General features: G+C 46.4%; 4 protein-coding genes and 1 long non-coding RNA gene across 16 annotated transcripts; 2 read left to right on the forward strand and 3 right to left on the reverse strand.

Annotated features, from left to right (window-relative positions):
- Nucleotides 1–9445: 9445 nt before the first annotated feature.
- COMMD4 (COMM domain containing 4) lies at nt 9446–14734 on the forward strand. Of its 3 annotated transcripts, none has more exons than XM_073212199.1 (8): nt 9446–9600; nt 12732–12803; nt 13022–13087; nt 13277–13316; nt 13552–13671; nt 13816–13896; nt 14198–14374; nt 14458–14734. In XM_073212199.1, the coding sequence occupies exons 1-8, from the start codon at nt 9598–9600 to the stop codon at nt 14496–14498; spliced, it is 600 nt and encodes a 199-aa protein (XP_073068300.1). In that variant the 5' UTR covers nt 9446–9597; the 3' UTR covers nt 14499–14734. The 3 variants fall into 3 exon arrangements, with proteins under 3 accessions (XP_073068300.1, XP_073068302.1, XP_073068301.1); XM_073212201.1 differs by lacking the exon at nt 9446–9600 and adding an exon at nt 9905–10028; XM_073212200.1 differs by lacking the exon at nt 9446–9600 and adding an exon at nt 10078–10309.
- Nucleotides 14735–19270: 4536 nt separating this feature from the next.
- NEIL1 (nei like DNA glycosylase 1) lies at nt 19271–25457 on the forward strand. 3 transcript variants are annotated; one of them, XM_073212198.1, is made up of 10 exons: nt 19272–19414; nt 20597–21053; nt 22867–23001; nt 23096–23159; nt 23439–23538; nt 23960–24087; nt 24428–24455; nt 24642–24703; nt 24870–25035; nt 25165–25457. In XM_073212198.1, the coding sequence occupies exons 2-9, from the start codon at nt 20620–20622 to the stop codon at nt 25020–25022; spliced, it is 1104 nt and encodes a 367-aa protein (XP_073068299.1). In that variant the 5' UTR covers nt 19272–19414; nt 20597–20619; the 3' UTR covers nt 25023–25035; nt 25165–25457. The 3 variants fall into 3 exon arrangements, 2 of the variants coding, with proteins under 2 accessions (XP_073068299.1, XP_017508730.3); XM_017653241.3 differs by having other exon boundaries at nt 19274–19414; nt 22882–23001; XR_012120810.1 differs by lacking the exon at nt 24642–24703 and having other exon boundaries at nt 19271–19414; nt 22882–23001.
- On the reverse strand, nt 19368–21022 carry LOC118970873 (uncharacterized). Its single transcript, XR_005059050.2, has 3 exons — nt 20847–21022; nt 20163–20279; nt 19368–20009 (listed from the first exon to the last, which is right to left on the reverse strand). It is a non-coding gene; the product is annotated as an uncharacterized lncRNA (long non-coding RNA).
- A 549-nt stretch (nt 25458–26006) lies between the features above and the next one.
- On the reverse strand, nt 26007–37086 carry MAN2C1 (mannosidase alpha class 2C member 1). Of its 3 annotated transcripts, none has more exons than XM_037010185.2 (26): nt 36713–37084; nt 36457–36582; nt 35911–36034; nt 34687–34757; nt 33438–33615; nt 32941–33130; nt 31671–31825; nt 31427–31537; nt 31055–31147; nt 30812–30928; nt 30499–30594; nt 30251–30396; nt 29779–29902; nt 29287–29408; nt 29075–29160; nt 28802–28957; nt 28557–28654; nt 28304–28398; nt 27943–28047; nt 27684–27840; nt 27427–27570; nt 26976–27085; nt 26788–26867; nt 26497–26645; nt 26317–26426; nt 26007–26245 (listed from the first exon to the last, which is right to left on the reverse strand). In XM_037010185.2, exons 1-26 carry the CDS (start codon nt 36811–36813, stop codon nt 26119–26121), a joined length of 3171 nt encoding a protein of 1056 aa, XP_036866080.2. In that variant the 5' UTR covers nt 36814–37084; the 3' UTR covers nt 26007–26118. The 3 variants fall into 3 exon arrangements, with proteins under 3 accessions (XP_036866080.2, XP_036866081.2, XP_036866082.2); XM_037010186.2 differs by having other exon boundaries at nt 31719–31825; nt 36713–37082; XM_037010187.2 differs by having other exon boundaries at nt 28304–28667; nt 31719–31825; nt 36713–37086.
- A 1597-nt stretch (nt 37087–38683) lies between these two features.
- Nucleotides 38684–103225, reverse strand: SIN3A (SIN3 transcription regulator family member A). 6 transcript variants are annotated; one of them, XM_037010193.2, is made up of 24 exons: nt 100103–100248; nt 95100–95266; nt 92852–93013; nt 91933–92031; nt 86071–86292; nt 77187–77363; nt 72439–72545; nt 71500–71782; nt 69959–70210; nt 69260–69412; nt 68968–69126; nt 67084–67173; nt 65235–65353; nt 64453–64663; nt 64030–64146; nt 62209–62447; nt 60784–60967; nt 59256–59829; nt 56792–56961; nt 51839–52012; nt 47858–47950; nt 46870–46964; nt 42202–42409; nt 38684–39787 (listed from the first exon to the last, which is right to left on the reverse strand). In XM_037010193.2, the coding sequence occupies exons 5-24, from the start codon at nt 86257–86259 to the stop codon at nt 39557–39559; spliced, it is 3825 nt and encodes a 1274-aa protein (XP_036866088.1). In that variant the 5' UTR covers nt 86260–86292; nt 91933–92031; nt 92852–93013; nt 95100–95266; nt 100103–100248; the 3' UTR covers nt 38684–39556. The 6 variants fall into 6 exon arrangements, with proteins under 6 accessions (XP_036866088.1, XP_017508720.2, XP_073068298.1 ...); XM_017653231.3 differs by lacking the exons at nt 92852–93013; nt 95100–95266; XM_073212197.1 differs by lacking the exons at nt 95100–95266; nt 100103–100248 and having other exon boundaries at nt 92852–93278.
- Nucleotides 103226–111519: the final 8294 nt, after the last annotated feature.

The following is a 111519-nucleotide window of genomic DNA, read 5'->3' on the forward strand; positions in this document are numbered from 1 at the left end:
CCAGCTGTCAGTGCAGACAACTATCGGGGAGGCTCCTGGCTGATCACAAGCCACACAGCCCACAGCCCTGCCCATTGGCTGCTCTTCCCCTCACCATCTTCCATCCATATTGTCTCAGTCTTAGGATGGAAAGCTATGGCCCTCCATTTTGGGGGCTGCCCACGGGTGGAGCCGTCTGTGTGCCATGCATCTTCGGGTACAGGGGCTCTTCCCTCCCGATAGGGACTCTGTGCTGCTGATGGTCCAAAAGCAAGTTCTTCCTGCTTTTCACTGGTGCATGTCACCGGCCCCAACAAGCGCCGGAGTCCTTCACTCAAGGGGCTACTAGAGAGGGCACCACGCTGCTGTAGGTAAGCACCCCACTTGGCCAGTGTGGGCATTTGTGCCGCACCACTCCTTGGCTTTTGGGTCCAGTCTCGTACCCACCCCATGATGGGATAGGTGGTTATTACCTTTATCGGGGCCACTCCAGTGATGGGTTCTGTAGCCAGCAAGGGGTGATACATGGCTGTCAGTTGTTTTCCTATCAAAGTGGATTGTACCTCTGCCCCTTTCCAAAGTTGTGACCAGAATCTGATAGGTTGGTGAGTTCGTTCAAGCCGCTGCCAGAGACCCCGGCCATAACCGTCTTCAGTGACATGAACGTCCAGCTCACAGGGCCTTGATGGGTCTCTCACACTGAAGGCCTGCATGGCCTTTCCTGCCCATTTTGCTGTAATAAAGGCAGATGCACATGTCTCTTCCCAGTCCTACCTGATGCCCTTTTGTACCAACTGGTATAAGGGCTTCAGAATGTGTGCCAAGTGAGGGAAAAACACTCTCCAGTAGCCTAGAAGACCCAGAAACTCCTGTAGCAATGTTACAGTTATGGGGGTAGGAAAGGCCTTGACTTTGTCTATAACTGCTTCTGGTATAACTTTAGTGTTACCTGACCAGACGACCCCCAAGAATTTACTGACAAACCAGGTCCCTGAACCTTGGTGCTGTTCGCAGCCCATCCTTTCTCCTGTAGATGTTGCAGCAGTCTAGGTGCTGCACCTTCTAGATCCGAAAGAGAATCGGACGTGAGCATGACATCATCAATATAATGGTACAGCCGCCCCATTGGCGGTTTCTCCCATGTAGCCAAGTCCTGGGCTAAAAACCCACGACATATGGTGGGGCTGTGGAGGGATCCCCGTGGATGGACGGTGAAAGTCCATTGCCGTCCTTCCCACGTGAAGGCAAACTGTTCCTGACTTTCCTGCTCAATGTCAATGGGAAAGCAGGCATTAGCAACATCTGCCACATAATGGTGTGTTCCTAGTTCATGGCTGGGGGCATCCATCAGGCCTGCAATGGAGGGGACAGCAGCAGGCATAGGGGGTGTGACTCTATTCAGTTCCCTGTAATCCACAGTCATACGCCAGGAGCCATCTGGCTTTTTTACTGGCCACACTGGGGAACTGAAAGGACTATGGGTGGGCTCCATAATACCCACCTTTTCCAGCTCCTGAAGAGTTTCTCCAATCTCTTTGTGCCCCAGGCCGTTTGTATTGTTTGGTATTAGTCACCCGCTGGGCAGGTGCCTAGCATGTCCCCTCAGAACTGCCTTCACCACATGTACTCTCAGTCTGAACTCACCTGCAGTGGTCTGCAGTCATAGACCCTGCAGGGTATCAATCCCCAAAATATACTCAGGAATAGGAGATATATACACAGTATACTCTTCTGGGGGTGGATCCCCTATTCCCAAAGGGATTTGGGCTTTTTTCACCCTGATAGCCTTCCCCCCGTATCCATCTGTGACAGTGGGGGTCCCGGGGAACCTCTCAGGGTTACCATAAATCAGTGAACATTCAGCCCATGTCCACCAGAGCCAGGACATGTTGTATGTTCACTGGGGACCAATGGATAGCTATTTCAACATGCGGCCTCCGGTCCCCCCCTGGTCCCTCAGGGCAGATACCTTGATCTTTCCCTCAGTCAAACCGTGGTTCCCCAATCGCCTTCCTGTGTGGGCTTGAGTGAGGTTGGCTTGCTCCCCAATAGGAAGTCTTGCAAACACACAGGCCGGACTCATGGCTCTGTCTCTGACCTCTGCCTCCTTGGTCTTAATGGCTGGAACTGCTGCTCTGGTTTCAGCTGCTGCCACAGCTCCAGGAAGATCCTATTTGACTTTCCATCTAATTTCCTTCCATCTGCTCATGCCTGTATTAAATCAACCCACATCTGGGTCCTCGTAACCTTCAGGTGGCCCTGTAAATTCTTCTTGGGTGTAACAGACCTTATTTCTTTCCAGATTCTCATTTCTTCTGCCTCTCCTAAGTCTGCTACTGTAGGTGTCACCTCGCTTATGGGATTCCCTAAGTGAGGGCAAAGAGTGGCCAATAGAGACCCAAAGAGGGATGCAGGAGCCATTTGAAGTACAGTATTTCTCATCCCAGTAGTGAAAATCTCTTCATCTGGGCCATAATTCCCTGGACCATAGATGGCATTTCTCATGCCTGGCTCTCATAGCACCTGTTGGAGCTCAGCATTTGTCTGCCATCTTACAGGAGAGGATGGCAGATCACCCAGATTGGGCCACACAGCACGAAGTGCAGCCATAAGCCAATCCAGGAGGGAGTGACTCCCTGGGGTCTGATGTGCACTTTGTAATCACTGCCTCAAGGCGGGCTGCACTGTCAGGGAAGACATCTTTCCCTCTCTGATCCCCACAGAACAATTCCGTCCACCCCTAAGTCCCACAGACGCAGGAGCCAAGCTGATATGGACTCTGAGGGCTTCTGCCTAAACCCGGATCCCAAATCCACCAGCTCAGCCTGAGTACAGGGGTGCACCATAGAGAGCTCCCCGACCTGGGGAGGGGGCTGCTCCTCTCCTGGGGGAACTCGCAGCTGCTGGGTCTTTATTTTCTTTACAACCACTCGGTGTGCTTTCAATACAGGAGGCGCCAGAAATGGGGCTGATGGCACCTTTCTCTCCCCTCCCCCGAGCGCCTCCTCTGCTACAACCTTTACCTTTTCCACAGTGCCTCGCAGCAATGCCGGCTCAGTCTCCAGAAGGTCTCTTACCTTCAGCTCAATGCTGCGCAGCTGACGTTCTCATGCCACCTCCGCCTGTGCTTCCCTCAGGAGTTTCCTTATCCTTGATGGCCTCTTCCTCCTTCAGGACACCTGGCAGTGCCGCTGTCTCCTCTCCAATGGCTCCTTGCTCCCTGCGCTCTCGTGCCGCTTCCTCCCGCATCCAGGCCATCTCCCTCCTCAGGGCATCCACAGAAGTCTGCAGCTCATGTTCTCGTGCCGCCATTCCTTGGGTCTCCTCTGTAGACCTTTTTAAGACTGTGAGAAGCAGCCAACCCACAGTCCCCGCTGCCTCCCGGGCACTCCGCTTCTCAAAGGATCCGCTGACTATACCAAGGGCCACCCCTGCTGCCTCAGGGGTCACCTCCCCTTGCCTCCAGTCCTGGGGTGGGGCCCAGCCCTCTAGGAGGCAGTCACCTCAGACCACATACCCATTGGGGGACGATCCACTGTCTCCCCATTCACAGGGGCAGCCCGCTGAAGCACCCCTCCCATAAGGGCAGCCTGTCTTTTTCCTTGGTCAACAATGAACCCTGCCAACTTTTGTCAATTGTCTTGCCAGTGGGTTTCAGCCCCGGACAAGTTCACTATGGATTCAGTGTGACCAAAGAAATTCACAGCAAAACATTCTTTGGGGTAAAAGGGTTTGTTACCCGGCTTGTTCTCCCGGTGGTAGGTCGAGCACTAGCATCTCTGCCCCCGCCCAGAGCACTGGGCCGAGCTCTCCGTATAGCACAATAATAGCTTATTGCCTAAAGGCGTGGAAGCGGCAGCCCAGCAACAGGCCAGTTACATCAGCAGGTGGTTTAAGTTCAGTGAGGACCCTGGCCATAGGAGCCCCAACTTCCCCACAACCTGCAACTTCTCAGGGACATTTTCCTACATTAGTGGTTTTCAAAGTTTAGTGCCCAGACTGGCAACATCAGCATCACTTGGGAATTGTTGGAAATGCAAAATTTCAGGTCCCATTCCAGCACCACTGAGTGAGAACGTGTCTGGGTGAGGCCCAGCATATGTTCTACCAAGCCCAGGTGATTCTCCTGCAGGATTGTGTTTGAGAACAACTGCTCTAATAGTCAGATAACCTTTATTTCTCCCCAACTTCAAGCTCTACTACAAAGCCATGGTAATCAAGACAATTTGGTACTGGCACAGGAACAGAGCCACAGAGCAGTGGAACAGAATAGAGACTCCAGACATTAACCCAAACATATATGGTCAATTAATATTCGATAAAGGAGCCATGGACATACATTGGGGAAATGACAGCCTCTTCAACAGCTGGTGTTGGCAAAACTGGACAACTACATGTAAGAGAATGACACTGGATCACTGTCTCTCATACACAAAAGTAAATTTGAAATGGATCAAAGACCTGAATGTAAGTCATGAAACCATAAATCTCTTAGAAAAAAACATAGGCAAAAATCTCTTGGACATAAACATTAGCAACTTCTTCAGGAACATATCTCCCCCGGGGCAAGGGAAACAAAAGCAAAAATGAACAAGTGGGACTACATCAAGTTGAAAAGCTCCTGTACAGCAAAGGACACCATCAATAGAACAAAAAGGCATCCTACAGTATGGGAGAATATATTCATAAATGACAGATCCGATAAAGGGTTGACATCCAAAATATATAAAGAGCCCACACACCTCAACAAACAAAAATCAAATAATCCAATTAAAAAATGGGCAGAGTTGCTGAATAGAAAGTTCTCCAAAGAAGAAATTCAGATGGCCAACAGACACATGAAAAGATGCTCCACATCACTAGTTATCAGAGAAATGCAAATTAAAACCACAATGAGATATCAGCTCACACCATTAAGGATCACCACCATCCAAAAGACAAACAACAACAAATGTTGGCGAGGTTGTGGAGAAATAGGAACCCTCCTACACTGCTGGTGGGAATGTAAACTAGGTCAACCATTGTGGAAAGCAGTATGGAGGTTCCTCAAAATGCTCAAAATAGAAATACCATTTGACCTAGGAATTCCACTTACAGGAATTTACCCTAAGAATGCAGCAGCCCAGTTTGAAAAAGACATATGCATCCCTATATTTTATCACAGCACTATTTACAATAGCCAAGAAATGGAAGCAACCTAAGTGTCCATCAGTAGATGAATGGATAAAGAAGATGTGGTACATATACACAATGGAATATTATTCAGCCATAAGAAGAAAACAAATCCTACCATTTGCAACAACATGGATGGAGCTGGAGGGTATTATGCTCAGTGAAATAAGCCAGGCAGAGAAAGACAAGTACCAAATGATTTCACTCATCTGTGGAGCATAAGAACAAAGAAAAACTGAAGGAACAAAACAGCAGCAGAATCACAGAACCCACGAAGGGACTAACAGTTACCAAAGGGAAAGGGACTGGGGAGGATGGGTGGGAAAGGGCGGGGAAGAAGAAAAGGGGCATTACAATTAGTATGTGTAGTAGGGGGGCACGGGGAGGGCTGTGCAACACAGAGAAGACAAGTAGTGATTCTACATCTTACTATGCTGATGGACAGTGACTGTAATGGGGTTTGTGGGGGGCACTTGCTGAAGGGGAAAGCCTAGTAAACATAATGTTCTTCATGTAATTGTAGATTAATGATAACAAAATTAAAAAAGTAAAAAATTTAAAAAATTCTTCCACAAAAAAAATAAATAACTATTTGTGAAACAAATCTATGAGAGAGTCACATTAAAAGTGCATGTCACCCACCTTTTTGACTTATTTACATATTGAAATAATTTGTCTGATGTTAAGTTTGATGTTTGTTATTTTGTTTTTCAAATATGCTATCAACTTAAGGCAGCTTTCATCTATTCCTAATTTTTTTCTCCTTTTTAATAAAAAATGGTTTACCAAATCTATTAGTTTTTTCCTCCTCTATTCTATTGATACGATGAAATACAATGAACCATTCTTATATCCTTAAAATTTTTCTTTGACATGCTGTAGTATTTTAATACAGTGTTGACCTCAACATGCTGATGTTTATGATTTTTTAAAAGCTCTTTATAAATGAGATCAGTTTCAGCATGAATTGGGAAGCTTCCCATCTCTTTCTATTTATGGAGCAGTTTAATTGTCATGGGCTGTCTGTCCTTTGAAAGCCTGAGGGGCTGCAACAATAGAACCAGCCGGGCCTGGGGTACCGGGAGGTGAGAGGGCGGCAGTGGTGGAGCTGAGAGATCTCAAACTGCTCAATTTCTCCTTTGGTCATTAGTCTGTTTTCTAGTGTTCTTTTGTGGTTGCATTTCTGTCCTTTTGTTTTTACCTCTTCAAGTGACTATTGGAAACTTCCTTTCCTAGACCATCCATTTGCTCAAACTCACCAGTAAGCCAACTAATGCAATTTAAAACAACCTATTTTGCTTCTTAGATTGGGAAATATTAAAATAAAACATCTAATTGATACTGGGGTTCTTGTTCAGAGCCGAAGAATGAACTTCACAAACACTCAAGGTATGAATGCAAGGTAGAGGCTTTTATTAGATAAACTGAGTGGAAGAGCTCCTGGCTCACACCAGGACGGGACAAGAGGGTCCGTGGTGGTGCGTTCTCTAGGGGTTTTATATGCGGTTGAGGATTTTCAGGAATGGGGGTAAAGGGCTAGGGGTGCAGACTTGTTGTAAGATAGCCTGCCCTGCCCCCCGGTGGGCTGGGTTGTTGTCTGTTTGCTGGAGAGGGTTTAAGTATCTTACTTCTTGACTTCTTGGACTGTTTATAGTTGGGATTCCTTACCAAATTAGCCTTTTGCCTAGGTTGCAGATTACTCAATTAGGATTAGAGAAGGAAAAACAGCACATAGGTACAGTTAAAAATAAGCTGTGCCCATCCTGCCTAAAGCAATCTATAGATTCAATGCAATTCCTAGTAAAATACCAACAGCATTCTTCAACAAACTAGAGAAAATCGCCCTAAAATTCTTATAGAACCACAAAAGACCTTGAATAGCCAAAGCAATCATGAGAAGGAAGAATAAAGCAGGGGGAATTATGCTCCCCAACTTCAAGCTCTACTACAAAGCCACAGTTATCAAGACAATTTGGTACTGGCACAATAACAGACCCATAGGCCAATGGAAGAGACTAGAGAGCCCAGATATAAACCCAAGCATATATGGTCAATTAATATATGATAAAGGAGCCATGGACATACAATGGGGAAATGACAGCCTCTTCAACAGCTGGTGTTGGCAAAACTGGGCAGCTACATGCAAGAGAATAAAACTGGATTATTGTTTAACCCCATACACAAAAGTAAACTCAAAATGGATTAAAGACTTGAATGTAAGTCAGGAAACCATAAAACTCTTAGAAGACAACATAGGCAAATATCTCCTGAATATAAGCATGAGCAACTTCTTCCTGAACACATCTCCTCGAGAAAGGGAAACAAAAGCAAAAATGAACTCATGGGACTACATCAAACTAAAAAGGTTCTGAACGGCAAAGGACATCAACAAAACAAAAAGGCATCCTTCAGTATGGGAGAATATATTTGTAAATGACATATCTGACAAGGGGTTAACATCCAAAATATATAAAGAACTTACACACCTCAACACCCAAAAAACATATAACCCGATTAACAAATGGGCAGAGGATATGAAGAGACAGTTCTCCAAAGAAGAAATTCAGATGGCCAACAGACACATGAGAAGATGCTCCACATCACTAATCATCAGGGAAATGCAAATTACAACCACAATGAGATATCACCTCACACCAGTAAGGATGGCCAGCATCAAAAAGACTAAGAACAACAAATGTTGGTGAGGATGCAGAGAAAGGGGAACCCTCCTACACTGCTGGTGGGAATATAAGCTAGTTCAACCATTGTGGAAAGCAATATGGAGGCTCCTCAAAAAACTAAAAATAGAAATACCATTTGACCCCAGAATCCCACTTCTTGGAATATACCCAAAGAATACAACTTCTCAGATTCAAAAAGACATATGCACCCCTATGTTCATTGCAGCACTTTTTACAATAGCCAAGACATGGAAGCAACCTAAGTGTCCATCTGTAGATGAATGGATAAAGAAGATGTGGTACATATACACAATGGAATATTATTCAGCCATAAGAAAGAAGTAAATCCTACCATTTGCAACAACATGGATGGAGCTGGAGGATATTATGCTCAGTGAAATAAGCCAGGTGGAGAAAGACAAATACCAAATGATTTCTCTCATTTGTGGAGTATAACAATGAAGCAAAACTGAAGGAACAAAATGGCAACAGCCTCAGAGACTCCAAGAATGAACTAGTGGTTACCAAAGGGGAGGGGTGGGGAGGGAGGAAGAAGGGGGCTGAGGGGTATTATGTTTAGTACACATGGTGTGGGGGATCACGGGGAGAACAGTGTAGCACAGAGAAGGGACATAGTGGATCTCTGGCAACTTGCTGCACTGATGGACAGTGACTGCACTGAGGTATGGGTGGGGACTTGATAATACGGGTAAATGTAGTAACCACATTGTTTTTTCATGTGAAACCTTCATAAGAGTGTATATCAATCATACCTTAATAAAAAGAACAAGCTGGGTCTTTTAGTAGACTAAGGCAAATTTTACAGTGTCATGATCTAAGTGATACAGTGAAGTCACGGGTCATGCTGAGACACTCTTATTTGCGGAACATTCAAACATTCCAGGCCAAGTTATCCCTGGCTTTTTGAGCTTTAACTGATCTCACTGAAGATGTCTATATTCCTAGTCTGGTATTTTTACCCTAGGGAATTAGTGTGCCTCTGACTTTGAATAATACTTAACACAGTTTCCATTTGGGACTTCTTTGCACATTGTTACATTGTTTTGACTGTAATTATCTTGCTTTGCTTTTTTTCCGGAGGCCCTCACCCTACTCTGCTTAAACCCATGGTCCCTGTCTCATCATGTTGGTGAAGCCATAGGGAGAGAGTTCTCTTGAACATGTCACTAGTTAAAGCCCTTTTTGCTAGGCAACTAAGGGGACTCATCAAAATAAAATCCCCAGGCACTTGAAGTAGGTATGTTACCGGTAACGTTTTGTTTCCTTATAATGGTGCTGCTTACATGGGGTGTACAACTTATGAAAATTGTTTTGTACTTCCAACATGTGCAATTTTCTGTATGTTTCATATTTCAGTAAAGTTTTAAAAACGTCTTCTGCCACAGCCCCCAGCTTATATAACGGCACTGCCTGCTGGTGGAAAAGCTGGGACTGGCCCGCCCGCCCCTGCGCAGGAGCGATTCTCTGGCCCCTCCCCCCTCGGGCCGCACGAATTAAGCGGCTCCCACTCCTCCTTCCTCCCGCTTTCACTCCGCCCTCGGTTACACCGGCGGCTGGCGCTGCCCGTTTCTGGGGAAGGGCTCAGGGAGGGAGAGCAGGGGCGCCGGCCTTCCGAGCCCCGGCAGCCCCAGCGACCGCGCCCCGCCCCCGCCCCCGAGACCCCGCCCCGCATCACGTGGCCGGCGCGTCAGGTGACCAGGCGCCGCAGGGAGGAGAGGCTCCGCGGCCCCGGCCCCCTGGCGCGATGGTAGGCTGGGGGGCGCGGGGGGCGCGGGGGGCGGAGGGGGCGCGGGTCTGCGGCGGCCCCTCGGCAGACAGCTGCGGGGCGGCGGTGAGGGCCGGCGGCCCGGGGGCGGAACGCCCCCTCCGCGCACCCCCCAGCGGGGCCCCCGGGGCTTCCTCGGCGGGGAGGGGGGGCCGCCGCCTTCTGGGGAGGAGGCCTTCCAGGCCCTCCGCGGCCGCAGGAGGATCTCCCAGGAACCTTGGGAAAGGACTTGCCTGCAGTTTGGCTCGTCTTCCTCGCTGTTCGGAAGCTGCTTCGCTCCTCCTAGAGCCAGAAAAGAAGAGGTTTGGAGGCGGGGCTTCCCAACTCGTGCATCCACTCGTGCCCGCTCTGGACCGTGCGCGCGCCAGGCCCCGGGACTCCAGCTGGAGAGGCTTGCACTGACAGGCATGGTCAGCAAGGCCTGAGGGAAGGGGCCTGACGGGGCCTCCTCGTGCATGGGAGGCTTCCCGAGAATAGCATCGGCTTGGGGCGGGGAAGAAGGTGCTGGCTGCGCGCAGTGTAGTCTGTGTGCCAGCGGTTAGGAGGCACTGGGGATGGGGGGCTGTGTCTTCAGACAGGGGACACTGTGTTCCAAGACCAGATGAGCGTGAGCACAGTCCCCTGGGAGTGCATGCATGTCACCTGCTGCAAGAGTATAAACTGGAGGTTAATGGAAAATGGGGCTGGACAGGTGAGTAAGGCCAAATCTTGCTGGGTCTTGAAAGCCACGAAAAGGAGTTTGAACTTCAAGAAGATGGCACTGGGAAGCTAGGAAGATCCTTTTGGCCGACCTGTGGAGAAAGCGGGAGGGGAGCAGAGAGTCCAAGCTGGGGCAGCAGATCTCCAGGAGGTGGCAGTGACCTGGGTTAGCGTGGAGAGAGTGGAGATAGGAGTGGGGGAAGCCAGCAGGGCCCAGGGGCTGAATGCATGAGAGGAAAAGGAGACGGAGGAGTCTGGGCTTGGTGTTCAGTGGGGTGGGGAACCCAGGAGGGGGAGCAGGTTTCAGTGGGAGGAGCATCGGTCACTTCACACGTGCTGCTGTTTAGGAGACAGTCTGGATTTAAGGGTGAGGAGCTTGGAAGAGAATCCACAATGGCAGTTACAAATTTGGGAGTCATCAGCACAAAGATGATCTTTGAACCCTAAACACTTGGAACCTATCTCAGCAAGAATTTGAGTTGGGAAAAGAGAGCCTAGGACAAAGCCTAGAGAAATGCTAGCATTTTAAGAAATTACACAAGGAACACATTCTGCAGTTTAAATAAATAAATATTGGAGAGATGGCAGAAGTAAGAAAAAGATGGTAGAAGACTTTCATGGGTAGAAGTCAGGGGCCCATGAACTTAGGAAAAATCTTACATTTAATATTCACTAATTTCAAACTGAAAAATAGTCATTTCCCTCAGTTATGAATGTCAGCAATACAACCCACTATTATCAGTACCTCTGACTTTGTCACTAATTGAAATCAGGTATTTTCACATCACATTACAGCTGTTGGCATTGTTTGCATGTTGTTTATGCTTGTCATTTCTAAATTACAAGGGTTGTTAGACTTGAAGCGTATACTGTATCACCAATTTGTTTTGAGTATTTTGATGACTTTTCATCAGTTTTCTTCGCAATCCTAAGTATTTTATGTGTTTAGATTGTTTTGAGAAAGGCCTGTGGAATTCACCAGATGCCAGATGAGTCCATGTCACAAAAAGGTTAAAAAACCCTGAAATAGAGAAAGAAGTGCAAGACTGTCACCACCTCGCCAGTAGTCCCAGTCCTGTGCCCCAAGGTGATGACAGCAGGCAATCTCAGGAGATCACCGTTTGGGGCCTGGGGAAAGGAGAGTGAGCCAGCAAATGAGACCTGGGCCAGGCTGGAGGGGGGAGTCCAGACGAGAATGCTGCTTTAAGAAGGAGGGGTTCATGCCGGATGCTGCTAAGGAAGGAAGGAAGGCTGCATTTAGTGACAGGAGTCATTTGTGACTGTGGCTACAGAACGTCGTCAGAGGCCCACATAAAAGCCCCAGCAGAGTTGGGTCAGGTGTGGCGGGTGGATGTGGTGGGTGAAAACGGGCAGGAGGGTTGTAGGTTGTGGAGCAGGTCTGCAGTGGTTGGTAAGGTGAACCGTGGGCCCAGGCAGAGGCTGTGGAGTTGCCAGGCTGCATTGCAGGCCTGGCACAATCAGGAGAACATGGACACAAGTGTCTTCAGTTTGTGGGGTTTTGTTCCCGACATTTGTAATCAGCCCAGGTAGAGGCAGGGCAAGATGCACATGTACATTATGGTGGGTTAGAGCTTTGCCAGGCAAACAGGGCAAAGGACAATTGATTGGGGAAAAGAGGATGTTGGTAAGACATGGTTGACAGGATGGGTTGGCATTCTAAGAGAAGAAACAGACCTCGAATAAATAATAAAACATGTGCAGTGATAGATGCTGTGGAGATGAAGATGATGGTGAAGAGCTATTTTTTTTAACAATAAAATAATAAAATCTTGGTACAGTAAGCCACACATAGGTAAATGTACAGTTTGGTAAGACTTGACACATACGTGCTTGTGAAACCACTACCACAGTCAAGATAATGAACATATTCATGGCCCCTGACATTTCCTTGTATGAGGGGCTATTTGAAAAGGTGTGGCCGGAGAAGGCCCGTCCCTTGACCAGAGGTGGTCAAGAAGCATCATTTGAAGAGAGACCTGAGTGAAGTGAGGAAGAGCGAGCCGCCCAGAGGCGACGGCTTGGGTGATGGCAGGAGTGTGCCTGGTGGGACTGATGAACGGCAGGGAGGCCGGTGCGGCTGGAGCCGGGGAGGGGGGAGAGGGGAGAGGTCGCTGGTGGATGAGGCCAGGGGCTTGGTTTTGTTCCGTGTAACACTCCCAGTACGTAGAGCGGGGTCTGTCACACAGAAGGCACCCAGCTCGTGTTTGCCCAGCAGATGAATGCCTGGGGTAGGCGCCTGGACATTGGTGGCAAGGTGGGTCAAGAGAGTTCTCTGAACTGCCTGGGGAGACGTGGCCAGAGGACAAGGAGCAAGGGTCCCTGAGGAGCAAGTGTGGGAGACAGCTGACCACCCTCAGCCCTCCCTGCAGCCTGACCACTCACCTCCTGTGCAGAGGTTCCGGTTCTGTGGTGATCTGGACTGCCCCGACTGGGTCCTGGCAGAGATCAGCACGCTGGCCAAGATTGTTAAGTGCACGGGGTCTTCTTGGTGGTGGGGAGGGCGGGGCTGGGGATAGGCCATGCAGGCGCAGGGTGGTGGGATCCCCTGGGGCTGGGGCCTCGGTGCCCTCTGCCCATCCGAGCATGCTGTGGGGCTTTGGTCACGTGGCCGGTCCTCTGGGCCGGCCCCCAGCATGGGAGGGTGCAGTGGGCCATGTGGCTCACGGAAGGCCTCCCCCTTCAGTCCTCCGTGAAGCTGAGGCTGCTGTGTAGCCAGGTGCTGAAGGAGCTTCTGGGACAGGGGATTGACGTGAGTGCAGGGCCCAGCACCCCCTTGCCCCATGACCCTGTGACTCCCCACTGCCCTGGAAGTGCCCCAGACCCAGGGGTGAGGGCGAGGAGCCTCCTGCCGTCCCTGGATACTTGACATCCCAAGCACAGGATTCAGGCTCAGGGGCAGGGGGCTGGTGCCCCCGCTGAGCGCCTCCTTCCCCCACAGCACGAGAAGATCCTGAAGCTCACGGCCGACGCCAGGTTTGGTGAGTATCCAGCCCCCAGCCCTCTGGGTGACCATGGGTACTTGGCCTGGGGCCTGGCACGGAGGCCCCTGCTCCCAGCAGCCCACCCTGCAGAGGAACATGAGGGGAAGACAGACATTGACAGTCCCACCCCAGGGTCCTCAGCGAGCTCCCAGTGGGGTGGTGGCAGTGCTGGTGGCTCAAGGAGGCCTGGTGCCACCGTGACACCCCCTCCCCCGCTGACGGGTCCTCCCAGAGTCAGGCGATGTGAAGGCCACTGTGGCAGTGCTGAGTTTCATCCTGTCCAGTGCGGCCAAACATAGCGTGGACGGTGAGTCCCTGTCCAGTGAACTGCAGCAGCTGGGACTTCCCAAAGGTAAGGGGGCTCAAGCGGCAGGCGGGCAGCCTGTGGGTCAGGGGCTGCTGGGCGGCAGGCCAGTGTGAGCCAGGACCCTAAGTTTGCCCTCAGAGCAGCCCCAGCCTCCACCTGCTACCTCAGGGACTTCCTTTCCGCCCCCAGAGCACGCGGCTGGCTTGTGTCGCTGTTACGAGGAGAAGCAGAGCCCCCTGCAGGAGCACCTGCGGGCCTGCAGCCTTCGGGGTGAGTGTGGGGCGCATCGGGGTGGGGTCTGGGTTCCGGTCTAGCAGGTGCGTGCAGCGCGGAGGTGGTTGTCCTCAGAAAGGAGACCTAGCCACAGTCACATGTCGAGCAGCCAGAGCTGACTCCATGTCCACCCAGGTTTCTTTGCTCAGATCCGCTGTGGGGAGTTTGGGCTTCCAGTTATTGAGTACCTGCTCGGGGTGAGAGGGGTGAGAGCTTCTCAGAGGCCGCAAGGCCGTGAAGGGCGGGGGGTGCCCGGCCCGCCAGCCTGCGCCCTCGAGGGCCCTGCCCTGTCTCGCAGTGAGCAGGCTGGCGGGCGCGGGCTGGCGTGTGGACTACACCCTGAGCTCCAGCCTGCTTCGGTCCGTGGAGGAGCCCGTGCTACACCTGCGGCTGGAGGCGGCAGCTGCGACGGGTGCCCCGGCCCAGCCGATTGATATGTCCCTGTCGGCAGACAAGTTCCAGGTCCTCCTGGCAGGTGAGACTCGGTTCTAAGTGGGGAGGAAAGGGGCCCTTGCAGACGCCGCCTGACTGCTGCCACCCGCCTCTCCCCCACTGCAGAGCTGAAGCAGGCCCAGGCCCTGATGGGCTCCCTGGGCTGAGAGGAACGCTGGGCAGGGAGGGGCCGCCCGCCCGCCTCGGGTCAGGGCCCTCCGGACATCTCTAACAGGGTGGCCCGGGCTCCAGGACCCTGGGGCCTGGCCTCTCACATCTCTGGCTTCCCAGGTTCCCACTTTGAAAATTCAGCTTAGGGAATCTGAGGACCTTCTCCAGTATTGCCTTCCCCCCCCCCCCATGAATGGCTTCACAAGCAGGAGGAATAAACAAGTATAAAGGAGTGTGTGCACGTGTCTTTCTGGGTGCAGATCGCAGGTTTCTGTGACATACGGATGTCTCGGCTGCTGGCCGAGGCCTGTCAGGGCGGGACGGGACAAGGACCAAAGTGAGACAGCTGTCTTTAGGTCGGAAAACCGGAGTCCGGCTCCCAGTCCTGTGCTGATCTTGACCATAGCCTGTCAGCAAAGAGGTGGCCCCCGGGCCAGACACCCCAGGTAGAAGGAGAGAGCCCTTGTTCTGCCATCTTTTTCAGGAAGAGAGAAAGGCCAGTGTCTGAACCACTTGTTGCCAAGAGGAACGAGGTCATGGACTGAATGCGTCCTGTCAAAGTGCATGTGCTGAAGCCCTAACTGACCCCCATGAGGTGCTCGTAGGAGGTGGGTTCTTTGGGAAGTAATTAGGTTCCTATCAGGTCGTGAGAGTGGGACCCTCATGATGGGATCAGTGCCCTTGTAAGAAGAGAGACTCTCCACGAGCGTATACCAAGGAGAGGCCCCCCGGGAACGCAGCAAGAGGGTGGCTGGCCATGCGGCAGGAGAGGCCCTCGCCAGGAGGCAGAGTGGGCAGCTCCTGGGCCTGGACTTCCCGGCCTCTGGGACTATGAGAAATGTCTGCTGTGTCAGCCACGCGGTCTATGGTGTTCGCTTAGAGTGGCCCGAGTAGACAAACGGCCTCTCCGGACTGGCTCAGACCAATGCAGGCTCCCTGCAGAAGAGAGGCGTCCAGGGCAGGGCCAGAGAAAACAAGGCCAGCCAGAACATCTGGGGATGCAGGGAAGCTTCCGACATAGTAAGTATGTCGGAAGGAGCCAGCTTGTCCCACTGGCCAAAGATGGGACAATTCAGGCATAAAAAGGTAAATGCTGAGTGTACTCCTGCTTCTGGGAATGAAGTAGATGCGCCTTTCCCTGCTCCTCCCGCTGGGGACAGCTGGGAACCTTGGATGCTATACATGAAACGAACCTAAGAGGACTGACGGGTGGGGAGGAGGCAGGCCGGCGGGCCCCTCGGGACCCGAAGAATACAGCAGAGCACTCAAGACTCTCTTCGCTTCATGTGTCCACGTGTTCAGACCGAAAAAGCGTGTTACCCTAGCCAGAGGCCCAGGACGGGCAGTGCAGCGAGACAGCAAGCTTCCAGACAGTGCCCGCTGTGCTCCGGCAGGAAGACTGCAGCGCCATTGGCACCTCTGCCAGCAAGGGCTGTGTGGAGGCCCAGACTCCCGCCCCACCTGGCAGAGAATCAGAACTAAAGAAGGATCTCTAAACAGCAAGGAGATGGTGAAAGAAGGAATCTTGAAACATCTGGGAGGAAGAACAATGGAAGGAGTAAAAGTGATGCAGTCGGCTTTTCTTCGCTGGAGCTTTTTAAATCATGTTCAACAGTTGCAGCAAAACTTACGTACAATAGTTGATCTGGTTCTCAGTGTGTAAACAGGAGAGGGTGACGGGAAGCAGGGCTTCTACACCGCGCGCAGCTGGGTAGAATGTCAGTGCCAGTGGCTGTGGGAAGTGCACGTGTATCACGTAGCATGGAGAGCGACCACTTCACAGGCTGGTACCGTGTAAGGCACGCAAAAACAGTGCAGGTAAGTCAAACTGAATTCTGAAAAATGTTCAAGTAGCCCACAAGAAAAGGAAGTCAAAAATGAAAAACAAACTGGCAGGCAAGAGATCACAAGGAGAGCTCTTAAGTCTCGAGCGGGTGATGCTAGCTCGGTCTCTCGCAGTCCCAGAATCCCACGTGTCCTGCTCTCCTTCCTGTCATGACACCGCACTGTAATTTTGTATTTACTTGTTTGCCTCTCTTGCCAGTCTGAGTTTCGTAAGAATGGGCACTGTGTCTCCATGTCTGCATAGCCCCAGTGCCTAATTAAAGTGCCCCTTCAGGAAATAGGTGCTGCGGGGAAGATGAGGACAGCGACAGATTGAAAGGCGTTGAATGTAAACAAACTATGAGTCCATAATAGAAGAGTCCCTCCTCCACCAAAAAAAACCCAGGAATCGATCTTGATTAGTCACCATTTGATGTTGTTACACCAAATTCTTAGTCTGAAACTTGATAATTAAAGAGAAGAAATTCAGAATATGGGTAAACTTGACTTTTGGGTATTTTAGGATGACCAAATAACCCGTCAATGAGGTAAAGCTCTTCTTTTCAGACTTCCAGCTAGTTAAGTGCCTCCAGCTAATTCCCAATTAATTGAGGCAAGGATCATGAAGGACGATAACGGTGAATATTTGCGTGGCACTGGGCAGTTACCTCGTGTAAACCCGGGGTGCCCCAAGTGGTGAATGGATGCACACTGGTACAGCTGCACTGTGGAACACTCAGCAACAAAAAGGAGTGAATTGATAAGCATGTCAGCAAGGGTGGATCTCACATGCACTATGCTAAGAGAAATCACACTCAAAAAGCTACATTCTAAAGATTCTTTTTATATAGTAGTATGGACAAGGCACGCACTAGGGACAGTAAACAGCTCACCGGTTTCCGGGGGTTAGGGTGAAAGTGTTGACTGCAAAGATGCATGCACAGATTTTGGGGGGTGATGGAAATGTATTCCCTCTTTTTTTTTTTCCAGTTGTCAGTAACTTTATTTTTATTTTTTGGATTTTTTAAAATTTTTATTAAGGTATGATTGATATACACACTTACGAAGGTTTCACATGAAAAAACCAATGTGGTTTCTACATTTACCCGTATTAAGTCCCCACCCATACCCCACTGCAGTCACTGTCCATTAGGGCAGTAAGATGCCAGAGATCCACTATGTGCCTTCTCTGTGCTACACTGTTCTCCCCGTGAGCCCCCACACCATGTGTACTAAACATAATACCCCTCAGTCCTCTTCTCCCTCCCTCCCTACCCGCCCTCCCACACCCCTCCCCTTTGGTAACCACTAGTTCATTCTTGGGGTCTCTGAGTCTGCTGCCGTTTTGTTCCTTCAGTTTTGCTTCATTGTTATGCTCCACAAATGAGGGAAATCATTGGGCACTTGTCTTTCTCCACCTGGCTTATTTCACTGTGTATTCCCTCTTGATTGTGCCAATAGTTATGTGAGGATATGTATTTGGGAAAACTCACTCTAAAAAGGGTGAATTTACTGTATGCAAATTATACCCTAATTCAAATAAAAAGAGACCAAAAAAAACCACGAAGAAATCACCCCATAGATTACTTAAGTGGTCACAGAGTGTGAAACATACCTTTGCAACGCAGAGGCTGTCACAGCCTCACCCATGGTCAGTTTCAGCCTCACTAAGTGGGACACCCAGATGTTGGGTGCTTCCAAATGTGATAGTTTGGACTACAGAGCAGCATCTAGAAGATAGGTGATGATAATTATGATGGAAATAGATATGATAGATTTGAGGAAACATTCAGAAATCCACAATGTGATGGGGCATCTCAAAGGATGATTGGCTTGAACTCTTCAGAAAAGTCAGTATTATGAAGACCCTGCAAAAAGGGGTGGTGGGGTGGTGGGAAAGGTGATTGCATCTAATTAGAAATGATTGAAGAGACATATCCCTATTGGACACTTTCTTGAACAAACCAGCTATAAAAGGCATTTGGGGGACAATTAGGGAGATTTGAATGTGGATTAGGTATTACATAGTGAGTTATTAACTTTAGTAAATATGATAAAGGTTTTGTGGCTTTGTATGATACTGTTTTTCAGAAATGCATGCCGAAGGGTTAAGGATGGAATGTCAAAATTTATCTAATTTACTTTAAAACACACCAAAATAAGTAAGTAGATGAAGGGGGCAAGTCATGGCCATGGGACAGGCACCAGTGCCTCTACACTTAGGATGAGATGCAGACGCCTTACAGAGGTGTCCTGAGTCAGAAGCCGACCTGACCTTGCTCACGTGACTGCCCTCCCCTCCCAGCACTGCCCTCGGCCACACTCTACTGCATAGGCCATCTTTCAATGGGCCAGTGGCTTTCCAGTCTTCGAGCCTTTGCGCTGGCTGTTCCTGCCTGGTGTACGGTCTTGCCCCCACTCTTTGTCTACTGGCTCCTGCCGAGGTGTCAACTCAAATGTTACTGCAGAGAGGGCCACCCCCGCTCCCCGCCCCACCATCACAGGACTACCGGAAGTGGGTTCTGCTTCTCAGCTCTAGTTTTTGTAGCTTGGCTGCACTTCATACCCGGCAGGTGGTGGTGATGTTTTTGTTTATGTGTTATGTCCGACTGTGCATTGATACCCAGCATCACCACCGGGTCCCCTGGGCCTGCACTTATTGTGCACCTGTGCCAGCCCTGCACACAGCTGCAGGCTTCTCTTCATCTGCACGTTGCTGCTGTTTCCTGCTGGGAGTGCCTACCCTGTCCCAGACGAGCTGGGTGACTTCCCTTAGCCACAGAGAGACAGCTGCAACCAAGCAACTCAGACCTGCCCCTGCTCCCGCTGGTGCTGGGCACCAGGAAGCTAGGCTCCCAGCCAGGCGACTGCCCCGAAGCCTTTCCCACACCCCGGGCCCCTAGCTCAGGACCCCCACCCCGAACAGCCTCTCACCACCTGCCCCTGCCCCAGGAACTACACTTCCCGGCAGGCGCTGGAGCGGCACCACGGCTCCCAGCGTGCTCCCGAGAGCGGCAACGCCCCTGGCTCCAAGCCGAGGGGCTGCAGGTTAGGGCTCTAGCCCAGCCGGGAGCTGCTCTGGACGCAGGTACACTGGGGCTGGGGGCAGCAGAATTGAGGAGAGGATGGTATTTGGGGGTCTTGGGGAGGAAGGGAGCAAGGGCTAACCGAGGACAGGCCCCAGCGGTCGGGGGATGGGAGGTGAACCCTAGGGCACCCCTCCCTCGAGAAATTAGGTATCTGGACGATCATCTCTTCCCACGAAACGAACCCTTTCAGGTGCCAGGCCCTGGTCAGCGCTGAGGTGGGGGAGCCAGGACAAAGGAGTGTGCCCTGGCTAAATGCTCCACTCTGACCCCCACATACTTTCACCTTCCATCACGCAGTGTCCTGGGGTAGAAGAAAGTTGGAGGGGGCAAGGGTGAGGAAGTGTGGTGTGCCCAAGACACTGAATGGGCCTTTCCTAGCCCCCTGGACCGTGCTTGCCTAGAGCTCCGGGAGCCCTTCCTCGGAGCCCTGTGGACTTGGCTTCCGCAGATGTACCTGGGGACACCTGCCTTCCTTCCCTCGTCCTCGGCCCTGACCAGTGGATGGTGGCAGGCGTGTCCTCACTGCTAGCTGAGCCTCCGAGCCTCCGTTTTCCCAGCTCTCTCCCAGACGGGGTCAGGTCCATTCCCTCAGTCCTGTGGCAACAGATGCAGGGCAGGTTCTAAGCAGATGGGGTGGTGAGCAGGCAGAGCTGCCACTCTGGGTGGGAGTGGTGTAGAGGCAGACAGGAAGACCAATTCCAGGTTCTGGGAGTACCTCCAAGAAGAGGTGGAGGTGGGGGACGCTACCTTGGATGGGGTGGTCAGGAAGGACCTCTCTCAAGTGTCCCAGACTGATAGGACAGCGGGTGTGAAGGCATGGCGATGGGAAGAGCATGGTTCTTGGAGCAAGTGAATGAGGGGAACCTGGGAGGAAATGAGATGACGGTTTGGGCCCAGACAGGATCTGGACTTTATTCTAAAAGCGTCAAGTTCCTGAAAGCCCATGGGAGGGGGTTAACGAGCAAGGCAGTCACACGTCCCCAGTCTGAGCTCCCCAGTGCCCTAGGCTTTCCCAGCTCTCTCAGGTAGGGGCCAGGGGCTGTGAGGATAGCTGACTTTCCTGTCAACTCCAATTGACTGTGGTCCCTTCTGACCCTCAGAGTTGTCCTTTGTAAATGAAGGTGATAATTCCTACCTCATAGTGTGCACACCTGGCCCAACCTGCTGTCATCCTTCCACAGGGCCCAGCCACCCCTTCCACAGAATGCCTGAGGGTCCTGAGCTGCACCTGGCCAGCCACTTTGTGAATGAGGCATGCAAGGGGCTTGTGTTTGGCGGGTGTGTGGACAAGTCACCCATCAGCCGCAACCCCGAGGTGCCCTTTGAGAGCAGTGCCTACTGCATCTCAGCCTCAGCCCGCGGCAAGGAACTGCGTCTTATACTGAGTCCCCTGCCTGGAGCCCAGCCCCCACGGGAGCCACTGGCCCTCACCTTCCACTTTGGCATGTCTGGCTCCTTCCAGCTGGCACCTGGTGATGCGCTGCCACCCCATGCCCATCTGCGCTTTTACACAGCTCCACCCGGTCCCCGACTGGCCCTCTGCTTTGTGGACATCCGCCGCTTTGGCCGCTGGGACCTTGGGGGCCGATGGCAGCCCGGCCGTGGGCCTTGTGTCTTGCTGGAGTATGAGCAGTTCAGGTAGGGCCAGCAGCTGGGGTGATGAACATGGTACTGGGGCCCTGGGCCTGGCTCTGTTAGCGCCTCATTGGCCAACGAGGGGTGAGTCCCAGGCCCTCTAGGCCTCAGTAGACCAAGACAGTGTCCTCTCCGGAGGGCAGCCAACTGAGCTAATGGATAGGGAAACCCAACGCTTGTGTTGGGGAGTGAGGTTTAAGAGGAGGGTGGGTAGGCATGCCCTGGGAGCATGGCCAGTCAGCACCAGAGCGGGGGCTTGGATCGGCATCCCACTCTGCTTCTGGGTGCAGAAGGAAGGAGGTGAGCTTTAAGGACAGGACCAGAAAGGAAGTGAGCAGGAATTGCTTCAAGCGGGTGGGGAGAGGACTGCCTAATGACACAGACTGAGTTGGGTTTTGGGGTCTCCCACATTCTGCCTGCCCACTGGTCTGCATCCTGTGGTCTCCTGTGACTGTGTCCTGCTTGTGGGAAGGATAATAGCCCACCTAGGATGTGGCAGGGTATTTGAGATAACATGGTGTCAGCCACTTCCCTTCCTCTAAAGATGAAGCATGTATGAGTCCTGCTTCATGCCAGGCCTTCTGGGTGTTGGGAGTGCAGCATTAATCCGAAAGGATGTGGCTTCTGTTCCCACAGAGACAAAGTTCAGGTAGGGCAGGGGGGACAAGGACACAAACTAGATGATTTCAAATTGACACATCTGAAGAAAAATCGAACAGGCAGAGAATGACTTCTGGCCAGGGACGCAGGGGAGGGGTGTTAGGAAGGGCCACTGACATCAGAGCCGAGGCCTCCTGAGGAGGGGGAGCCAGCCGAGCAGAGCTGTACAGGAGAAGCATTCTAACTGATAAGGACTGGAGACGCAAAGGCCTGGTGTGGACCCGGCCAGCCCTGCCTCCCTAGAGGGTGGTGTGCCTTCAGCTGGGCCTTAGGAGACTTTATTGCCCCATGGGGTGAGGCAGGGCTTCTGTTATCACAGAAGGCAGCTGACTCCAGGCCTTCCCGGGCATGACCTTAAGTACACCCCTGGGAAGCGTCTGCAGTGGTCCTGTATTCCTACCACCCCACTTTTCCTGGGGAGTCATGCCCCAAGTCAGCCGCCAGCTGGCTCTGAAGTTTCTGAGCATTTTGGCTGCTTTCAATCTTACAGCGGGGGAGCCTGTGGGCATCTGCTCCCTTCAGTGATCCCATCACCCAGGCTTACCTTTGCCTTTATCTTTACCCCAAAACTCTGTCTTCTGGCCCCTATTTCATATGTTCCTTGTGCCTATCACTGAGTCAGTTTTGCCATGACCCTTTTACACAAAGAAAGATGTGCCTTCGCGGTGGTGGTGAGAGACCCGCAACCCTTGCAGGCTGGTGGGGGTGGCTGGAGCACCAAAAGCCAGGACTTCCCCCCATGCACCTGCTGCCCACAGCCAGTGCCAGCTTCCCCAGGTCTTGACGCTGGCAATGGCAAATCCCTGTATTGAAGCAACCAGAAGGCCTAGGGAGTTCCAGACTGAGCACCACAATGTCTGGGGATTGAGGCACTTTGGTGATATACATACAACATATACAAACTCGTGTTTCCTTGAACACGTTGCTTCTGATTGGTATTTTTCACCTTTTGAAGTGAATTAACTCCCCATATTGTTCCCATTTAACAGGTAGCAAAACTGAGGTTCCCACTGCCAAAATAGCACTGAGGCTGGGAAAAGGGGTCCTGGGACTCCCAGTTTCTTTCCCCAGCCACTCTCTACTATCTCATGACAAGGTGGCCGGCAAGGATTGGGGGGTGCCCAGCATGGGGGGAGAATAAATCTCATGTGCCCAGGCTGTGTCCCCCCAGGAAAAATGTGTTACGAAACCTAGCGGACAAGGCCTTTGACCGGCCCATCTGTGAAGCCCTCTTGGACCAAAGGTTCTTCAATGGCATTGGAAACTATCTGCGGGCAGAGATCCTGCACCGGTCAGCAGGCAGCCCCGGGCATGAGGGCTGAGGTGGGCTGGGTGTGCCCACATTCTCCACTGCCTAGCACGGCTTCTCCTCCACCCCCTTGCAGGCTGAAGATACCCCCCTTCCAGAAGGCCCGCACAGTTCTGGAGGCACTACAGCAGCGCAGGCAGGTGAGGGTTCAAGGAGGGATGCACACACACCTACTGGTGCAGGCCACCAAGGGCATGGTCTTGGGTCAGGTGTCTTCAGATTAGCTCAAGCAGCTCCTTTCTCAGATTTGGGTCTCACTTCCCCTTCTCTACAATGTATGTGATTGGGGGGCGGGGGTCTGGACACACATCTCCGAGTCCTGCCAAGCTCAGAGGGGATCTGCTCCCTGGGGGGTCAGCTACCTTCTGAGTGGGCCTGCCTCATGTTGACAGCCAGGTCCTGCCCCTGCCCTTCTCTAGAGCCCAGAACTGACCCTGAGCCAGAAGATCAGGGCCAAGCTGCGGAACCCGGACTTGCTGGAGCTGTGCCACTCAGTGCCCAAGGAAGTGGTCCAGCTGGGTGAGGCCCAGAAGGCAAAAATGGCCAGCCACCTCTGCTTTGGCATATTGTGTGACCCTGGGACAGTTCCTGCCCTTCTCTGGGCCTGGTTCCCTGCCTGCGCAATGGAAGTTTGCAGATCTTCCAAGTTTGTTGCTAAATGCACTAGGCCTCTTCACCTGCCAGCTCTCTATGCCCTCCAAGCTGCCCCTAAGGCAGGCAGGGCAGGGACTCTTCCCCTCACTCCCGGATGGGGAAGCCACGGCCCAGAGCGGGGAACACCCACACCAGCCTCAGGTCACACTGCCGGAAGAGGGGAGCCCTGGCCCTCTGACTCGGTCCGCCAGCTGACGCGGCTGAGTGCTGGGCCAGGTCACCCAGGCTCTCCTTCCTCCCAGCCTGACGCAGCCCTCTGACCTCCTGCTGCTCCTCTGTCCCACAGGGGGCAAAGGTTATGGGCCAGAGAGTGGGGAGGAGGACTTTGCTGCCTTCCGGGCCTGGCTGCGGTGCTACAGCATCCCCGGCATGAGCTCTCTGCGGGACCGGCACGGCCGCACCATCTGGTTCCAGGTTCGGGCCCTAACGCTCACGTAGTCAAAGGAAGCTGGTAGGGTGGGGATACCTGGAGTTACAGCAGGGCAAGAGCTGGGGTCCCCCAGGTGGAGGTGATCAGGGCCTATCTAGGGCCCCAAGGGCCACGCTGCCCCTGAGGTCTAAGCCTTCCCTGTGCTACGCCCCTGCCCTCCTGAGTCCCAGCGAGTGATGCGGGCTCTCACCTGGGGGGGGAGAGGATCAGTCTTCTAGGAGGAGCTCCACTGACCTGGAAGAGAGGTGTGAGTTCCGCCTCTCCAGGGAAAGCTACCCCTCCCCCAACTGGCTTGATTCCTAAATTCTCCCCATTACATTTTAGGGGGATGCTGGACCCCTGGCACCCAAAGGTAAGCTACTCCTAATGTAAGAAACTAACAGAGCAGAAAGCACTAGTTGCCTGCAAGAGCTACCGCACCCTTCTCCATCCTAGCCCCTGCACCAGGCCGCTGAGTCACTGGAGGGGGAGAGGGGGAGTCTGGGGAAAGGGGGCTGCGGCCACAGGACCCTCCCACCCCAACATCAGTGTCCTGCAGGGGGCACGTTCCGCATGAAGAAATTCAAGGGAGCACAGTGGGGTCCTGAGGACAGAGTGGAGGTACGCCCCCCCCCAGGTGTGCTTCTACCTCCTCTGCGCCTCCCCCTGCTGGGGCCACACCTCCCACACCAGGCTGTTGGGCAGCTGCCCTCCCCTAACAGCGGGGGTGCTGACCATCCTCTGAACTACTCTCTGAGCCACTCAGGGACCTGGGTCTCTCACCCAGGACCCTCCACTTCCAAGCAAGGCCCGTTCCAGGACACGCAGGGCACGGAGAGGCCCACCTGAGCAACCTACAGCCCAGCAGCCCAAGGGGCCCAGCATCCAGCAGGATCCAGAAGACCCCCCAGTCCCTGGAACGGGGAAGAGGACGGGATGATTGGCGACCTCGGGTGGGCCTTCCTCAACACCCTGTTCTGCGGAGGGAAGGGGCACCACCAGAACAGGCTGGTGGAGCAAGGCTGCTGGGGCAGCCCCCAGCCGGGGGTCTGAGCTGCCATCTCACCTGTCTTTCCCCACAGGCCGCTGCAGAGCCCAGAAACCAAAAGATCCAAGGCTGATACCCTATCCTTGGAGCCTGAGAGGACATCAGCGTCCTAGCAGGATGGTCTCCTTCCTTGCATCCACCTCACCCCACTGGACCTGGTGGCCTGTGCCGCTCCTTAAATGCAGGAGGTAGTTGCAGGGGGCTGGCTGCCCATGGCCCTGTCGGCTGTTCCATGCACGACTATGATGTTTTTAATTGTAACCCACCTTCCCCATTTTTTAAACCCATGGGAAAAATGCTGTAACTTTTTATAAACTGATGAACTTCTTGGTGCCTCTCGGACCGGCTGCTAAAGGTCTGGGAAAGCCACGTTGGGAGGGCCTGCTGCCAGCCCTGGGGACAGGTGGGCCTCTTCTTCACCACGTCAGACTGAGCCCCATGCCAGTCCTGAAAGCCCTGGCTCCCAGGAGACAGTCTGCCTCTGCCGAGACATCCCCCCAGAGGTAGTGTGGAGATGCAGGCCCCGAGCAGCCCAGGCTCCATAGCCCCCCCAATACAGGAGTCCTGAGGGCCTGTGGCTGTTCCCGACCCTGACTAGTCAATGCTCCTCTTGGTGGGAGCCAACCAGAACTCACCGTCTGGCCCTCTCCCCAGCCCCAGGTCCTCGGCCTGCTGACACGGGAGGAGCTTCCTACTGCACGGTCTCTTAGCTTGTAGTCCCGGATACCCTCAATCTCTGTCATGGGGCTGCAGCCCCAATCTGCACACACACAACCTTAGGTCTGCTTGCTCCTGCCCCCAGGTGCCTGGGGAAAACCCTTCCCTGGGGAAAGCCGGAAGCTAGGCCCCCAGGGCAGCGAGCCAGTTCCCGCAGGGTTCCTGAGCCAAGGGTTTATTGCTCAAGCAGTGACAGAACCTTGCTTCAGGTTGGGGAGGCCAAATGAGGAGCCCCCAAAGGCTTCCCAAACAAAACCCCGCCCTCAGGGGCTCAGTTTGCTGGGGACCGCAGCACGAGCACCAGGGACCGCACTTGGAAGGGAGAGAAGGCGAGCTTCAGGCGGGTGTCCTGGAGGGGCAGGAGGCCAGCGGGGTCGCGCCGCTCCAGGAGGTCGCAGCTGGAGGACAGGAGGGGCTGTGAGGGCCCTGCTGGGGCTGGACTCCCACCCCCACTCTGCACCCCACTCACAGGAAGGCTTCCTCAACTGGCAGCGACGTGTGCAGCCAGCAGTCGACGTGGCTGCCATGGGCTTCGTACAGACGTAGAACCAGCCTGCGCCCCTCCGGGCTGGCCTCGGCCTGTGGGAGGAGGTGGGCGGTGGGTGGTGGCAGGTGAGGGGCCGGCTTGGGACCCCGCCCCGGCCCTTGCCTGTTTGACGGTCTCCACCACCACCGCGGGCGAGGACACTGAGAAGGCGCTCCAGGCAGCAGTGGGTGCCGGGCCCGGGACAGGCAGCACCAACAGGGGGAAGTTAAGGCTGTAGGCAGCTTGGATGACGCCGGCGTCCTGGAAAGAGCCTGGGTGCGGACCGGAAAGGGCCGTGTGGTAGGAAGCAGGGGTGGGGGCGTGGGGCTGCAGCAGTCTCCCCTAGGGACAGCTGGAGAAACCGAGGCTCAGAGGAGAGCAGCGCAGAGTGGCGTCCCGCGACGCAGCGCTCACCCTGGTGTGGCATCAGCGCGTAGGTGAACTCGTGGCGCCCCATGTCTGCAGTGGCGTCGGGGGCCTTAGGTGCCCGTAAGCTGGGGTGGGGAAAGTGGGTGTGAGCCGGGCAGGAGCTACCTAAGTTCTGCATCGGGAAGACCCCCGTCCCATGCCAGTTTCCCAGGCCCGACAGATACCCAACTCACAGAGAGAGGCTGAGGACGCTGCCTCGGACTGACACGCCGTACTTGCAGTCATTGAGCAGGGCCAGCCCGAAGCCGTGCTCTGACAGATCCGCCCAGCGGTGGGCCCACACCTGGGGGGCAGACACGAGACCACTTGGCGGCCCCCCTCCTCGTGCCCCAGGGCTCCTTTCCCTACAGTGAGGGCACGTGCTGGGACCACAGGGTTTGATTCTGGCTCTCACCACCCAACTGGTGTAAGCCTCAGTCCCTCATCTGTGAAATGGGGATAACAGTACTTACCCCACCAAATGGGCATGAATATCAAACTGAACATAAAGCATTTAGCATAATGCCTGGCACACGTGTTAGGAACCAGCAAATGCTGGTCACCCTCCTCCTCACCCCTTACCACCACCTTGTCTCTTCCCAACCAGTGAGGAGCCAGCCCCCTGGAACCCATCCCATGTCGGACCTCAAATCGAGCCCAGTCCCAGGAGGTGTTGTAGTGGGTGGGCCGCTGCAGATGGCCAAACTGGACCTCGTAGGTAGCCTGGGGGCTGCGCACACGGGCAGGGAACTCCACCTTCAGGAACTTGTGGGCCTCGTGCCAGTGCACCTGGGTTAGCAGTGGGGGGACGCAGAGAGGGGCAAACACACACAGGCCTTGGTCTGGCCCCTCCTTGCAGCCCCACTTGGGGAAAATACCCACCACCCTGCCCCCACTGCTACCTCAGTGTGGAAGCGGACATAGGGGCAGCCAACATCCAGCATGACCTCCTGGCGCAGCCAACTGCTGGGGCTGATCTGCAGCAGGAACCAGGCACTGCCTCGCATGCCACCCTCAGTGCCCACTGCCAATGTCCCTGCCTGGCCCAGCACTGGCTTCCTGTGGGACAGGTGGGAGGCTTGAGCCAGGGCAGGCTGATGGAAGGGACCCAACACATCTGCACTCCCATCACCATCCCTCCAAGTCCTGCCCAACATGCACCGTGTCTCCAGGTGGTAATCCATGACGTCCCACGCGTCCCAGTACAAGGGGACATCTTCAAACAGCACGAACTGGTTCCCCATGGCACCCTCAGCAATGGCCTCCCTGGAAGGACATGAGGATTCGTGCTTTACAACTATATGACCTTGGTCTCCCCAGCCGCTCCACATGGGGTGGGGGAAGGGTGAGTAGGCGCAGGGGACAGGAGACAACAAGCCCAGCTGCCCTGATCCACTGGAGGCCCAGTCCACAGCCACTGGGGGGGTCACCCTGGGCAGTGCTGTGGCTGGCCTGAGACCAGAAGGAGCAGGGTCTGGGATCCACCTGCCAGGCACTGGGAGAGGGCAGTGGGGGTGGGCACCTGCCAGAAGCCACCAGCACCAGGGATGTCAGGCAGCCAGTGGGGTCCAGCCTCGCCCGGATGATGCCATTGTCCAGAGTCACAGCACCGTCGGTCTCGGTGGGAGGAGGCCTTCGGGCTGAGTGTGCGCGGGCCTCCCGCAGCCAACAGCCCCCCGGCCCTGCCCCCCCGGCCCCGCCTCGCCACCTGCTCCTCAGACATCTGTTAGGGATGGCCCAGGACAGCCGCACCCCGTGGACATGCCAGCACTCACCTCTTGCACTGCTGACACAGGCTGTTGGGGCAGCAGGGGCTGCGGGGAGGCGGGGGTGGGAACAGGAGCATAGCCCATGCTGGGCACTGTCACCAGGGCTGGGGACAAGGCCTGAGCATCAGGGCAGCCTCCCTGTGCTTGCAGAAGCCGTGCTCAGGAGGTGGAGACCGCTACTACTCTCCAGCCTGGGCACCCCAGGGCACATCCCCAGGGCAGTGTTCCCAGCCTCTCTCCCCAACTCATACCGAGGCTGTGGGCCCCACCAGGCCTTGGCAGGGCCAACACTTCAGCGCGCTTCCAGGGCAGTGTGTTGACAATGAGGAGACCCTCAGGACCTGGCTCCCCAGCGCACAGGGCTGCAGCTGCAGCACTGAGCAGTGTGTTGCCATGGGAACGGATGTCTAAGGAGAAATTGGTTGGCATGAGTGGTCAACGGGCCCAGGATGACCTGAGTGTCCTATGGGGACACTTGTACCCGCCCTAGGTGCTGGAGAACGTGGCAGAAATGTCAGCCTCACCTTCATAGTGGCACATGGCTTCCTCTGCCACCAACTGGATGCAGCTTCCAGTCACCACATCATGGAACTGGTTCAGCAGCAGGAGTCTATGGAGGCCAAGGGCAGGAGATGGGGGCGCCCGGGAGGGGAGGAGGAACGGAAGCTGGGGGCACAGTCACAGAGATGTCTGAGGTGAGGGCAGGCGGGTAGCAGGGGGCAGAAGCCAGGCTGACCTCCACAAGCCCTGCAGCTGGGCTGCTGGGTACAGAAACCGCGCGCTGCGGGCCAAGGCCAGGCTGCTAAGCAGCTCCACGTCGTGCAGGATCCGCTCACACTCCCGGTTCCCCTTCTTGATCTGAGCCGGGGGGTGGGGAGGGTCAGTCTAGAGCTGCCTCGAGCTTCCCAGGACACCTTCCGAGAGCCCTCCCTTGCTCAGAACCCCGGACAGCTCCCCGGGGCTTCCTGCACAAAGCCTCTCCTTGGTGACCTGCCCCAGATGCTCTCCTCTCTGCCGTCAGCCCAGGCCCCTCCGCCTTCAGGGACTCTGTCCTGCCTCCTCCGGGCCCCTGACTGACTCAGCTCTCCAATTTCTTTCCTCTCAGCTCCTCCTTGAAACACAGTCTGTTCCCTCAGATCTGGGCTGGGCCCATCCCGGGCTGCCTTCTCCGACGAGGACACACCCTCCCTGTCCTGCCCTGCGACCAGCTCTCTGACCAGCTCCTGACCTGGGCGTGGGTGGTATAGGTGCCGTTATGTAGCTCTAGGAAGAGCTCCCCGACCCACGTGCACAGCTGCCCTGAGTCGCTCTCCAGCGCCGAGAAGAGCCTTCCTGGAGAAGACAGCTGCACCCTGAAGGAAATGGCATGTCTGGGCCTCTCAAGTGTCCAGCGGTCACATGGCTCACCCTTCCTCCATGCCAGAGCAGACGAGAAATCCAGCCACCACAGAAAGGAGCTGCCTCAAGAAAACTCCCTGGCCGCACCATGCCAGCTGTGGACACGCCAGCAGAGCTCTGTCCGGTGGGTTTAAGCCCTTCCCCACCTTCGGCTTTTCCCCTACCCTACGCCCAGGGGGGGAGTCGGGAAGAGCCAGTGGTCCAGGACTGCCTCAGAAGGTCTAGAGGGGTTGGGCCCAATGTTTGAGCAGAAAGAAGGGTTCCCGGTAAGGGCTGACGGCTGCGGGAGGGCCAAGTCCGACCTCGGCAGCCCGTCTGTATTGCGCAGCCGCTTCAGGCGGTCCACCATGGTCTGGGTGGGGCCACCACCCCCGTCCCCAAAGCCGAAGAGGAAGGCACTGTGGTTGGTCCGCCCCTTGTCCCGGTTTTGGGCCACTGTCTTCAGCACCTAGACAGGTGGGGATAGGCCGGCCTGAGTCAGCCCGGGACAGGACACCCAGCCCTCTCCAGCCTGCCCGTCCCCGCACCTCAGCCACCAGGTACCCCTCACCTCCTCCACACAGCCCTGCATCCCGTATGAGTCACCAGGTGGGAAGTGGGCCAGCACACGGGAACCATCCAGCCCCTCCCAGAAGAAGGTGTGGTGCTGCGGGCGGGGAGACAGAGGCAGAGGAGAACGTCAGGGCCGAGGCAGAGCCAGGCCCTCAGACCGCCCCTGCCTGCCGCGGGCCTCTGGGGGATGGTACCTCTCTGGGTGGGAGTTGGGGGTCTGTCCAGGGACCCTCCATAAGCCTGAGGAGAGGTGAATGGGCCAGGCAGGGACCCACACCCATTCTGACCCCGGCCCCCGGGGTCCTGCTCACCGGGAATGAGTTCACCAAGTTCCAGCTTAGTTTCTGAGTCAGGAAGTGCCTGATGCCACAGCTGCGCATGATCTGAGGCAGCTGTGCTGAGTAGCCAAATGTGTCTGGCAGCCAGAACTGCGGGGAGAAGGGCCTCTGCGGCACCGGACCAGGGCTCCGGGCACAGCGGCCTAGCCTCAGCCCCGCGGCTCGGGGTCCCGCTCCAGCCCCACCTGCCCACAGGCGCAGCAGCCCTCAGCCTACCTCGGAGCACCTCTTCCCAAACTCCTGCAGGAAGAAGTTCTGGCCCTGCAGGAACTGCCTCACCATGGCCTCTCCACTGGGAAGATTCCCATCCTGGCAGGGACGGAAGTGGGAGGCGGCTGGGGTCCGCGCCGGACGGGGACTGGGCAGGAGCCCCACTCCCTGCCCTGCAGAAGCCAGGCTCTGACGCAGGGGTTATTAAGGCCGGTGCCCAGGAAGGGTCCGTTTCCTCCCTTCAGGCCCGACTGTCTGTCCTCGGAAATACAGGATGTATTTCCTACAGGGGACATAAATGGCCCACAGAGCCATCAGCAAAGGCAGGAGGGCCATGGTGGTATGGCCTGAGGCTGAAGGGCCGCGGACCGCACTCACCATCTCCACCCAGGTGCCCCCGACAGGTGCAAACTGCCCACGGTCGGCAAACTCCTGGAGCCGGGCATACAGGCCAGGGTAGTGGATCTTCACCCATTCAAGCTGCTGTGCCTGTGAGGCAGATTGGGCGGTAGCCAGGTCAGGAGTGATACCCCACCTGGGGCTGGGCATCTGGGTCCCAGTGGGCAGCTCAGCGTGGGGAAGAGCCCTGCCCCTCGGGCCTGAGAGACCCTCCGAACCTCACCCTTGGACCTCTTGGGCTCCAGAGCCCCCACACAGCTGTCCCTCTGACCTGGGAGCAGACAAAGATGAATTCAGGGTTCTGCTCCATGAGCCTCACGGCTGTCACCCAGCTCCGCGCACATTTTCGCACTGTCTCTTTGAAGGGCCAAAGCCAGGCTGGACAGAAAGGCGGATGGAGAGTGGAAGGAGAGTGTCCCAGCCCCCAGCTCCTCACAGAGCTCTGGCCTCACCCCTGCACCCCCACGCCCAGACCGGGCCTGGCCCTGGCCCCCAGAGGATCATCCTAGCCCTCCTCCCATTCCAGGCCCTTTCCCTGCAAAACTGTGGCCGTCGCTTCAGACCGTCCCAGAGGGAGAGTCATCAGCGGGAGGAGCGCAGTTACCAGCTCACTTTCACAGGTCAGGCAGTGGAGGCCCCAGGCCCTGGAATAGCCCCCTCCCTGGCGGTTTCCATATCCCCAGAGAGGATCCTGTGGGAGGCGGAGGAGCAAACCCTCCCCTGCAGGCGCACAGATGGACACCCTAGGGCAGAGGCACAGCTCCCCGAGCCGCAGCCAGCCCCCTGCACAAGGCACTACAGCTTCTCCTGACCTCTAGGCCTCGGACCCTCCCTGACCAGCCCAGAAGCCCACACTCCACCCCACATCACGGCATAGCAGAGGAAGCGCTTGTTCTGTGGTTCAGAAACCTCAGCTGCATCAGAATCAAAACTTTGAGGAACTTGTTAAAAAGAGACTCCGCATAAGCCTCACAGACACGGCAAACGCATCAAGTTCAAACCTGAACTCCTGGTCCGACCCAGGGAACTTCCCCTGCCCTTGAGCCCCCATCTCGATCACGTCGACACCACTCTTCCCTGAGGACTTGGGCACTTTTATTTTTAGGCAGACTCTTACTCATTCTCACTCAGTTCAAAGGTCACCTGCTCCCCAAAGCCTCTTGAATCCCCCCAACCCAGTTGGGTTAAGTGCTTCTTCTGGGCTCCCCAGCCCCCAATCTTCCATCATGGCACCGACTGTGTCTATTTTGTGATCATCGGTCTTATGATCATTGTCTAAGCCTCTGTCTAGCACGGGCTAGATTTTGTTGAAAGAACAGATGAAGCCATACCTAGCATAGCCCCCAGCCAATCCCTTGCTCCATTCTACAGATGGAGAGAACTGAGGTCCAAGAGGGGCAAGAATTTGCTGAGGGTCACGCAATGCTTCAGGAATAGCCAGGGCTTCAAGGGCATTCCTGCCTCCCCAGACCACCCACGAGCTGCCACCCTACCTGTATCAATGTGGCAGTGCCCCATGGCATGGATAGTATGCTGGCTTTCACCTCCACGTTGGCCAAAGAACCTGGAGGCCAGTGCCTGGGCCACTGGGAAGGTCTCAGGCTGGGCAGGGTCACACACATTCACGATCTGGTTGGCAGTGTACAGGGCCTGGAAGCTGCGCTGGTTGTCCTCCCCAAGGCCCTGCAACAGGGTGCTCCCCCTTAATCCCCATCTCAAGCAAGTGGGGTCTCCAGAACTAGGCCCTGGTGGATCTCCCAAGGGTTCTAAGTAGAGGTGCTCCCTGTCTCCAACCGTCTGCTCCTGCTGGTCCCTGCAGCTCACGACTGTCCCCCTCCTCCCCTTCGCATAGGGAAACCCTCTCGATACTCAGGCGGGCAGAAACGCTGTCCCTACTCTGGATTCCCAGAGTCCCAACTATCTGACCCAAGAAACAACCCGCCTGGAGCAAGGCTAGAGAATGACCAGGGTGGGTCAGGGTGGCGAGTACCTTGGCCATGCCCAGCAGCAGCTCCAGGTCCACCAGGAGCTCATAGACATGCCGGCGGAACACGGCCAGCTCAGCCCGGCTCACCTGGAACCTCTTCTCTGGGTCAGGGGCCGCGATCATGCTCCCCTTCCCAGCTCCCAGGAGCCCGCTGCAGGCTACTTCCACATAGAGGGTCAGGCTACAAATGTGGGGAAGCAGCTTCAGGCCAAGGGACTGGCAAAGGACCCAGTGGGTATAGGGAGGGAGGAGCAAGATGTCCGGCTGACTCCTTCCCATGCAGCTGCAGGGCCCACCACACAGAGGACCCCACAGTGTGTCAGGTGTGTGTGCAAGAGGGTCCTAATGGAAACCCAGACTGAACCTGCATTCTGCTGAGTATTCTGCCTCGGTTGGGGAGGGTAAGTAGCCAAGTTTGCAACTGTGTGAATTTGCTGCCTTTTATTTCCAAAACTGTCGTTACAAAGCACTGTCTTGGCCTAAGACCCTCTTTGCATATTAAGAACATACTTGGATCTCCCAGGTCTCATCTTTCAGAGTGAGCGTCCGTCAGCCAGCATGGTGTGGGACAGTCTCTGGAACAGCATGGCTGGCTGCAGTGCTGTTCTCAGGGCCGAGAGAGCAAACACGCCCTCCCCGGGGCAGCCTCCTGCCCCTGCTCCCACCCCTCTCCTCAGTCCAGACCAGATTTCTCCTCCCGAGTACCCCGTGTGTCTTTGCAGAGCCCTCATCAGGTTGGCAATTAGGGAAGTACAAATGAGTCCCCTTTGCTGTCAAAGGCCACGTTACTCACTATCACAGTGCTACATCTGGAAGGATCAGACACACAGTGTTCAATAATTACAAAATATAGTAATAATGCCTAAGAAGAGTTTTTAAGGTGTCATAAAATACACGTTACTATATGGAATGAAAAAAATCAGGATGCAAAATATCAAAGAAATACAACCTCAACTAGTAAAAGCTATGCTTGGAAGAATTCGAGATGAACGCAGAGATGTTGATAATGGTCATTTCTAGGTGGTGGGACAAAAAGTACTTACTTTTTTGTGCTTTTCTGTATTTATCACAAGAAGACAAACATTTTCATAGGAAGAAAATCTTGCTTTTTAAAAACGAACTATGAGATTTGAGGATGATTATGTTGGAGGTGGGTGTGTTTCTGAGACCACTTTGGGCCTCAGCTCCTCCTTGCCCACTGGTGCCCTCTCCCCCACAGCACTGGTCAACTAGGGGACAGCAACTCACTCACCTCCGGGGGTCTCCTTCCCCTAGCCTGTCGGTCAGGACATAGCTAGTCTTCTCCCCTTCTTTGGTCAGACCCTGGTGGGTAGTGGGGTGAAAGAGACAGGGCCTGAGACTTTAGACGGTTCAGATCAAGTATAAGCTGAAGGAGGCCACACCCCTCCACCCGGTCCCCAGTTTTGCCTCCTCACTCTCAGGTATGGCTAAGATTGACAGAGGGACTCCTGGTAGCAGGTGCCCCAACCCCTATGGCGGCCAGTTCCATGACCAGCAAATGGCACCTGTTCACCAGCAGAAAAGCCCCTGGTCTTCTGGGAAAGGCCTTGGGCAGGTGTCAGGAACCTAAGTGTGACATCTGGTGGCCTCTGTACTCAAGTTAAGTATCTGAAGGGAAATTCTTTGAAGTCAGGGACAGGTTTGCCTCATCCTCTGCTATACCCCTGGCGCTTAACACAGGGCCTAGCCCACAGAGGTCACTCGGGAGACACCTGCTGAGCCAGTGAGGGAGGGTTTGCCATCTTTCCATACAGGCAGAACGACAGTCCTGAGACTTAAAGTCAGTCCAGGTGGAATGGAAGCCGTGTGAACCTGAGCTAAGTGAACTAACCTCTGTATATCTGTTTCTTAACCTGCAATTGAGCATAAAGACTCAGCACATAGGATTATAAAGATTAAACCTGATATGGCTGGATGCATAAACAAGACAATAGTTGTTATATTTGGGGAACTGGGATGGGGTTGTAGGGAGAGATCCATTACTTCAGAGGAAGAAGACCTAAATTTTTATTTTTTACTATCCAGAGCTATTTGAAAGCATATATTACATAAAAGCATTTATTACATATAGTAAAAACCAGTTTATTAAAAACTGAAAATAAAAGACAATATGGTCTGCAAAGCCACTAGTCTGGCACCTGGCACCTACTAGAGGCCTAATAAATGGATCTGGCTGTACTTAGTGTTCTTGTACTTGATTAGAAACTATTTTCAGTCCAAATGGGGAGGTGGCCAGTTAGAGGCAGTGTTGGTTTAGCACTATTTGTATTTGGACCCAGAACCTCACCATTCAATTTCCCAGTATGAGAAGGGCCAACACACAGGGGCCTAAGCAGCAACTTCTCCAGTCCTGAAATCCTGATGCCACACTGCAGGCAGAGCCACTCAGCTGTGGCTTCTCCCGAGACCAAGGCTGACATGTGGGCATACCTGTCCCTAAGGCAGGGCACCTCACCTGGACAGGTTCCCCATCGCGCCACACCAGTCCTTCTCCATCACTTTCCCAGCGCAGATGAACTTCCTGACCCACCCATGCCTCTGGGATAGTCAGCTCAACCCGGAACCAACAGGTCCACCATCTGCAAGAGAGGCACTGAGATGGGCCCGGGATGGAAGTCACCCTCGACATTCTTCCTTGGCTTCAGGGTCAGCAGGGGCTTGAGACTTTCTCCGAGTATCTGCAGTATCAGTCACATGATATTCTGCTTTGATCCACAAGAACAGAACAACAGGATGTGAAGCAAGGTGGGGGAAAGCGGCAGAATCAAGGGTCTGTGCCCTGTCCCTAGGGTGCCCAGGGACTGGGAGGATGAAATGAAAACTTCCCCACGAACACTGAGAGACCAGGGAGCTGCTCCCAGCAGAGGTGCTGCCTTGCCGCCAGAGGCTGTCTAGGGCAGAGGTCTGGCAATGGAGGTGTGGTGGCCCTAAGAAGTCAGCGAGCCAAGAAGGGACCCCACCCTTCCGCCCGCCGGTCCCGCCCTGCTCCGGTGTTACCCACGTGGGTCCGAAGCTGTCGCCGACGTGCGCGGGGCGGAAGTCCTGCTGGACTGCCTCTTGGTAGGGGAGCCTCTCGGGCGTCAGGAAGCTGGAGAGCGCGGCCACCGGGCAGCTGTCCCCGAAGAGCCTGGGAGGGAGCGGCCTGTGGGCACGCGCTCCAGGCCACCCCCTTTCCGCCCGTGGACCAGCCGCCGGATGGAGACGCGCGCCCTCCCGACCCGCCGCCCTCCTCGACCCCCAGGGCCAGGGGGCCCCACCTGCCGCGGAGGTTACAGTCGGCGAAGTAGAGCGGCGAGACGAACTTCTCCACCCGCTCCAGGGTAGTGCGCCAGTGCTTCAGGGCCGGCGCCACCGCCATCGCCGCGCGCCCGGCCCGCTCTCCGGAAGGCTCCCGGGGCTGCCGCAGCGGCAGCCAAACGTTCCGGCTTTCAAGGGCGCCTTCCGCCCCGGGGAGCTTTCCTGGGAACACCGGCAGCTCTGAAGCCCGCTGCTCTGGACGTCTGAGCTGCGACGCTGGAGGTTGAAAGCCGCGCTTCCGGGGCGGCTTCCCTGTCTCTCCTCCCAGCTGGCAGGCCACCGGGCAAATCCCTAAATATAATGGCGAGTTTGATGCCCAGATTCTCCCAATGTCTCGGGACAGAGACGGGGGACCATTAGGCATGGTAGGCGAAAGCCTCGCGTGCCGCCACGCTTGTCATCAAGCTTCATTAGCAGCAAGCAGTAACCCCCTTGCTCCCCATTCTCAGTTTCACCTGTGGCTCTGGTTATCTGAAAAACCTGTCTTCTTAACAGCTATCTTCTTAACATCTAAAGAACGGGCGCCAGGGATAGGGGCTTTCAAGGTGATGGGGGGTCACTGAGTTGAGAGGGGTTTGCTACCCCAGTAGTAACCTGTTTCCTCTACTACATATCGTATGTAGGTGGGCAACTGTTGGCCATCACCAGAAACTGCAAAGATTTTGATTTGAGATGGCAGATCAGAGTCAAAACATTCAAGGTCCTAATGGAAGAATGTATTTTTACCACACAGAGACTGAAAGCCCAAATTCCAGAAACACCTCCAATTTCATCCTGTTACCCTAGTTGTACTCTGAAAATAACCCTGTGCAGGGACCGCAACAGCTGGGGCCGCTCATCAATTTTCCCCATAATTCCAAGTCAACATGATCTTTCTTGAGCAGAGAGTTATTGCTGGGAAGACATGAATTATCTTCCCCAACCCCAATATGTATCACTCCACCTGCAAATCAGGGGCTGCCCCCTAGCTTTGCCCTAAATCTTCCACAAAGCTATTTTGCCAACAAACACTTTTGGGCTCAGTCTCCCGTCTGTGACAACAGAACAGTCTAAAATTGGAGAAGTCTACAGTGTTTTGAAAATCTACAAGCCAGAAAATTTTGTGGGTTTTGGGTGGTGTGGTTCTGGGGATTTTTAATTAAAAAGTAAAACCACATAAAACACTGTTCGTTACTTTGCAACTATTACTAGGGTAATGGTTGCTGGAGAAAAATCCACCAGAACACTGGGAGGGTTTAGATGGTCTTTGTTCGGAAAGTCCAGAATGACTACATATAAATACCTAGTCACTCCTGTTTAACTGTCTGCCAGTCTAAGTTTATGATATAAAAAAATATATATACATTCTATTTATAGTTGCTAATGAAATGTATCAAATCTTCTCCCTCCCAACCCCAATTATACCGCATGCCTTGTATATTACTTCTTTCAAATACTGGTTTGGTATTTGTTTGCCTTAACCTCCGATAAGGGTAAGCAAAAATAGAGAATGCAAACTATATAGCCAGACAACTTACCCAAATATGAAATATTTCCAAACAGTTTAAATTAGGAGAAAAAACATGTACTAAAATAAGTTTCCTACTTTCAAAGTTTGGAATATTTTCATTTGGGACAAGTCTGATTGACTATTAGCTACATAAAGTAAAATCCTACTTGCACAATGGATAAGGAGCTGAAGCCCAAACCTCTGCTTCACAACAGTTCTCTGGTGAGGACAAGGGACTGGGGTTGAGAATTTATTCCTTAAGAACCAAGCTTTATTTATTTACAAAAAAAATGTTGGGGGCAAGGGGGAAGACAAGTTTTACAGAAAAGTACTACAACAGTAACTCCCTTTGGTAAAAAGTGTAATAAATGTCTTGTACATCTGTTCATAGGTCCTAAATCTGAAGCCACATAGAACTATGGTACACAAGAAGCTAGAGCAGTTATGCTAGCACATCAAAGCATATTTCTTTTAATAAAAAATTGACAGTATGTACATTATTTACACACAAAAAAGGAAAACCAAGTTAAAATGTGTGTGTGTGTGTGTGTGTGTGTGTGTGTGTGTGTGTGTGTGTGAGAGAGTGAAGCTGGTGGATGGCACTAGGGTGGACTAGTTAAGAAGCAGGTACAAAACAGTCCCACGGGAGCTAAAAAGGACAACTGAATAGAACTTGTTGAGGCTGAGAACCAGAGGGCAGAGGAAGGGTGGGCAGCAAGGGACTTGTCGGATATCAAATCCACAAGATGGTCAATCCCAAAGCCAACTGCACTTCCCACATAAAGACTAATGGGTATCTAGATGTACTCGAGTGACCAGGGGAAAAAAATGAAATAAAATCCAGTTGTTTTTTTCCTTTTGTGCAGACAGGAAAGGTGCAGTGACCATCAGAGTTACAATCCATCTGAGTATGGAGTCCTTCCCCAGTCTGCTCGTCAATGCGTACCCAGCCAGTCAAGATGCGCACAGCATCTGGTTCCCTAGGCCCCAGGAGACTCCAGTCATACCTCTGTTGGTATATGCAAGCAAGCTGCACGTCTCTGTGCTTGCATGGATTTCCTTCCCCTCTGGGGCAGGCTAACAGCCAAAAACCCATGGGAAAAGTTCCAGCTCTGGCTTTGTAAGGTATCCATGTTCCTTTTATGTAGCCCACGTGGTGCCAGGTTGCACCAGCCACATACAGATCAGGTGGCCGTGTCCCAGAGAGGCCCATGAGGATTGAAAGGCATCTTCCTTGTTTCTTCAGTGTGTGTGAGCGCATGTGCCCCCCTCCCCAACACACACTCCCCTCAAGTTATCTGCTCTGGCTTTGCAGTTATGGGGCTTTGAACACTGTGCCATATTTGACACGGTACTTGTTAATGCTCACAAAGTGCAGGGTCTCTGTGTCACAGGTGGTGGTACAGGGCACCAGGCCCTCCAGCCCTTCACCCATGAGCCATTTGCTGGTCTCTGCTGCCATTTCACGGGGCACATGCTCCTTGGTCCATTTATCTACCCAGGCCTGGAACCTCTGATGAAGCCGCTTGCTAACACGCTCATGGGACTGCAAAATGAAACAAAGAAAAAACACCATGAACCAGGACCAAAAAAGCTCAAATACAAAGCCCAATTTTCTCCTAAGCAGCAGAGGGAAGATGTGGGCTCAAGTGTCTGATACTACTCGTTAGTAAAAAGAAGGGCAATAGGAATCCATTTAAAGAGAATTGAAAAAAGTAAACACAGAACATGTAAGAAGCTGGAACCTATAAAGCTCACAAAAAAATGCCAACACAGGGTCTGGGCACAACTAGCTCAGTGCTTCTCAATTTCAGCATGCATTAGTATTACCTGAGAAACTTGATACAAAGGTACAGGTTTCCTCATTTCCATCAATCTGCATTTTAAAACCAGCAACCCAGCTGATCCTAATGCACCCAGAATGAGACACAATGAGTTGTGGCTGTTGGTCATTTGTCAGCAGGGCCATCTACTTATAAGACAATGCAAAGCAAATGACTTAAAACCCACTCTTCTTTCACCTACCCTGCCCAGCAGAATGCCAGGCACAGCAGTGAAGGTTTACGTTCCTACCTATGTATCCAGTAAATATTTATTGGTGCCCGTGTGCGAGACAGGATACAGGATACAAAGATGAATTAGGTGTTATCTAGTTTCCCAAATAATTTGAACCAGAGACACAGCACCATGAGAAAGTACATTAAGCCACCAACCCAACGTCTCCCACCTGTATGTTTTATAGTTCTTTCAGACTTAACCAGTTCAAAACCGAATGCTTGATCTGCCCCCCCAAACCTGGTAACCCCTCCTATTAGCAGGTGTATTCCTCAACTTCCCATTTACTCCAGCAGAACACACGAAACCCACCACATGTTATCCTCAGTGCTCTCCTTGCTCTCATCTCCTCGCGCCCGATCACCACCGAGTCCACTGCCGCCCTGGCAGTCCAGGTCGCCGTCACCGCTCACTTGGACAAAGCAGTCTTCTGGGAGGTCTTTGCCCTCCCAACTCTGTGCTCACACACACTCCCATTCTCCTCACAGGAGTCCAAGCCATCTTTGTCTGTGATGTCCCAGTGTGCGGCAAACATAACCGTAACCATGGCATATAAGGCCAAGCAACGTGGCCTCTGTATACTCTTCCCACTTCATGCATCCCGTTTTCCCTACGGCTCAAGCCACAGTGATGTGGTCAGTTTCTCCAACATTGCCAAGTCCTTTCCTTCCTCCGAGCCTTGTACTTGTGTGTTTCTTTTGACTACAAAGTACCAACCCGCAACTCCTCACTGGAATGGAGCCTTATCATTGGTCAAATCTCAAGTGTCACATCCTTACAGAGGGCTCCCTAACAAAAGCAGGGCCCGTGTGCCAGTTACCTGTCATCACTTCACCTAGTTTCTTTCCTTGGTGGTCTATCTCACTACGTTATATGCTCCACTTCCTGGTCATCACAAGGCCTGGCACAATACCTGGGATGCAACTGTGCCAGGAAGCCTTCACAATGAGACAGCATGTGAAACAGGATTCATACAAGTAATACCACTTGAAATGTAAATGCCTGAAGGAGCTTCAATGGAAGGTGCTACTAGCAGTTATGGGTTAAACTGTGTCCCCTGCAGATTCCTATGATGAAGTCCTAACCCTCAGTACCTCAGAATATGATCTGACTTGGAAATTGGGTCCTTGAAGATGTAAGTAATTAAGATGAGGTCGTACTGTCATAGGGTGGGCTCATAATCCATCACACACACACACACACACACACACACACACACACACACACACACACACACACACACCACACACACACACACCACACACACACACACACACACACACACACACACACACACACACACACACACACACGGAGAGTGCTATGTGAAGACAGGCAGAGGTCTACAAGCGAGGTCGTACTGTCATAGGGTGGGCTCATAATCCATCACACACACACACACACACACACACACACACACACACACACACACACACACACACCACACACACACACACACACACACACACACACACACACACACACACACACACACACACACACACACACACACACACACACACACACACACACGGAGAGTGCTATGTGAAGACAGGCAGAGGTCTACAAGCGAAGGAATGCCAAAGATTAAAAGCACCCCACCAAAGACTAGGAGAAGTATGGAAGAGATTCCCCCTCACAGCTCTCAGAAGGCTCACACCAACTCTGCTAACACTGATTCGAACTTCTGGCTTCCAGAACTGTAAGACAACAAAATTGCTCAGCCACAGTCTGCGGCACTGTCACAGCAGCCCTGGCGAGACGATACACCTGCTCACTCAGCGATTCGCAAATCCAAAAGGAGGTTTTCATAAAAGGAGAGAAGCAGTGAGACGCCTCTGGGGATAGGCCTGACCCTGGCTGGGGAGGGATAAAAGTGGGGAGATTCCAGGTACTGGCTCTCACCTGATGAGCCCGGAGCAGGGCGGTCCTCCGGTACATGTAGTCCTCGGACTTGATCACATAGACCATCTTGTAGGAGTTGAGCTTGAATCTGCATTCCAGCTTGTCCAGGCTGTCCACATTCTCCAGCGTCTTCTTGCCGCCCCCTTCTTTGCCGTCCTTTTCCTGCTGCTCCCGGCCACGCTGACACTTCCGGATCCGCCGCAGATTCCTGCAAAGCAGTGAACCCTGCCGCATGAGAGCTCGTCACACAGACACAAACGACTCCCCCAAAAGGGGATAAAAACCTCAAAATCAGTTTTCCTTATTTCATTTATGTTTTCATAACGCATCACAGTTCCAGTTACATATATAAAATGTTCAATGGTTTCACTGTTACAAAAAAAAAATTTTAACTGCAGAGATACATAGAATAAAAACTACAAATCTTCAACCATTCCTTACTCCCAATTCTCCAATCTCTCATCTTGTTTGCAGTTTTGATTTAAAACCTTCCAGGGGAAAAAACAAAACAAAACAACCTTTAAGGCCTCTCTGAATTAACATGTAATCACTCATATGGGTCTGTTTTGGGATTTGCTTAAAACACAACAGGATCATACTATGAATATTAATCTACTATTCTCAACTTTTCACTTAGTGTTGTAAAGATTTTTTTTCATTGTACTACACATAGATTTATCTCATTCTCTTTAACTGTTGCAGAGGAAATGTACTTTAACCATCCCTGAACAACAATCAGTCAGGGTTCCTCATCTGAATCACAGAGCACAGAAAATTATTTGAATACCTATTTTTTTCAGTTCTCCCAGTACATCACTGCTATTCTACACACAAAGAGAAGGTAATTCACATCAATTGATGCCTTAGAGGATACTGAGAGCTTATTTCTAACAAGCAGAAAGGTTGTCAGCTAAGCAATTATATTGTTTCCAACACTTAGCTATTAAAAACATTGCTTCAGTGATTTTCTTTGTACAGAAGCTTTTTAGCTTGATATAGTGCCATTTGTTCATTTTTTATTTTGTTTCCCTTGCCGGAGGAGATGCGTCCAGGAAAAAGTTGCTCATTTTTATTCAAGAGATTTTTGCCTTTGTTTCCTTCTAAGAGTTTTATAGTTTCACGACTTACATTCAGGTCTTTGATCCATTTCAACTTCACTTTTGTGCATGGAGTTAGACAATAATCCAATTTCATTCTCTTACATGTAGCTGTCCAGTTTTGCCAATACCAGTTGCTGAAGAAGCTGTGATTTCCCTACTGTATATCCATGGCTCCTTTATTGAATATTAATTGGCTGTATATGCTTGGGTTTATATCTGGGCTCTCTATTCTGTTCTGCTGGTCTGTGGCTCTGTTCTTGTGCCAGTACCAAGTTGTCTTGATTACTGTAGCTTTGTAGCAGAGCTTGAAGTTGAGGAGCGTAATCTCCCAGCTTTATTCTTCCTTCTCAGGACTGCTTTGGCTATTCAGGGTCTTTTGTGGTTTCATATGAATGTTAGAGCTATTTGTTCTAGTTTATTTAAGAATGCTGTGGGTATTATGACAGGAATTGCAACATTTTTTTATTAAGGTATCATTGATACACAATCTTATGAAGGTTTCACATGAGCAACATTGTACTCACTACATTCACCATATTATCAAGTCCCCCTCCCCACACCCCACTGCAGTCACTGTCCGTCAGCTTAGTTAAGATGCCAGAGTCACTACTTGTCTTCTCTGTGCTATTCTTGCCCTCCCCGTGCCCCCGCTACATAATGTGTGCTGATCATAATGCCCCTTATTCCCCCTCTCCCTCCCTCCCCGCCTCCCTTCCCTTTGTAACCACTAGTCCCTTCTTGGAGTCTGTGAGTCTGAGAAGCAGTAACATTTTAATTCAACCCCAGCCCCTTAGCTCACATCTTTTTAATATGTTGTGTGGTAAAATGAGAATCACACATAGAGCCCCTTTGTGTGCCTGAGTACAATGGTTCTCGAAGAAAGCCACTTGAGCACTGCTTGAGTTGCAAATGGATCACCATTTTTACCTGAAAAAAATAATTAAATAGCCAACCTGGGGTATGTAGCAGATATTTTCTCAAAAAAATGAACAAGCGGGGCTTGCACTTCAAGGAAAATAACTCAACGTATTTGCTGCCTATGACAAGATTTAAGCTTTCAAGTAAAACTGAATTTTGGTAAACTGGTATTTGGTCACCATGAGCTGACAGTTTCCCACTACTTAAAGATGTGTTTGATGAGGTCAGTGACATACTAATAATGTGATTTTTTTAAATGTAAAGTTGTGTCATTTGGTAGGTCTGTATAACTTAATGAATTAATATTTTTCAAATAACCAACTGCATGAAGCTATAAAATCATGCATGAAAAGATCTGCTCAAAGTACAAGATAGACCAGTGGATTTTGACATAACTGTATGAAAAGCTCACTAATATTTTCACCAATAGTGCAACTGACCTTTAAGAAGCCACCACCTGGAGAGTTTTGTTGTCACATCAAAAAATACCTACAATTACCTGAAAAGATATTAAAATACTTTTTTTTCCTTCTACCTGAGTATGGCTGGATTTCCTTCACATATTTCAAGGAAAGAACGCAGTGAAACAGACTGCATATAGAACCAGATATGAGAATCCAGTCATTCTTCTTTAAAGCCAAACATGAAACAGATTTGCAAAAATGTAAAGCACTGCCACTCTTTTCACAAAGTTTTTGTCTTAAAATAGCTTTTCATTAAAATACTATTTATAACAATGGGTTTAGTACTTTTTAAGATAAATTTATAAATATCTTAAATATTTTAATTTCTAATATGGCAAATATTACTAGAGGTAATCCACATAAAGAAAAGCTTTTTGGGGTACGGAATCTCAATGAATATAAGGGGTCTCAAGGTCAAAAAGACTGAAAACCTTGGCTGTAATAGTTACTAAAAATCAAAGTCCTATGGTCAAGAGGCCTCACCATGTTAACTGCCCTGACCCAGAATGACTGCATCAACTTATATTTTCTCCCAGTGTATTAATGTGCCATCCCTTCCCCAAACCCTCTACAACACAGATAATCTTTTAAAAAATGTGCCAATCTGGTGAGAAATACACAATGGTATGTTTATTGTACATTTTCTTAAGCATGGAGACTAAAACTGTTTTGTTGAGAGAGGCCTGGCACAAAGCAGCTGCACAAAGTCTGAACAAATCAATGAACAGACGAATCTGGCAGGGCCCTTCTGCTCACACCCCTTTCCGTGGTCTGCTTAGGACTAAGTCCAGTAATACTTAGGATGGGTTTATTTGGACATAACCTCATATCCTAAGTTGAAAATGCACTTAATACACCTAACCTACCAAACATCATAGCTTAGCCTAGCCTACCTTAATCATGCTTAGAACACTTCCACTAGCCTACAATTGGGCAAAATCATCTAACACAAAGTCTATTTTATAATTAAGTATTTAATATCTCATGTGATTTACTGAATACTGTACTGAAAGTGAAAGACAGAATGGTTGTAAATGCATCAGCCATATTTACCCTTGTGAGCGCGTGGCGGATCGGGAGTTGTGGCTCACTACAACTGCCTAGCATTACAAGAGAGCCTTGTACCAGCACATCAGTAGCCCGGGAGAAGATGAAAATTCAAAATTCAACGTACGGTTTCTAATGAGTGCACACCACTTTCGCACCAGTGTGAGGTTGACAAATTATAAGTCAAGCCATTGTAGGGATCATCTATACTGGGATAGTACCTTTCTGGAAATGTAGGATTTGAGATTTCAGTTCCAAACTTTTGGGAAGGCAAAGCCACTTTAATACAGCAAAATCTACTTTCTACTTCTGCAACTCTGTCTTCCTCCTCTCACAGAGGACCAGCATTATCACGTGCTAATGTATAGGAAGGAAAATTTTAAAACTCTGTTAAGTGAGTTAACGTAGCAGGCCTAACACTGCTGTCCTTAGAAAGGCCTGCTTACAAGGCTGTACCCTGCCTAGGTTCTGGGATCTTTGGGAGTTTCCACCATGCCCTAAAGGGCAAGTGGTTCACTGTACTGCAACTGTACAGAATGTAAAGTTTATGCAGAACACCTGCCTTCCTTCTGGGAGCCTGGAACTTTGGTATATGCTAGGTGGCACCCAATAAAAAATCCTGGCACTGAGTCTCTAATGAGCTTCCCTGGTAGAGAGCATTTCAAACATATTGTCATAAATCATTGCTGGAGGAATGAAGAGCGTCCTGTGAAGACCCTCTGCAAGAGAACTCTTAGAAGTTTGCACTGGGCTTCCTCTGACTTCACCAGAGTCACTCTCACCCTTTGCTGATTTAGCTTTGTATCCTTTCACTGTAATAAATCAGTCACTATATGACTATATGCTGAGACCTGTGAGTCCTCCTAGTGAATCATCAAAGTCTGGAGACTCCAACACACATTCCTAGCCAACATAGGGAAGTCACTGTGGATTCCCTAAAGTTCCCACTTCCCTGCTGGTCTGGAACACACTCCAGGTAAGCTCACGGTGTGACAGCCAGACAAACCTTGAATTAGTGTCCTCAGCAGACAGAACAACAAATAGAGTAAGTAAAAAAGAAGAATCTCAAAGTCATTTAACTTTACATTCCTTAACTGTGCCCAAGCGTGTACTGCTGCTATGTGGCTTGGCTCACTCACCTGGGGAGAAATACTGGTTTCCGGGCCAGATGCTCACGAAGCTCAGGAGAGGTAGTATCAGAGTTCATGTATCGCTCCACATAGTCTGACCAGCGCTAGGATTCAAACACAAAATGGGGGTGGGGAGAGAGCACAAAAACTGGACTCCATCATCATCAGGTAATCTAGCAAATTCTATGACTAAAATGTCGGAAATCCTTACATTTCAAGATCAAAAAAATCTTTCCATATGGACATGCTTGTTACTTGGTGTTGAAACACAGCTTTAAAGTTTCATTAGGTAACAAAACCCAGTTTCTCTGAGATACTTAACAGTTACCAGAAGTCAGGAATGGATAAAGCTGGCTCCCTGACAAGTTCTGTTTCGCTCACAGAGGGTTTTGTTAAAGAACAAAGTATATAGTGGCAATTTTGACAATCAGTATCTTTTACATTAAAATCTGGATCTCTGGCATCTCTTACAAAAATTCAAAAATCTGGCAACCGTGGGCCAGTACTTCCACAGAACGGTCTTCCCTCCAGACGCCCACCCCCATCGCCCACGTGGCTCGCCCCTCTCACTGACACTGCCTGCTGGGCCCGGCTAGAACGACCTGCTTGTTCTGCACTGTGGGCTTGAGGACTCCTAGCCTCACCTATCCCAGTAAAAAGTAAACATGGTACAGAGACTCAAGATGATACTGGGCAGACGACACCTCATTTGTTGTTTCCTATACTTCAGGAGAAAAACAGGAAAGCTGCCAACCATGAGATTTCCTCAGAGGCTATGGCTTTGCTGAGGGCTAGATGAGATTGCCAGCAAACCTAAGTATCTACCACGAGGCACCCTTCTCTCCAACTGAAGACATGGCTGGAATGACCTGTACTTTAAGCGTCAGATCCCTTAAACAGGACTAAAGTTGTCCTGGCCTTTGAAAAGACAGTCACTACAGATTCTCAGGACATGAAAGCTCTCAGCACGCAGCTTCTGCAATCTATTTATCCATACTTCTGCTTCTACAGGGTCATCCGAGTTCTCCTCTTCTGTATCCAGAAGCTCAATGGTCAGCTGAACCTGGCCTTGGCTCTGAATGAACATAAGCTGCAAATAAGAAACATAAGTGTAAACAAAAGACCATCTATGAAGCTACCATCTAACTTTTTAAGGGTTAGGTGGTGTGGAGGCAATCAAGTTATAACACTTAGCTCTAATTGAGATGAGGAAAATACTCAAAAGCTTAGGAGATGGTGATAAAAAAAAAAGGCGAAAGTCCAATACTGCTACCCAGCCAAACGAAATGTTAGAGCAAAAAGCACTGTTTTATGTTTCATACTTTTTGAATTAGCTAAAACAATGTCAGTCAGTATAATGACTTCGCCATTTCACTTGATAATCCCATTTCTGGGACTTAATACAGAGATAAACAAGTCTACAGCATTTTAAAAAAAGAACAAAAAGAAAAAGGGAAAGGAAAATAAAAGAAACTTCTCATACCAAATGAAGTGGAAAGCTTGCAAACACAACAGAGTAGCAACTGCATTTCCACGACAGTCAAGACTACCCAGGACAGCAACTTGCCATGGGGCAAGGGACACAAAACAGCAGCATGTTAACAAGTGATTTACTGCAATAGTTACCAATCATATTTGAAGTTCTGAGTTCTGTTAATACTGTGTGATTAAAAAAAAATTCTATGTGAAAGAATACACTGATAGAGGTAAAAGCAAATCATGTTTTGCATAGAAGAACCATCAAATGTGACGGCACATGGATCTCCCCTTTCTGAATCCTGAGATTCTCATGCCCTTATCTTAACGGCTTGCTGCAGACAAGATCACTATATGCGTTACATGGAGAAGATAAGAGCTTAGTTAGAAGGAAGCTTCAAAATAATAATTTATTCCAACCTTCTTCATTTAACACAGCGAAAAATCTAAAATTTAGAGTTCTGATTTCTCAACACCACACAGCTTTTCAGTAAAACTGGACCAGAAGCTAGTTGTGCTGTGGTTCAGTTTTCTTCCAGATAAGCTTTAAAAGTTACTATCTGCTAGTAAAATTTAGAACATGACAAGAACATAACAAACACACACACACACACACACACACACACCCTTTCAAAATAGATTTGAAAAAAACTGCCCCAAGGATTTGCTAAAAACCCCCTGAACTAGGATGACCAAGAATGTCAAGATCGATCTATTGCTGTCATATAATCACCCTTCAAAGTGATTCTGAGACGACGCTCTCCCTCTGCAGGCTTAAAACTGACCGTAGCAGGCTCCCCCGCCTGCCATCTGTCTTGTCAGGCCCTCTACGATGTGCTCACCCCAGCTCTCTGAACTCCGCAACCACTCTCCCGATCTTGGCTAGCTTCACTGTTAGACTGCCCCCAACCATTACCCAGCTCAGTAACTGCCTCCAGTTGTAAACCGCACCTCTGGCTCCTCCACTCCTTACTCGGCGCTACCAAACTGATCTTCCCGAACGCTCCAATCCAGTGGGATATGCAGGCCCTGAACATGCTTCACTGCTCACCGACCTTAAGAAAATTCACACCCTTAGTATGGCCATAAAAAGCCTCTATCATTTGGACCCCCTTTCTACATACTTCCTTTGTCAATATCCTACAGACTACTTGATTCATTCAAAATACAGTCATTGAGTGTGACACAGGCACATTCAGGAGAACATGGTTTCTTCCTTGGAGAAGCTCAATTTAGGAAAGGAAACAGGCATATGCACAGCTCTATTTATATTACTACTAGGTAACTACAAAGGTACTATTCTAGATGCATGGGCAACATGCTGTGGGAATAAACACTCTTCCTCAGTGAGCTGAGAAAGTTTCACTTCACTGACGTAACACTCAGCTGGGCACTGACGTGGAAGACCAACCCATGGCAGAGAAATTATGACAGAGAAAACTGCATTTTAAGAAGCACATAAAAGAACTCTACCTCCCTCCCCCTCCCAGAAAAAGGATGAAGGATATGAATAAGCAATACACAGAAAAGAAGAAAGAAATGGGCTACAGTAGGAAACAGGAAAATAATGTAATTTTCTAACCCTTGAACTGGCAAAAATAAAGAAGTCTGATAATACCAAGTGTTGATTAAGGGTAGGGAAGTAAATGCTCTCATGAAAATGTATACTGGTACGGCCTGTTACTTTGGAAGAGTAAAATGGCAATATCCATGAAAATTAAAACTTTTAAATATGCATACTCTTTGACCCAGTGATTTTATTTCTTGGTCTGTGCCTTAGACATGCACACAAGGATACAAGTACAATAAAATGCTGTTCCATGCAGCACTATTTCAGTATGAAGTATGGCATGGCAGAAATGAGTGGGATCTATATCAAACCAAAACAGAGAAACTAAATTCTTAAGACACAGTAAGTGAAAAAAGCAAGATACAGACTCTGTGCAAAGCAGTATCATTTATTTGTACATGAATGTACCTATGGATGTAAATGCACAGCAAAGGGTCTGCATCAGTATACACAGGATTAAACATGCCTGATTTTTAAAAAGCTGTGAAAAATGTACATAGAAAAAAATGGAGAGAATGCTGAATGTGGGGGTGGGCAGATTTCAAAGGCTGCTTATGCTCAGCGTAATGCCAATACTATATTGAATTTTATTCTCTGTAAACATTGTTTAGAACAGGATCGCCATGGGGACACAGGTTTCCTCGTCACCAAGGTTTTGTTCCTGCTGTTTCCTCGGCCACTCTGACAGCCATTCTTATCTAGGGGGCGAGCCTACCCGATCCTTCATGGCACTCACCACACAACTGAACACATCGCTCACCATGAAACCGAGCACACAGTAAACTCATCATGCACACTTACAGATCTAGAACCCCGAAAAGCTTAGGAAATCTATTCTGTAGTGGGCAGGCCTCCAGGCAGAATACCAGATCTCACACGGAACTTGGTAACTCGTTTACAGCTCCCTGACTCTAAATTAAGCAAACAGTACACGTGGTGGGTTAGAAAATGGCTGAAAATAGCAGACAACTAAATGAACTTGGGGCCAGATCATTAAAGTACATGGAACATACCCAATAAGGTCAAAATTTTATTTAGCTTAGCTCTCTGCTCAGCCAACTACAAACCTTATTCTGCGCCATCTAAACCTGTCCTTATGTAAATACACACACACTTTGTTTTGCTATACACATTTATTACACAGTTGCAATCAGCATACACATACATACTTGTGGATCCTTTTATTTGCCTCAATATTATTATAATTTATAATAAACTTTGAAGGGCTACAAAATATGCCATCCAGTATTCACACAACAGGCTGCCATCAACCATTCCCACAGATTGGACATAACAGGTTGTTTCCAGCTGTTTGCTTTTCTCAGTAGCTATTATAATGGTGGAAACTGGGAACAACCTAAATGTCCAACAAGACAGGCACAATTCTCCATAAAATGAAATATCAAATAGTCACAAAAAGATGAAAGTGTTGCTAATGGAGCAAAACAAGTCATAGAACATTTTGCTCAGTATAATCTCTTTCAAAATACATACAAGCATAGAAAAGTCTAGAGATGTCATCAGTGATTATTTCTGGGAACATCTGTAGGTGACTATTTTTTCTTCTCTGCATTTCCTATATCTTACGATGATCATGGATTCCATGTATAAACATTTGAAAATAATATTTACAAAGCACAATAATATGAAAAATGTTCAGATTAAAGAAAGCACAATACAAAATTATAAAAATCATATATAACAACTAATTTTATTAAAGTCAAGAAAATAACAGACTCTCCATGGGAAACTTAACTTCCACTTTTCCATGTTTTTTATACTCCCTCCAGTGAGCTCATAGGAACTCAAAGGAGTTTTAGGAGTGGAAACACTGGGTCAAAGTATCTGGTGTGGCTCTGACTTCTGGTGGGGACAGTTCCAAAAACTTACAGTGTCACCAGCCTGGTCCTTGACCATGTAAGTAACTCTCACCTTAAAACAATTCTCATCTGACATGAGTTGCTCAGCCTTCCGCTGATATGTTGACTCCAGAAGACTCCTTGAAGTCTGCGTGCTCAGCTGGCCTCCAGCGGCCCCATTATTGTTTTCTGCCAGGTAAAGGTCAGTCACCTGCACACAGATCTCATCACTCACGATGTGCTGCAGCTGGAATCAAGCAAAGACAAGTTGTCGGGGAAAGAAGAAAGTATTTCTTCCCATTATACAGTCAGCCTTCCTTTAATAGTTCCAGTCACTCAACTCAAAGCTTTTTTGACTGGCAATTTAAAAAGTTAATCACACAAAACCAGTTTCATCTTCTTGGAGAACAACCAAGCCAAAATCTTCAACCATATCACCAGTCCATGAGCAAAACTTTCATACCCTTTTAAAAGCAAAACCACAGGCAACCCAGGTTAATGTGCTGCTTATTTAAAATTCCAAGAAAATTTTAAAAAATTTAATGTGAAAGAAAATTTCCATGGCTTCCTATTTTTATGGTGCTTCTTGACCATGTACAATTTGCTTTCACAAGTATTTTCATTGGATTTACACTACTCTTGGAAGCAGGATAAAGATGGGTGTCATTTTATATGAAGCAAATTTACACATTAGATGAGAAAACTCACTGTGTGACAAGAATAGGAGGACCCTGGAAAATCAAAAGCAAGACACGTGTCTATATTCCCAGCCCTGGTATGAAATCTGAGACTCATTAAGTATTTAAGAAATTGGTGCTGAATTAATTGCCCAGGGGTACTCAGCTGAGTGAGAATCAGGACTAATATTCAAGCTTCCTGACACCTAGGCCAATACCTTGTCTAACACATCACCTATTTTCCTACATTTAATAGAAAATATAGTAGTCTAATTGTATATAGTGTTAATTAAATCAATTTCAACACATGTCAATCACAACGGACTATCGGTAACTTTATGACTATCTTATTAATTAAACTATCTGATAACAAAAAAGTTGAACCTTTCAGAGTTTCCGGTTTCATAGGTCATGACAGTATTTCTACTGTGAAATAAAAAATCACCTCAAATGAAACTTTACCCATCAAAATGCCAGAGAATGTGAAAAACAGATACAAAAAGCAGCAAAATGTTAATTGCATATCACTTTGTCTATTTTACTTTAAAATACTCATAACCAGTAAACCATTCTATTTTTAGGGAGATACATGCTTTTTGAAGGGAGAGTAACTATGATAACTACTTATCTTTAACATTTAAAAGAGTCTTAAATGGCAAGTATGTGTGTGTATTTGTAAATAAATGGCCACAATGTAAGGTCAGAGAGTGAGTGGTCTGATGGTGGCACAGAGGCCAGCAATGGGAGTTAAATAAATTATAATTAGTTCAGACAATGGATTCTCACGTGACCATTAAAATAATACTTATAACTTGGATAACACAGGAAAAAGCTGAGGATACAATGTTTAAGCAAGAAAAAAAAGCAGTGTTAAAAAAAGTGTATCTAACCCCATACACAAAAGTAAACTCCAAATGGATCAAAGACCTGAATGTAAGTCATGAAACCATAAAACTCTTAGAAAAAACATAGGCAAAAATCTCATGGACATAAACATGAGTGACTTCTTCATGAACATATCTCCCCGGCAAGGGAAACAAAGGCAAAAATGAACAAGTGGGACTATATCAAGCTGAAAAGCTTCTGTACAGCAAAGGACACCACCAATAGAACAAAAAGGCATCCTACAGTATGGGAGAATATATTCATAAATGACATATCCAATAAGGGTTGACATCCAAAATATAGAAAGAGCTCACACGCCTCAACAAACAAAAAAAGCAAATAATCCAATTAAAAAATGGGCAGAGGAGCTAAAGTGACACTTCTCTAAAGAAGAAATTCAGATGGCCAACAGGCACATGAAAAGATGCTCCACATCGCTAATCATCAGAGAAATGCAAATGAAAACCACAATGAGATATCACCTCACACCAGTAAGGATGGCCAACGTCCAAAACACAAACAACAACAAATGTTGGTGAGGCTGTGGAGAAAGGGGACCCTCCTACACTGCTGGTGGGAATGTAAATTAGTTCAACCATTGTGGAAAGCAGTATGGAGGTTCCTCAGAATGCTCAAAATAGACATACCATTTGACCCAGGAATTCCACTTCTAGGAATTTACCCTAAGAATGCAGCACTCCAGTTTGAAAAAGACAGATGCACCCCTATGTTTATCGCTGCATTATTTACAATAGCCAAGATATGGAAGCAACCTAAGTGTCCATCAGTAGATGAATGGATAAAGAAGATGTGGTACATATACACAATGGAATATTACTCAGCCATAAGAAAAAAACAGATCCTACCATTCGCAACTACATGGATGGAGCTAGAGGGTATTATGCTCAGTGAAATAAGCCAGGCAGAGAAAGACAAGTACCAAATGATTTCACTCATCTGTGGAGTATAACAACACAGAAAAAAACTGAAGGAACAAAACAGCAGCAGAAGCACAGAACCCAAGAATGGACTAACAGTTACCAAAGGGAAAGGGACTGCGGAGGATGGGTGGGAAGGGAGGGATAAGGGTGGGGAAAAAGAAAGGGGGCCTTATGATTAGCATGTATAGTGTGTGGGGGTCACGGGGAGGGCTGCGCAACACAGAGAAGACAAGCAGTGATTTTACAGCATCTTACTACGCTGATGGACAGTGACTGTGAAGGGGTATGTGGGGGGGACTTGGTGAAGGGGAGAGCCTAGTAAACATAATGTTCTTCATGTAATTATAGATTAATGATACCAAAAAAAAAGTGTATCTAAAGCATGGTCTCTACCATGTAGATACTCCTGGTTTATAACCTTCTTGTTGAGGTAGCCTGTATCACTGACCCCTATCTATAATCCTCTTCTTGGATATCTGGCCCCTCCTGGTCTTTGGAGAAGGCAGCACTATAAATCCAGAGACAACTCAACAACTCCCACCCCCAACCTAGGCTGGACAGCTTCTCTCTCCTGATAATTTGAAATGACACAATGAGTATGTTTGACGAACTTTTTACAGAGGAGCATCTGGATGGAAAGGTCAGGTAGTGCTGGGGCCAGAGGCGTTGCCATGGCAAGCCAAAGCCCCAGTGGGCTGGGGAAGCCATAAATATGCACTGCATGCCCATCTGCAGAAAGAAGTGATGAGCATGGAGATGTTCAGAAACAAAGCATGCAGGAAAAGAAAAAAACCTCCCAGTCCAATGCATGGTCATATTTTGAGTTCTATACTAGATGTCCATGGGACCACCTTTTATGTTCTTAGGACAAATCCCTCTTAAACTAGTGTGGAAAAGTTAATAGAAATGTATGGCTTGACCTTGAAATATATGTTCTACCTCAGCCAGCAATGAACTCTGGGAGACCACCAAATGAGATGAGAATGAGAGAAGATATGCCTCCAGTTACGGAGTTCAGATGAGAAGCATGAACATATGTTTTAAAAACACTGGACTTAGGTTTCTGGACAAAACCTATTTCCATAAAAAGATAGGACATTATGTATTATTGACTCAAAATCATACCCAGGTGCTTCCAATAGAGAGTAATTATATCTATTATTTCAAAAACCAACCTCATGCTTATAAAAAGTTAATTTCACTGAATTTGAGTCATGCTGAGCATGAAGACTTTACTTCTGGCTTTGGTAGCAGCAAACTTGTAAGGTAACAGACAATTACAATTAGTTCAGACAATGGATCCTCACGTGACCATTAAAACAATACTTATAACTTGGACAACACAGGGATAACCAGTGTTATCCCTGTGTTGTCCAAGTTATAAGCATTCTGGGGTAAACAGAATCCTCATTTTACACAAATTGGGGATGTCAACACGGATTAGTTTCTTAAATATGACCATAGCTGTTTGTATCCACATGATTTCCGTCAGTGACCATACACACGATTTCCATCAGTAACCATACATACAGACCCTTCAATTGAGAGAAAGCCTAAGAACTTCAACTTTCAGGGAAAAAACTGTCTGTCTGCCTGACAACTTTTGTGAAAATGCCAAGATTCAGTTACATGAAGCATTCTTCCTTGACTCTGAGGTGATCCTGTGAGAGGGTGCAGAGCAATACAGGCTTCCAAATTCAAGGCAAAAGCCTGGGTGCTTTGCCCAAGATTCCATGTTTACCTAAGAATGCACTGAACAAGCTCTCTTCATAGCAGCAGTGTGGACTCTAGAAGGAGAAATTTCTATTTACAAGTTTCCACTTTAAAGAAAGTAGTATATCATCAACAAATTCTGATCCCTTTGGGAGTCTGGAACTCAAGGCAAGTAGTGCAAATCTGACTATTTATTACATGGTTTTTGCTATAAAATTATCATTGCTGTAAAGAACATATTTGTAAACTCCCCGAGTGCCACAGGAACAAACCATAAAACCAACAATAATCTAACTCAGAGGGAGCCTAGGATAGGGAGGTGGGCAGTTTTATGGAAGATGTTATATGAAACCCTTCCTGCAAAAAGAACTTCAAATATTAAATGACAAAACGCATAGAATCACCAACCCCTACAGAAGAGGGAGCACCAGGCAGAGCCACCCCTGGGAAGGTGAGGCGGGAGCTGGGCCAGCAGGGCAGGAGCTGGGTCAGGACCGGCGCTCGCTCTTTGAGCGGCCAGGAGGAAAGGGGCGAAACATGAGGTCTAAGGCAGGCTCATCTGGCTGCGAGGGCGCGCAGAGCGAAGCGCAGGAACCGACCGTGGCTGCAGCGCATGCATTCTGTCAACAGGCGAGACCTGGCATCGTGTTGGTCCCTGCTCCCTTCTACAGAGCCATACTTCCATAGACTTTGTTATATTAGAAAACTGCCTTTTCCCCCCAACAGAACTCTTGTCTTTTCTCTTTGCCTGATCCATTTCTGGGTAAGGACCTCTTCCCTTACCAGACCTGGCCTCCACTGTGCCCTCACCTGTCTGACAATGCTCTGGATCAGTTTGTCCATGGTGAACGCAATGTAGGCATGAATAGTGAACATCTCTCTCAGCGAATCTTCATACTGCGACGAGTCTATGTTGCCATCCAGCAGGCTACGCACCATGTCCAGGAAAGCTGGGTAATAATCTTCTACATCAACATCCACTGTGGGAGAGATGGGATAGGTGAGGTCTTACCCTGCTAAGAAAAGATCAGGAGAGGGGGCAGGGCAACTCCCATAGCTGGCTTCAAGAGCGTTTGAAAGAATAAACCCTGGGTATTCAAAACATACCTACTCAATCTGCCACAGACGGAGATGAAATGTGACAGGTGGCCACCATCACCAGCGCTATCAGAGGACAGTGACTCCGCAGCTGCAATTCTAGCACTCTGACCAAGCATGCCAGAAAAACACTTATTTACAGTACGGCTAGGCTCTGCACAATAGGAGAGCAAAATATTTCAGGGAAGAAGTTTCTTCAGAAAAGCTGTTGGCTCCCCTACTGAGAGGAACCTGCGCTCTCAGCCTGCAAAGAGCATTGCTTACATGAGTCACTTTCTCATAATGCTATTTCAGTGAAGCATAAAGCACAGATGAGAAAAGCCAGACAGAGCTATACTCTAGCACCGAGCAACCTCCTGGGAACAGAAAAATAGGAGCACAAATTAAACCCCCTATGAATAATAAAGTAATCTGCGTTTGTCAAAGTCCTTTTGTTTAAAAATGGATTCCCAACACTGTACTTCATAAACTGCACTGAATTATTTGTGCTTGCTGCAAATGAATCACTTCACCTGCCAGCCAGAATCCTATCGGCAGTTACAGAGACGTCTGGCAACAAGCAGAGCATACAAGGAACAGGGAAAGGACTCTGCCTTTAGCTTACTAAACTAAGACACAAAGCCCAAAACAGGTCAATCTGATCTCTAGTGATGGCGATCAAGACAGTGGCACAAGTGGGGCTTTTAAGAGTACTGGCTATGCTGTTTTTCGATCCAGGTGCCTGTTACACAGGTGTGTTCACTGAGTTTACATCTTGGATTTGTATACTTTTCTGTGTATATGATGCACATCAATGAAAGTTCACTAAAATGAAAAAAATTACAAAAAGAGCTCTGTCATTGACATTTGGTTACCTCTTTGTAAAGTCTGTACAGGGAAAAAAAGGCTAATATAAGCCCATCTTTGTTTATCTAAAGTATGACAGACTCATTACAACAAGCAAAACAGGGCAATTACTGTTTAAAAGAAGCAAACAAGTTGAGTTTCCTCACAGGATATCCCAGCTTGCTCAGACCCATAGCAGAGGCTCGGACTGTACTAGTGCAATGAAACGTGCTTTTATACCAGAATAAAGCTGAGTGCAAACCACAGACTTGCCATGATCAGCGTGAGGCTTGGCAACATCACTCAAGACCAAACTATGTAAGCCTCAAACCAGTCTGAGTCAGTGGTAAAGCCAGGATCAGGCCATTTTCTCTCTTATTTCTATCCACGCAGATGGAATCACAACAATGAGGTCCAAAAGTTGTATCTCAAGCTAGGATTAATCCAGATAAAGGCTTTTAGAATGAATTCCCAAAGTCATCAGCTCTTCAACAAGTAGAGGGGGTGAGGGCCACACATGGGCTTCTTCTATCAGCAACAGTTAAAAAAAAAAAGATAATTCACTACACAGATTGGCTGTTTCCTCAAGAGCACAGAAGAAAGCCTTCATGAAAAAGCTTCTGGCTCACAGCTCAAGCACCTAACTTATGAACTCAGCAGTACCTAGAAGCAGGCAGCACAGATTACCTGACACCATGGCGGCTTCCTTAACCCTCATTTCCTTTTGCCGAGTTCTCTATATATTCATTCCTGTTCCGCCTACTCTGCCGTCTCACACCATCTTTTGCAATCCAACCTCCTTTCCATAAACTACTCTTCATTATTAGGAATGAGCCATGAACCCCACTGGTTAAAGAGGAGTCCTGCCCAAACATATCTGAGGAAATCTGCATCTGTTTTAGGCATGAACAACTAGGAACTTATGTTCTGTCATGAAGTGGAATCAACTGTGACATTTTAGACCCTCTCTGTCCTTTGAAACACTTTGTGATAACCTAGAGATCTGCCAGGTGGGATGGCAGCTGACACCAAGTTGACACCAGTGTCTACACCAGGCACTCAGTACAGGCACCAAGTACCCATGGTCTAAGTACTACAGAGGGTGCTTTGCATATTTTTTCCAGTTCCCCCAACAACCCCACAAGGTAACAGGTAATGCCTGCATTTTACAGGTAAACAGGTTCAGGGAGTTCAAGGTCACACAAACTGTAGAGCTAGGATTTGAACCCTGGTCAGGCTCTAAGTCCTGCCTGTGTTCTCTGCATAAAATAAAGGCAGTCCTGAGTCTTACTAGGCCCTGAAATCCCCAACCCCTCCCTTCCTCTGTAAGCCAAGTCTAATAAGCACTCACTTGGTTCTTTGAGACGGAGCTGGATGGCAGGGCTGTCGCTCTTGTCGCGTTTTATGCCCAGCACCTCTCGCTCCCACTCTCTCTCTCGGTTTTCTTCTTCAATTTGCCGTTCGGCCTGGGAACAAATCCGCAGCAGCCTTAGGCAGAGAATCTGATGCAATCGCATAAAGATATACCAGTTGTTATTGACATAGAAGAGGTTGTATACTTCATCCATCCCTCTGAACTTCTGAGCTGCTGTGTTGCTGAACAGAAGCTTGGACTTAGGGGGACTGCCCCCGACACCATTGTGCTTCTTAGCGGCCCCTGTGGCTTCATCCACATCCATCTCTTCTTCCTCCTCTTCCTCTACATCCGAGAGGTCACCTCTCTGAGCAAAGAGCAGATCCGGAATGAAATGGTGCACGATCTGCTTGATTTTATACTTGTCCTCCTTCTGGATGCCTGTCTGCCTCTTCACATGGTGGATGATCAGAGCAGCGGCATCTTCTAGGATCTGCTTGTCTTCATAGGCAAGTGAGAGATGGGGGCCGACAGGCACACCCGCGTTTTCTTCCGTAGCCTGCTCTTGTCTCTAACAGGAGAGAGATGCAAAGCGTTACATGACGCACCGACAGCCACAGATGGCCGTGTGACACTACACCAGCAGCACATTCTGTCACTGCCACGGTGGTTACGATTTCCCGATCCCAGACCTCCAGAAACAAAAGCGTAATGTGGGAAATGTGGCTTGATACCAAAATATTGGTACCTTCTAGACTCTGAAGACTTAGAGGGGACAACTGTGACCGCCTTTTAAAATTCTGGATTAGTATTTATGAAGGATAAAAGAGAAGCTCTACGATTTACTTAGAAGTATTTCTGGGGCAGGCGGGAGAGTGGATCATGATAGGTATATAATGAAACTGGCAAAATAGGGATTATTTAAGTTTACGTAAGAGCTCATTCTGCTCTTCCCTTTCATGTATATTTGACATTTTCATAATTTTATTTTAAAAAGTTTTTTAAAAATTCAAGGTCACACCCCTAGGAATTCTCAGTCACACTGTATTTACATTTCTTCTGTCCCTTAAAACTGCGAGCGCAAAGGAAGCAGGATTATCTTCTTATTCGTGTCTGAATCGTAGCTCCCAGTTCTACATGACCCGGTGCGCACGTTGAATAAACATGGATCAGGGCGTCTGAGCCTCATTAGGTAGTTTAGCTGTGGGAACCTGAGATGGGCTATACAGACACAAGGTACCGTTTGAGGGAAACAGATGGGAAGACAAGTGGGAGAGGGAGGCAGAGGGCGTAAACTGAGACCGGGACGGGAAATCAGAAAACCCGTAAAATGGTTAAGGCCTGAGGGGGAGCTTTGGATTTAAGGTGGTAGAGTGAGAGTAAAAGTCTAAGACAGTTATGAAGCAAGGATCAACAAGTTTTGGAGGGTCTCACTTTCATATAACAAAGGTAATCTCCAGAAATCGACGCTATGTCAAACATAAAGACTAAAGTCCCCTCCGAGATTTAGAAACCACCAGCTCACCTCATCATAGATACTCTCAATCTCATTGAGTAAGCTCTTAGACCTCAGAACCTTCGTATCGTTCTGTTTAAAGTTGATGCCCTGGTGGTCCAGAGACTTCAAGTAATATTTCTCATTTTGCTCTCTCCACACCTTGTTAAAGCCTCTTTGAGCTTCTCGCCATTCTTCCTCTTTCATCTTTAACCTGGTAGGGTATCGAGAGGCGGATGGAAACGGTAAGACGTGGGAATTCAGTTGTGGAATTTAGAAGGCAGGGAGTCAAACTCCGTGGATTGGAATCCTGGCTCCGCCATAACTAGCCAGAAACGAATGTTTTTATCAGTAAAATAGAGATACCATTACCTACTCTCATAAAGATTTAGAAGCAAGAAGTATGTCAAGCTTACTTTATTTAAAAAAAATCAAAAGATACAATAGGTCTATCAAAATTACCGACAGACTTGGAACAAATGTTATTCCAACTAGTCTTGACCTCTGTTACATGAGGATATTACTCATTCAGGATTTAATCTAAGGAAGTAAGCTGTCCCAAAATACCACCTCAAATAGGTATATTCACAGAATACCCCAGAGGAAAGGGTTTTCTTCCTTGGCCCATTAAAACAAAGTCAAAAAGTCTCTCTGCTACAGACTTCTAAGAATGTTCACTATGCTGATGTAAATGCCAGTGTCCAAGAGCAGAGAATCTCCACACTAATGCTCCTTTGGACACAGGGGGGAAGTTCTGATGACAACAACTGATCCTAACACTCCAGAAGAAGAGAGGAGAGTGAAATAAAGACCGGCACTAAAACTGAAGAATATTCCACATCTCAAAGCCAAAAGTTAAATGCTGCAGGCACATTAAAAGCTATGGCCTGTGTAAGACCTTAAGGGGAAGACTGAGGAGGAACAAAAAAATCTGGGCATTTGTGCCCCGAGCAGCAGACAAGAATTACTTTTCCTCAGGCGATACTGAGTGCGGGCCGGCCTTAGGCGGGTACAACAGCGCCTCAGGTGGAAGGCTTGTTAGGAAAAAGTAAGACATTCTTGGTAAAAACAGCAAGCTAAGTCTTTTTAAAGAATACCAATTTTACAAGTCAAAGAGCGATTTCTCTTATTAAAAAAACAAAGATGTTCACGGTTAGTACAGAGAGGCAAGAATGTGGGTGGTTGTTTTCTAGTCTGTTCTTTTCTCTATTTTAAAATGCCCCTCAAACAGAGCATTCCATGATGGACTTTCAAGGTTTGTGACCTACGATCGGTTACACAGAACCCCATCAAGAAGCTCCACCACCCCACCCTGCCCCCGATTTCCTCGAACCAGGGCTGAGGAGAAATGGAGGTCTCCTGGGGTAAGTCAGGCCAACTTGACAGCTTATTTAACGGGAGGACACTGGGACTCAGGAAGCCCAAGAGAGCACAAAGGCACATCCATTCAGGTACCTTTTAAGGACAATTGGGACAGCAATGGAGGGGCTCTTCCTCAGACCATCAATGATGTCAGCCGCTTTATCAGCATATATCCTCTGGAGTGCTTTTCGATGGATGACTTCCGACGTGCCCCCAAGGGTGTTGTCCAGGCGAAATTTGGCTTGTTCCTCAGCAGACAAGCGGGAAAGCTTCTTCTGAATCGCTTCTAGAACCCGGATTGTTGCCAGATTGGTCTCTAAAACTACATCAAGCTGAAGAAAAAGACAAAGTGTGTCAGGACCCAAACCAATGCTGAAAAGTGGTCAGGAGTTTAAGGTAGGAAGTCAAACTCCCTGGATTTGAATCCTGGCTCTGCCATACTAGCCACATAAAACTCTTTCCTTATCATTAACATAGAAATAACACCATCTACTCTCTAAGGTTGTTTTCTAGATCAAATAATACAACTCACGTAAAGGGTTATGCACAATCAACATTCAACATATGGTGGCTAAGTGGTAGTTACTACCTTTTACCACGACCACCGCACTTTGCTTGGAACTACTGACTCCAGACTAGAGGGATTTATCAATGCACACGTAGGATGACCAAGAAATAGATCTGTTTTTAACAGCCACTGAAATTTGGGGGTTATCTGTATTGCAGGATTACTAATCTACCCTAAGTATAAAGGAACTTCTTCAGACGAGCCCGCCGCACCCAATCCCTAGCGGGCGCGCACACACACTTCTTTCTCCTTCACTCCTAACATCACAAATGGAAAATGTGGGTGTTGCCTCTCATTTGCAGGCATACCCGGTTGAGAGTAATAAAAAACTGTCCAAAAATGATGCCAAGCTCTGCTTTCTAACTCATCATCTAGCCTTACTAAACACAGGGAACATAGAAATGCTTTCCTCAGCCTGATAAAACTTTCCATGGAGGTTAACATCTGTCATGATTTAATTTTCGCAAATGGTTGAAATTCCTCAAACACCAGGGCAGAGATGGCCAACTACCTGCCAATGGCCAAGCAACATGTGGCTCTTCATTCAAAACATGCCAGAAACAGCTGAACCAAGTGTGAAGGGGGATAACTGGGAGAGCTAAATCCGTATGGATTTAAAATAAAAGAGCGAGGTTATCTCCCATCCACATAAATAAGCAGGGCCAGTTAGTTTTATATGATGAATACATTCAATAGGATACACATAATTTTACCTCTTTAAATACATTTAACATTCCCTTTTTGCTGATGATATCAGCAAAACAGACATTTTTACCCACTGGAGATTCTGAGCCCACTTTTATAACTCTCTACCATCTCATTTAACTCCAACTCCTCTCTTCCCAACTACTTTAAAATAAAATCCCTAATTTAACTTTCTTTCAAAAGGAGTCAAATCAGCATCAGAAATATAAGCAAAGAATTCCACTTCTCACAGGAAAGCTAGTTTGCTAACCATGTCAAGACACCTACTAAGAACAATAATACACACTTAAAATAATTTAAAACAACTTAATGAAAGCCCAGAAGGCCTTAAGATATGGATTGTGTAACACATGTAAAGCACAATAACCTTTAAAATGTTTATAAAATGCTGGTTATTTTCCAACCAATAGATAAATTGTTCTAAGGGTTAAAGTGGCCTAGGTAAGTACATTTGTCATAAAAATATCACTAATATATCTGACAAACTCATAAAGCATGGTAAATACAACAACCAGGATTTACCACAGCAGAGTGTGAGCCTCTGGCTCTCCAGTCCAAGAGCCAAGCCTCACAGATAGCTTTTCTCTCATCAGTTAGTATCTCCCACTTCCTCCAACTTGAAATGATAGAGGAGCCTATACCTCAAAGCGTTCATCTTCGCAACGATAGATATGTTCTTCATACTGAGTTTTCTTGGAACTAACAAAGGTGGAGTCCTCAGACCAGGAAGGGAAGGAAACCCAGGTATCATTTAAAACCTTTGGGTAAAAGAAGAGAAATCGAGACAAAAGTGTAATAAAACTTTCTGGTGATAAAGCATTCTCAATAAAAACACCCAAAACTCTAGGGGAGGGAAGAAAAAGCTAACATTACAAGTTTCAACTTTAGCAACTTTATAAAACATATTAATAAGGAAAAGGTCCTTAATGAAAGTGTAAAACATTTTCTTCTGAAGATACGAAGGGTCTTATTTCCTCATTCATATAAGTTCTTGACCCCTGGTACTACCCATTTCTGGAGGGAGCTGAAGATGCAGAGCTGACTCTTTCTTGGGGAGGCCGTACCTCTTTACAGAGAGGAGTCCGTCCTGTGCACTTGGGCTGCTGGTAACTTTTTGGTAGTGCTCGATAGCTGGAGCCCAACCGTTTACAAGAGGCATAATCTATCTCCATGGCAATGCCTTCTGTGGCTCGTTCCTTTGGAAAGGTTTCCAGATGTACAGACTCCTTATAGCCCAGGAAGTTTTTAAACCAATTAAACAATTCAGGGAATTTCCTGGAAAATCAAACAAAAACATGAGCAATTAGAAACATGATGCCGTTATCCTGAGGTATCTCTGCCACTACTTGTTGGGTCAGAACTCCGCTACCAGGGATAAGTCCCAGTGACGAGTAAGATTCTCTGCTAGAGAAGCACTGCTGCTGAGCGCCCGGCTTCCCCTCTCTTGTAGAGCGCTCCAGGGTCAACTACGGCGGTGACGGAAGAGCTGTACTGAGACCAGGTGACGACCAGCCTTTCTTCTCATCAAGAATATTGTTTCTATGTTCAGATAATTCTTAGGTTGTCAAATAGCCAAGATTCTAGAACCCTGAAAGAGACTGGTCCCTATAAACATCAACAATGGTTGCGGATCAAGAGACCACTAGTTTTGGCCAACGCCTTCTCTGACCATTTTTTCAATCTTTAAACGTTAACTGGAAGACTTGCCAGAGGAATCTTTTGACACTGCCATTTTATGAGTCAAGTGACCCACAATCAAATTAATTTTGCTTATGTATTTCCAACAAACTAAGTTTTATTTCACCTCCCCATCATGCATCAGGAATAAGCCTCTCGTTTCACTTACCCCAGGAAAGGAGAGACTAACTGCACAAGCTCAGCCCGAGAGATCACCTCCTGGTTAAAGATGACAAGACAGCGCAGGAAATTTTCATAGGCCTCTGCACTTCGCAGAGCCTTCCGGACCTTATGGAGACATCCAGAAGAAAAACAGTTACAGAGGCGATCGAGAGATACTGGACTGCTTTCAAAAGATTGAAGAAATTAGAGCTGTTATTTGATAACACTAAGAAATCAGGGTTTTTAGATGCGATAATGAATGCTTGAGAAAAGGTGTCATTTTAAGAGACCTTTTAGTAGAATACCTATGGATGAAATAATAGAGTATCTGGGATTTGTCTCCAAATAATCTGGGGTGGGTCAGAGCACCTATGAAACAAGTAAACTGTCTAGGAGTTGGGTACTGAAGCTGAAGCTAGACGATAGGTAAATGAGGAGTCATTTTACTATTTAATTTCACATGGTTAATATATTTCCATAATAAAAAAATTTTAAATGAGACCCTGGAATTAAGTAAGATACTTACTTTCTCATATGCCTAATTCTCTGGACCACATCAGAACTACCCAAGCTTTTGTTACCTCTCCTGACAGATGCTTACAACAGAGTCTTTATCAATATTGCTTTTAACTCTGGTAATCTTGAATAATGATCTTTTTAAATAAGACACTTCCATCCTCTGACTTGATCCTTTTCCTTCTTCCATTTATAAAGCCAAAGATGAAAGAGCACTGTACTTTTCTGTACTATACACTATATATATTTTTTCATTTTTATTAGCTTTTGAACATACAAAAAAGTAGAGAGAATAGTCTAATGAACCCAACATACTCACCCAGCCTCAACAATCAACATATAAGTACATTTTGTATCATCTCTACCCATTCCCCTCCCCGACCACTGATTTTTAAAACAAATTCCAGGCATTTTGTCTACTCCAAAAATAACAAAAAATTAACCTATTCAACTCCTCTTCTCTTCCCCCCCATGCTTTCCTTGCCACTGGTTAGTTGTGACCCGGACTTCCACATCTGCCTTAAATGCACGAGTGCCCAGGCAGCCCAGAGAAATGGTTCAAGTCAGAGCCAAGGACTCCTGACTGTTTTGCAGGACGGTTCACAGGCACAGCAGGGTAGAGAGAGATAAGAGGCACCAAACATGGAGATGCTAAAGCATTTTGCAAAACAAAGAGGTGCCAGACAGGGAGCGTATCACCACCAGGTCAGTCCAGGATGGCTCCTACTAGTGAGAACTTTGACAGCTAGCTGCTGCTGTGATGATGGAAAGTGCCTGCTCTTCATCAAGTGGACTCCAAGGGGAAGACAGACACAAGAGGAGTCAAACTAAGACACAACACAACGCTGTTCACATCAGTAATCTCAACTCTGGCTGCTTATTAGGATTACCTGGGGAGCTTTGAAAGGAAGCAATTAAATCACAACTCTCATGGATCCTATCCACAATACCACAAGTAAGTACCACAAGCAATTAGAAGAGTACAAGTCAACTTACGTCCTCAACAACTGGTGCACTGACATTCCCTATTGATACAGACCTGGATATCTGCAACGGCAAGCTTCAAGAGTAATAGCATGCGTATTTTAAAGCTGTCTTCCACCATGGAAAAGGTTTTTTACTGCAAACTACTTTACAGAACCAAAGCAAACCAGACTGCCATTTCTCAGCTTTTCTTTCTTAACAGTTCTAGTAAACTGAAAGGACCTGCAACTTGGAGACTATGTTAAAAACTTGGTCCTAAACAGCTTAAAGCCTATAAAACAAAATCGTCCTATAGAAGGGGTGATTTTCCTTTGCCATTAATAGCCCATATTAAATTTAATTCATTCATTACTCACCTTATCAAAAAATAATGATTCCGTTCCTACACCATGCTTACTGGCATCTGCCATAGAAGAATCCTTTAGGCTAAGCAGTTTGGGTTTCTTCTACAAAAAAATAAAAATATTGACACGTAAGATTCAAGGAGTGGACTTCTCTGAGTTTTATCTTCATCTGTGTTCACTGTTTCCGTCACTGACCACTGCTGATCAGTAATTTGCAACAAATGAAAGAATTCAAGTCATCAACTTGCTTTACAAGTTACAAGGGAATTTCTACCAGTCTTCTCTATTTGAGTTTGCCTGTTAGTTTTTCTCCCCAGAGGCTCAGAGACCATCCTACTCCCTAAATATACTCTCTCTACAAATGGCCACAGCATTACTGTGATATTAGAATATCCTTACTTTTTCCATGGGCCAAAAGTCACTTTATTTGGAACCTAATGTCATTACTGTATCTTAGCTATTGAGGCAGAAGAGGCTGTTTATAAAAAGAGATGGAGGACCTTGCCTGGAATGGATAGAAATCAATCTTTAACCTTTATAGTTAAATTTAAAAATTAATGAAAAAAATCTTACTTTCCTAACAGAAGGAATAACTATCTCATCAGCAATATCCACTCAGCCTAAGTGAACACTGCTCTAACAAAGGGAACGAACAGGCTGAGGCGTAACTGTCAAGCAGGAATTCACTTTCAGAAAGCCACCTCTCAACTGCCTGTGAGCGCACGAACTTTGGAAGAGGCGACCCACTTACCTTTGCCGCCTCGGAGAACACTCTCTTAGGGGCCATAGCCTCTGCTTACACAGCTATGGAGAAAGCAGGAAGGGAATTCAAACCCCCCAGTAGAGCATTTCCACCTGTGGGTGATCAAGTGTTGGCGGAGACCAATTCCAGTAGAGCAGAGGTGCTGACCTGATTCTTGCTACCCATGTAACACTCTTCACTGAAGTGCATATAAAATATTACTATGTTCAACTTGCTTTCAAAAGGAGAAACCATTACAAACACCAAAAAATAGTCCTTCAAATGTCAGCTACACCTAGTATGTCAGTCCTTTTTATTTATTTGCTTGTTCACGAGTCACCTCTCACACTCGAAATTCCACCAGCTTTTGTTATTCGTAATTCTGCAGACACATTTATCCCTTCTGGGCTATACACTGTTTTAGAATTCACTGCTGTAATGTTCAGCACGTACACCTGGCCTGCTCCCTGGTACACCTGCAGTACATTAAAGGGAGTAAGCTGAGCTTTCTGCAGGCAGACCATCAGTGTTTACTATATCAAGAGGCATCATGATATATCATGATAGGGCAATAACAGGTCTTAACAAGTAAGACCTCCTTCTGCTCCAGCCCAAAGGTCCTGCCTGGGAAATTAAGATGACACAGATGAGATTTGGCAACCCAACAAAAAACCTTGGGCAGGACAGGCCTCTAGACGAAAGAGATCTCACAAAGCATATGCACTTCACTCACAGGAGGACCTCAGAGACCACTGACTTATTTCTGAAACAGTTACCAAGCTTAATAAATCTTCTTTCCTACTAGCACTAGACAGAGTTAAGGCATCAAGTCAGAAGGCAAAAATCAGTTAAGTCTAAGAAATCCTGGGCAACAAACAAAACTAAAGATGGCAGGTAACAGTAAAGAGAGAACAATAGACAAAGCCAGTAAGAAATTTACAAAACACAGCAATTTGCACAATTGGTGGTTTTATAACATTTTATAAAGCCAGAGAAGCAGCTTTGCATTGAGTTTCTGTGACATATACCAACTCACTCCAAATATCCAGGACCCAACTGTCAACACCTAGGATAAGACACATGACCAGCCGTAGAGTACTCGTCCGCCAGCAGTGCTCCTGAAAGCGAAATGAGCGGCAGCTGCCCTTTCTCACCTTCACTGGAGGGGTAGCTCCTGCTCCCGAGTGCCTGCGGATCTGACAGCCATTCTGGCTGGGCCTCTGCGGCTTGTTGTTTAGTTGGGGCTTCTTCACAGTGCCTCCATGGTCATTTCTCACGGAATCAACCTTCTCAGCAGTTGTTTTGCTTAAAAGCTAATTAAGACATGTGAAAGAGATTCATGTTCTTATCAAAGCTAGCATTTAGGAAAGTCCCCTTCTGATTTCAGCTTCCTACCTTATCTAAGATAGTAATTCTAAATAGTGTGTTCTTCTAAATAAAACTTACCACAGAGCTGTTAGCATCTGGAAGGAACTGTCCAAACTCTGACAACAAATCTTCCTGATTTTTAAAAAGACGAGCCACCTGGGCGTACACCTCCTGCTCAGTCAGTGCTGGAGTGTAGTTCCCTCCAGCTTCCTTGGCGTTTCGCTGCTCTTTCTGATAGGAAATTGCAAAGGGGAAGAGATCATGTTAGAGGGCACACTTTCTAGGCAGTCTGATAGGCGCTCTGTAGGTAACCTCCTTGGACTACACTTAAGATGAAAGCCTATGTTTTTTGCACCACTTCTGACTGTAAGCTTTTAAGTTGAGAAAAGAATGGAAGATGGTGGCTGACAATTCCTTTTAAAAATAGGGCAATAAATGTGAATCCTCAAGGAACCACTACTAAAAGATAAAACACAAAACCCAGAGAAATTTCTCCTTCTTCCCCTGCAGAATATTGTGTATACTACACAAATCATCCTCAAAACTTCCCAGATAAACAAGCATTCATTTCACAGGGGACTAACTTCACAATTCCTGACTGACTGGTACCAGGAAATTAAAGTCAGGCAAATCTTTATAAAGGCACACCACAGTTCCTAACTGGTTAATTTCCACTAAGAATTAATGGATAAAATAATGATTACTTAGGTTCTTCTTGGACTAGATACCCTCAAAGAGTAACCTGGTTAAAACAGGTTGAAAGGGCAACCCTCTTACCTGATATGTGTGCAAAATCTCCAGGAACGCTTTGTAGATGTCTGGTTGGCCCTGGAACCTGTTCTTGATCTTATTAACATAGTTGATAGCATGATTAAACTCCACAGGCTGATTGTTCTGCAAGGATGGGGCTGTTCCCAATGAGATTGTCACTGGTGTATGAGGCTGGACAGGTGGAGAACGTGGGGATGCATATGGTGGGAGTGGGGGAGTCTGCTGGCTGGCTGGTGTATGTGCTTGTAGTTGGGAAGGCTAAAAAGGAAAAAATATTTTTCTCAGAAACACAGATGGTTTGACATAGGAAAGAAAGTTCAAATTAAAGTAACAAGGTGTCTGATCAACATGTATACTTTATTCACTCTGGCCAGGCCACTTTAGCTGAACTCAAATCACACTAGGCAGAGGTGGGCAGTGTACAGGGTTCCCACATTCTAATATAAAGATTTCAGTCTCAAATTTTCTACATACAACCTTACAAGTGGCTACATCTCCAATTATAAGGAAGAATTTTTTACTTGCAATTATTTTTAAGCTCATTAGCTCAACAGGTACAAATAGTATAGAAAAAAATTCATTCCACATAGTTCTTTAATGTCAAAAAAGACAATCTGATTGTTGCAATACTTCCACATAAAAGTCTTCTAAACCAGCTGTCCAAGAGAACTCTGTGAGATGACGGAAAATATTTTTTTATTGTTAAGATTAATTTATTTTATTCCTTTATTCAACAAAGATATTCAGTGCCTACTAATTACTATTTGAAGCCAGTAGTTTTTTTTTAAATTAAGGTATCATTGATACACAATCTTATAAAGGTTTCACATGAGCAACATTGTGGTTTCAACATTCACCCATATTATCAAGTCTCCCCTGAACCCCACTGCAATCACTGTCCATCAGTGTAGTAAGATGCTATAGTCATTACTTATCTTCTCTGTGCTATACTGCCTTGACAGAAATGCTCTTTATTTGCAGAGTCCTGAATGATAGCCACTACTGAGAACTTGAAATGTAGCTTTCAGTACAACTGAAAAAAACTGCATTTATTTTCATTTGTTTTTAAATATAGCCATGTGACTAGTGGCCACTGCGTAAGACAGTGCAGTTCTATACAAAGGACGTATCATCATCATTGACAGGATTTTCTGCTGTGCCGGGTATGACCTAATTAATCTGCTAAATGGAGTAACTTGTAAAATGATGACGATGTGGGTGGTAGCATAATCTGATCATAAGATGACCATTTTTGCCTGAAGTACTACTACATAAACAAAACTGACATCTTTCGGGATGCTTACTGGTTTAATAAGGCAGAAATAGAGGGCAAGAGTCCTTGTAGGTTGTTGATGTGTTGATTTAAACAGGTATCTAAATAAGTAATATGTAAATGTGAATTTTAGAGGGATGTGACTACTGTATCACCTGTGATGAAATCACCGCAACTTGTTTCTCTCTCTAAGACTCACATAAAAGAGAAATGTCAAAGGTGTGCACTTTCTAGAGATTCATTTCACACGATACAAAGTTTTCCAAGTGCTCACCTTGCTGACTTTGGCAGGTGGGGGCTGAGGAGCTGGCTGGGCAGGAGCTGGGGTTGACTGGGCTGAAGGCTGGGAAGGATGTTGGGGTGGTGGCTGAGGCTGGGGCTGGATGCCATGGGTGGGGATCTGATGAACCTGGCCAGGAGTTGTCACATTCACCATGTCATTCGTTTGCACCTCAATCTTGTAGCCAGGGGGCAAGAAGGTATTGAAGCCCATGATCAGGTCAGGGTGGCCTTTGAACAGTTGGGAAACGCGGCTAATCACTCCTGGAGTGTCAATGCTGATAAAAAAATGAAAATTAAAGTGGCAGGCCTTGACAAACAGGCTGATTAAGAAAAAAAATATTCACATACTGCTAGAAAATTATTTAAACAGATAAATACATTAAAAATAAACCAGCTTATTATAAAATTAATGACATGCAAAGAACTGCAAAATTCCTAAGCTATTTAATTCCACATTCAAAGAGACTTGGTCACAATTTGGTACATAATATACTTTCATGATTAACAGTCCTATCAAGCAGATACTCAGTTTATCTAAAGCTGTGATTCCCATGCAAGGCCCAACCTTTGATATACCAGTTTAAATCATTACCTATCTACATTGTTCAGATGAATTACTCTTATAACAGTGAACCATGCCAAAATTATTAGTTTATCTTAAATCAATTCAAAGAGCAAGCAATCATTACCAGTTTACTTTCCTGAGATAAAACACTAAGAAAAATTTTAGTTAAGAAAAATTTACCAGTAGTGAGAAAAGGTTTAGGACTTACAACTTTGATCAATAAAGCAATATATAAAATAAAAGCAAAAAATTAAACCCCCAAAAGAGGGCATCCTTTATCTTTCAGATGAGAATAAGCTATATCCTCCCTTCAAAATCAACATTCCAAGCACAAACTTGAGTACAATCATGTAAATCTTTTTTTACCTCTGAGATTTAAATTCCTTCATTATGTCAAGGAAATCATTGTAGACCTGAGGCTGACTACCAAATTGCAGCTTCACCTGGTCAAGATAGGACAGCGCATCCTCCACCTGAGGCAGGGATAAATCTCAAGGTTATAAAAAGAAAATAAGCCAATAATTATTTTTTTTAAGTATGCCTAAATAAAATGTAGTAAATGAAAAAGAAATATGTAGTAAATATACATGAAAAGTATTAAAAATTAAAATGGATGCCAATAATAAAACTCAAGCTTAAAATAAAAATCAACTCTTAAAATTTATAGCCTTGCCTTGGATAATTTTGGGGAATGAAGACTAATCACATTAATGAATTATTTACTTATTGCTCATTTATTCATTTCCCAAATACCTACTAAGCTACAACATGCCACACCAGGCCCAACATGAGGTCCTAAGGGGCCAGTGACAAGTGAGCCGCTCCCTGCTCTATAGAAGTTCGCTCACATGTAGTTGGGCATCATAACACAGTGGGTTAAGTGTATCGCCACTGAACACCCAGAGAGCACAAAGGAAGGCACCCCCCCGCATACACACACTAAAAAACTCCCATGAGGACGTAAAGGAAGGCGTCACCAGGAAGTGATATCTGAACTGAGACCTAAGGATGAGTACAAGTCAGCAAAAGTGAAGACCCACGAAGAAAGCCAAAGGAAGTACATGGGCAAATCCCAGACTGGACACCATCTGGGACATGTGGAGATCTGAGAACAGTTTAGGTTCGAGGATCTGCGGTGAAGAAAAGGGATGGTGGTAGTGAGAGTGACAACGATGACACTGGAGAGGAAGCAGGAACTAGATCCTGAAAGGCTTTGTAAATTTTGTTAAAAGGCAATTTAGATTTTAACATCTGCATTTTAGTATAGTCAGTGTGGCTATGTGTTGGGAACAAATTGGTGCCAAGGCAGGAGAGACTGAAAAGAAGTAGGAAAACCTGTTAATGCTATAAGGCCGACTTACATGTGAACAACAGTGGCTTGGATCACAGTACTGACCAGAGGAATATTGAGAACTGAATAGATTCCAAAGCTTTTTAGAAGGTAGAAGTGACAGGGTTTAGGGACTGACTGGATGTGGACGATATGGGAGAGAAAAAGCATTCACAAGAGTGCAAATTATTTGGGCATTCACAAAGAGGAATAAGTTTGAAAGGCTAGAAAGTTGTGAGTCTGATTTAGGACAACTTAATTTTTAGTCACTCAGAACATATCCAAGAGAATTACCTATGAGGTATTTCCTATACACTCTGGGATTATTTTAAATATTATAAAATATCAAGTTAAGTAAAGTTTCAGCAATAAAACATCTGATTTATAAGCCCTACTCTTGTGATATATTATGAAACAGAACATTTATGTTCAAAATGATGTATCAATAGTTGCCCAAATTTCCATTATGGCAATGGTTAATCAGAGAATTTCAGTGTTGCTAGAGCACAGATTGTATATTTGATCAATACCCACACCACACATCTGATGCTTAGTTTTTCTGTACTTCACAAATAACGTGACAATTTTAGTTGAATTCAATGGACTACTTTTTTTTCAGAGTTTTAATCATTTCTTTACTTAATTTGGAGGGAATAGAGGGCAAGATTAGCAGTTCTGGCACATCCATATTTTAGAAAGCCCTGTATGGATGTGTCTTCTCTTGTGATTGTAGGAGTACTTATCTCCCTGTGCTCTGTTTTGGAGCTTTTGTGCTGTTAACCCTTGTATCCCTTGCCTCAGGGAGCTCCCACCTCCCTCACCCAAGGGATGAGCCTGGGTACACTCACTCTCTGCCCCTCATGCTTTCCGCAATTTCCTGGGAGTCTTCCTTCCAACAGCCCTTCTCTAGCCTTCCTTGAGCAGTAAGGGCCCTCTTTGTCCTATCTGAATACCCCTCGTCCATTCAGGTGCCAACATCACCCAGAGTATCCCTCTAGCACAGCTTTTATCACATGATTGCAGGTCATGTACTACCCCTTTCCCCAGCTAGGTAATAAACGACTTCCGAACCACAGTCTTGCCTGATTTTATTTTGTAGGTGAGTGCCTGGAACATAGGAAATAAAAAACTTTGCCTAAGGAATGAACACAAGAAACTGGTTGAAGTTTTCTGTAATGCACTGTCATAGATTACTCAGAAGAATTCAATGGACTATTTAACTCATATTCACAACTTTCCACGCTGAAATGATTCACTAATGATGGAACAAAACTCTTTATGTCTGCAGAAGGAACAAAGACTTTGGAAGATGTTTAAGAATAGCATCCACAATCATATAACAAGGGAAGAGTTATAAAAAATAAACAAAACAATGTTAAATAAAAAATAAACACAATATGGTATAATTACTACAGAGAAAGAAAAAGAGCAGAAACCAAAGTAAAGAAATTATGTCATGTGTGTATGTTAGGAATAGAAAGGTATAGATCATAGTGAACCACTGTTTAAAAATTACTTATAAAATAATACTACACTTAAAAAAACCCAGCATGACACCCACATTATAAATGTGATACCTACATGTTATAGAATAGTGAGGAAATTCTCTCATTACCTAACATATAGTTCAGCGCTTTATAAAAGCATGTATACAGTTCTAGGAACCACAACTCAGGAAAAAAAACCCAGCTTTGAACTAGTTAATTAGAAGCTACAGATTTAAGGAGGCACTTGGGGAGACCCCTTCGACTCTCCTGATGCATTTTCCTGGCTCACTTCAACAGGCATTTATTACTTGGGTACCCAACCTCCCAAAGTTCACGATCCTGTAGGGGAGACAAGTACAAACAGTAAAGAGAATTTGCTAAATATGTGCCAAATAGCTATACTGCTGGCATTCAACAACTAAACCACAGCAAACATGCCTCAAGTTATTCAAATCCTCCTTGTCGTCAATCTGCCAAAGACAAAAAAGAAAAGTACAGATAATGCTGATATGTGAAATGACCTAAGCGTTCTCACCGAACATTTCCTTATTACAGAATGTAAGTGCTTTACTGAAGTTGATTCAAATGCTTGTAAAACTAAGACTGATCCAAAAACGGCAGGCAATGTGGGAAAGCTGAATGAAATTACAAGGAGGCACAAGAAAGCATTTTACCTCTCCTCATTAGACAGGAGACCCAACAAGTTACTGTGTTCAGGAATCACATTCAAGAGCTTGTAACTAAAAGAAAAGAGCAAGAAGTCCTGACTCTGCTACATGGCTCACGCTATGGCCCCAGCTCCAAAGCCTCTGCTCGCTTCCTTGATAGTTTCCATAGAACAAAAAAGAACCATCTATATACTTATATCCAACTGGGAAAAGTAAGCAAAATAGGTGCTGTTTGCTTAGATAGGGTTGGCTGAAAAAGGCTACAGAAAAAATATATTTTTGTTAGTTTAATAGCAAGTGTATAAGCTCTTTTGCAACATTAAGGTATTAACTGCTGAATATGGTAATACGGAATTAAATCACACCAAACCAGCTTTTGAAAACACATTTTTAGGACTTGGTGAAGTGTAAGGTCCATAGCAATAACACGCTTTGGTACAGACATCACTCTACAAGCAGAGAATAAAAATATTTTAAGGAAAACAATATAGCTTACATAAATTTTCCCAAAGAGCCGAATCAAGTTTCAGGCCCAAATAATCTGTACTCTTCCATATAGTCAACTCAAAATCTTACAGCTAATTTAGACAATGTAAATTTTACAAAGTCCCTCTACATAGCTTACCTTTAGTATGCTTTGTATTTATGGAGCATTTGATTTCCTTAGGCCAATATTAACCAAGTACCTGAAAACCCAAATCAGTCAGGGCAGGAGTCCGGGAGAATCAGATTAAGAATCAAGGAAAACAGAAAGCTAAAATATTGCCTACACAGGGATGTGTCCTGTAAGGGTATGTGGTTCATTCCTACCTGCAAGCTACTTGATATAATTGGGCTGATCTAACCAAATGAAGATTCAACATCTTACCTCTTTGTAGTTCTTTTACATTTCTATACTCAATTAAAAATTTTAGGTAATATAAAATTAGAAAAATTGAAATCTGGACACTTGCTGTAACCATCACACATTTTGAGAAAATAACTCACGTAAGCAGAAAAGAGAAGGTTAGATGGGAGTACAAGCTTCAGTGCTCCATAGATGCCTCGTGAATTTCAAAGCATTCAAAACCTACAGCACATACTCAGCAGAACAGATAAAAACACTGACACTTCATTCATAATTACAGTCTTTCCCAAACTTTCTTATAAAGGTTTCCTAGAAAGGAGTATGTGTTTTACAAAGTATGGACTTGAAGATGCCAGCCAGTTCAGCTATTCATAAACAGGAATAAAAGGATTAAACTCTCTGATAACCTGGGGCCCATTTTATTGTACAGGACTGTAGCCAACCATGTAGATGCTCAATAAAACCTTATACAATGATAACAACTATGAGTTCTAAAGGAGACATCCAAAAACTGAACTTTATTTCGTATGAATAATCCCTCAATCCTGATATGTTAGAGTACCAGTCATTCATACATTCCAACATTTCTTGACTGTATTCACTGGATCAGGCACTGGTGTTAATATGGGAAATCTAAGTTAGGTTTCAAAACAAAAACCAAGTAAAACTTGTGATTCAACCCCTGGTCTAGTGCATTAAAAACTGTAACACCTCTTAATAGGTTGAAACCAATGTTGCCTGCTAAGGAATTTTCTGATGGAAGACAAATAGATGAATACAACCTTGAGCCTCTGAAACTGCTGCTGTCCCTGCACTGGTGCAACTGGCGGGGCTGGATGAGCATGACTCTGGACCACCTGGCCTCCATGGGGCTGCACAGCCGTTGGGTGATGATGGCTACTATGAACCGCTGCTATGGTGGGCCCGTGACTGCCAGAGCTCTGTGGCACAGCTGAAACCTGGGGTGGACAAAATACAGACAAGCAACTTCAAGGCTTGTGCATTCTTTCCTAAGTGTACCTTAAGAACATGCATACAATGCATATCTTTGCATATACAAAGATACAGTCCTTTCTTGACTTACAACGGGATTACATCTGGATAGACATTATAAATTAAAAATATCATTAAGTCAGAAATGCATTTAATATCCCTAAACCTACTGAACATCATAGCTTAGCCTAGCCTACCTTAACCAGAATATTTACAGTAGCCTACAATTGGGCAGAATCATCTAACACAAAGGCTATTTTATATTATATATAATTAAGCACTGAAGATCTCATGTAATTTATTAAATATTGTACCAAAAGTGAAAAGGGTACAGAATGGCTTTAAGTGTATCAGTTGTTTGCTCTCATGACCGCATGGCTACTGTAGCTCGCTGCCACTGCCCATCATCGAGAGGATAGTATTCCGTGTATATTGCTAGCCGAGAAAAAGATTAAAATTCAGTTTGAAGTAGTTTCTACTAAATGCATATTGCTTTCAAACTACTGTAAAGTTGAAAAATCATAAGCTGGGTACCATCTGTAATCAGAACCCAAATTTCCCACAAGGGGGAACTGGTGAAATTAACTGTAGCCCACCCATATTATAACAGAATTCTCTGCAGCTATTAAAAGTCATATAGCTCAGTATTCTCGAACTATCTATTGTGAAGGACCAACTTTTCTTTTTTCTTAAATTCTAACCCATCATGGGCTACTACTTTTATAAAATACAGTGAAAATGAATTAGTAAAGAAGTGAAATAAAAAACACAAGTATTCTGGTTAAGTAGGCTATACTAAGCTATGATGTTCAGTAGGTTTAGGGGTACACTTTTCATTATTAGATTTTAGATATAAAATTACAATCTCCAATTGACAGAAATGTTCTAAAACACTTGATTTCTGTACTTATCTCACTACAAACTAGTAAGAAAGTGTATGCATCAGCCATCTAGGAACCACATTTTGGATAGCACTTATATATAGATGCATATATTTTGACATTAAAAAGTTAACGATCCATAAAGGTGAATGGATTCATGTGTTGCATATGGATTTAAACTTTTAAATGATTTTTTTTATAAGTACATTACAAAATAATATATATACTACATTAAAAAGATTTTAAACCCTAGACAACAAATAGCTGACAAACTGTTTGCACTTTATCTTATGGTGGTGGGATTAGAGAAGGCTGATGATTGATATTTGCTACTTCTAAAGTAAAAAAATTTCCTTCAAATTGTTGGTAATTTGGACTCTAAGAAATCTCTTTTCTATAGGGGAGAGGAAAAGAAAAGAAAATGATATGAAAGTCATAATACAAATATGAGGGTTTTTTTTAAACTGTCAAATGTATGTGGATTTTCTTGTAATTTTTGTTATTGGTTTTTAGCAAAATGTCATTGTCATCAGAGACTATGAATGATTGTAGCCATTTGATGTTTGATGAGACTTGCTTTTTGATCCATTTATGGTTAATTTGAATAAAAAGTTATATGTGTGCTTAAAAGAAAAAAGTTTAGGGGGGAAATGAAAGCACAAACCCCTTTCCTTCCATTTCTACTGCAAGAAAATGATAGATAAAATTTCCAAGGCTTTTTCTTTTCCCATTTCAGAACTGTTAATCACTATATAAGACAACACAGGACAATATACTACATCACCAAAACAGATGAAATAACATGAAACTGTCTCTAAACAATATGAGTTGTTTATTATTATACCTTAAGAAAGAAAGGTCTTTTTTCAAGTCCCCAGAAATGTATAAAGCTTACCTTGGGCAGAATGGAGGATGGGAAATACAGCAACTACAGTTGACCCTTGAACAACATATGGGCTACCTCAGCGCCCTATGAAGGCATTACACTGCCTCAAGGGTATCTCCTGAGGAAGAGTGGTACCTAAGGAATCACTAATTTCCTGCTTCACCTGGGTTTCCCCCTTCTTGGATTATTTTCTTATAATAAATTCCAAGAAATGGAATTCCTATACCAAAAAGTAACTTGAGAATCTGACACAAACTGTCAAATTCTTCTGAAGAAAGATTACATCAATTTATGGGCACCGTACCAGCCATACTTTTATTTATTTATTTAACAGATTTTCCTTTTTAAATTAATGTATAGTTCACATACAATATTAAATTAGCTTCAGGTGTACAACATAGGTGATCTGTCAATATTATACTTTACAAAATGTTCACTATAGTAAGTGTAGTTACTATCACCATGCAGTTATTATATAATACTATTCCCCATGATAAAGGGAAATACAAAAAATTTTGAAGGAATAATAAAAATTTCTCATCTCTGTAACTTATTTATAACTGGAAGTTTGTACCACTTAATACCCCTCACCCATTTTGCCCTTTACCCTACTCATCCCCCCCGACAACCACCAGTTTTTCTCTATATTTATGTCTATTTTTTGTTAATTTATTTTGCTTTTTAGATTCCACATATGTGAAGTCATATTTGTTCTTCTCTAACTTACTTCACTTAGCACAATAACCTTATAACTCATTGTCATGAATGACAATATTCGCTCTTTTTTTATAATTGAATGATATTCCACTATGTATATATACTACATCTTCTTTATTCATTCATCTATCTATAGAAACTTAGGTGGCTTCCATATCTTGGCTATTGTAAATAATGCCACAATAAACACAGGGAATGTGCATATACCTTTTCCAGTTAGTATCTTCAGGTAAATACTCAGAAATGAATTGCCGGATCACATGGCAGTTTGATTTTTAATATTTTGAAGAACCTCCATACTGTTTTCCATAATGGCTGTACCAATTTACATTCCTACCAACAGCACACATTTTCTCCACATCCTTGCCACTTGTTATTTCTTGCCTTCTTGATAACAGCCATTCTAATGTATGTGAGGTGATATCTCACTGTGGTTTTATTAGCATTCCCTGATGATTAGTCATGTTGAGCATCTTTTCATGTGTCCTTTGCCATCAGTTTTCTTTTTTTTTTTATTTGGTATCATTAACCTACAATTACATGAAGAACATTATGTTTACTAGGCTCCCCCCTTCACCAAGTCCCCCCACAAACCCCTTCACAGTCACCGTCCATCTGTGTAGTAAGATGTTGTAAAATCACTACTTGCCTTCTCTGTGTTGCGCAGCCCTCCCCGTGCCCCCCCCCACTATACATGCTAATCGTAAGGCCCCCTTTCTTTTTTCCCACCCTTATCCCTCCCTTCCCTCCCATCCTCCCCAGTCCCTTTCCCTTTGGTAACTGTTAGTCCATTCTTGGGTTCTGTGATTCTGCTGCTGTTTTGTTCCTTCAGTTTTCCTTTGTTCTTATACTCCACAGATGAGTGAAATCATTTGGTACTTGTCTCTCCCGCCTGGCTTACTTCACTGAGCATAATACCCTCCAGCTCCATCCATGTTGTTGCAAGTGGAAGAATTTGTTTCCTTCTCATGGCTGAGTAATATTCCATTGTGTATATGTACCACATCTTCTTTATCCATTCATCTACTGATGGACACTTAGGTTGCTTCCATTTCTTGGCTATTGTACATAATGCAGCGATAAACATAAGGGTGCATCTGTCTTTTTCAAATTGGGCTGCTGTATTCTTAGGGTAAATTCCTAGAAGTGGGATTCCTGGGTCAAATGGTATATCCATTTTGAGTTTTTTGAGGAACCTCCATATTGCTTTAAACAATGGTTGAACTAGTTTACATTCCCACCAGCAGCATTAGGAGGGTTCCCCTTTTTCCGCACCCTCGCCAAGCATTTGTTGTTCCTATTCTTTTCTATGTAGGCAATCCTATCTAGCATGAGGTGATATCTCATTGCGGTTTTAATTTGCATTTCTGTGCTAATTAGCGATATGGAGCATCTTTTCATGTGCCTGTTGGCCATCTGAATTTCTTCTTTGGAGAAGTGTCTGTTCATATACTCCGCCCATATTTTAATAGGATTATTTGCTTTTTGGGTGTTTAGGTGTATGAGTTTTTTATATATTTTGGATGTTAACTCCTTTTTGGATATGTCATTTACAAATATATTCTCCCATACTGTAGGATCCCTTTTTGTTGTGCTGATAGTGTCCTTTGCTGTACAGAAGCTTTTTACCATGCTGTAGTCCCATTTGTTCATTTTTTGTTTCCCTTGCCCAAGGAGATGTGTACAGGAAAAACTTGCTCATATTTATATTCAAGAGATTTTTGCCTATGTTTTCATCTAAGAGTTTTATGGTTTCATGACTTACATTCAGTTCTTTGATCCATTTGGAGTTTACTTTTGTATATGGAGTTAGACAATAATCCAGTTTCATTCCCTTACATGTAGCTGTCCAGTTTTGCCAACACCAGCTGTTGAAGAGGCTGTCATTTCCCCATTGTATGTCCATGGTTCCTTTATCATATATTAACTGACTATATCTGTTTGGGTTTATATCTGGGCTCTCCAGTCTATTCCATTGGTCTATGTGTCCTTGTGCCAGTACCAAATTGTCTTGATTATTGTAGCTTTGTAGTAGAGCTTGAAGTTGGGAAGCTTAATCCCCCACACCCCTGCTTTATTCCTTTCTCAAGATTGCTTTGGCTATTCAGGGTCTTTTGTGGTTCCATATGAATTTTAGAACAGTTTGCTCTAGTTCATTGAAGAATGCTGTTGGTATTTTGATAGGGATTGCACTGAATCTGCAGACTGCTTTAGGCAGGATGGCCATTTTGACGATATTACTTCTTCCTATCCATGAGCATGGGGTGTGTTTCCATTTATTGGTATCTTCTTTAACTTGTCTCATAAGTGTCTTGTAATTTTCAGAGTATAGGTCTTTCACTTCCTTGGTTAGGTTTATTCCTAGGTATTTTATTCTTTTTGTTGCAATTGTGAATGGAATTGTTTTCCTTATTTCTCTCTCTGCTTGTTCATCGTTAGTGTATAGGAAAGCAACAGATTTCTGTGTATTAATTTTGTATACCACAGCTTTGCTGAATTCAGATATTAGATCTACTAGTTTTGGAGTGGATTCTTTAGGGTTTTTTATGTACAATATCATGTCATCTGCAAACAGGGACAGTCTAACTTCTTCCTTGCCAATCTGGATGCCTTTTATTTCTTTGTGTTGTCTGACTGCCATGGCTAGGACCTCCGGAACTATGTTGAATAGAAGTGGGGAGAGTGGGCATCCTTGTCTTGTTCCCGATCTCAGAGGAAAAGCTTTCAGCTTCTCGCTGTTAAGTATGATGTTGGCTGTGGGTGTGTCATATATGGCCTTTATTATGTTGAGGTGCTTGCCCTCTATACCCATTTTGTTGAGAGTTTTTATCATGAATGGATGTTGAATTTTGTCAAATGCTTTTTCAGCATCTATGGAGATGGTCATGTGGTTTTTTGCCCTTTAAGTTGATGTGGTGGATGATGTGGATGGATTTTTGGATGTTGTACCATCCTTGCCTCCCTGGAGTAAATCCTACTAGATCATGGTGGATGATCTTTCTGATGTATTTTTGAATTTGGTTTGCTAATATTTTGTTGAGTAATTTTGCATCTATGTTCATCAGGGATATTGGTCTGTAATTTTCTTTTTTTTGGGTGTCTTTGCCTGGTTTTGGTATTAGAGTGATGCTGGCCTTGTAGAATCAGTTTGGGAGTATTCCCTCCTCTTATACTTTTTGGAAAACGTTAAAGAGGATGGGTATTAGGTCTTCACTAAATGTTTGATAAAATTCAATGGCGAATCCGCCTGGTCTAGGAGTTTTGTTCTTAGGTACTTTTTTTATTTCCAATTCAATTTCATTGCTGGTAAGTGGTCAATTCAGATTTTCTGTTTCTTCCTGAGTCAGCCTGGGAAGGTTGTATTTTTCTAGAAAGTTGTCCATTTCTTCTAGGTTATCCAGTTTGTCAGCATATAATTTTTCATAGTATTCTCTAATAATTCTTTGTATTTTGTGGTGTCTGCAGTGATTTTTCCTTTCTCATTTCTGATCTGTTTATGTGTGTAGACTTTCTTTTTTTCTTGGTAATTCTGACTAGGGGTTTATCTATTTTGTTTGTTTTCTTGAAGAATCAGCTCCTGCTTTCAGTGATTCTTTCTATCGTTTTACTCTTCTAGATTTTATTTATTTCTGCTCTAATCTTTATTATGTCCCTTTCTACTGACTTTGGGCATCATTTGTTCTTCCTTTTCTAGTTTCGTTAATTGTGAGTTTAGACTATTCATTTGGGATTGTTATTTTCTGAGGTAGGCCTGTACTGCAATTTACTTCCCTCTTAGCATGGCCTTTGCTGTGTCCCACAGATTTCTCGGTGTTGAATTACTGTTATAATTTGTCTCCATATATTTTTTGATCTCTGTTTTTATTTGGTCATTGATCCATTGGTTATTTAGGAGCATCCATGTGTTTGTGGGCTTTTTCATTTTCTTTAATTATTTCTAGTTTCATGCCTTTGTGATCTGAGAAGCTGGTTGGTACAATTTCAATCTTTTTGAATTTACTCAGGATCTTTTGTGGCCTAGTATATGATCTATTCTTGAAAATGTTCCATGTGCACTTGAGAAGAATGTGTATCCTGTTGCTTTTGGATCGAGGGTTCTGTAGATGTTCGTTAGATCCATCTGTTCTAATACATTGTTCAGTGCCTCTCTCTCTCTACTTATCTTCTGTCTGGTGGATCTGTCCTTTGGAGTGTGTGGTGTGTTGAAATCTCCTAAGATGAATGCATTGCAGTCTATTTCCCTCTTTAATTCTATTAGTATTTGTTTCTCATATGTAGGTGATCCTGTATTGGGTGCACAGATATTCATAACAGTAATATCCTCTTGTTGGACTGAGCCCTTTATCATTATGTAATGTCCTTCTTTGTCTCTAGTTACTTCCTTTGTTTTGAAGTCTATTTTGTCCTATACAAGAACTTCAACTCCTGCTTTTTTCTCCCATTAGTTGCATGAAATATCTTTTTCCATCCCTTTACTTTCAGTCTGTGTATGTCTTTGGGTTTGAAGTGAGTGTCTTGTAGGCAGCATATAGACAGGTCTTGTCTTTTTTAATCCATTCAGTGACTCTATGTCTTTTGATTGGTGCATTCAAACCATTTACATTTAAGGTGATTATCAATATGTAAAGGGTTCAAGGGTAATTCCCTTAGTATCTAACAGTCTAATTTAACTCACTTAGTATGCTATTACAAACATAACCTACAGGTTCTTTTTTTTCCTTTTTCTTCCTCCTCTATTCTTTATATATTAGGTATCATATTCTGTACTCTTTGTCTATCCCTTGATTGACTTTGGGGGTAGTTGAGCTTATTTGTGTGTGCTTAGTAATTAATTCTTCTACTTTGTTGTGTTTTTATTTCCCCTGGTGACAGCTATTTAGCCTTAGGAATACTTCCATATATAGCAATCCATCCTAAATGTACTGTAGAGGTGGTTTGTGGGAGGTAAATTCTCTCAGCTTTTGTTTATCTGGAAATTGTTTAATCCCTCCTTCAAATTTAAATGATAACCTTGCCGGGTAGAGTATTCTTGGTTTGAGGCCCTTCTGTTTCATTGCATTGAGTATGTCAGGCCACGCCCTTCTAGCCTGTAAGGTTTCTGTTGAGAAATCTGATGATAGCCTGATGGGCTTTCCTTTGCATGTGATCTTATTTCTCTCTCTGGCTGCTTTTAATAGTCTGTCCTTATCCTTGATCTTTGCCATTTTAATTACTATATGTCTTGGTGTTGTCCTCCTTGGGTCTCTTGTGTTGCGAGATGGTTGGGAGATCTGTGCACCTCCATGGCCTGAGAGACTATTTCCTTCCCCAGATTGGGGAACTTTTCAGCAATTACCTTCTCAAAGACACTTTGTATCCCTTTATCTCTCTGTTCTTCTTCTGGTACCCCTATAATGCGAATATTGTTCCATTTGGATTGGTCACACAGTTCTCTCCATATTCCTTCATTCTTAGAGATCCTTTTTTCTCCCTGTGCCTCAGCTTCTTTGTATTCCTCTTCTCTAATTTCTATTTCATTTACCATCTGTTCTACTACATCTAATCTGCTTTTAAATCCCTCCATTGTATGTTTCATTTCAGATATGGAATTTCTTAATGATTGAATCTCCATCTTAAATAGGTTCCTGAGTTCTTGAATATTTTTCTGTACCTCCATGAGCATGTTTATGATTTTTATTTTGAACTGTCTTTCAGGCAGATTAGTGAGTTCAGTTTCATTTGGCCCTTTTCCTGGGGTTTGTGAGATTTTGGTCTGAACCAGGTTCCTTTGACGTGTCATATTTCTATGTGTCGCCCCTCTAGTGCCCAGAAGCTCTAGTTTCTGGAGCTGCTCAGCCTCTGGAGGGATGTTGGGGGCCCAGGGGAGCAGCGTTGGTGCCCGGTTTCGTGAGGTCTGCTCTGTTCTCCAGTTGTATGCAGTCTGGTACAGGCTTCTTTCCTGTTGCTCTTTAAGGATTAGTTGTATTAACTGTATTTTTGTACTATATGTGGTTTTGAGAGGAGTTCTCTGTCTTCACCTCTCGCCACCATCTTGAATTGATATGCTTTCGTTATTTTTTAAATACCTTACACATATCCCATAAATATTTTTTATATCTAACTGAATGCCTAACAAAAAACTTTTTTTTAATTAGATGAAATCACCAATGTTCCTCCCTTACCGCCAGCTCTTTGGTAGGCTACCCTTACCTGATAGCTGGGTGTTACAGAGTACTGAATTCCTGTGGCTGACTGCATGGTCTCCGACACGGCTTCATACACGGGTGGGGCAGGGGCAAGCACCCGGTGCTGGTGGGGAAAGGTCTCTGTGCTACCAGGAATCCGACGCTGCTGTGCCGCATACACTGGTGACTCCTGGTCATCCAAACGTCGCTTCATTCTGTGCTCATGCTCAGGGATACACTACAAGACCTGCAGAAACCAAGAGCAATGACATGCAAAGCAAATTGCACTCCAGTATGATGTGTATGACTTAGGACCAGTCATCTGAATTTAGTACAAGCTCAACTCCCAGAACCAAATATCACTTTCATCCTAAAGATGATCACTGGGTAGTTTAAGTGCATGCTTGCACATGCACACCCCACACTGGACAGGTTATCACACTGAAAAACAAAAATTTGAGTAACATAGTTTGAATTTTAATTTGGTACTACAAAGTTGAAGAATTTGTGAAAAACACACAAATACAGCTGAACCTGAACAACATGGGTTTGAACTGTGCAGGTCCACTTATAAGCAGATTTTTTTCAATAAATATATTGGAAAATTTCTTGTAGATTTGCAACACTTCGAAAAACATTTTTTCTCTAGCTTGTTCTAAGAATACAGTATTAACATATACAAAATATGTGTTTATCAACTATGTTTCCAGTAAGGCTTCTAGTCAACAGCAGGTTAATAGGTAAGTAAATTAAAATTAAAATAGTTACCAAATTTAAATTATCAGTGAGACTTCTAGTCCACACCAGGTCATTAACAGATAAGTTCTGGGGAATCAAAAATTATACACGGTTTTTCAATGGCTGGGAGGTCAGAGGGTGTTGACATCCCTAATCCCCTCTTTGTTCAAGAGGCAACTGTATACCTTTCTTTATTCTCTAGTTTTCTCCTCAAATGCCATCATTCCTAATAATTACATATTCACATGCTACAAAAACATTCAAGTGGCTTCTTCCTAACTTCTCTCAAAAAGTAATATAATTGTGTTCTAATTTTTTTAAATGTCAATTGTTTCAACAATTTAATGTTATCATGGAAAGATCACTGGACCAGGAGTTAAGAGGACAATGGTTCTAAACTGTCAATTTAAGCAGCTATATATATTAATATTTCAAAAAGGTCTCACTCCAGCTATAAAATACAAAGGTTGGAACAGATCATTTCTAAGATTTCTTCTGACTTTAACATTCCTTAACACTCAGGAGATTTCAGAATTCCTTAGTTTAATAATCCATTTGTAGGGGGACACTTTCTTTCCTTCAGCACACAAAAAATTTAGTATCCCTTGGCCACAAATCCAGCCAGGCCTTTTCAGAGCTTTTCCAACATTGGTATCACTAACACAAGCATATCAATAAAAGAATGCTTTGATCCAAAGACAAGATCCACCACTTTTTCAGTCACAGAAAGCATCTTAAAACCGATACCACTCCTGCGGCAAGAAGACAGAAAATACAGTAGTATTGGGAGATCTCATAAGCCCCCTCCATCTGAAGCAAGGCTCCCTTTGCAAACGGCAGAGGGTGGGACCACCACCTACCTCCTAAGCCCACCCACCCCTCTTTTCTTCCTTCCCGGGGTATGAGGCCCAGAGGGGAGCAGTCCTCATGAGGCCCCCGCATCTTTCCCACGTCTGCTGTTCTCACCGTCATCCGCGACCTGCCTGTCGCTCTGACCCTGACTTGGATCAGTCCTCCCAGTCCTGTTAGACCCTGACAAGCAGCAAGACCACTTAGTTTTTAACGGGATCTTTCTGTAAATCTCAAGACACACACGTCCTCTTTCTGCTGACCGTGACTTCAGACCAAAGAACTAAAGTCACCCACATCTATGTGACTGCTGGGCTCAGTTAGCTGGAACTGGAAGCACAGTGTGACAGCTGCTGAGGGGAAACGATTTCAACTGTCTTGACTGGTTCTCCTCGACTTTTCCAGGAAACAGCATGAAATAGCATGTTTAGCTTGATTATTCCAAAACTTTCCAGACATATTAAAGAGGTCAGAAATATAGATGCTATTTGATACTTAGGAACCATCAGTCAAACGGCCATGAACACTCAGCCTCGGCCTGTGAGCATCGGGAAGTCAGGCCTAGCGACCGGGCAGGGCGCGGGGCGCGCAGAGTCTTTGGCTGCTGTTTCCACGCCCGCCCATGATCTGAGACCACGGTCTGGTCTGGGGTTCTGCTGGTTTGAAACACAGATGCTTAATTAAACTCATCTGAGATTAAACGCCAAGTCAACACTTCATAAATGGAAAACCGAAGTTATATCAGAAGAGCACAGAACAGGAAAATGAGACTAGAATACATACCAAGACCCGGATTCTAGTCCAAACTCTGACTCAAATCTGTACGACTCTGACCCTGCCTCCTCATCTGCAAAGGGAGGTGACCGACGACACCAGTGATTCCCGACTGTGGTCCACGGACCAGCCTACCGGGGAAGGGCGGGGCAGGAGGTGGGAAACGGCATTCTGTTGTTCACGGGTGAGCTACTAAAGTACTGTGCTTTATTCTGAGGTCATGCCCTCTTTTAGCTGTAAAAATATCATTTCTTCTATAAAATGGCTGTGATTTTATGAAGTATTTAACTTCATTCGCTTCTACGGTCTGCCTTGCAGACTGTCTCTATGATACTGAAGAGGCTGCCCAGATCTGTACTTTCTCTGAACTGTATGTACTTTACTCCTTTAACAATCACCACTCTGAATTCTATTTCCTAAATGGTTCTCAAATCAATTGCTTCTTCTCTAGTCATACAGTCAGTCCCTAATTTCAAGCCCTCATCATCCCTTATTATCCACACCCTTCAACCTTTCTCAGGTCTAGTCTTTCAAAAATGGCCTGCCTCAAAAGCAAATCAAATCCAGTTGCAAATCCATCACTGGTTTCCCATCACTTAAGGTAACAATCCAAATTCCTTAGTCTAGCATTTAAAATTCTTCCTTACTGATTGGGGGACAATTTAATTTACCAATTATCTCCTTCCTATCCTCACCCTATCATCCATTCCTGTCAAATGCTTTGGCAGTATTTATTCATTCATTTAGCAAATATTCAGTAAGCTGATATGAAGGAGGTGGTAGGTGATCTTGGCCCTTGCCCTATAAAAACTTAAAAGACCATATATACCTCACTAGTAATCAAAGAAATACAAAACAAAGATACCCCAAAGCAACTGGCAAAAATTAAGAGAAATGATGCTATTTGGTGTGGATGACAGTATAGGGAAAGACTGCTGGCAGAAGTTTCAATTGGTATAGACTATTTGGTTGGCATCTATTAAAACTTTTAATAAAATTCGGAATGTACATACCCTACAACCTAGCAACTCTACTTCTAGATCTCTATCCTATACATCTGGCAAGTATATTTACTGTAGCAAAGTCTGAATAGATAGACTAAATGTCATTTAATAGACAAATAAACTTGATACATCCACAGTAAGAAAACTATATAGCAATTAGAAAGATTAGGGTTCATCTACAAGGAAAATCCTGCAAGACATACTATTGAGTGAAAAGAACAAGTTATAGAAAATACACTGTGTGAGATCAACACACACACACAATGTACTCTTAAGATTTGTGCATTTTACTACACATAAATTTTGCATCAAAAGCAGAGAGCAATAAACACACACTGAACTCCAGATAAGAATATGCATACTTAAGTATTGTACTTAGGTGATTAATGTCTGAAATTTACTTTGAAATTCATTAAGAAATTAGTTTGGATTAATAGATGGAGGGCTGAATATACATATGATAAAGCAAGTACTATAAAAATGGTAAAATCTAAGTAGTGTGGTAGTATGCATATGAGAGTTCACTATAAAATTCTATCAACGTCGCAGTGTATTTGAAATTTTTCTTAATACAATCTTGGGAGGAAAAGCTAGCAATACAAGCCACTTCACAAAGTGGTACAAATAAGTATTACAAATTTGGAAGGGAGTCGAATACATACCTTAGGAAAGACTCTACAGAGAAGGTGAATGCCTAGTTTTACCTTGAAAATGAATTGGGGTATGGGGGTGTACAGGATGAAATTAAAACATTACAGTTACTTTCAACTTATAGGCCATAAACAGCTATTTACAATCCCTGCCAATTCATTTATCCCACAAATAATTCCCAAGTATCTACACATGCCAAGCTCTGTGTTTAGTGGTGGGGCTTCAGCACTGAACTGGGATGGATTTGCTGCCCTGCAACAACCAAATCTTCCATATGATTCTAATCAGTTATGTGCCCCTCATAATAGTCCTGTCAGCTGGGCACACCCAGAAGCCTCGTTTAGAGGGAAACTGATACTCAAAATTAAGTGACTTGTTCAAGGTCTCACAGCCGGCTAAAGGAGCAAGAAGGCAGACTCTTGTTTCTTGGAATACATGACCAATCTGCAGTAGAAATACTGGACAGGCGATAGTACCCTGCTTGCAGATACACTAATTCGAGTCTCTAAAGTATTTGAACACCAAATAATGGAGCCACAAGAGTCTGACAAAAGCTACTTTCAAACCCTGCTTCAACTGACGTGATTTTCATCTGCCACTATCCTCTCCGTTTCAGATTCGAAGCTTACACTTGTTATCAGAACTCTAGTCTATGAAGACAGAATTTTTAAAAGAAAAAAACAAAGGATAGAAACTTGGTAAAAAAAAAGACAAATGTGAACAAACGATGGCAGCAGAACACTAAAAAGTCATCTGGCCATGTGTTAGGATAAAAAGTGGTAATGACCATGCAAAGGAATCACAGCTCCCAAATGAGAACAGAGCGGGGTAATTCTGATGTTGCAGGGAGTCTTCTGGACGAGGGCAGACTGAGGTGCGGACAGGACACATTTCAGGCAGAGGTTACAGCTCATCCTTTCAGAACAAGGAAAATAAAAAACCAGTTTTCTAGTTCTACAACCTGAAATGTCTTCAATCACAATACAGTTGGTCTCCAAAGACATTTCTCCATACTATTAAAATCCAAATGGAAAACCTTTTCATTTAGATTACATTTCACAAATTGGCTTAAATGCAAAACAACAGAATCATTTAAGTCAAGATTAACTCAAAATAATAGGGTGCATGGAACAAACTATTCTGGAAGCTTTTAAGTATATTTAAGCTTTCTTTCTGAAAAGCAGTTAATTTACAGTCGACCCTTTTAGTGCCTCTTAATATTGTATTGATATCATCTTGAATTAGATATATTTTGAGGCTCCCTTATTTATATAATTTTAAAAAAATTCTCTGAAATTACTCTCTCTTACTGGTGGTCAGGATCATAAAAAAATCACCTAAACTGTGGCCTGGACAGTGTACTTCAATGAATACTCTTGAAACAATGGGACGTTTCTCTTCAAAAGCAAAAAGCAATTCTGTCAAAGCATTCAGCAAATGTTAACTACTTCAACCTAGTGAAATTGCCTGCCACGGTCTACTTCAAAACCTGTCCAAAGATCCACTTCTGGATTTAAATCTGCTAGAAAATGAAAAGTATTCCAGAATAAATTAAAAAAGCAATCTATTTAGATTTCCCATATTACTTAGAATAATAGCTCAACAAAATTAACCACCCATTCTTCAAAAAATCCCACGAGATCTAACACCCAAGCCTGCCATGAAAACAGTTTACATTCTTCTGATGAGGTGGTCCTCAATCTGGGAGCAGTCTGCACCCAAGGGCACATCTGGCAATGTCAGAAGCCATTTTCAGGTGTTGAACTGCGGGAGACAGGTGCTGCTGGCCTCTCATGAACAGAGGGCAGGGATGCTGCGCGTGCACTGGACAACCTCCTACAACAAACAATCATGTGGCCCCAAATACTCACAGTAACTGGCATTTTTCTCTGGTGAGCTTCGGTGGGATCATGTCATACTGCGGTGTGACAGCAGTTTTACCCAGTGGGCTCAGGACAGTCCTCTTGGCTCTGCAAAAGGTCATCACTTCTATCTTGATGATATGTGATTAACCTCTAACATTCAGTACACTAGAACGACTTATTATCATTGACTACTCGGGTGAAAACAACTTTATTAAAAATTTTAGTGAGAATTTAAATAGCAAACCCAAATTTTTATTCCATATTTTCCTCGTTTTGAAAATAAAAATACCCCAAATAGGCAATATCCTCTGTTTGTTTATTTATTTATTATTATTAAAATACCATTCATATACAACCTTACGATGGTGGGCAATATCCTTTAAAATCCAACAAACTGGTCATGCATGAACTTAGGAGCTTCACCATTCTGTACCTTTTGATCCCACATTTCAGGCACATCGCTAGTAAAGTTCTAGCTTACTGCCACTCTGGGAACCCCCCCTTTTTTTCTGCCCTTGCAGCATCAAACACAGTATTTTGAAAAGTTAGTTCTTAGTTTTGCTAAAGAGAGAACAATCATCTTTGCTTCAAACTGCAAGCATTCTCAGTTTCAGACTAATAAATACCAATTAGAACAATTAATCCAATGATTTTTTTCACTTCTACATCATGTTTCCTTCCAATCACCTCAACTTACACCTGCCTTTGGCATCTGTCCACTTACAAACCATATCAAGTAACTGTTGGTACACAAATATTCTAAAAGATGGAAGACTACTACTACTGTACATCCTTTTAACAAATTGGAATGGTTGATTCCTGATAAAAATACTGAAGTTCTTCCTGTTGAATGACATACTTCTCATCCCCCCAACCCCAGAAATATATGGTGCACTAAAAAATTCTTAATTTTGAGACAATTTACCTAGAATTTTGCCATCTGAAGACGCATAGTCTGCAACCAGGCTTACACAATCAATTCTACCATCATCATTACAGTCTAGAGTTTTATCTGTTGCACTGCATTCATCTACCAGTTCCTCTAATAGTTATGCAATGTCTTCCTCTGTTAGTTTTCTTCTCTTTGCTATTACAGGAGGAAAATGAAAAACTATGGATTATCAAACATGTTCAATAAAAACTTAAGTTATAAAAATAGTATAAAGAATTATCATCTACACCTCACCCAGATTCCCCAAATGTTAACATCTTACATAGTAATGTTTAAAACAGTATCTCCTAGGACAATGACTGCAATGGGGAATGGGGAGGACTCAATAATATGGGTGAATGTAGTAACCACATTGTTTTTTCATATGAAACCTTCATAAGAGTGTATATCAATAATACCTTAAAAAAAAAGATAGTATCTCCTAACTTTTTATACTTTTTTGAATGATGCTATAATGCTTTGGGCAAAACAGTAAGAAAACTGAAATGTAATAGTGATGATTTATTGTACTACTATATCCTTCTAGGTAATTCCATCTTTCTTCCATTTAAAAAAAATCATTTTAGGTTTTTTTAGCATAGTTGGAAATATTGATAAGTAATGATGAGATAATTCTTAGGATGATGAAATACCAAAATTTTTCAAGATACAGGAAAACTAAGATCATTAAGATTCCATACTACAGCTCACATGTATAAATGGCAATAGCTAAAATGAATTTATTCTATTAAAAAAAGTAAATCTCCTTTCTTCTTTCAAAGACATCCAATAAATAAATAAAAGTCATGAAATGTAAATCTTTACAAGTAGTTAATACTTGTAAACTCAAGAAGAAACTCAAAAACTACAACTGGGTCCAACTGACACTGATGTTAATAGGTAGAAATGAATAGGAAACTAGTTCAATCAAAAGGTAGTAATAATTTTATCAATGTTAACTTCCTGATTGAGATTACTGAATTACAGTTTTGTAACATGCATTTGGGAAATCTGGGTGAAGAAAACATTGCAATTCTGTGTATTATTTTTGGACATTTTTCTGAAGTCTAAAATTACTTCAAAATGAAAAGGTTAAAAAAATTGAAGTATTAATAGTAGGGCAATATAAAAGGAAATCAACATGTATCCTTATTCTCAAGGGCATTACAGTTCAGTTTGTGTGACAAGTGACAAGGCTTCCATCAATTGAGAATGGTTTGAAACAACAGACTGAGTGTAACAGCAGATATGTTTAAGAAAGCGTGATAAAGAATAGGACTCAGAGAAGTGTAAGAGGATAGGCAGATGTGTCACTCGCCTCATGCTGCCTTTCTCATATTAGTTTATTTCTGCCCCAATACAGACATGGGCACACAGACCTCTAAACATCTTTGTGCATAGCACCACTGCCTTACTGCAGTGGAAACCAAATCATTCATTCACGCATGCATGCATCCTGTAATATTTAGTGAGCACATACTACGTGCCAGATATCATTCTAGGAGCTGGGGACGCACTCTAAACAAAACAAAAATCTCCTTCATGAAGTTTACCTTCAGTGGGAGAAACAGACAGTAAAATGTTCAGAATATTAGACAGTGAGAAGTGTTAAGAAGAAAAAAGAGAAGGTTTTTGAAATTTTAGATAATGACCAAAGAAAACCTCATTAATATAACTTGTCAGAAAAGGAAGTAAGGAGCTAGCCATAGGGAGATCAGTGGGGAGCACAGCAGATTAAGGCAGAGGGGACAGTACATGCAATGACCCTGATCCATACACACGCCTGATTATTTCCCAAGAACAGCAAAATGGCTGTGCAGCTGGAGCTGAATGGAGGACACACTAGTAGAACATGAAGTCAGAGAAATAATGGGGTTGGGGGTACTCGGTAGGAAGCATATCGTGGTTGTTCTCAGGTTATATCAAGGACTTGGACCTTATACTCAGACCAAAAGAGAAAGCAACTGGAGGGTCTTAAACGAAGATGTACATGGTCTGACTTAGGTTTTAAAAGAATCACTTGGGTTGTTGTGCTAAGAATAGACTGAGGAGAGGCAGTAACAAAGCAGAAAGAACAGCTAAGGTGTTGCTGAAATAATCCAAGCTAGAGATGTTAGTGGTACTCACCGCAGTAGTTGGGCTTGGAGGAGCCATTTAATGGATAGTATTTTGAATATAGAGCAAATAGGATCTGCCAACAGACCACATATGAAAAAGACAAAAAGAAGGAAGACAAAGTTACCTAGTAGATATCCAAAAGGAAACCTGAAGCGGGCCACTGGATGTCAGCCTGTAGCAGCACAAAGGGAGGTCCCGGTGGGGATGGAGACCTGAGCGTGATCAGTACTGCCTGCGTTTCAGAGAGGCGGTGCAGGGCACAGCTCCCCGTGGTCAAGCACACTCGTATTTCTGCACCAAGAGGGACAGCCAAATCAAAAGGGAGCTGAACAGACAAAAATTCCTGCATTTCAGAGCTACAGATAAGGGACCGTGGACCTCTGTATCTTTCGACAGCCTGCAAAATAAGCAGGCCTAGCCCTGGAGACACCAGCAGGAGTGAGGGATGGCTCACCCCGATGCTAGTGAACACAAGTGACTTGCACGCAAGATAGAAGGGGGGTGGGGAGTACAAAAGCAAAAGAAGTGGGGGACAGAAGAGGTCTACCAGTTGGAAATCGCTGTTGATAAATGCCTGACTAGCTTTGAAATCAGCTGCAACTGAACAGAGTAGCCTCTACTGAGCAAACTTTAAGAAACCACAGAGTTCAGTTTGTAAACTATTTTGGCACTGGCTGTGTGCCAGCACTGTCTTAGGCACTGAGGCAAATTAAGAAAGTCAAGTACCTACCTAGAGAAGCCACTTGTGCAGCTGTCCCTGAAGAAAACCAGTATTAAGTGGCTGCCCTACAAATGTATAAAAACAAAAAACTCTATGCATTTGGTCATAACTGAAAACAAATCTCACCAGTCATGTATTTTGAAGACATCCAAAAAGAAACTTCGTAGTTAAAGGAAGCCACATTTTTAAAAATGTGTTGTTAAAAAACAAACAATTGTCTAATGATACTTAGAATTCCTATTTTTAAACAAAGTATCTGTCAGGAAAACAAAATTCCTTGAAAAACTGGAAAGAACATAATGGAATAATGGCAGAACCCTGATTCGCAGACTACTTTAGTATACTGCTGAATGTGTTTCATTATTTAACCTTAACCTCGACAAAAAAACAAGTGCCCAGAACATCCAGTTTATTTGCTTAAACTCTAACAAGAAAACATAAAAATCCTCAACGGCCTCTACTACTCACTTATTAAAGCAGCAGAAACAGGAAGGCATGTAAAAGAAGTATTAGGAACCAAGAGTTATTAACAAACATATTAATAACATATCCTGAGCTTGACAGGGTAACGGTAACAGTAACAGTATGTGCCGTGTCCGTAATTTCCCCACTGTGATTCTCAGACACCTTCCAAAGCAATAGAAGCTATCAGGTCCACAAACTGAAGAGAACAAGATTCACAAACTCCGGAAAAGATACTACAATTTATGTGCCAATTTCAACATGATGCCACTCCTAATATTCCAAAGCACACTCTCAGGGTACTTTCAGTGACATGTCTGAGGTCATTTAACAACTTGCTTCAACGCAATCTATGATTTCAGACCTCACTCTCCTATTTTTCATTCAGTGTCCCTCTTCCTCCACCCCAAAGGCAGGGCTCGCCCTCCTCTATGTCTTACAGCTCCTTGACATTCTACCTGTAGTGATGTGTAGTAAAATCATCATGTGTCTATTTGCCTCTCCTTCTAAGAATGTAAACCTGGGGACAAAGACTCTCCCTGTGTCAGCCCAGAGCTATTTAGGAAGGTAGTTGATAAATGCTTTCAAAGGCCACTGCTCCTCAAAAATGCCAGTTACCACCCGATCCAGCAATTCCACTCCAGGGTATACACCCAAAAGAATTTAAAGCAGGTACTTAAAGAGGTATTTATAGACCCATGTTCACTGCAGCATTATTCACAACAGCCAAGGGGTAGAAACAACCCAAATGTCCATTGACTTAGGAATAAACAAAATGTGGTAGGTATATACATACAATGGTATTATTATTTCACCACTTAAAAGAAAGGTGATTCTGACACATGCTGACACAATATGGATGAATCTTGAAGACATTATTCTAAGTGGAATAAGCCACACAAGGGGCAAAGACTCCATGATTCCTCTTACATGACATGGAGTAGCCAAATTCACAGAGAAAAAAAGTAGAATAGTGGTTGCCAGGGGCTGTGGGGAGGCTTAAGGTGAGCTGTTATTGTTTAATAGGTGAAGAGTCTTAGTCTGGGAAGACAAAAAACTTCCAGAGATGGGTGGCGGTAATGGTTGCCACCACAATGTGAATGCACTTATTAATGCCACTGAATTGTAAAATTTTAATGATACATATATATTTTACCGCAATCAAAAAAAAAAAAACAGACCACACTGTTCCTTCTGTGTTTACTATCCTTAGACCAGAGGAAGCTGAAATATAAAGTTAAGAGCATGGATTGGATCCAGAACGCCTGGGTTAAGTTCCTGACTTGGCCACTTACCATATGTCTAACCCCTCTGTGCCACTGTTTCCTCATTTTTAAAACATGGACTTCATAGGTACCCACTACACAGGGTTGTCATGAAGATTAAATGGGTTAATAAACGTGTAGTGCCTACCTCAGTGCCTGGGACATGGTGAGGGGTCAATAAATGTAAGCTCTTATTTTTATTCAAGGAGATGGAATAATTTGGAAAAGCAGATAAATACCTTTTTTGGGGGGGTAAAGCTTAACAAAGTTTTGGTCAGTGGGTTACCTAGAAAAGTGAGAAAGCTTTTTAAAGCACTGTGCTAGATTACTGAATACCACGAATATAATCTTTTATTTCAACTAAAATCCACAATCATTGACATTTATTTGCCTTGCACAGCTCTCTAGTATCTTGTCTGTTTGCACTGAAGATGTAAACAGGCCCATGCTTTGCCAGGAATCTTATCAAATTACTACATACCTCCTTCATTAAAAAAGAGAAAAATCATACACTTTACGCGAAATGTTTTAATTACAAAATGCCTATCTAAGGTCTTTAACAGAACTATAGTACATAAAACTAATATCGGGAGAGGTAAGCATTTAAGAAAGCTTTACAGTATAACCACACTCTTACTTGAATCCTTAAAGCCTGTGTGAGACTTTTGACCCTGGTGCACCACAAGACAACATACTCTTTTAAGGGCATGAATTAGGTCTTCTGTGTTTCCCAACATACAGCATAGCAAACAGTGGGAACAACTATGTGTTAATCAAACTTTCCTCAACGGTAAATTCTTCACTATCTTTGTCAGTTTATAGCATCAGGGGAAAAAAAAAAGGTTTTCTGTCTCCACCAATTCTATTATAGCGACCATTAATCAAACGAAAAAAGCTACTTTTGCCACTGACTATGCCTTAACTGAGAAAGCGGGACTTACTCCCTCACAAGAGTATATAGCATAGGGCACTAAGCTTTCAGTCCCAAATGAGTAAGGTGCAAATATAGAATTTGACTTCAGTTGAGATGATCAGCCAAAGGACTTATTCAGATGTTGGTGTATAAATAAATGCACTCATTTCATGTCACATAAAATATCAAAATTAAGTAATTTCTCTTAAAAGAATGCATCAAGTCACAGCAAAACCCTCAATTAAAATGGCTCATTAAGCCTGAAATGTCCTAACGCAACTCCCCAATACAGGCTGGAGGGCAACATAACAAGTCAAACATACAAAAGACTACTCTAGACCTGGACTTCACCCTCCTCTATGTAATAAAACTGAGCAACAGCACTCACTCACTTTATGGCATACAAATAGGACGTGGTCTCAATATTCTAACAGAATTACATAAAACCAGAAGAGAAGACTTTTCAAGAACCTACAGTTAAGTCAACTACAACTTACTTATTTGTAAAAGTAAGCTTATACAGAACCATCTGCACAATGAAAGTATTCAAAAATCCAAGAAAAGAAATCAGAGCATTTTATTCAGTCTGGGTCTTCTTAAAAATCACCATCTTTCATAAGTAGATCACTTTAATAGTAAAATGTAAATCCGACCCTTCCTTTTCTATGAGCTTCCAAAGCCTTTTTTTCATGGCTAACTCTGGTTGAAGCTAAGGCACCGGAACAGTGGCCAAATCTAACTACCCACCACCTCATTGGCTCAAAGGAAGCCCCACCCCGTACAGCACCGTAATTGAACAGCAAGGGAACTCCAGGAAAGGTTGTCCCCACTTTTCAAGTCTCGGATCTATCCGCCCCTACCACCACCATCATCACTGCGGAAGCACGGTCACAGCACGATCATTACTCTACCGTAGACTCCAACGAAAGGACCTAGAGCACCAATAATTATAAGAAGAGAGTGGCAGTGACCATGCTCCCACTCTCCAAGCTGCACCGTGCCATCCACGCTGCAAGAAGCAAAGCAAAAGCAGCTCTGGCACTGGGCCCTCGTGCCCCAGGCAAAAGGCATGACACCTCCACAGCTCCCAATCGACGGGGCACCTCCCACCCCACGAAGACGCAGAGCGGGGACAGATCTAGGCGCCGCGACTCCCAGCCGTCTCAGGACAGCGTGCTATCCCGGGCCCGCCTCACTTGCCAAGGAGGCGGAAACCCGGGGAAGGGAGAGGACGGCCAGGGGGAGTGGCATTGCCGCTCCATACGGCCCCTCCGGCCAACCCGATCTCGAGAAGGCGGAGGAAGGGAGACTTCACGCCCTCTCCCTGCCGCGCCCCGAATCCACACGCGGGAGAACCCCCTTACTCGTCCCCCAACCCCAGCAGGGCAGAGCGCGGCAGAACGGCCAAGGCCCCGCCCAACCCGAGAGAACACGAGGGATGGGTCGGCCACAAACTGCACTTAGCTCAGGACGGGCCCCGCCCCTTTCTCCACAATCGCACGCGCGCGCCGGCCCCGCCCCTGAGCGGCGGCGCGAGAGCCCGCCCCCTCCGCGCGCACCGGGACTACGCTCTCCTCCCCCTCCCGCCCGTATAGCTATCCCGCTCCGCCCCCCACCCCCCTCACACATTCACACACCTCCCGCCCGCCTGCTGTACGGGAAGCCGAGGAGGTCAGCCCCCACCCCCCCTAAAAATACACAGCCTCGAGTCCGGCATTAGCCGCCACCGAGCTCCCCGCCCAGACCCCGGCCCAGCGTGCTCTCACCGCAAAGCTGCTTCGGTCGTTCCTCACTGCGGGTCCCTCTCGGCGTGAGCCTTGAGCTCAGCGGGGAGGCCCTGAGAACGGCGCGGGGCACAGGCCCGCCGAAGCGGACTGGCAGCCTCTTCTCCCCTAACGGAGCAGTCACAGACCCCGGTGCCCAGGCTGGGAAGGAGGGAGGGAGGGAGGGAGGGAAACTCCGAGGGGGGAAGGGGAGGGGGGAAAGATGAAGAAACCGTCTCCGCCGCCTCTACCGCCGCGGCCGCTTCTCTGTTACCCGGGAAATCCCGCCCACTCCCCAGGTCCGCCCCGCAGAGGGAAGACTCAACTTCGCTCCGCCACAGGTCGCTTTATCCGCCCGTCAAAGACTTAGCCAATCGGTAAGTTCTGCATGCCGGCTGCCCGCCCCTTCCCCCGGAGGGGAGGAAAGGGGGAGCCACTCAGCTTCTCCACGCCCCTATTGGCGGGGAGCTTCCCTAACTCAACCCCGCCTATTGGAGACGAACTGCTAAATCCCACCCCCAAGACGCACCACCATTGGAGAAAACAGGAGAGCTCTTCACGTCTCATTGGAAGACCCCATATATCCCGCCCAGTGCTGTCTCAGCCACAGGGCCAAGTCGGCTCCCGCCTTCACCAGTCATCGCATTGGAAGGCTACCTCTGGCTCTCGCTGCCCCAGGAAAGTAGGTAACCAATGTGGGGGTGAAATGTCCGTGAGACAGGCTCCTCCTACCACACTGAGGGGCCAGGCCCCGCCCCAACCCTCGGATTGGATATTTCGGCGCCGGTAGAAGCCTCCATTGGCCATGGCGCCCGTCTAGAAAGGGAATGACTCCGCCTTGTGCGAGGAGGCTGAACCTTAGCAGCCCTTTTGTGGAATGTTTACACTAGAGACTGAAGCTCAGAGTTCCAGGGCCTGGGGCCGGAGGTGGCGCGGCGCTCAGCAGCTGAAATGCGATGCCCCGGATTTGAGAGGCAGCAGCATTACCATCCTGGGGGACCCCCATACAAGAAAAGAGAACCTCATCCTTCCTATCCAGTTCTCTCTTGCACAATTTACATTTCCGGATGCTGCCTCCTTGCAAATACAAATATCCGAAGCAGCCGACAGCTCCTTTCAGTAAGTACAGTGTCAGGGTTGGAGACCAAAGCCAAGAAATAGCTCGAGGGTTTGCTACGGTTGGTTACACACTTTAAATACCCACCACACTTCTTAAACCTGAATATGCAGTCCTAAGAGGGCGGAGATAACCAAAATGAAGGCAGGGCCCAAATAGCCACCGCCCTGGCAAGTCTCTGGAAGGCGGAGCAAGAGGCCTAAAGGCTCGCGATCTCGACGGTGGATCTGGAGGTATACTCAGACTCGAAGAATTGACGGAGACAAAACAGGCCACAGCATAAATGAACCATATCCCCACACTTAAGAGAAAGGATAAAAATTGAATAGTTGAGAACAAAAGATAATAATGGCTGTTCACCTTCTCCTTTGGTAACGAGTGGCAGTGGCAGGCTCTAGCTCCTCTCTGAGTAAGTAACAGTGCCTGGAACACACAGGGAAAAAATGCTTCCAATGCCTAGATTGCTTTTATTTATTCACCAAATAGGGTGAAGAACTGAAACTGACCTTGCTTTGGGGGGCGCTCACGGAACGCCAGGAGAGGAGGGGGCGGGACTAAAGATTTCCCGCTCTCCAGTAAAAAGGTTACTCCCCCAAGACAGCCGAGTCAATCCCCAAATGGCAGGCTCCAAGGAACTCTCTCCTACGCCCTATCTTGTACTCCTTGGCAATCCAGCGCTGGCGGCAAGAAACGAAGGTTGGCAACAGGTGAGCCTGACTCCAAGGATGGCTTTGAGCCGCAAGGCAAGACAACAAGCCGTGAACTCTGTGAGTAGCTAACAGATGTGAGCAGCCCCGCCGGGAGCCAAGCTTGCCCCAGGAAGGAGCTCTAAAAATAAGCCACCGCGACGGAAGCGAACCCCGGGCCAAACTTCTAAATCACAAAGCAGCAGCACTTCTGCAGAACTGACCGAGGACTACTCTGGGCGGTCCTCTGCTTCGCGGACTGGGTGCCACAATGGCTCTCCCACTTGCGACTTCTCTGTCAACAGGGGTTGAACCGCCCTGGATCTTGCCTAAGGAACACAGGCCAATTATAGGTTCCTCAGAATTTTAGATGAAGCCGACAAAAGTGCCTCCTTTGCGCTGGGAAGAACACACACTACCAGCGTCCGCAGCGTTCTCAAGCTTAAGCTTAAGCTCAGGGCGATCTCCGGGAAGTCAAAGCGCGCCGAAATAGCCAGGGCGCACGGTTAGAACTTTAGTACTCGGACCCAAAAAACACATCCTACCTCCTCCTCCCAAACCCTGCAGAACCCCAGAGCTAAGCCCCGCAAATGCACTCCACACCATGAACCCCTAACTTTGTCGCAAAGGCTACCAGACCTCCAGCCTTGGAGGTATCATTGTGTACCTTCTCGGCTTTCCCCGCCCCCGCCAAGTGCTCCACGCTTGAGACTTCCGGGCGGGAGGCTGTTCGGAAGGAGGGCGGGCCTCACACATGTGCCTGGAGCGCACACAAGTTAGAGGAGGCGGGGAACACTGGCGAACTTCCCCTCCAACCGTGCTACGCCGGAGTGGGGGGGGGGAAACATCCAGCCCACCAATCAGGACGAGGGGCGGGACCTTGCTCCAGACGTCCTTTGCGGGGTTGGGGGTGGGGGTAAATCCTCCCTCCGCCCTTTACGGAAAAAAAATCGTAGCAACTTAAAACTCCAGCCCGGCCTCCGATAGGCGGAGCTCGGAAGAGTCTCACCCAATCGATAACCGAGAAGGAAAAAAAGGGAATCTCACCCAGCCAGTGGAAGACAAGAGAAGGCGGATCCTCTGGAGGAGCCCGAGGTAGAGGGCAGAGGAATAGGCCCCGCCCCTCAGGTCCCCGCTCCCGGCCGGTTGCGCCCGCCGTCGCCGGAGTAGACAGTAAACAGGCTAGGCCGACTAGCGGAGGCAGGGGCAGCCCTGCTTTCCGTGGGCCCGAGCCCCTGCTCCTCCTCTCCTGGCGTCGCCCCTCCCGACCCCGGCGATTAGTACCGGCTCCCAGCCCGCGGCCGCCATCCCGGCTGACAGGCGCGCCCCTCGCGTCCCTCCCCGCCCGCTGATGCATTTCCTCTTCCCGATTCCAGGCGTGTAGACTGTTTTCCCAGTTTCCGACCTTCACTGCCCCTTTCAGGCCACCCCCTTGTGGGCGTGCTCATACGCCCGCGCCCCAGCCCCATCCACGGGCGACGGCGCGGCCCGCGGAGGGGAAGGGAGCTGCCGCCACCGCCTTGGGGTGGGCGGGGAAGGAGGCAGCTCCATGTTTGCAAGGCGATCAGCTGGAGCTGCGGATCGAAGCCGCCGCCGAGTTGCAGGAGGTTTTCCACACCCCCAGGCCGAGTACCGCGCTGGCTCGCGGCCTGGGGCGTTCCGGCGCCGAATGCTGGCTCTATTGCCACAGCCCGGGAGTTCGGAGAACCCAGACCCGCGCGTGGAGGCAGTGCCGAGGCACAGGGGCTCTTTCCGAGGGCCTCCCCGCCCCCGGCCGCCCCTCCCGCAAGGCCGGTGTTGCCCCCGCCCCCAGAGTCCATAACAACCGCGGGCCCGAGGCTCCCCGCGCCTTCCTGGAGCGTGCCCACAGCCCCCGCCGACAAGTTTGCAGGCAGAAACAAAACCCTCGGACGGCTGCTGCCCTCGCCCGGCGTAGTTAGCGCGGAAAGCCGCGGGCCGGGGTTAGCTCGCCCGCTAACTCCAGCTCTCGACCAACTCCGGCCGCCACGGGTTCAGCAGCCCCGCCGGCCGCACTCAGGCCGCCGCCCCCTGCCGAGCCCGCGCGGCGCAGCCGGGCCCGGTTTCAGCCAATGTATAAAATCTTTTTCTTTACAATAATTCTTTTAAAGGCATTTCGGGAGCCGGGAGGATTTCCTCCTGCCCGCCCCTTACCCTGTCCGCCGCCGAAACCTACCGAAACCGACTGCTCGGTGAAATAAACTAGGCAGCACGGCCGCACGCTGGTGACCCCCGGCCGGGCCGCCCCCCTCCCCACGGATCCGGCCCGGCTTGGAAACACACACACTGGCAAGCGGGCGGCGCCAAGATCTCTCCTTCCTGGCCTGCCGCGAGCCTCCCTCGGCCGCCGGACTCCAATCCTCCCTTAGCTCTGGCCCGGGGCCCGGGGGACCCGCACCATGGCGGCCCGGCCAAAGCGACCGGCCGGCGAACTAGACCCCCAAAGCCCGAGATTGGGGAGACCAAATTAAAAGCAGCTGTTTAACATACCTTGCGAGCCAGGCAAGAAGTACTGAATGGAGGGAACGCCCCCCACGGACCATTGGCTCCCGGGCGCTTGCGTCAGTCACTCTGTCCCGCCTCCTAACCTCGCTCCACCTCGTCCCCTTCTTTGAACGCCCCCTCCCTCCAAAAAAAAAAAAGTAAATTAACTAATTAGCAGCGAGTGGGAGGTGCATATGTGGCAGAGGCCCCTATCTCTTAGGTACCCTGGCTTCAAGTTTCTTGAGATCCTTGGACTGGATGGAGATCATCTGGGACTCCGAGATCAGCAGGGTAGACCTGGAGGAGGAGCTATCGGGACCACCCGACCCCCACTTCCTTCATATACACCCCACTGGAGTTCGGGCAAAGGGAGGCGGGTAGGGACTTTGCGCCTGCCTGGGTTGTCCCAGCTTCTCTGGATGTATAGCCTAACCGTGTCCGGCCCATTCCGTCACGCCCTGCCTAAAAATGAGCGGTGTTAAGTGTTCAGGACAACAGATACTTCCTACTGAGGGGTAAGGCACACACATCGCTCCTGACATAGACTGTTTGAGGTGCTCACTCTGTACCCTCCAAGGGCTCCAGACGTAGCTAAGAAGATGCTACAGAAAGAGCTAAATAAGGCAAGGCAGAAATGAGATCCACAGGAGTTCAGGTCTGGGAGATTCTTTCTGGCGGAGGAAAACTGGGAAAGTATACATGGTGGGAAGGGGCACTCAAGTAGGGTACTGAAGATTTGATCCGGCAGAAATGGAGGGGTAAGTCGTTTTCAGCAAAGGGCACAACGGGGTAAGTAAAAAACTGTGGCCTTAGTAGTGAAAATTAGGGTTGGAAAGATGGAACCAAACAGCAGACTTTAAATACCTGGTTTAAATTCTTGGACTTGCACAGCAGAATGTGCAAGCAGCATGGTCACAGGATCATATGCCCAGAACTATGGTTTTAAGATGCTAAATATCCCAGCAGCTGGATAGGTTCTGAGGGTGAGTTGAGTGAGGGGTGCCCACAGGCAGCAAGGAGAGGCACAGAGGCTGTTGTAATTTGGGTTCTGAGACTGGAAGTACATCTTTTCTGGTGGGAGAAAACAAGAGGTTTCTTTTCTCTCTTTCAGCCACCCAATCCAGAAATCCTCCCCTACCTTCAGAAGCCTTCAAGTCAAAGCTCTGACTCAGACTCTTCCCTGAATAATTTGTAGTGTTTGTCATAAGTTTCAATCAAAAAGTTTCTGGAAGGCAGAGGGTACCCCACATGTCTGTGTTCAAAAGAGCTGAGCCTGGGGCCAGATCACACAATGAGTGATCCATAAAGGCCTGCTGACTGATGCATGCAGGAAGAGTTAGTGGATTTAGGGCCAGGAGGGTGGTGCAGAATGCAAAGGGCCTTAGGGTCTTGTGGGGCAGAGTAGGGGCCTCCTGCCCATTAGGCTGTCCCAACATTTCAGGTGGGATATAATCAGGACTTAACCAGGGCAGTGGCAATGGGTAAACAAAAAGAATAAAAGACATGTGTTTGAGACTCAAGGGAACTGGGTGAGTGATTCACTGTGGGTAATCACTTGCCATTAAGGAGAGAGGGCAGATAGGAAGAAATACCGAGTTGGAAAGGGCAGGGGATCATCCCTGGTGGAGTGAACATTAAAATTTGGGTGCGAGCTTGGTTGATGGAATCACTGAGGTAAAGGGTGTGGCAGGGCAAGGCCAGGAGGTGAGGACTTCAGTGGGAAGTCCAGCAACTGGCAAGGCAATGGAGGTGAAGGCTCATTCTCAGACTAGGGGCTCCCCAAGGTACGGACCATGTTTTTCTGTACCAAAACAGAGATCCCTTGATGTCTGGAGCCCCAACTCAGATTCCTGCTCTATTTCCGAAGAGGGTCTACCCTAGATGAAGGAATAACTGACACTGTGTGAATGTGAGATGACACAAGTGGTGGAGCACAAAGTCTAGAAGTTGAGTCCATGGTTCCCACTTAGTCTCTTCGTATTATCTGTGATCAGCCTCCTGTCCTGTACAAGAGAATAAAACAGCAATCCTTGCCCTGTTATGAAGATCAAATGTGATGATTAAACTCATGTTAATATACCTAGTGAGGTTCTGCACTGCTGTGGAGGCCAAAGGCCCAAGCGTCTGACTGTGAGCCTGGACAGCAAGTGGTATACTGTGGATGTAGTTACTCATGCAACATTTGCAAATAAGTTACTCCCACTCAGACAACCACACTTAGCTGACACTCCTTAGCCCCCTAAGCACCATCCCAATGGAAATCACCTCCTGAACACCCCCTAGACTGAGCTCCTCCAGTACAGCCACTCTAATTCACCTGAGACCCCAGCACCCCCAACAATTAGGCACAGGAGGCCCCTTGGAAGGGGTCTAGTAATTACTTCTGACTCAGTACATTGATGCCTGCATAGCACAGACAGTCCTGGACTTTTTGGGAAAGCATTTGATTTGGTGCTATTGGCCTCCCAGCTGCATAACAACCCAGGCTGCTGAATCTAAGCCACTACTCCCCTATCCTGTCAGTTAGGACAAAACAGTGAATGGATCTAGGAGAGGGCCTTTCTTGGAAAAGTCACATTGGGAAGACAGATTCTGATTCCCAGGAGGCCTCGTGTGTGTGAATTAAGGATTATCATCTTATTTATAGTTGAGCAAACTGAGGCTCAGAGTAGTGAAGCGGCTTGCTCAAGTCTGGGCCCAAGGCCTGAGCTTTGTTCATTTCCCCATGTGCTGTCTCTACACACATTAGGGTCCATGATCCAGGTTGGAACTTCTGGAGAAAAACAGACTCCCATCTGGCTCCTCCAAAACCCTCAGCTCCAAGAACAGTTATTGTCCCCAAATAGTTCTAAATGACTTCTGGTCCTTTCCAAAAAAATTATCCTCAAAGAAGCAAGGTTTATCTCCCAATCACATACATACATGCATCCTTATACTCCAAACTGTCACTTCAGACATCCTGTCTCTCTCTCACACACACACTCATTCGTAAAAAGGACTCATTCAGTTCTTTAGGGTGCTTACGTGAGAGAAATTTAGGGCCAGCACTTCAGTGACTCTACAAAAAGATGTCATGCCAATGCCTTGCCAACAGAACCTCTGCCAGCTATAGAAGACCTTAGCCAGCTTGGGCATACCCAGGTGAGGGCCAAGTGAGGCTTGCTCCCTACACCCAACCCAAAGTACACTAAGAGGGGGTGAAGACTCAAGCTACGGGTCACAATCCCAGTTAGCCACTTCCCAGCTGGATGCCTTTGGCAAATCATTTATCTTTTCAATTTCCTTATCTGTAAACTAAAAATATGCACAAGAGTGGGCTGTTAGGAGATTAAAAATAAAGCATGCCCTCCTTCAGTCAAGAGTTCTCAGACCTTTTTCACCTCTCTCCCACCTTCTCCTCCTGGCCATGGAAGTGCAAAATCCCTGGCGCAAAAGTATGAGAGAGAAGAGCCCAGGATGGGCCTAAAGGACAGCAATCCCACTGTGTGAAGAACCTCCTCTCTGGAGATCAGCCATCTGAGGTTGTCCATATTCTGTGCTGGTTGTTTCTGGGGGGCTTTGGAGACTTCGAACTGTTCAGTGGGTCCTAAGACTGCTACTCATTGCCTTGAAATGTCTTCCCCTCACTGAGCATTAACTGACCTCTCTGGGTCACTTTCAGCCCAAATCTAGAAAACGGATTTAACAGTATGTTCATTCTCCAGTTTACCAGGTTTATGTTTTCATAGTTTCCTATTATCAGTTATTTAGTGCCTTTTTTCAAAGCAGGCATTTCCTTTGTTCAAATGAAATCTTATTCAGAGACCTAATATATAATAAAGTGAGCCTTGCCTTCAGGTGGAGACAGCCAAGCACTGCAGTCTATTACTGCGTTTCCCATTCATGCCTCCTCCCTGTCAACCCTTGCCCTGAGACGACTAAGGAACCGACACTTCCGAATCCTGTTCATTCATCCCAGCCATTACCGACCTCCCACCAGTCGGCGAGAACACAGCCTGGCCCGTCCTCAGTCACCTCGGCCTGTTGGTCACACTGTTAGAGGCTTTTCTTCCTCCATCTTCTCCTACAATGTGGGTGGCTCCCAAGGGTCTCTCCTCTCCTCTTGACCTCCCCATTCTTCACCTGTCTCACCCACTTCCAAGGCTCCTAGCTTCTCTCTAAACTTCTAAGTCCCCAAGAGTTATCTCTAGCCCAGTATCTGCCCTCAACATCAGACTGTATTATATTCACTGGCTGCTGGCCACAGAATAGGTATCCATTTGAGGACAAGGACATAAAACAGGGACCCCACAGGATGAAATGGCTGACCTGGGTTCAGCAAAACCCCTAACCAGTCTTAAGGCAACTACATTAGAGAAGTGGCCAGGACCTGATGTTGGGGGAAGGGTCCGAGGAGGTGAGTGTGGAGTGGGGGTGGGGGCGCTGTGTGGTTTTCAACTACCTTCTCTACATCTCATTGTCTTGCTTTCCTACTTTCATCGTCATCTTAGTCCTAACCATCATGAACATACTACACTGAGTCACTGCAAAGAAATCACTACTTCCAAACCATCCGACACTGCTAGCTAGGTGCAGGTGAGTTAGCTATGTCTACGGCTTTAATCAGAAAAAATATGGGTATTTAAGACTGCAGCATGTCAGAATTAGCTTAAACGAAGGAAGGGGTTTATGAAAGCTATGGGTGGAGGGGGATTAAACATTGCAACAGGTTTCCGAGAGTGCTAGATTTCTACTTGTGGAGGAGACCCAGTCTTCTCTGTGGTCAGTTAAGAGCAGTGTGGTCAAAAACACTCGATACTCTGAGCAGTTACGAGATGGAAACCATGGGGCAGACAGCTCCCAAGAGGAAATCTGTTTCCGAAGCTGGTGGGAGCTTTTTTGGTCCTGCCACTGGGAAGCTAGCAGTAGGTAGTTACTAAGGCCTGAGACAAACCTAAGACCTTGACCGGGAGCTCTGGTCAGTTCATTCTTTGTCTCCGAGTCACCCTCTGCCCCAGGGGAACAGCACTGTGGCCCTAAAGGATTATGGGTTGGTCTGGGAATTACAGGAGAAATTTTACCTGCTTTCTAAGTTGGGGGCCAAGTGGGAAGGGAACTGAGGGAATATAGGGAAGTGGCAGCAGCTTGCAAGACTTTCAAAAAAGCTTTAGCTGGGGTCTTCAAATGGGAGCTGACGCAAGGGGCAAGGGGCCTGATGGTTCCTTTACAGGCATTTGCACCATCCAAAAAAGAACTGGACCCTTACGCATCAGAGGACCTGTAGCAGGATCATCTAATGCAGCCCCTTTTTTTATAAAAGGAAGTCACGACTTGGGTTGAGTGATGAGACCTCAAAACTACCGAAGAGCTCAGTCCGTCTAGCAAGGCTTTCTTCCTGGCCCAACTTCTTGCCAGGTCTCTGATTTGAGAGTTTCCATTACGTGTCTCTGGTTTTTCCTAGTGATAGAAGGCCTTTAAGGGCAGGAGTCCCATCTCCCTAAAGCTATGATGCTAAATAGTCCAGTCTCCCCAAAAACCAGTCCCATTCCGCCATTTATGGGCACATGCTGACATGGAGATTGACAACGGTGGGCCTCCTAGGCTGAGGATGCCGGAGCCCCTGTCACCTCAGGAGTCCCATCATCCTAGCTGACAGGATGGGCAGGGTAAAGGGACCAATGCTAGAGGGAGGTAAGTTCAAAAAAAAAAAAAAAGCTATCAAATCAGAAACAGAAGCCTGAGTTAGCCCACAATGCTCACGCTCTCTCTCCTGAACATTTCTTCTTCATTTTATATTCTCAACTATACAATCCAGCATTTAATTATGGGTTCTCTTGCTTTGTTTCACCAAATCTCCTGTGTAAGAGCCTTGACTTCCTGCACAGATTCAGGACTCTGTCTCTGTCCTCCTCTTTAACTCCTTCAACACCTATAGCACAATTCGGCTCACACTGAGCATCAGTTACCTTCCCGATGATAAAACCTACATGTAAACAATGGCGGTGGGGGGCTGGGGAGTGCTACTGCTCCCTTTCACCCAGATGTAGGTGCCAATTTGCTAGCCTTCCTGAAGGGACATGGAGTGACACAGTAATTCTAAAACCTGGATCATTCTGTCACTCATTTAACCATTTACAGGGCAGGACCCAGGAATCTGCATTTTCATGGAACTCTTGCAAGTGAAAGCCTCACGAATCCTAAGACATGAAATGAGAAACTCAGGTATAACTTCTGAATTTACAGAACAGTTGGGTTTTAGCCTCTTCAAATAAACGACAGCTCAAGATCTTTTACCACTAATCCTGTTTTCTACACATTTCACCAAATGCTTAACCTCTCCAATTTCTCAGATTTCATGTATCTCTGTTCACTTGTTATGCTTCCTTGCCCCCAAGAGAATAAAAGCTCATTCAGGGGAAGGACTGGCTTAATCTTTTGCTCTACACTTAAGCTCTTGATCAAGGTAAGAAACTCAAGAAAAATTTGTAGGCAGATCAGGAGATGGATCCTTAGAGGGAGTCTAATGTAAGAGTGAGGAACAGATACTTTACAGTCAGAAGGTCTAGGTTATTGGCTGTGGCAAATTAATTTTCCTATGCCTCATTTCTTTTTTTCTGTCAATACCTACCTCAAAAGGTTGTTTTGAGGGTGAAATGAGATACTACCTAGACAGCACTTTGAACACTACCTGGAATAGAATTAAGTATCCAGTAAGTGTTAACTGCTATCACTTTTATTAAGAACACCCCAATATCTGCACACTTTCCAGGCCAGAACTGCCCCAACTGGGCAGACTGTCATTAGTCAACAGGGATCAGCTACATGGCACAGGGAGTGGCCCTAAATGGACAAAGCTTTGGGTTCCATTCTAAGAGGGGATGCATATGACTCAGTATCTTCCCACAAAGACCGGTACACCCATATGTATGGAGTTTCCCTGGAAGAATGAGTCCTTTGGTACTCTGCAGACCTGTGCATCCTACCCAGGTGGTCCTATCTGGAAGAATTAGTCACCAATTCTGTCTCCCTTCCAGTCTACTACTTGCAGCATGGGTTTAAGAACAAATACCTTGAATTTAAGAACTGTTTGCACTCTCAGAGGAGAGCAATAAAAACCTCTGGTTTCCAAAGACAAA

This window comes from Manis javanica, chromosome 8 (assembly GCF_040802235.1).
Source record: "Manis javanica isolate MJ-LG chromosome 8, MJ_LKY, whole genome shotgun sequence".
Classification (NCBI taxonomy): Eukaryota; Metazoa; Chordata; class Mammalia; order Pholidota; family Manidae; genus Manis; species Manis javanica.

Excerpts from the sequence above, each read along its gene's own strand:
- COMMD4 (XM_073212200.1), top strand. The coding sequence starts at position 10,220 with ATGAGCGTGAGCACAGTCCCCTGGGAGTGCATGCATGTCACCTGCTGC. Across the intron at positions 10,310-12,731 it reads TGGAAAATGGGGCTGGACAG|AGGTTCCGGTTCTGTGGTGA; the intron begins GTGAGTAAGGCC and ends CCTCCTGTGCAG. Across the intron at positions 12,804-13,021 it reads TCAGCACGCTGGCCAAGATT|TCCTCCGTGAAGCTGAGGCT; the intron begins GTTAAGTGCACG and ends CTCCCCCTTCAG.
- NEIL1 (XM_073212198.1), top strand. The coding sequence starts at position 20,620 with ATGCCTGAGGGTCCTGAGCTGCACCTGGCCAGCCACTTTGTGAATGAG. Across the intron at positions 23,002-23,095 it reads CGGGCAGAGATCCTGCACCG|GCTGAAGATACCCCCCTTCC; the intron begins GTCAGCAGGCAG and ends ACCCCCTTGCAG. Across the intron at positions 24,704-24,869 it reads GTCCTGAGGACAGAGTGGAG|GACCCTCCACTTCCAAGCAA; the intron begins GTACGCCCCCCC and ends TCTCTCACCCAG.
- SIN3A (XM_017653232.3), bottom strand. The coding sequence starts at position 86,259 with ATGAAGCGACGTTTGGATGACCAGGAGTCACCAGTGTATGCGGCACAG. Across the intron at positions 59,830-60,783 it reads TTGAGAGTATCTATGATGAG|AGACAAGAGCAGGCTACGGA; the intron begins GTGAGCTGGTGG and ends CTCTCCTGTTAG. Across the intron at positions 46,965-47,857 it reads ATGACCCTGTAGAAGCAGAA|CGCTGGTCAGACTATGTGGA; the intron begins GTATGGATAAAT and ends TTTGAATCCTAG.
- MAN2C1 (XM_037010187.2), bottom strand. The coding sequence starts at position 36,813 with ATGGCGGTGGCGCCGGCCCTGAAGCACTGGCGCACTACCCTGGAGCGG. Across the intron at positions 29,903-30,250 it reads AATACAGACGGGCTGCCGAG|GGTGCAGCTGTCTTCTCCAG; the intron begins GTCGGACTTGGC and ends CATTTCCTTCAG. Across the intron at positions 29,161-29,286 it reads CAGCTGCAGGGCTTGTGGAG|ACTCCTGCTGCTGAACCAGT; the intron begins GTCAGCCTGGCT and ends TGGCCTCCATAG.